The following is a 144,179-nucleotide window of genomic DNA, read 5'->3' as shown; positions in this document are numbered from 1 at the left end:
TGCATGCTGAAATAGAGAGTATCTTTGAATATGTGACATTTTACTTTTGTTGCTGTATATACATTAGTATATGTTTGTACTGAGGCAGGATAGTAAGAAATTAGGAAAATTCCTTGGCAAGTAGAAAGCACAAACTGAGACAAAATAATTTTAAAAGGCAAAACAATTTAAACAATTCACAGCAAGACTTTATCTTCCCTAACCAGGGACACCTGAGAGCAAATGGTTTACATTTCTCTTCACTTACCAGAGAATACATAGCTTAAATTATTTTGGTTAGGGAGATAGGTGACAGAGACCCAATTATTGCCATCTGTGCCCACCAAACCCAAGGACAGATGAAGTTGGGAACAAATAACAAAAACCCAATTCAAGCCCAAAATAAAAGTAAAGCAGTGAAATTGACCAGAAAATGATCCCAAACTGCCCTGCATGCCTGTTTTGATGAACCCACATATTGAGGATAAACCTGGAAAACTAAGAAATATTCTATTATGACCTAAGACCTCCTGTAGTATTCCCACCCACAGAAGATAAATAAAAACCTTCAAGACAAAGGATGCCAAGTGAGTTCTCTCTGGATCATGTTCATGCCTTTCTTCTGTCTCAGGTATGCACATTTACTTTTGTCTCCTAAACTCTAAGGGTCTCCATGAGACTTGCTACCAGGGGAGCAGCAGGCAGGGTCAGATTATCCAAGGTTTAGTCTTTGAACCTGTCTCAAAAGTCTCCTTTTCTCTGACTTCTCAGTGAGCCAACAGCAGCACCACCTCGACTCATGTCTTTCCTATAACATTTCTAGAGAACCAAAGCAGATCACCACCTAGAATCTTTCTGTGGCTTCTTCTACCCTAGGCTTTAAAAAAAGACTTTATTTATTTTTTAAAGAGAGAGAAAGGGAGGCAGAGAGAAAGAGAGAGAGAGAAACATCAGTGTCTGGTTGCCTCTCATGTGGCCCCCACTGTGGACCTGGCCCACAACCCAGGCATGAGTCCTGACTGGGAATCAAACTGGTGACTCTTTGGTTCACGGCCCATGCTCAATCCACTGAGCTACACCAGTCAGGGCTATCCTAGATTTTCTAATAAGCTAATAGAAGCCCAGCTGTGGCTCACTTCTTGCCTACAATGTCTCTATGGAGCCAAACCAGAGTACCACCTAGGCTCTCTCCTGTTGATTCTCCTACCCTAAGCCCTTCTTTAGTTTCACTCTCCCCAGCTTTAGTCAATGTACTCTCAAAATCACCTGGATTCATGTTGTGAAATTCTTCCTATACTAAGTCAAGAACCCACAGCTATGGGCAGTTCCAAGGCAGACTCAAAGTAAGCACACTCCAGACCAGTCCACATACAGTAACAGTACCAGTAGTTATGTTATGGAAAATACAAGACTACTTCAGAGGTTCATCCTATAACACCCAATTAAAAGAAGTACATCTTGACCTATAGTAAATTTGGAAAAAATTATTGAGGACTTTCACTACAGTTGGCTAGACCAGGAATGCCTCTATAATAATATCATATCTCATTCATTTCTGTATTATCAGGTCCTAACAGAGTGAATAATATCTCATTAATTTAATGATCATTGAATTAAATTTAGCCAATAAAACTCCCAATAAGCATACATAAAAGTGTATATTTATTTCAAATAATGTTCAAGTATACTAGAGGTCAGGAGCTCAAATATGTATGGGCTTCATGCAGATAATACAATAACTGAAATAGAAATGGTAAAACAATTGTTCCTCTCTTTTTGTTTAAATTTTTTTAAATTTTTCTTTGTTAATTATAGTTTACATTCAATATTATTTTTCATTAGTTTCAGGTGTGCAGAACAGTGGTTAGACAATCATATACTTTAGAAAATGTTCTCCTGATATATCCAGTACTAACCAAGAATTATACATAGTTATTAAAACATTATTGACTATTTTCCCTATGCTGTACTTGCTAAACCTGTATGACAAATTTGTACTTCTAAATTTCTTCACCTCTTTCACCAGTTTCCCAATGCTCCTCTCTTCTGAAAACCATCAGTCTGTAGTATATTATAACATAATAGTATCACACTCAACCACACCACATGACATTTTAGGTGAAATGTTCGAATTGCTGTCTATCTCATGTGAAACATCCACGTACACTACCAATCACACTCAAGTAAGCCTTACTTCTGCTGGACCCTGTAAATTATTTCAGTGTTTCTATTAGTTTGTATATCAAATATCTTCTGAACATTTACACCTAAATTTTTGGATCATATGAAAATTCACACTAAATTTTTGAATCATTGGTTGAATAATGGAAAAGATAATATTCATTTTCATTTCTCTCTTACTTAGCAGCAGTTCCTAATGTCAGAAACATTTAGTAACAAAATACATTTATATTCAACATGAACAGAGTAAACAGATCACAATCATTAATTACAATATGCAGAACATGATTCTCATTGTGACTAACTAATGATTAATGTCTCTTATGGTCATGCAGTAAAAAAGACTTACCAAATGGTCTGTTAAATTCACATTCACATACTTTTTGTGAAATTGAATTAAATGTAATGTTAGTGCTTATAGTTATTAATTTTTCAATTATCAAGACAATTATTAGAAAAAATAAGCAGAAGCCTGAGGTATGCCTTTGGTTTTCAGTTTTTACAATATGTATACTCCAAAAATGTAAAATTCTATAATTTTAAACATATTCATCTCCAAAAGATAGCATGCATATTTTGGATGACATCAAGCCTGCTCAACGATCCTGGAAATAAAATAAACTACCTCCCATGTCTAAGGAGTACATCTTTATGGCTGGTGGATTAAACTGGGCCTCTTCAGTGTATTGGTAAATTCCTCTTATGGGTAAACTGAGAGCACTATTTCTTTCTGGCCACCAGAATGATGGGTTAAGGTCTGGCTTATCTTTTTTTCTAACTACCTCATTATTTTTAAAAGACTTTTATTTATTTATTTTTAGAGAGATGGGAAGGGAGGGAGAAAGAAAGGGAGAGAAATGTCAACATGTGAGAAATACATCGATTGCCTCTTGCACACCTCCAGTTGGGGACCTGGCCCACAACCCAGGCATGTGCCCTGACTGGGAATCAAACTGGTTACCTTTTGGTTCACAGGCCAGCCTTCAATCCACTGAGCCACATCAGCCAGGACACCTCATTATTTTTAAGTAGCAAATATTAATAATAATTCATGTGAGTAGAAGTTAAAAGGAAAAAAACCTGGTTCGTTCTCAATGTACCTGAACTGAATTTTCATTTTCATTTTTTTATTTTTTCAATTTTTAAATTATTTCTTTATTGTTGTTCTATTACAGTTGTCCCAATATTTCCCCCTTTGCCTTCCTCCACCCAACCCCCCACTCCCAACACTGTTGTCCATGTCCGTAGGTCATACATATATGCTTTTTGTCTAGTCCCTCCCCCTTTCTGCCATTATCTCCTTCCCCACACCCCCTCAAGTCACTTTCAGTCTATTCTTTATTTCCAAGCCTGTAGTTCTATTTTGTATGTTAGTATATTTTGTCCATTAGATTCCTCTGATATGTGAGATCATATAGTATTTTTCTTTCACCAACTGGCTTATTTCACTTAGTCTAATATTCTCCGGTTCTATCCATGCTGTTGTAAAAGGTAGGAGCTCCTTCTTTCTTTCTGCTGCATAGCATTCCATTGTGTAAATGTGCCACAGTTTTTGCTCTGCTCATTTACTGACATGCACTTAGGCTGTTTCTAGCACTTGGCTATTATAAATAGTGCTACTATGAATATAGAAGTGCATAAGTTCTTTTTTCTTTTTTATTGTTGTTCAAGTATACTTGCCTCCATTTTCTGAATTGGTGACTCAGGATTCTTAGGGTATATCACAACAGCAAAATTGCTGGGTCACAAAATTAGCTCCATTTTTAGTTTTTTGAGGAAATTCCAAACTGTTTTCCACAATGACTGCACCAGTCTGCATTCCCACCAACAGTGCAGTAGGGTTCCCTTTTCTCCACATCCTCACTAACACTCTTTGTTTGTTGATTTATTAATGATGGGCATTATGACCAGTGTGAGATGGTATCTAAATGTGGTTTTAATTTGTATCACTCTGATGGTTAGTAATATTGAGCATCTTTTCATGTGTCTCTGGGCCATTTGTATGTCCTCCTTGGAGAAGTGCCTATTCAGATCTCTTGCCCATTTTTTAGTTGGATTGTTTCTCTTCCTGGTGTTCAGTCATATGACTTTTTAATATATTTTGGAGATCAAAACCTTGTCCAATATGTTATTGGCAAATATGCTGTCCCATACAGTAGGTTCCCCTTTCATTAGTTTCTTTAGCCATTCAGAAGCTTTTTAGTTTGATGTAATCTCATTTGTTTATTTTTTCCCTATATTTCCCTTGCCCTAGAAGATATATTGGCAGAAATATTGCTATGTGGGGTATCCAAAATTTACTGGCTATGTTTTTCTTCTAGGGTTTATATAGTGTCACAACTTATATTTAAGTATTTTATCCAATTTTAGTTTATTCTGGTGTATTGTGTAAGTTGGTGGCTGAGCTTCTTTCCTTTTCTTTTTTTTTTTTGCATGTACAAATCCAGTTCTCTCAACACCCTTTATTGGAGAGGCTATCTTTGCTCCATTTGTCAAATATTAATTGACCATAAAGACTTAGATTTACTTCTGGGTTCTGGATTCTGTTCCATTAATCTATGTGTGGTTCTGATGCCACTACCAGGCTGTTTTGGTTACAGTGGCCTTTTAATATAGTTTGATATCAGGTATTGTGATCCCTTCTACTTTGTTCTTCTTTCTCAAGAATGCTGAGGCTATTGTGTATCCAAACAGCTTCCAGCCTGGATCTTGGGGCTCCCTGCCCTGAAGGGGAGGGAGCTCCAAAGCTGTTGTCTCTGACAAGGCTCTCCACAGCTGCAGGCACCACCTCCAGGGTATTTCCCCTTCCACCTATAAAATCTCCTTAGCCCATTGTGAAGCATTTTCTGTACTCCTTAGCTTCCAAACTTCATATCAGCTAAGGTCTCACTGAATGTTCAGTTTATTTTTTTGAAGATTAGCCAAGTGTCCAAGTTGGATACAAGAGCAAGTGGACTCAGGTTCCATCTACTTGGCCTCCACCTTTATTTCTCTCATTTTCTGAAATGCATAAAGTATTTCTATGAGTACTTAGTACAGAGCCATTTTTATTACTACACAAAAATACCCTGAGTTCAAGAATGGCCTTGCCTAACAGAATTTTATCATTAAAATTATGTTGAAATTCTCAAGCCACTTTAAAACAATACTATAACTGAACAAGTAAATACATGGAGATGATAGAAAACCAGTTTCCTCAGTGATGAAGTGGAAAGTTGCAGAAAAATAAGTAAAGAAAGCTAGAATTATCCATGTGCAACTGAACTAGAGTTGGAGATACCTGTATGAACTCATGTTTTAATTTAAATACAAATGGAGACAATAGATAGGTAAATGATAAATAGATAGATAGATAGATAGATATTCACCTATATACATATATATAGTCAGAATTACACATATTTACAAATATTTACACATATTTGTATTACACATATTTATTTGAGAGAAACTGAAAGCAACAATAGTCTAGAAACAATGAGCACAGCTAGAGACCATATATTGCTTTCTAAAACCATTCTCCATAATAGGAACTCTGATTCCTTGGCAACTTGGCTTGTTTTAATACACAGATATACCAAAATGGGCTTGTAACATTTTATTGAAAAAGGAAACAAAAGAACTGCTAGTACACACAGAACAATGGCAGTATATCAATGAGACTCAGTACACAATTATGGAAGCTCTTATTTACAAAGATGAAAAATTATGCAGCAAAATTTATAATTTAGCATTCATTTATAACCTAAAACATAAAATAAATATCCATAAGACTATACTAATATAATAAATTATTAAGCAAATAAATAAATTGAGCAAATAGACAAGTATTCCACGCAGAGGAATTATAATTAATTTTTATAAATATTCTCCCTCAAGGAAATAAAATGCACATTTCCTTCCAAAAGTGTGGTATGGAAATTGGGCAAGGGAGAGTAACCGTCCAGTGCAGGAACATGACTAAGGTCAACATCAACAGTGACAAGTCATGCTGATAGCTCATACCCTTGATCTGATATGACAATAATGGCATTTTACCTCTGTAGCTTTTCTGCCCCAAATTCCATAATTATAAACTAATTATGAGAAAAGCATCAAACAAACTCCTATTGCAGTACATTTTCTAAAATACCTAATCAGAATGCCTTAACATTGTCGAGTCACCAAAACAGGGAAAGTCTGAGGCACTTTTACAATCTAGAAATATCTAAAGAGATATGATGACTCATCATGATATGGTATCCTGGATGGGATTCTGAAACAGAAAAGAACATTAGGTAAAAACTAAGAGAATAAATTATAAGTTTTAGTTAATAACAATGTATCAATATTAACTCAGTGTGACAAATGTACCATACTAATGTAACATATTAATAATAGGAGAAATAAGGCATATGGAAACACTCTTTACTCCTTGTAAGCTTTTTGCAAATTAAAATAGTTCCAAAATAAAATTTTATTAAAAATATGATGTTGATTTTTCTCCCATTGGAATAATGGTAATTAAATATTTTTGTTTTGTTTTGTTTTACATTAAAGTTTGCTTCCTCCCAACATTCTTGGCATTCATAATCTTTTACTGACTTCACTGCTGTAAACTGGCTTGCACTGTGATCTATGTCTTTTTTTTATAATAATCATTGCCATTTTAATGTGTTTTTAATGTATTTCATAAACAAATACAGACATATGTAACTATATAAACTCATGCATGTCACATTTTCATTTTATATTCTTAATCATTAAATATTTCCCAAAACTTTATTTTTTAATAGACTTGATTTTGTTGCCTTTTATTAGAGTCAATATACAAAATGGTATTTGAAACATATTTCTTCAACTCTGCAGAAAAGTGGTTAAAAACAGTGTTTTAATATTGCATTTATTTTAAAAAATAAGAGATCATCTTGTAGATTCCTCTTATAATTTTAATTCTGGGAAATACTTACATTTAAGATGTACTTTTAAGGCTTTTCTTTATTAATTAATGAGACTTACATTATCTATTCCTGAGTAGTTATATTAAGAATTGTATGCCTACAAATTTGAAAACCTAGGTGAAATGGACAAATTTCTAGAAAAATATAATCTTCCAAAACTCAATGAAGAAGAAGCAGAAAGCCTGAACAAGCCAATAACTGCAGATAAAATTGAAGAAGTAATAAAAAATCTCCCATCACACAAAAGCCCTGGACCAGATGGTTTCACAGGAGAATTCTACAAAGCATTTAAGGAAGAGCTAACCCCTATTCTTCACAGACTACTCCAAAAAATCCAAAATGATGGGGAACTCCCAAACTCTTTTTATGAAGCCAGCATCATCCTAATTCCAAAACCAGATAGAGACACAACAAAGAAAGAAAACTTTAGGCCAATATCACTGATGAACATAGACGCTAAAATCCTCAATGAAATACTTGCAAACCACATCCAACAATACATCAAAAAGATCATACACCACGACCGAGTGGAATTCATCCCAGGGATGCAAGGATGGTTCAATATCCGCAAATCAGTAAATGTAATACATCACATAAACAAAAGCAAAGACAAAAACCATGTGAACTATTTCTTAAACCCTTGCTGATGATAGATGAAATACAGAAAGTGAATCTGTATTGTTTTAAGTTGTATTTGCAACAGCAAATAAAGTGTTGGATATCAGTGTCAAAATTCAGTATTACTACTGTCATTAGAAGCCAGTAAATGCCAAATGTGCTCAGATAACTTACTGACTCAATTTGAAGTTTCTTTTAGTAACCATTCATTTAAGTCATTTGACAGCCTATTTTTTTGACATTATGTACTTATGTTCTCTGTAAATGGAAGTTTTTGCAATCAATAAAAATACACATATAAGATTATTTTCTGAAAAGAGCATAATTAAATTTAATGAGGAAAGATTATAAGAAAAATGCTATTTGTTTTAAAAAATAAAGGCCTTCTAACTTTAAAGTAACATATAGTACAATAAAAAACTAAGTTTGATTTTACATATGCTCTGAGAGAAAAAAATCAATATTATTATTAAGTATAATTTTAGTCCTTATTTTCTTTTTTTTATATATTTTTTATTTAATTATTGTTCAAGTACAGTTTTCTGTCTATTACTCCCATCCCATCCCACTCCCCATCCTCCCCCTCCCTCCCATTTCCACCCTTCTCAGTTGTTGTCCATGTATCCTTTATATAGGTTCCTCTAAATCCCTCCCTTATTTCCCCTGAAATTCCCTCCCCTCTCCCCTCTGGTCACTGTCAGCTTGTTCTCTATTTCAGTGTCTTTGGTTATATTTTGCTTGCTTGTTTGCTTTGTTGTTTAGCTTCCTGTTAGAGGTGAGATCATACGGTATTTGTCCTTCAACACCTGGCTTATTTCACTCAGCATAATGCTTTACAGTTCCATCCATGTTGTTGCAAAAGGTAGGAGCTCCTTCTTTCTTTCTGCAGCATAAAATTCCATTGTGTATATGTACCATAGTTTTTTGATCTATTCATTTACTGACGGGCACCTAGGTTGCTTCCAACTCTTGGCTATTGTAAATTGTGCTGCTATGAACATTGGGGTGCATAGGTTCTTTGGGATTGGTGTTTTAGGGTTCTTAGGATACAATCCCAGCAGTGGAATTGCTGGGTCAAAAGGCAAGTCCAATTTTAGTTTTCTGAGAAAATTCCATACTGTTTTCCATAATGGTTGTACCAGTCTGCAATCCCACCAACAGTGGACCAGAGTCCCCTTTTCCCCACACCCTCTCCAACATTTGTTGTTTATTGCTTTGTTTATGATAGCCATTCTCACCGGTGTAAAGTGGTATCTCATTGTAGTTTTAATTTGCATCTCTCTGATAGCTAGTGATATTGAGCATCTTTTCATGTGTCTCTGGATCCTCTGTATGTCCTCCTTGCAGAAGTGTCTGTTCAAGTCCTTTCCCCATTTTTTAATTGGGTTAGTTGTCTTCTTAGAGTGAAGTCGTGTGAGTTCTTTGTATATTTTGGAGATTAAACCTTTGTCTGAGGTATCATTGGCAAATATGTTTTCCCATACAGTTGGTTGTCTTTTTATTTTAATGCTGTTTTCTTTAGCTGCGCAGAAGCTTTTTATTTTGATGAGATCCCATTTGTTTATTCTTTCCTTTATAGTCCTTGCTCTAGGGGACATATCAGTAAAAATGTTGCTGCGTGAAATATCTGAGATTTTCCTGCCAATGTTCTCCTCTAGGACTTTAATGGTGTCATGGCTTATATTTAAGTCTTTTATCCACCTTGAATTTATTTTGGTGTATGATGTAAGTTGGTGCTCGAGTTTCATTTTTTTGCATGTAGCTGTCCAGTTCTCCCAACACCATTTGTTGAAGAGGCTATCTTTACCCCATTTTATGATACTGCCCCCTTTGTCGAATATTAATTGACTGTAGAGATTTGGGTTTATTTCTGGGTTCTCTATTCTGTTCCATTGGTCTATGTGCCTGTTTTTATGCCAGTACCAGGCTGTTTTGATTACAGTGGCCTTGTAATACAGTTTGATATCAGGTATTGTGATCCCTCCTACTTTGTTCTTCTTTCTTAACATTGCAGCTGCTATTCGGGGTCTTTTATGGTTCCATATAAATTTTTGAAGTGTTTGTTCTATGTCTGTGAAATATGCCATTGGTACTTTAATAGGTATTGCATTGAATCTGTAAATTGCTTTGGGTAGTATGGACATTTTGATGATGTTAATTCTTCCAATCCATGAACACGGTATACGTCTCCATTTGTTTGTGTCTTCCTTGATTTCTGTCTTCAGTGTTGTGTAATTTTCTGCATACAGGTCTTTAACCTCCTTGGTTAGATTTATTCCCAGATATTTTATTTTTCTTTTTGCTATATCGAATGGGATTTTTTTCTTGATTTCTGCTTCTGCTGATTCATTGTTAGTATACAGAAATGCCTTTGATTTCTGGATATTGACTTTGTATCCCGCTGTTTTGCCAAATTCATTTATTAGTTCCAGCAGTTTTTTGGTAGAGTCTATAGGATTTTCCATGTACACTATCATGTCATCTGCAAACAGTGACAGTTTTGTTTCCTCCTTTCCGATTTGGATGCCTTTTATTTCCTTTTCTTGTCTGATTGCTGTGGCTAGAACTTCCAATACTATATTAAATAGAAGTGGTGAAAGTGGACAACCTTGTCTTGTTCCTGATCTTAGTGGAAAAGCTTTCAGTTTTTGCCCATTCAGTATGATGTTGGCTGTAGGTCTTTCATATATGGCCTTTATTATATTGAGGAATGCTCCCTCTATTCCCACTTTGCTGAGTACCTTTATCATAAATGGGTGTTGTACCTTATCAAAAGCTTTTTCCGCGTCTATTGATATGACCATGTGGTTTTTGTCCTTGCTTTTGTTTATGTGGTGTATTACATTTACTGATTTGCGGATATTGAACCATCCTTGCATCCCTGGGATGAATCCCACTTGGTCATGGTGTATGATCTTTTTGATGTATTGTTGGATGCGATTTGCCAATATTTTGTTGAGGATTTTAGCATCTATGTTCATCAGTGATATTGGCCTAAAGTTTTCTTTCTTTGTTGTGTCTCTATCTGGTTTTGGAATTAGGATAATGCTCGCTTCATAAAAAGAGTTTGGGAGTTTCCCATCATTTTGGATTTTTTGGAATAGTCTGTGAAGAATAGGGGTTAGCTCTTCCTTAAACGCTTTGTAGAATTCTCCTGTGAAACCATCTGGTCCGGGGCTTTTGTGTGATGGGAGTTTTTTGATTACTGCTTCAATTTCATTTGCTGTTATTGGTCTGTTCAGGCTTTCTACTTCTTCTTCATTGAGTTTTGGAAGATTATATTTTTCTAGAAATTTGTCCATTTCACCTAGGTTTTCAAATTTCTTGGCATACAGTTCTTCATAGTAATTCCTTACAATCCCTTCTATTTCTGTGGTATCAGTTGTAATCTCTCCTCTTTCATTTCTGATTGTGTTTATTTGTGTCCTCTCTCTTCTTTTCTTAATGAGCCTACTTAAAGGCTTGTCTATTTTGTTTATCTTTTCAAAAAACCAACTCTTGGATTCATTGATCCTTATAATTGTGCTTTTGGTCTCTATGTCATTTAATTCTGCTCTGATCTTGGTTATTTCCTTCCTTGTACTTGCTCTGGGCTGTCTTTGTTGTTGTTCTTCGAGTTCTTGCAGGCGTCGGGTTAGGTTGTTTGTTTGAAATGTTTCTATTTTCTTTAGGTAAGCCTGTATTGCTATGAACTTCCCTCTCAGGACTGCCTTGGCCGTGTCCCATAAGTTTTGGGTTGTTGTGAGTTCATTTTCATTTGTTTCCAGAAACTTTTTGATTTCTTCCCTAATTTCAATCTTGACCCATTCGTTGTTTAATAGCATACCATTCAGTCTCCATGATTTTGGATGTTTGGGGTTTTTTCCTGTGGGGTTGGTTTCTAATTTCAGTCCCTTGTGGTCAGAGAAAATGCTTGGTATGATTTCAATTTTCTTGAATTTGTTGAGGTTCATTTTGTGTCCTACCATGTGGTCTATCTTTGAAAATGTTCCATGTGCATTTGAAAAGAATGTGTATTTAGCTTCTTTGGGATGAAGCGCTCTATATATATCAGTCAAGTCCATTTCTTCTAGAGTTTCATTTAATGCTGCTATATCTTTGTTGATATTTTGTTTGGAAGATCTGTCCATTTTTGACAGTGGGGTGTTAAAATCCCCTACTATAATTGTGTTGCTGTCAATATCTTTCTTGAAGTCTTCTAGGATTTTTCTTATATATTTGGGTGCTCCTATGTTGGGTGCATATATATTTATGATGTTAATGTCTTCGTGCTGGATTCTTCCCTTGAGCAATATGAAGTGACCTTCTGGGTCTCTCTTTATGGCCCTTTTTTTGAAGTCTATTTTGTCTGATATTAGAATTGCTACCCCGGCTTTTTTTTCTTGTCCATTTGCTTGGAAAATTTGTTTCCAGCCTTTCACTTTTAGTCTGTGATGGTCTTTTGTCCTGAGGTGGGTCTCCTGTAGGCAGCATATGTGTGGGTCATGCTTTCTTATCCATTCAGCTATTCTATGTCTTTTGATTGGAGCATTTAATCCATTTACATTCAAGGTTATTATTGATAGGGACTTATTCATTGCCATTTTTGTACCACAGTTCCTCTCTGTCTCTCTCTTTTCCTTCCTTTCCTTAAAGCAGCCCTTTTAGTATTTCTTGTAGAGCTGGTTTGGTGGAGGCATATTCTTTTAGACTTCTTTTGTCTTGGAAGCTCTTTATTTGGCCTTCTATCTTGATTGAGAGCCTTGCTGGGTAAAGTAGCCTTGGTTGTAGGCCTCTGGTTCTCATTACTTGAAATATTTCTTGCCATTCTCTTCTTGCTTGGAGTGTTTCCATTGAGAAGTCAGTAGCTAACCTTATTGGGGCTCCCTTGTATGTTACTTCCTTTTTCTCCCTTGCTGCCTTTAGGATTCTCTCTTTGTCTTGAAATTTTGCCATTTTAATGATGATGTGTCTTGAAGTGGGCCTCTTTGGGTTCCTCTTGAATGGGACTCTCTGTGATTCCTGGATTCGTGTAACTTTTTCTCTCATCAAATTAGGAAAATTTTCCATCATTACTCTTTCAAATAGGTTTTCTATCCCTTGTTCTTCTTCTTCTCCTTCTGGTATTCCTATTATTCGGATATTATTACGTTTCATATTATCTTGCATTTCTCTTAGTCCATCTTCATTCTTTTTGAGCCTCTTTTCCCTTTCTTGCTCTTTCTGGGAGATTCTTTCTACTGTGTCCTCCAACTCACTGATCCGATCTTCTGCCTCATCGATCCTGCTTTTCATTCCTTCTACTGTGTTCTTCAGTTCCGAAATTGTATTCTTCATTTCCTCTTGTCCTTTGGTGATAGTTTCTATTTCCTTTTTCATGTTGATATAGTTTGCGGAGAGCTCATGGTAGCTCCCCTCTAGTTTCTGGTAGCTCCCCTCTAGTTTCTGGTAGCTCATTGTGAGCTCTTTGAATTTCCTGATAACTAGTGCTTTGAATTCAATATCTGATAGCTGACTTGCCTCTCTTTCATCTAACATTATTTCTGAGACTTCCACCTTTTCTTTCATTTGGGCATTGTTTCTTTGTCTTCCCATTGCTTATGAGACTCTTCTTGTTAGCTTCAGCTTCTTAAATTGATCTGTTCTGACTCCCTAGGTTTATGGTGTGAACTTCTGTGGTAGAATTCCTGTGAAATTCAGTGGTACAGTCTCCTGCAGGTATCTTGATGTTCTCTGCTTCCACCTACTCCTTTCTTTGTGTGTGTGTGATCAGCTGGAGGGGGAGGCAAAATGGTTTATGACAGCAGGAGAGTACTTTATGATATTTACAGTCACAGCTGGCAGAGAAGAGATAGAAGATCTTTAGGCTCTATATAGTGTTAACTGTAATCTTCAACCCAATTTGCCACCTCTAGGAAAGGATAGACCAAAGATAAGCCTCTTGTTGGGGAGGGAAGGCTTGTGAGTTGTATCTAGAAAGCAGTGAGGTTGCGGGTGGTCAGATTTTGAGGTAAGGTGAGAGTAAAGAATAGTAAATAGACGTAGCGTGTGAGCAAGTAGAGTTAATCACTACAGTAATAGAATTCAGGAACCTGTAAAGTGGGCTAAGACTGGAGAGATGTGTTGTGAAGTATTTACAGTGCTATAGAAAGCAACAAACAAACAAACAAACACACAAAAAAAGGGCAAGAGAAGTGAGGAAAAAGCAATAAGTTTGGGGTGAAATGAAGAGGGACTAAAACAGGAAAAAAGAAAGGAGAGGAACAGAGTACTGAAAGATACAGCAACAATAAAATTAAAAAATATATACGATTACTGAAAAAAGTTTAAAAATAAAAGTAAAAAACAAAAACAAAAAAAAAAAAAAAACCCAACAACAAAAACTCCTTCCTTGTTGGTTTCAAACTGTCCAATCCGGTTTTTCTGGTTTCGGTGGGACCCCTCTGTGGACTGGGTTGTAGGCCCAGGCGCACACCCGCCCACCAGCCAGGCTACCAGACTGGGGTGCAGGCGCCCGCCCACCTGACAGGCTGCCTTGGTCCCACGGGATCTGGTACTGTCCTGTGGCTGGGTGAGAAGCAAGTCAAGCTGCCTTCACAGAACACCTCAGTCCACTTTCCAGTAAAAACTTCTCCAGAAAGCGTGCCTCTCAGCCCAGCCCAATCCCCAACCTGACTGGTTAGGACAATGCTCCTCTCAAATTTCCTGGGCTGGCAGGCTGGTGGGCTGGCGACCACAGAGATCACAACTGAGCACGGCCCCCTGTCCTTGCCACCCTCCCTGCACACCTAGGCAGACAGGTCTCTGCCACCCAGCCCCTCCTAGATGGTGAGGGGGGGAGCCAGCTCTTCCAGGGACCCCGCAGCCGGCCCAATCCTCCACTGGGTGCTGGGCTCCCTATGAGTCCTCCGTGGCACTGGCCACAGACGGAAGCCTCTACACCCCTAACACAGCGGCAGTGGCGGCTCTGAGGCGTTTTGGGCTGGCCCAGGGCAGCCGGTCCTGCCACTGCCGCTTTTGTCTTTACTCACAGTTGCTGGCCTCTGTGGCAGACACCCCTGTTGCTGGGCGCAGAGGGAAGCCTCTGGGCCCCGACCGCTGAGGCAGCCAAGGCTCCAAGGTCTTTATGCGCCGGCCAATGGCTGCCGTCCTGCTGCCGCCGCAGCAGCCAGCGCTGCTGCTGCCCTTGACTTTTCTCAGGGTTGCCAGGCTCCCAATGAGTTCTCCGTGGCAGACGCCCTTGTCGCTGGGCACAGACGGAAGGAAGCCTCTGGGCTCCAACTGCTGCAGCAGCCGTGGCTCCGAGGTCTTTACGAGCCAGCTAATGGCTGCTGCCGGTCTGGCCGCCTCGGTTCTTACTCGCATCCCTGAGACCCCAAGGACCTCTAGCTGTCTGGTTCGTCACTATCTCTGGTCTCTTGTTTTCATAAATGCTGGGGAATTGTTGGTTGGGGAATTGATTGCGCTGTTCTTCTGTAAATCTGCCAGGATTTTCCCCCAAGTGTAGGAGAACTGCAGTCGCTACATCCTACTCCGCCGCCATTTTCTCCTCCCTTATTTTCTACTTGCTTTATAGTTTCACTGAAAAAAGAAAAAAGAAAAAAGCACTATTTTATATCAATGAACCAAGCAAATATATGTTGGAATTAAATATAATTATAGCTTGTTAACAGTGAGTGTCATTAAAATATTAAATTACATTGTTGGTAAGAGTAAAATTGGGAAAGTTTTGCAAAAGAAAAAAAATAAATATTTAGCCCAAATATTATGAAGTACAACCACAATTTTGACTAACACACATGTTTTCTTTATGTTATGGGTAGTTTCTATGATAAGTTTTTTTTGTACAGGGATATGACTTTTAAAGAAAAAAATCATTAAATAATTGTCACAAAATGTTTATTCCAGATACCAAATTCACCTTCAATTCAATTCCATAAACCAGGGGTCTATTAAATTTGATCCTAAGCCATTAGCTGCTACCACAGTGATCTTTCCATAGTTTATTTGGAATCCCAATTGGAAAAAAAATACATGTAGTAACAATACTAACTATTCTTCTTAAATATTTAAGTAAGAGCACTGCAAAAGCCTCTGGAAGATAGAAAAGATTCCATAGAAGTTAGAAGTGGCACTTTACCAATAAAAATGGGAAGACTCCTACATTAATCAAAGACATCAAGGGAATAGTTTGTCCTAAATATAACTGGTTTATAAACTTTACCAAATAGAATTGAGACCAATACATGTTGATTTTTTTCAAACATTCTATAATAGGAATGTTTAAAAGTACAGATAAATTAAAAGAACTCTGTAGTCAACATGTATAGTCTTATCACCCAACTTCTGACATCTTGCTCTGTCTGTGTATGTATATAGATATGTAAATTTGGAGAGCTCTAATACATAATTATTTGTTTGTTTGTTTGCTTGTTGTTTTCTGGATACAAGGTTTTGAGGCTTGTGGCCTGCCTTTTCTTTCCCTTTATAAGTCAGTCTTTTAAAAATATATTTAAAAATATTTTCTTTATTTATTGATTTCAACACAGAGAGGAAAAGGAAGAGAAGATAGGGGCAGGGAGAGAGACTCATCCATGCATTTGCTGGTTGATTCTTGTATGTGCCCAGAACTGGGATCGAATCCACACCCCTGGTACATTGGAACATGCTCCAACTAACTAAGCTACCTGGCCATGGCCAACAGTCAGTCTTTCAATTGAAATTTTTGATACAACTGTGAATTCAGATACAGTTGTAAAAAATAATACAAGGAAATCCATGAACCATTTTTGCAGTTTACCCCAGTACTATATAATCTACAGTACACAATAGTACACAAAACTATAGTACACAATATCACGATACTTATATTGACAAAACAAACTAATCTTATTCAACTTTCCTCATTTTCACTTATATTTATTTGTGTATATGTATGTATTTAATTGTATGAAATGTTATCACATGTGAACATTTATGCATCTACCAATAGAATAAGAGAAAAAGATGCCCAGCTTTCTCCTTCAACTCTCAATTCAGCCAACTCCCAACTCAAAACCATAGAAACTTCTCTAATCTGTTCTCTATTTCTAAAATTTTGACACTGCAAAATGTTACAAAAATTAAATTATACCACATGTAATCTTTAATGTGTAGCTTTTTTCACTCCACACAGTTTAGTGGGGATTTATTCAACTTTGATTGCATTTATTGATAGTTCATTTCTTGTTATTATTTAATAATATTATGTGGTATTGATATGAAACAGTTGGCTTATTCATTTGTGTGTTTAAAGAACTATTTGAACTGTTTCAGTTTTTTATTATTTTCAGTTTTTATTATTTCAAATAAAATGATAATAAAAATATCTGTATGGGGCTTGAGTTAGCTGAAGTTTTTTATTTCTCTGTGATAAATTTCCAAGAGTGCAAGTGTTGGGTATATAATAACTAAATGTTACTTTTATAAGAAATTGCCAACTTTTTCCACACTGATTTAAAAATTTTACACCCAGTGTGTGACTTTTACATTTTTAAATGTTATCATTTTCAAACAATGTCTGGGAGGTCTATTTTCTTCAAAATATTGCAGTATTTTGTATTTTTACAATATTTCTCAGCCACTATATTGGACATAGGAAGATGTCTTATTATGGTTTTGATTTGCATTTCCCTAATGGCAAATGACACTTAGAATTTTTCCTATGCTTATAGTGGCCTTGTAGTATAGTTTTATATTATGTTTTATTATTCCTCCAACTTTATTCATCTTTCTCAAGATTGTTGTGGCTATTAGGAGTCTTTGGTTCCATGTAAATTTTTGGAGTATTTGTTCCAGATCAGTGAAATATGCCATTGGTATTTTAACAGGGATTGTACTGAGTCTATAGATTGCTTTGGGTAGCATGGACATTTTAGTGATGTTAATTCTTCCAATCCATGAACATGGTATATGCTTCCATTTATTTGTATCTTCCTCAATTTCTTTCTTGAGTATTCTATAGTTGGTTAAATTTGTTCCTAGGTACTTTAGTTTCTTATCACTATAGTAAATGGGATTTTCCCCCTATGTTCTTTCATTCTTTGTGTACCAAAATGCCATTGATTTCTGCATATTGGCTTTGTATCCTGCTACTTTGCCAAATTCACTTATTAGGTCAAGTAGATATTTGGTGGAGACTATGGGGTTTTCTGTGTATACTGTCAGGTTGTCTGCAAATAATGGCAGTTCTACTTCTTCCTTTCCAATGTGGATGCCTTTTATTTCTTTATCCTGTCTGATCTCTGTGGCTAGAACTTCCAGTACTATGTTGAATAAGAGTGGTAAGAGTGGACACCTTGTCTTGTAACTGATCTTAAGAAAAAGCTTTTAGTTTTTGCCCATTGATACATTGTTGCCAGTGGGTTTATCATATATGGCCTTTATTATGTTAAGGTATGCTCCCTGGATTCCCATTTTGCTGAGTATTTTTATCAAAAATGGGTGATGGAATTTAGCAAATGCTTTTTCAGCATCTACTGGTATGACATTGTGGTTTTGTTCTTCATTTTGTTTATGTGTTATATTATGTTTATTAATTTGTGAATATTATGCCATCATTGCATCCCTGAGATAAATCCCACTTGATCATGTATAATCTTTATAATGTATTGCTGTAACCAGATTACTAATATTTTGTTGAGGATTTTAACATCTATGTTCATCAGAGATATTGGCCTATAATTTTCTTTCTTTGTTGTATCTTTACCTAGTTTTGGAATTAGGTTAATAGTGGCCTCATAAAAAGAATTTGGGGTTATACCTTCTTCTTGAAATTTTTGGAATATTTTGAGAAGCATAGGGTTACTTCTTCTTTGATAGTTTGGTAAAACTCACCTATGAAGCCATCCAGGGCTTTTGCATGCCAGGAATTTTTTTAATTACTGGCTTCAATTTCACTAGTTGTTATTGGTCTATTCAGGCTTTCTGCTTCTTCTTGATTCAGAAGAAGCAGAAAATTTGGAAGATTATATATTTCTAGAAATTTATCTATTTTGCCCAGGTTGTCTATTTTCTAGGATACTGTGTTTCTGACATAGTAACAGACACATTTATCAACAGAAGAGAATAGAAGGACCAGAAATAAAACCTCATCTCTATGGTCAATTAATATTTGACAAAGGACACATGAGCATACAATGGAGTAGAGATAACTGATTCAATAAATGGTGTTGGGAGAACTAGACTGGTGCATGCAAAAAAAAATGAAATTAGGCCACTGACTTACACCATACACCAGAATAAACTTAAATTGGATAAGTTAATTGGAGAAACTTAAATGTAAGTTGTGATACCACAAAAGTCCTAGTGGAAAACATAAGCAGCAAAATTTAAGATATCCCATGTAGCAATATTTTTGCCAGTACACCTCTGAGATCAAGGGAAATAAAGGAAAATATAAACAAATAGGACTACATCAAACTAAAAGGCTTCTGCACAGCTAAAGAAACCATCCTCAAAATGAAAAGGGAACTGACTGAATAGGACATATTTGTCAATGAAATGTGGGACAAGAATTTATTTCCAAAATATGTAAAGAATTCATATGATTCAACATCAGGAAGACAAATAATCCAATTAAAAAATGGGCAAAGGACCTAAAGACCTACAGAGGGCCTATAGACATGTGAAAAGAACACAACATAACTAGCTACCAGGGAGATGCAAATTAAAACCACAATAAGACATCACCTCACTCTTGTCAAAATGGCTATTGTTAATAAATCATCAATCAACATTGCTGGCATGGATATGGAGAGAAGGGAACCCTAGTGCATTGTTGATGGGAATGCAGACTGGTGCAGCCACAACTGAAAATAGTATGGAAGTTCTTTAAAAACTAAATTTGGAACTGCCTTTTAAATTTTGGACCCAGTAATACCACTGCTGGGAATATCACCTAAAGAATTCCAAAGCACCATTTCAAAAGAACTTATGCATCCCTGTGTTTATAGCAGCACTGTTTACAATAGCCAAGTGCTGGAAACAGTGAAAGTGCCCATCAGTAGATGAGTGGATCAAAAAATCATGGTACATTTACACAATGGAATGCTATGCAGCAGAAAAAAAGAGTGAACTCCTACCTTTTGCAACAGAATGGATGAAACTGGAGAATATTAGGGTAAGTGAAATAAACCAGCCAGTGAAAGCAAAGTACCATATGATCTCAGTTATAAGAGGAATCTAATGAACAAAATAAAGTAACCAGAAGAATAGAACCAGAGATGTGGAAACATGGATCAGGCTTACAGTGGCCAGAGGGGAGGGAGGAGGTGGATAATGGTGGAAAGAATGGGAAGTGACTAAACAAAGAACATATATCAATCACCCATGGACATGGACAACAGTGTGGGGTTGACTCTGGGAGCAGGGGTCAGGCTGGGTGAAGGAGGACACAGGGGGAACAATTGGGTCAACTGTAATAGAATAACAATTCAAAAATTCTAAAAATGTAAAAAAGAATTTTATACGCTTATTTTCCATGTATAAATCATTTTCAAGAATATGTCCCTTCATGCTTTTTTCCCCCATTGTCTATATATTGGATAGACATGTCTGTATGTTTAATTGGATTGTCTATATATTTAGTGTTCAGTTTGGGGAGTTTATACTATATATTCTAGGTATTAGTCCTTTGATACATAAGGTTTATAAATACTTTTCTCAGGCTGTAGGTTATCTTTTAATACCCTTAATATAGTGTTTCACTCAGCAAAATTGTTTTTCTTTGAAATTTAATGAGGTCTAATTTACCAATCATTCTTTCATTATCATGCTTCTAGGTCAAATCTAAGAAGTCTATTAAGTTATGTATTTCATAGGTTTTTTCCTATATTTTTCTAAACAATTATTGTTTTTTTTTTGTTTTGGATTTAAGTTTGCAATCAACTTTCTGTTCAATTTTTATCAGATGTGAGTTTTAGGTGAAGTGTTTGTTTGTTTTTTCTCCCCCTATGACTGGTCAACTGTATCAGCAAACTTTGTTGAAAAAGGCTATTCTGCTTTAATTAAATTGCTTTTGCAACTTGGTGAAAATCTAATTGATAACACCAAACTTTCTCAAATTCTTACAAAATATAAAGAGAAGTAAATTCTTCCAAACTCTTTATATGAGACCATCATTAACCTGATACCAAATCAGACAAGGATGACACATAAAAAGGAAATTACAGGCCAATATCCCTAGTCAACATAAATGCAAAAATCCTAAACAAAATATGAGCAAATAAAACTCAGAAATACACTAAGCAATATACACCATGATCAAGTGGGATTTATTCCAGGGGTGCTAGCATGGTTCATCATCCACAGATCAGTCAATGTGATATACCACATTAACAAAATGAATGATAAAATTATATAATAATCTGAATAGATGCAGAAAAGCATTTAATAATATTCAACATCTATTTCTGATAAAAATTTTCAGTAAAACAGGTAAAGAAGTCCCATACTTCAACATATTAAGTTTGTATATGATAAGATAACAATTAACATCATAATCAACTGTGAAAAGCTGAAAATGTCCTGCAAGATTAGGAACTTACTAAATGGTAAAAATTACTTTCAAATTATATATTTTTATATGGGGATAATATCCAAAATATATAATGAACTCACACAACTCAATAGTAAAAAATAGGTATTTTTGAAATGGACAGAATATCTAATCAGAGATTTCTCCAAAGATATAGAAATGGCAAACACATATATGAAAAGATGCTCAATATCACTCATCATCAGAGAAATGCAAATCAAAACCACATGAGATATAGCCCCACCCCTGTTAGAATTTCTCTTCTCAAAAAGATAGGAAATAATGTGTTGATAAGGATGTGGTGAAAAGGGAACCCTTTTGTACTGTTCATGGGAAAGTAAATAAGTACAACTACTATGAAGAACAGTATGAAGTTTCCTCAAAAAATTAAAAATAAAACAACCTAGCAATTCCATTCTCAGTATTTATCCAAATAAAATACTAACACTGACTCAAAAAGATATATACACCCCCATGTCCATCGCATCATTATTTACAATAACCAAAATTATAAAACAACTGAAATGTGCATTGATGGCTGATCAGATAGAAATCATCATAGTGCTGACTGGCATGGCTCAGTTGGTTCAGTTTTGTATGACAAAGCAAAAGGTAACCACTTCATCCTGGTCAGGGCACTGACTTGGGTTGCGGCTTGGTCTCCGATTGGGGCATGTGTGAGAGGCCATCCATCAATGTTTCTTTCACACAACAATTTTTCTCTTCCTCTCTTTCTTCCAGCTCTAAAAATATAATAAATAAATAAAGTATTTTAAAAAAGAAATTGTGGTATATTTACACAATTGAATATTAACCAGTAGAAAGAATGGAGTCTTGTCATTTGCTACAACATGGATGGACTTTGAGGGAATTATGTTAAGTGAAATAAGTCAGACAAAAAAAGACAAATACTGTGCAATCTCTCTTACAATATGATATGTAAACAAACAAAAACCAACTTCACTGACACAGAAAACAGGTCAGTGGCTGCCAGAGGGAAGGAATAGGGTTGGGGTGGGGGTGTAGAAAAAATGAGTAAATGCTGTAGAGGTTTTTTTTTTTTCAGTTTAAGTCAATTAAACAAATTTGTTGAGTACATTTGTGTATGTTCATTTCTGGGTTCTCTATTCTAGGCCATTGATTGATTTGTCTATACCTCTGCCAAGACCACATACTCTTGTTGAAAGATTTTATTTATTTATTTTTAGAGAGAGAGGGAAAGGAGGGAGAAAGAGAGGTACAGAAACAGCAATGTGTGGTTGCCTCTCACACACCCCCCATCTGAGACCTGGCCCACAACCCAGACATGTACTCTAACTGGGATTTGAACCAGAAACCCTTTGGTTCACGTGCTGGTGCTCAATCCACTGAGCCAATTACAATAGCTATATAGGTAAGTCTTACACAGTAGCTATTATATATAAGATAATTTATCCCACTTTATACTTTGTCAAGATTGTTTTAAGTATTTTAAGGCCTGTGCCTTCTCTATATAAACTTTAAAATAAGCTTTTATATGTCAAAAAAGATTTTCTGTGATTTTGAAAAGAATTAACTAATGGCTTTTGAGAGAACTGACATCTTTATTCGGTTGAGTCTTGTAGTCCTTAAGCATGGAATGTCTCACCAATTTTGTCTTTTTTATTTTTTCATTCATATTTTGTAATTTTTAGCAAATTCTGTGCCTGCTTGGTTTGCTAGGTCTAGGTATTTCATTTGTTTGTTTGAAATGATTATAAATTATATTTTATTTTTTTCTGTTTTCCCCATGTTTATTGTGTGTATGTAGGAATATAATTAATTTTTTGTGTTAATCTTCTATCCTGTGACATTGCTGAAATTACTTATTAGTTTTAAGAGCTTTTGGATAGAGTCCTTGATACTTTCCACTTAGAAAATTTTGTTATCTGCAAATAGGGTCAGCTTTATGCTTTCCAACATGTATGTTTTTATTTTGTTCTTGTATTTTTTTTTTTGCTTTACTGTAATGGCTAGAGTTTTTAGTGATGTGTTGAAAAACATATAATTCTCTTTTTTAACAGAACATATGTAGTTTCTCAGTATTAACTATGATATCAGCAGCTGCAGTTTATTATTGTAAGTGTCCTTGATCAAGTTGCTATTTTTTTCTAGTTTCTGAAGTTAGAAAGGTTCTTGATTTGAAAATTTTTTCTTTTTTTTTATAGACTGTGGGGACAACTTTGCCCTCAAGTCCCCCTGTCCACCACAGATGAAAGTAGATACTACCAAGACATGATCTGCCTGGTAAGGAGAGGTGACCAGTTTCTCAGAGGAAAAAGGCCAGGAGCCCCTTCCTTCAGGGGCTTTTATTGGGTTGTAATACACAGGAATACAGGGTGGCAAGGATCAAACAGTAGATAACATTTCAAAAAAATCTGAGGGCTTAGTCTGAGTCAGAGTCTGTCAGGAGGGGAGTTTTACAGAAACTTTGGGAGACATACTCATTTCCTGCTCAGACCCTTAACATATGAATGAAAACACTCTTAGCAAAGCAGGTTTCATAAGATTTTTAAGAATTCTTTCTTAATATTATGCCAGATTTCCCCTGGATCTGCTCTAGCAAGGCAAGGAGCTGCTACCCTCCCCATCAGGTTTTCAGGGTTAAGTGGATTAGAGCCAGGAAGTATTTCTCCCAGAGGACATGGGGACTCTGGCTATATCACATACCGAGGAGGTAAGGGCCTCCTGGTCCCTCTTTGTCACAGCCCCGAGTCCTTCTATGATGGCCTCCCAAGTGATCATGTCTGGGTTAGGTTGCCCCTCACTGTGAGAGGTCATACCCATCATGAACATCGACCATGCTTTTGGGGGCAGGAGGAGGAAGCTTAGACAGTTTGCTACCAGAGACAAGCTTTTGTCTCCTGTGGCTCGCATTCCAGAGGTCACTTGCTCATCCTTAGCCATAGGGTGTAGTTACAATTCCTGAAACCAGTCAGAAAGGTTCCCAACAATAGAGACTTGCCACTAAAACTTTTTCTATTAGTACTATACTTGTTGTATCCCATAAATTTGATATGTTGTGTCTTTGTTTTCATACTGCTGAAGCATTTTAAAAAAATTTTTCCTTGTGATTTCTTCTTTGGCCTATTATATTTAATTTCCACATTTGTGCTAATTTTCAAAATTTCCTTGTTATTGATTTATAATTGTATACCCACTGTTTGCAGTACACACTTTGTGTAATTTCAATTCAAAAAAATTAACTGAGACTTGTTTAATATCCTCTATTCTAAAAATTATTTTATGTGTACTAGAGAAGAAATTCTGCTATTTGGAAGAATGTTTTATAGATGTGTATTAGGTTTAGATTTTTTATAATGCTTATCCAAGTTTTTAAAAATATTTTATTGATTATGCCATTACAGTTGCCGCATTCCCCCATTCACTCCCCTCTACCCTGCACACCCCTCCCCCACCATTTATCCCCTTTGTTCATGTCCATGTGTCACAAGTTCTTTAGATTCTGTATTTCCCATAGTGTTCCTGCCCTCCCCTGTCTATTTTCTACCTACCGTCTATGCTACTTGTTCTCTGTACCTTCTCCCCCCTTCTCCTCCTCCCACTGCCCTGTTGCTAACCCTCCATGTGATCTCCATTTCTATGGTTCCACTCCCAATCTAGCTGTCCTTAGTTTGCTTTTGTTTTAGGTGTGGTTGTTAATAACTGTGAGTTTGCTGTCCTTTCACTGTTCATATTTTTCATCTTCTTTTTCTTAGATAAGTCCCTTTAACATTTTATATAATAAGGGCTTGGTGATGATGAACTCCTTGAATTTGACCTTATCTGAGAAGCACTTTATCTGTCCTTCCATTCCAAATGAAAGCTTTGCTAGATAGAGCAATGTTGGATGCAGGTCTTTGGATTTCATGACTTGGAATACTTCTTTCCAGCCCCTTCTTGCCTGTAAGGTTTCTTTTGAGAAATCAGCTGACAGTCTGATGGGCATTCCTTAGTAGGTGACTGTCGCCTTATCTCTTGATGTTTCTAGGATTCTCTCCTTCATTTTAATCTTGGCTAATGTAATTTTGATGTGCCTTGGTGTGTTTCTCCTTGGGTCCAACTTCTTTGGGACTCACTGAGCTTCCTGGATTTCCTGGAAGTCTATTTCCTTTGCCAGACTGGGGAAGTTCTTCTTTATTATTTGTTCAAATAAGTTTTCCACTTGTGGCTGTTCCTCTTCCCCTTCTGGTACCCCTATAATTTGGATGTTGGAACGTTTAAAGATGTCCTGGAGGTTCCTAAGCCTCTCCTCATTTTTTTGAATTTTTATTTCTTCCTTCTTTTCTGTTTGGTTGTTTCTTTCTTCCTTCTGGTCCACTCCCTTGATCTGAGTCCCAGTTTCCTTTCCATCACTTTTGGTTTCCTGTGCATTTCCCTTCATTTCAATCAATTTAGCCTTCACATGTTCCTCTAATTTGTGGCTAAAATCAACCAATTCTGAGAGCATCCTGATCACCAGTATTTTGAACTGTGCATCTGAAAGGCTGGCTATTTCTTGGTCACTTAGAATAATAGGCTCTGGAGCTTTGAGCTGTTCTTGGGTCATAATGTTTGGTCTGTTCGTGCCTGTTATGTATGAGGGGCAGAGCCTTAGGTGTTCACCAGGGTGGGGCAACCCAGTAGCTGGTTTGTGACACTCTACATGGGGGCGGGGTCATAGAGGGAAAAACAATGGCGCTTTGCTCTGCTCTGCTCTCTCTCAGATTTCTGTCTCCTCTGTGGCTTCCCACAAGCAAATTGGGCCCCTCTGGTGCTAGTTCCCGTGTGTGCGGGCCCGTGTACTCTCCAGGACCCTGTGGGTCTCTCCAAGGAACTCTCTGTGGGCCTGGGAGCCTCTCCTAGCCCCTTGACCCCAAGAAAGTCTTTCCAGTTGGTGCTTTCAGGCTCTAATTCCCACTCAGGCCTTAGCCTGATCAGTCTGTCTCACTGTTCACTTCTTCGCTTGGTTTATCTGTGCACGAATGTTGTGACCGCAGTCAGCCAGCTGCCCTACGCCCTCACTGGGTCAACGTTTCGCCACCCCACACCTGGGATCCACCAATAGCCTCTGCCTCTGCCCTGGGTCAGTGGGAACAAAAGGTCTTTCCAGCCTGACCCCACTCTGCCGCTGACTCCGCCCCTCTTACAGGTCTGGCTGAGTGGTTTGTTGTTGTCAGACTTCCATACCATTCAATTTTCATTGTTTTGGCTACATTTTTGTTTCTAAAACTTAGCTGTCTTTAAATTTAGTTGTGGGAGGGGGCACAGTGTTTCCACCTACGCCTCCATCTTGGCCAGAAGTCTCTCTCTCTCTTTCTCTCTCTTTTTTTTTTTTTTTTTTGCGGATCTTTTTCTAGTTGCTCTGCCCATTCTTGAAACTTTCTCTTAGATTATGTCAATTTTTGTTTCACATATTTTGGGGTTCTATTGGGTTGGCCAAAATGTTCACTCATTTATTTTCATAACATGGCCCCAGTAGCACTTATTTAGTTATCTTTAACTTCATTCAAAACAATTTTTTATTGCATTGTGGCAGGTGTTATATCAGCATACATTAAAAAGTCAAAATTTTGAATTTTTGTGCATCCATGTTAATATTAAATATGGAAGAAAATACATAACATTTGGCATATTCTGCTTTATTATTTCAAGACAGGTAAAAATGTAACTGAAATGCAAAAATAAATGTGTGTAGTGTATCAGAAGGTGCTGTGATACACCTTCTGATCACAGAAGGTTAATGTGTCAAAACTGATTTGCAAATTTTTGCGCTGTAGGTTTTTCGCTGGACTATGCTCCGTGGTCAGGTAGACTAGCTGTCAAATTGAGATTTTAATTGAAAGCAATCAATGTTATACCACATAGGAGATAGCCAACATACTCAAAATATTCAAATCAATAAAGTAATTGGTGAAAATGAAAAATGTCTTTTATTTTAAGAAAAAAATAAACAGACTTTTTGCAAACTCAATATTATTAAGTACATGTATGGTTTTGCTTGCTATGCATATTTCATATACTAACACTTTTATCATTAAAAATATTTATTTTGCATCTAGTACAAATTTTGGTTATAAAATCTATTTTCCTTTATTTGCTTTATTCACTTAAGCCCTTTTTTATTACTTCTTGATACACCTTTTCTTAGTTTTATTTTCAACTTATTTGTGTCTTTGAATTTAAAATGTGCTTCTTATAGATTAAGCATATAGCTGGATCGTGGTTATTTAATTCACTGTGCCATTTTTTGTGTGTTTATTTGAAAGATTAACCCCTTTATAATCAAAATTATTATTGATAATATATAATTTACATATACCATTTTGTTGTTTGTTTTGTATCATTTTATATATTTTATGTCATTTTTGTTCAGCTATTACTCCACTTTTTAAACATATTTTCAGTGTACTATTTTAATTACGTTGTCATTTCTTTTACTATTTTTAGTCATTTTTTAGTAGTGTCTCAAGATTACAATTAACATCTTTGCTTAGAAAAATATAATTTGCTTAATATTAACTTAACTTTAATATTTTACAACTATTGTTTCTATATAGCTTAATTTCATGTCTATTCTCTTTTCTCTTATTGTGATAAAAAGTCACATTGTATCTATTATGTGCTGATTAACATAGATTCATAATTATTGCTTTATACATAGCAATATTGTTTTTTATATATAGGTAGGAGAACAATATGACAAACAATATAATACATTTATACTATCTTTATATTTATATGATTATCACAACCAGTTCTCTTTATTTCTTCATGTAAATTCAGGTTACCATCAAGTTACTTTTATTTAGTATATACTATAAGGCAGGTTAAATAATAACAGAGACCTGAACTTTGGAGGAGCTCCACAATATTTTACCACATTTTATATCTTTATCTGTATCTATCTTTCTTTATCTAATATTTTTCCTTTGTTTTTTTGTTTCTTTCAGTTTCTGGCATTCAAAGAAATGAAACCTCTGTCAAAACATCAACTGAGAATGGACTATAGAAATAAATGTTTCCTATATTTGGAATCAGTGATTATACACAACAAATAATAGTAAAAAAAGGCCTTAAAAACTGTCTTAAGCATTGGCATGTCACCTAAAGAAAGGGACATAAAGGAAAGAATAAACAAATGGAATCTTATCAAAATAAAAGGCTTCTGCATGGCTAAAGGAAACAGTATTAAAATAAAAAGAGAACCAACTGTGTGGGAAAACATATTTGCCAATGATATCCCAGATAAGGGTTTAAACTCCAAAATATATAAAGAACTCACACTACTCAACTCTAAGAAGACAAGCAACCCAATTTAAAAAATGGGCAAAGGACTTGAACAGATACTTCTCTAAGGAGGACATACAGAGAATCCAGAAACACATGAAAAGATACTCAATATCACTAGCTATCAGAGAGATGCAAATTAAAACCACAATGAGATACCACTTTACACCAGTCAGAATGGCCACCGTTAACAAATCAACAAACAACAAGTGTTGGAGAGGTTGTGGAGAAAAGGGAACCTTAAGTGCACTCTTGGTGGGATTGCAGACTGGTACAACCACTATGGAAAACAGTATGAAATTTTCTCAGAAAACTATAAATGGATCTGCCTTCTGACCCAGCAATTCCATTGCTAGGATTATATCTGTAGAACCCTGAAACACCAATCCAAAAGAACCTATGCACTCCAGTGTTCATAGCAGCACAATTTACAATAGCTAAGTGTTGGAACTAACCTAGGTGCCCATCAGTAAATGAATGGATCAAAAAACTATGGTGCATTTGTACAGTGGAATTCTAAACAGCAGAAAGAAAGAAGGAGCTCCTACCCTTTGCAACATCATGGATGGAACTGGAAAGCATTATGCTGAGCGAAATAAGCCAGGCAGTGAAAGACAAATACCATATGACCTCACCTTTAATAGGAATCTAATCAGAAAATAAACAAACGAGCAAAATATAACCAAAGACACTGAAATTGAGCAGAGGGTGACAGTGACCAGAGGGGAGAGAGGAGGGAACTTCAGGGGAAGGGGGGAAGGGTTTGCAGGCAGTGGTATAAAGGACACATGGACAATAACAAGGAGGGGTGGAGATGGGAGGGAGGTGGGGAGGACTGGGGGGGTGGGCTGGGATGGTGGTAAAGGGCAGAAAACTGTACTTGAACAACAATTAAACTTTAAAAAAAACTGTCTTAAGTAAGTTCAAAAATTAAGAGAAACATGGACAAGGAACTAAAAGAAATTATATATGGCCAAGAGGAAAATATCAATTAACAGATAAAAGTTATAAAAGGCAACTAATCCAATATTTGGATCTAAAAACTGCAATGACTGAAACAAAAAAAATTCACTAGAAGTGTCCAATAGTAAATACTACAAGTTAGAAGAAAGAAACAGTAAATTTGAAGATAAGATCATTAAAAACAATTGAGTATTAGAAACAGAAAAAAAAAAGTAACAGAGCCTAAGAGACCTGTAGAGTACCACCAAGTGGACCAACATATTTACTGTAGGAACCCCAGAAGAGAAAAAAGTTATACTAAAATTATCTGAATCAGTAATAACCATAAATATCTGAAATTAAACATTTATTTTCTCACAGTTCTAGGGGTGTAAGTTCAAAATCAAAGTGCCAGTATGACTGATTTCTGACAAAGCCTCTCTTTCTGATTTGTAGATTCCCAACTTGCTACATTCTCACATGTCCCTTATCTGTGCATACGCCCAGAGAAAGAGAGACTATCTGTCTCCTTTTTGTCTTACCAAGACACTAGGTTTATAAGATTATAGTCCCACCTGTGTTTTCCTGTAATATTAGTTACCTCCTTAAGCTCTATTTCTAAATATAGTCACCTTAGTCATTAGGACTTCACTTTATCACATGAATTTGTGATAGTCTATAACATTTGTTCTGGCAAAAATCTATATTCTTCTCATATGCAAAATATGCTAATCCCATCTAACAGCCCCAAAATTCTTAACCAATCCCATCAATTCTACGTCAAAAGTCTTATCTAAATATCATCTAAATCAGGTATGGGTGAAAATGGAGACAACTGTACTTGAACAATAGAAAAGAAAAGAATAAACTGACAGTAACCACGGGGGCAGGGTAGGGGAATAATGAGGCAAAAAAGGGGAAGGGCCATCAAGGAACATGTATAAAGGACACATGGACAAAGCCAACAAGGGTACGATTGAGTGTGGTAAGTGGCAATGGGGTGTGGGAGAGGGGTGGGGCGTAAATTTTGACAACTCTAGTTGAACAATAAAAAATTACTTAAAAAATAAATCAGGTATGGATGAGACTCAAGTCATGATTCATCCTGAGGCAAAATTTTGCTCTTAAGCTTTGAAACTGTGAAACTAGACAAGTTGTGTGGTTTCAAAATTCTAAAAGACAGTGGTGGGCAAGGCAGAGCAACAGGCATTTCCATCCCCAAAAGAGATTTGTAAAGAAGAAAGGGGTGACTGTTTTCAATCAAATCCAAAATGTCCCAAGGTAAATTTCATTAGCTCCTAAGATTCAAGAATAGTTCTTTTTGGCTCAATACTCTACTGTCCAACACGATCTGGATAATAGCACCGATCCCAAGATCTTAGGTGTTAAGTCCTTCCTCTCAGCTCTGCAAATACTGGGTAGTGGCATCTTGGCCCACTGAAATAGAGGAGCTGGCTTCACCTCTGAAACCAGAAAGGAAATAGCCTTGCTCCTTCGTATGGTAGGAGTATAGCCCTAATAATATTTGAATCAATTACAGTGCCTTCATTGAAGAATAATGCCTGTTAAAGACCAGAAAACTCTACCGTCCCTTCTTATAAAATCCCAAACAAGCTTTCTTTATTCTGTCTCATTATCTTTTCCATTTAATCTGTTACCTATTTTTTCTTCTTGAATAGTCCCATCTCTATTCTTAGGTTAAACTGAGTTGGCTGATTAATTCATGGGTAATCTCCTTATGAAGTCATACCCTTGGTGTTCTCTGGAGAACATGCTTTCTTATTTTTTTTTAGTATGAATAAACTGAGAATTTTCCAAATGTTCTAATTCTAGTACTTCTCTTTAAAAAATTCCTTTAATTTATCTCTCTCCACTGGCATTTTCCTATGAGCAGTAAGAAAAAGCCATGCCACATGTTTGACATTTATTTGAATAATACCCTATATTTTTAAAGATTGTATTTATTTATTTTTAGAGAGATGGGGAAGGAGGGAGAATAAGAAGGAGAGAAACATCCAAATGAGAAAAAACAAGTATCAATTGTCTCTTGTATGAAACCCAGCAAGGACCAAACTGACAACTAAGATCCTGACAGGGAATTGAAATGATGATCTTTCACTTTGGGGGAAGATATATAACCAACTTACACACACTGGTCAGGGCTGCATGTTCAACATTTTCCTGAGAAATCTCTTCAGGTGTATTTTTACACTTTGCTTACTCAATTTTATCTTCGATAAGACACTAGAACACAGTTCAGCCAAGTGCTTTCCACTTTATAACAAAGATTATCTCTTTATCCTCCAGTTTCCAATATAATGTTCCTCATTTCCATTTGAGACCAGAAACAACTTTGATGCTCATATTTTAGTGATATTTTTTAATGATGATATATGTATTATCAAAGATGATATTATAGAAATTTTCTCTATGTTTATACTCTATTCTTTGTGTCCTCACCAGAATTGCCTTTTATCTATTATTCTATCAATAGTTATTTGAACAAATCTAAACTTTTTTGTTGCTTATTTTATTGTATTATTTTTTCCATTACCATTTATCTCCTCTATACCCTCTTCCACCTCCACCCACTGCAATCACCACACTGTTGTCCATGTTCATGAGTTCCTTTTCATTTTTACTCAGTCCTTCCACTCCTACCTGTTCCAATGCTGTCATCCTGCTCTCTGTCTATGAGTCTGTCTCTATTCAGCTTGTTATTTCAGTTTTTTCATTAGATTCCACATGTAAGCAAAATCATATGGTATTTGTCTTTCTCTGACTGGCTTATTTCACTTAGCATAATATTCTCCAGGTCCATCCATACTGTTGCAAAGGGTAAATTTTTTTCTTTTTTATGAGCTGGTAGTATTCCATCATGTAAATGTACCATAGCAATGTTATTCACACATTTATAATGATGGACACTTAGACGCTTCCAAATCTTGCCTGCTATAAATAATGCTGCAATGAAGATAACTGCACACTGCTTTCCACAATGGCTGCACCAATCTGCATTCCCACCAACAGTGCACAAAGGTTCCCCTTTCTCCATATCCTCGTCAGCATTCACTTGTTAATATACTGATGTTAACCATTCTGACAGGTTTGAGGTGTTACCCCTCTGTGTTTTTAATTCGCAACTCTCTGATGATTAGTGGCATTGACCATATTTTCATATGTCTATTGGTCATCTATATGTCTCCTTTGGAGAAATATCTATTCAGGTCCTTTACCACTTTTTAATTGGTTTGTTTGTTTTGTTTGTATTGGTGTTGAACTTTATAAGTTCTTTATAAATATTGGATATTAATCCCTTACCAGATGTAAAGACAAATATGTTCTATTCAGTGGCTTCTTTTCACATTGTTGATGGTTTCCTTTGCTGTGAAAAAAAATTTCAGTTTGATGTAGTCCCATTTGTTTTTTCTTTTTCTTTTGGTACCCTCACTCAGGGAGATATATCAAATAATATTACTCAAGAAATGTGTGGAATTTTATTGCCTATGTTTCCTTCTAGGATATTTATGGTTTTGAGTCTAATATTTAAGTCATTTTTAAGAAATACCTTATATTTCAAATCACCACTTAGTCCCCTTATACTCCCCCCCCCCAACAATCAGGACACTGTTGTCCATGCCATGAGTCCTTTTTCCTCTTTGCTCAATCCCTCCATTCTCTAACCTCCCACACCCTTAGCTGTCATCCTGCTCTCTGTCTATGAATCTATTTTGCTGGTTAGTTCAATTTGTTCATTAGATTCTACATGTAAGTGAAATCATATGGTATTTGTCTTTCTCTGACTGGCTTATTTTACTTAGCATAATGTTCTCCAGGTCCATCCATACTGTCATAAAGGGTATGTTTTTCTTCCTTTTTTACACATGCATAGTATTCTGTTGCGTAAATGCCCCATGGTTGTTTTATCTACTCATCTACTGATGGACACCTGGGCTGCTTTCATATCTTGGTGATTGTAAATAACACTGAAATGAATGTAGGACTGCTTATGTTTCTTGGAATAAATGTATTGGGTTCTTTTGGATATATTCCCAGAACTGGGATCACTGGGTCAAAAAGCAGTTCCATTTTTAATTTTTGAGCTATCTCCATTCTGCTTTTTACAGTGGCTGCACCAATCTGCATTCTCACTAACAGTGAAGAAAGGTTCCCCTTTCTCTGCATCCTTGCCAGCACTTGTTTTTTTATTTAATTATGATAGCCATTCTGACAGATGTGAGATGGTCTCATTGTGATTTTAATTTGCATTTCTCTGATGATTAGTAACACTGAGCATCTTTTCATATGTCTATTGGTCATCTGTATGTTCACTTTGGAGAAGTATCTATTGAAGTCCTTTGCACATTTTTAACTGATTTTTTGGTGTTTCATTTTATAGGAGTTTTGTTGATTACTGCTTCAACTTTACTAGGTGTAATCTCTCTATTCAGTTTCTATGATTCTTCCTGATTTAGTTTTTTTTTCTTTTTTTCTTCTTTGTTTTATATTCCCTGCCCTGCCCCGCCCCCCAGTGCTCCCCACCTCCCTCCCATTTCCTCCCTTCACCTTAATTATTGTCCATGTGTCCTTTATACTTACTCATGTCAGTCCCTCCCCTTTTCCCCTATGATTTTCTCCCCTCTCCTCTCTGGACCCTGTCAGCCTGCTCCGTATTTCAGTGTCATTGGTCATATTTTGCTTGCTTTTTTGTTTTGTTGTTTAGATTCCTGTTAAAGGTGAGATCATATGGTATTTGTCTTTCACCGCCTGGCTTATTTCGCTCAACATAATGTTCTCTAGTTCCATCCATGATGTTGCAAATGGTAGGAGCTCCTTCTTCCTTTCTGCAGCATAGAATTCCATCCTGTAAATGTACCATAGCTTTTTGATCCAGTCATTTACTGATGGGCATCTAGGTTGCCTCCAACTCTTGGCTATCGTGAATTGTGCTGCTATGAACATCGGGGTGCATAGGTTCTTTTGGATTGGTGTTTCAGGGTTCTTAGGATATACTCCTAATAGTGGAATTGCTGGGTCAAAAGGCACATTCATTTTTTAGTTTTCTTAGAAAGTTCCATTTAGTTTTTGACGATTGTATGTTTCTAGGAATTTATCCATTTTATCCAGGTTGTCCAGCTTGTTGGCATATAGTTGATGAGAATGTTTTCTTACAATACTTAGCATTTCTTTGGTGCTAGTTGCTATTACTTCTCTTTCATTTCTTATTTTATTTATTTGAGTCTTTTCACTTTTTTCTTGATTAATCTGGTTAAAGGTTTGTCAATCTTATTTATCTTTTCAAAGACCAGCTCTTGGATTCATTGATCTTTTGTATTATTTTTAGACACTATTTGATTTGTTTCTGCTCTGAACTTTATTATTTCCTTCCTTCTACTCACTTTTGGCCTTGTTTGTGGTTCTTTTTCAAGTTCCTTTAAATGTAAAGTTATAGTGTTTATTTGAGCTTTTTTTCTTTAAGATAGGACTGTAATGCTATTGATTTCTATCCTAAAATTGCTTTCTCAATGTCTTGCAGATGTTGAATTGTTGTGTCCTCATTTTTATGTGCTTCAAGCTATCTTTTGATTTCTTCCTTGATCTTTCTGTTGACCTTTTCATTGTTTAATAGCATAATATTTAGCCTCCATGTCTTTGTGTGTTTTTCAGTGTTCTTCTTGTGATTGATTTCTAGTTTCAAAGCATTGTGGTCAGAGAAGATGGTTGATATGATTACAATATTAAATTTATTGAGACTCTGGTGTCCTAACATATGGTCTATTCTAGAAAATGTTCCACGTGTCCTTGAAAGTGTATATATTTTGATGTTTTGGGGTGAAATGCACTGAAGATATCAATTACATTCATTTCACTTAGTGTGTTGTTTAAGGCCTCTGTCTCCTTATTGATTTTCTGCCTGGAAGATCAGCCCATTGAAGTCAATGAAGTGTTAAAATCCCCAACTATGACTGTTTATCTATTGATTTCTCCCTATGTCCATCAAGATTTGCTTTACATATTTAGATGCTCCTATGCTGAGTATGTAAATGTTTGCTAGGTTTATATCCACTTGTTGGGTTATTCCCTTTATCATTATCTAGTGTCCTTTTTTGTCTCTTACTATTGTCTTGGTTTTAAAGTCATTTTTTTCAGATATAAGTACTACTACCCCAGCTTTTCTTTTCTTTTCCAGTTGCATAAAATACATTTTTCAATCTTTCTACTTTTAGTCTTTGTGTATCTTTCCATTTGAGATGGGTGTCTTTGAGGCAGCATACATATGAGTCTTGTTTTCTTATCCAATTAGTGACACTATGTCTTTTGGTTGGAGCATTTGAGCCATTTACAGTTAAGGTGATTATTGTTAGATATCTATTTAGTGCCACTTTATTGTTACAGTTTTCCTTTTCTTTTTTTCCCCAATATTTTTATTTAATTATTTTTCAAGTACAGTTTTCCGTCTATTACTCCCACTCTACCCCCATGCTCCCCCCCTCCCATTTCCACCCTTCTCAGTTGTTGTCCATGTATCTTTTATATAGTTTCCTCTAAATCCCTCCCTTATTTCCCCTGAAATTCCCTCCCTTCTCCCCTCTTGTCACTGTCAGCCTGTTCTCTATTTCAGTGTCTTTGGTTATATTTTGCTTGCTTGTTTGTTTTGTTGTTTAGCTTCCTGTTAAAGGTGAGATCATATGGTATTTGTCCTTCAACACCTGGCTTATTTCACTCAGCATAATGCTTTCCAGTTCCATCGATGTTGCAAAAGGTAGGAGCTCCTTCTTTCTTTCTGCAGCATAAAATTCCATTGTGTATATGAACCATAGTTTTTTGATCCATTCATTTACTTACTTTTTTCTTTATCTTTTCCTTTTTTTTACTTCCTCCTCTTCTTCTTTAAGATATGTTGCAGTACTAATTTAGGGCTAACAAACTCCTTTAGTTATTTCTTATCTGTAAAGTACTTTATTTTTGTTTTGGATTTTAAATGATAGCCTTTATAGGTGAAGTAGCCTTGTTTGTAGGTCCTTATTTTCATCACATTGATCATTGCATGCCACCCCATTTTGGCCTGAAATGTTTCTGTTGTGTAATCAGATAACAGTCTATTTGGTGGTCCCCTGTACGTAACTACATACATTTTCTTGTGGCTTTTAAAATACTCTCCTTGTCTTTAAGTCTTGTGATTGTATTTTATTTTTACATTTATTTTTTTTCTATTTTTAATTTGATATTTTATTGTCATTCTATTATATTTGTCCCAATTTTTCCCCATTGCTGTCTTCTGCCCACCCAGCCCCCATTCCTGCAGTCAATCCCCACCTTGTTGTCCATGTCCATGAATCATTCACAAATGTTCTTTGACTAGTCTCTTCCCTTTATTTGTACACTTATTACCCTTCCTCCCTACCTCTGGTTGCTATCAGTCTGTTCCTTGTTTCCATGCCTCTGGTTCTTTTTGCTCCTTTCCTAGTTTTATTCATTAGGTTCCTCTTACAGGTGAGATCATATGGTATTTTTCTTTTGCCACCTGGCTTATTTCACTTAGCATAATGCTCTCCAATTCCATCCATTCTATCACAAAAGGCAGGATTTTCTTATTTCTTTCTGCTGTGTAGTATCCCATTGTGTATATTTACCACAGTTTGTTCATCTGTTCATTTACTGATGGGCATTTTGGCTTTTTCTAGCACTTGGCTATTATAAATAATGCTGCTATGAACACAGGAATGCAGAGGTTCTTTTGAATTTGTGTTTCAGGGTTCTAAATGTATAATCCCAGCAATGAAATCACTATATACAAAGGAAGTTCAATTTTTAGATATTTTAGAACATTTTATAAGTTTTCCATAGTGGCCAAGCTAGTCTGAGTTCCCACCAAAAGTGTACCAGGGTTCCCTTTTCTCCACATCCTTGCCAGTACTTACAGTTTGCTGATCTGTTAATGATAGACATTCTGCACCATATAAGGTGATATATCAATGCGGTTTTAATTTGCATCTTTCTCATGGCTAGTGATGTTGAGCATCTTTTCATACATCTCTGGGCCCTCTTTATATCCTCCTGGGAGGAGTATCTCTTCAAGTTCTTTGTCAATTTTTTAAAATTTAATTGTGTGTCCTGATGTTGAGCCATATGAGTTCTTTATATATTTGTAGATTAAACCTTTATCCAAGGTATTATTGAAAAGTGTATATTTTAATATGGTTGGATCCCATTTTATTTTGATGATGTTTTCTTTAGCTTTGCAAAAGCTTTTTAACTTGGTGTAGTCCTATTCATTTATTTTTTCCTTATTTCCCTTGACATAAGAGATATGTCAGTGAAAATACTGGAGCGTAGGATATCTGAAATTTTACTGCTTATGGTTTCCACTAGGACTTTTATGGTCTCATAGTTTATATTTAATCCTTTTATCCATCTTGAGTTCATTTTTGTGTATCGTGTAATATAGTGATCTAATTTCATTTTTTAAAATGTACCTGTCCAGGTCTCCCAACACCATTTGTTGAAGAGGCTATTTCTGTTAGATTGTATGCTTCTACAACCTTTTTCAAGTGTTAGTTGACCATAAAGACATGAGTTTATTTCTGGGTTCTATTCTTTTCTGTTAGGTTATGTGTCTGTTCTTATGGCAGAACCAGACAGTTTGATTACAGTGGTCTTATAGTATAGTTTGATATCAAGTATTTTCATTCCTCCTACTTTGTTCTTTTTCAAATTTGCTGAGGCTATATGGGATCATTTCAAGTTCCATATAAATGTTTGAAATATTTGTTCTAGATTTGTGAAAGATGCCATTGGTATTTTAATAGAGATTGTGTTGAATATATAGATTGCTTTGGATATGTGGACATTTTAATAATGTTAATTTTACCAATGTATGAACATGAGATATGTTTTCATTTATTTGTATCTTCCTTAATCTCTCATTCAATATTCTATAGTTTTCTGAGAGAAGGTATTTTACCTCCTTGGTTAAGTTTACTCAGGTATTTTATTTTTGCTACAGTAAATGAGATTTTTCCTTAGTTTTGTTTCTGATATTTCATTTTTGGTGTTCAAATATGCTTTTGATTTCTGAATATTGATTTTCTATCCTGCTGTTTCACCAAATTCACTTATTAGGTCAAATGTTTCATAGTGGAGGCTATAGGTTTTCTATGTACATTATCATGTCATCTGCAAATAATGATAGTTTTACTTTCTCCTTTATAAATTTTTATAACTTTTATTTCCTTTTCTTGACCAATCTCTGTGGCTAGAGCTTCCAATACTATGCTGAATAAAAGTGGTGAAAGTGGATAACTTTTTTGTTCCTGATCTTATGAGGAAAGCTATTAGTTTTTTTTTCTCATCAAGTATGATGTTACCTGCATGTTTCTCATATATGGCCTTTACTATATAGAGGTATGCTTCTTCTACTCTGTCTTTTTTAGGGTTTTTGTCAAAATTCAGTGCTATAGTTTATCAAATGCTTTTCACCAAATATTGATATGATCATGTGATTTTTGTCTTTACTTTTGTTTATGTGGTGTATCACACTTATTGATCTGCAAATATTATAGCATCCTTGCATCATTGTGATGAATCCAACTTGATCATGGTATATGACCTTTTTAATGAATTTCTAAACACAAATTGCCAATATTTTTTTAGGATTTAGGATATATGTCCATCAATGATATTGGCCAGAAGTTTTCTTTTTTTGTTGTTTCTTCACCTGGTTGTGGAATTACGATAATATTAGCCTCAAAAAGAGCTGGGGAATCTCTCCTCTTCTTGAATGTTTGCAATAGTTTGAAAAACATAGGAGTTAGTTCTTGTCTGTATGTTTGGTAATAGTCTCATGTAAAGAAACCAGATCAAGGGCTTTTGTGTGCTGTGCATTTTATGATTATTGATTCAATTTCACAAGTTCTTATCAGTCCACTCAGACTTTCTGCTTCTATTTGGTCAGTTTTGAAATATTGTCTGTTTCTAAAAATTTTTCCATTTCACCAAGGTGATCAAATAATTGTTCTTAGTATTTCTTACAATGATTCATATTTCTGTGATATCAGTTGTTACTTCACCTGTTCTCCTTCTGATTTTATTTACTTGGATCCTCTCTCTTTTTTTCTTGATGAGTCTGGTTAAAGGCATGTCAATTTTGTTTGTATATTCAAAAATCAGCTACTGAATTTATTGATCCTTAGAGTTCATCATTTAGTGCCTATGAGTTTAATTCTGCACACAAAAGCCCTGGACTGGATAGTTTCACAGGAGAATTTTACAAAGCATTTAACAAAGAGCTAATCTGTTTCCTTCATAGACTGTTCCAAAAAATCCAAGAGGATGGAAAACTTCCAAACTGTCTTTATGGAGCCAGACAAACAAAACAAGCAAACAAATAAAAAACAGCAAAGAAAGAAAACTACATGCCAATATCACTGATGAACATAGATGCTAAAATCCTCAACGAAATATTGGCAAACAGCATCCAATAATACATTAAAAAGATAATACTCCCTGACTAGGTGTGATTCATCCCAGGGATGCTAGGATGGCACAGTATTGGCAAATCAATAAACATAATACATCACACAAACTAAAGGAAAAGTAAAATCACATGTTCATATCAATTGATGAGGAAAAAGCACTTAATGAGGTACAGCACCCATTTATAATAAAAACATTCAGCAAAGTGGGAATACAAGGACAGACCTATAGCCAACATCATACTCAATGAGCAAAAACTAACTAAAAGCTTTTTCCACTATGATCAGGAACAAGACAAGGATGCCCACTTTCACCACTTCTATTACACATAGTATTGAAATTCCTAGCCACAACAATCAAACAAGAAAAAATAAAAGGCATCCAAATTGGAAAGGAGGAAGCAAAACTGTCATTGTTTACAGATGACATGATAGTGTACATAAAAAATCCTATAGACTCCACCAAAAAACTAATTGACTGAATTAGTGAATTTGGCAAAACAGCAGGATACAAATCAATATTCAGAAATTGAAGGCATTTTTCTACATGAACAATGAAATATCAGAAGCAGAATTCAGGAAAAAATCCCTTTTGATATATCAATAAGAAAAATAAAGTACCTATGACTAAACCTAATAAAGGAGGAAAAAGACCTTTACTCAGAAAACTACACAACACTGAACAAAGGAATTAAGAAAGACACAAACAAATGGAAACATATACCATGTTCATGGATTGGAAGAACTAACATCATCAAAATGTCCATACTACCCAAAGAAATTTATAGATTCAATGCAATACCCATTAAAACACCAATGGCATATGTCACAGATATAGAACAAACATTTTAGAAAATTGCATGGAATCATAAATGGCCCTGAATAGCTACAGCAATTTTGATTAAAAAAAAGAGCAAAGTAGGAGGAATCACAATGCCTCATATCAAACTGTATTACAAAGCCACTGTAATCAAAACAGCCTTGTACTAGTATAAGAATAGACACATAGACAAATGTGTATAATAGAGAGCCCAGAAATAAATCCAAGTCTCTATGGTCAATTAATATTTGATAAGGGAGACAGAAGCATAAAATGGAGTAAAAATAACCTGTTTGATATGATAAAAGATGTTAGGAGATCTGGACAGATACCTTCTGTATTTATTTAGATAGTCCTGTAGTACTTCCCTCTAAGGACTGTCTTCACCGTGTCCCATACATTATGACTGTTGTGTATTCATTTTCATTTGTTTTTATAAACTTTTAAAAATTATTTCTTGATCTTATTATTAACCCATTCATTATTTAATAGCATGCTATTCAGTCTCCATGTATTTGAGTTTTTTGAGTTTTTCCTTGAGGTTGATCTTTAGTTTCAAGCCATTGTGAATCTAGAAGATGTTTGATATGATTTCGATTTTCTTGAATTTGTTGATACTTGTTTTGTGTACTCTCACATAGTCTATCTTTGAAAAAGTCCCATTCACCTTTGAAAAGAATGTACCTTTTTGCTTCTTTGGGTTAAAGGTTTGGTATATATCAATTAAGCCATTTGATCTACAGTGTTGTTCAGTGCCACAATACCCTTGTTGATTCTTTGGAAGATATATCCATAATTGATAATGAGGTGCTAAACTCCCCTACAATGCATGTGTTGCTGTCTATATTTTTCTTGGTATCACTTAAGATTTTCCTATATTTTGGACGGTCCTATATTTGGTGCATATATTTTGACAAGGGTTATAACTTCTTGTTGACTTACTCCCTTAAGTATTATGTAGTGTTATTCTTTGTCTTTTTTATGGTCTTTGTTTTGAAATATATTTTGTCTGATATAAGTATTGCTACCTTAGCCTTATGTCCATTTGCTTGGAATATTTTTTTCCAACACTTTACTTTCAGTCTGTGTAGATATTTTGTTCTGATGTTGGTCTCTCATAGAGAACATATATGCGGGTCATATTTTGTGATCCATTCAGTTAAACTATGTCTTTTGATTGGAACATTTAAATCATGTATATTTAAGGTTATTATTGATAGGTACTTATTCATTCATTGCCTTTTTCTCCCTTTGTACCTGCTCATCTCCCTTTTCCTCATCTTCTTAAAACAGCCTCTTTAGCATCTCTTGCAATCCTGGTTTGTTGGAGATGTATTCTTTTAGCCATTTATTTGGCTTGGAAGCTCCTTTTTTTTACCTGACATTTTAATTGAGAACCTTCTGTGTAGGGCAGTCTTGGTTGCATGCCTTTGCTTAGAATATTTCTTGTCATTCCCACTTGGTTTGTAGTGTTTCTGTTGAAAAATCAGCTGATTACCCTATTGAACCTCCTTTGTATGTTATTAGCTGTTTCTCCCTTGCTGCCTTTAAGATTCTCTCTTTGTCTTTAAAATTTGCCATTTTAGTAATGATATGTCTGGGAGTGGGCCTCTTCGGTTTCATCTTGATTGATATCTTCTGTGTTTTCTGGACTTACATGACTTTTTCTCTCATCTAGTTAGGGAAGTTTTCTGTCATGACTTTTTCAAACAGGTTTTCCATCCCTTGCTCCTCCTTTTCTTCTGGTACCACTATGGTATGAATATTTTTATGTTTTGTGTTGTCCTGCAGCTCTCATAAACTCTTTGTTTTTTTAAGTCTTTTTTTTCTTTTTTACTCTGTCTGAAATTTTTTTCCTACCTTGTCCTCCAGCTCAATGATACAGCCCTCTGTTTCATCTAGCTGGCTTTTAACTCCTTCTAGTGAATTATTCATTTCAGATATTGTATTCTTCATTGACTCTTGTCTTTATTGATAGTTTATATATCCATTTTCATGCTGGTATAGTTTGCAGTAAGTTTCTTGTACCTTCCTTGGAGTTCCTTGGAGTTCCCACTGAGCTCCTTGAGCATCTCTATAACCATTATTTTGAACTCAGTTGCTGATAGTTTGCTGGCCTCAATTTTATTAACAATCTTTCTGGGGATTGGGTTTGGTTGGGTGTTGTTTCTCTGTCTCCTCATTTTAGCTGACTCTTCTTATTGGTTTCTGCTTCTTAGATTGTTCATTTTTGACTCCCTTTCTTTGTGCTGTGTCCTTCTGTGATAGAAGACTGGCATAACTCAGTGGTGCAGTCTACTTGATCACATGAACTTAATGTTCTCAGAATATCTTTTATGCTATTTATGTGGGTTCTCTGGTTGTAATTAGGTTGTGGTTGTTGTTAAGTATTTCTTTTGTGGATACTTCCCTCTGGTTGGCTGACTGACAGCCACATCACCCACCAAGTCTTCTATGCTGTTGTACAGGTGTGTCCAGGATAAAAGCAAACAACCCAGGAAATAAACCTACTCCTGTAAAAAGAAATCCACAACCACACTATCAACAGCTAACAAATACTAATAGAGGTATAAATAGATGAAGACTATTATAAGAAATGAACATGAGATGACTAACTGAAAGAAAAATAATTTTGAGTGGTAGAGAGAGGAGGTATAATAAAAGTAAGGAATAGAAACAAGGTGAAGAAAGAAAGAAGATAAAATTTATATCATAAAAAAGGGAGGAAAGAAGGCAGAGTGGAATAAGATATGGGAAGCATATAGTATTAGGTTTAAACTAGAATTTTTAAAACATTATAGTGAAAAAGGAAAAATATAGGAACCACATTGAAGAAAAAGACCCACCACAGAAATATCAACAACAAATGATCTGACATTAATAGAGATGGGATGAGAACAACAAGGATAAATGAAAGAATCAAAGCTTAAGAGATGTCTAGAGGAAAGAAAAGTGATTTGATGAGAAAAAGGGAGAAGGAACGCTAAGAGCAAGAAATAAAAACCAGACTTAGGGAAAAATTAAAAATTAAAATGAATAAAAGGGCCAGAGAAAGGAAAAATGGAGTAATGATGGATCTTATTATTAACCCATTCATTATTTAATAGCATGCTATTCAGTCTCCATGTATTTGAGTTTTTTGAGTTTTTCCTTGAGGTTGATCTTTAGTTTCAAGGAGTAGGAGAGGGGGATGGTAAAATTTGAACTTTGAAATACAAAAATTGTGAAGATGTAGAAATAAAATTGGGGAAATGCAACAACAAGCATCACAAACACAACCAATGAACAAAGACTAACTGAGGTGGAAAGAAAATAAAAGTTTTTTAAGAAAGGGGAAAAATGTGAAATGACTAATGACAACAAAATTGGTATTAAGAGGCTGAAGGGAGGAGAAATAGTAAGACTGCAGAATAGAAACAAGTCATAGCAAGAGAAAAATAAAATTTAAAACAAAAATAAGAATAGGAAGAAAGGATAAAATAGAGTAGGAGAAAACAGGAGGAAAACATAAGATTGGAAATAAACTAAAATATAAAAACTAGTGACATAATATGCACAAAATGAAAGGAAAAGAAGTGAATGTTAAAAATCTATGTAAGAGAGAAAATAATTCAAATCATGAAGAATACTGTGGTGGAATTCATTTTAGTAGACTTCAGCATTTGCCATTGTCTTTTCTTTCTGGGCCTACCCCTGGTAATATCAGATAGTGTCCTAGTCTGGACCTAGGCATCCTGTTCAAAACTACAAGAGATCCAGAATCTGTGGCAGTTTCTTTCAGATTTGGCTGGACCCTCTCTTCTGCCCTGCCCTGTTTGCATCTGCCCTGGGAGAAGAAGTGGTTCATTTAATGACCTGAAAGGAGTGACAGTATTTTCTCCACCTGCCTCCAGCAGGGGGGTCTAGTACAATAGAAAGGGTGGGAACCCTGGGTCACCTCCAGGGGGCACTATTAAGTCTGCAGGGAAGATTGTGTGAATGTTTCACTACCCCTTCACCACAAGTCTTTGTCTGTCCCAGATTCTTTCCAATAATGTACAGTTTTTGGTTAATTAGCTGTCTGTTTCCTGTGAGGGTCCAATCTGTGTAAAAGTGGTAGCTGTGTCCTGGTTGGTTCCGATAGCAGCTTTGTCTAAAGATGGGTGGGGAACCTCCCACCCATCTCCCTTGCTGTGCCTGTTTCTAATTTCTCTGCTCTGATAGGTTAGGTGGATCAAGGTACAGGGAACAGTGTAGCTCACAGTGTCTGGTGGAGGTCCCTTTCAGAGATTTTTTTCTCTTTCCCCTATGGAAATGTGCCTTGTAGTGGGCTCCTGAACCTGGCCTCACTGATCTGTGGAGCCTGTAATCCCATAGGTGGGGGTTGGGCTTGTCTGTCTGAGGAATCTGCCTGTCTGCAGCAAATCTCAGGCATTCAGGTCCTTGCTGTCCAGTCCCCAGCTATTAATTCTCTTGCAGGGGGCTGGACCCAATTCTCCTCTCTGAGAAGTACTCTGCTTGCCAGCCACACTAGATTGGGTCCCACAGTCCTTTAAGTGTTACTCTGTCACTCTGAGTTCTTGGTTCCTCCTGTCATTTTAATTATGATGTGTCTCAGTGTAGGCCTCTTTGGGCCCAATTTGTTTGGGACTCTCTGAGCTTCTTGGACTTGTGTGTCTTTATTCTTCACCAGCTTAGGGAAGGTTTTGGTCATTATTTTGTTCAATAGGTTCTCAATCCTTTGTTTACTCTCTACTTCTTCTGGTATTCCTATGATGTGAATGTTGTTATGCTTCATGTTGTCCAAACTGTTTCTTAATCTCCTCTCATTTTTTTAAATTCTTTTCTTTTTGTTGCTCTGCCTTGGTGTTTTTTCCCCACCTTGTCTTTCACTAATTTGATCCTATGCTTCATCTAGCCTCCTTTTTTATTCCTTCCAGTGTATTATTTATTTCAGATAGTGTATTCTTAATTTCTGACTGGTAGTTTTTTAGTTTCTATCTCTTTTTTTAAATTTTTATTTTTATTTAATTCTTGTTTAAGTACAGTTTTCTGTCTTATATTCCCAGCCCTGCCCCCCAGTGCTCCCCACCTCCCTCCCATTTCTGCCCCCCACCTTAGTTATTGTCCATGTGTCCTTTATACTTGTTCATGTGAGTCCATCCCCTTTTCCCCTATGATTCTCTCCCCTCTCCCCTCTGGACCCTGTCAGGCTGTTCCATATTTGAGTGTCATTGGTCATATTTTGCTTGCTTGTTTGTTTTGTTGTATCTCTTTTTTCATGCTGTTGAGTATCCTTACAATCATTATACTAAGCTCTCTATCTAATAAATTGCTTCCTTCCATTTCATCTAGTTCTTATTTTGAAGAATTCTCTTGTTCTTTCATTTTGGGTTTGTTTCTTTGTCTTCCCATTTTGACCCCGTTTTTGTGTTAATTTCCATATATTACATAGATCTGCGAAGACTCCAGTGCAGGCTTATGCCAGACCTACCATACTGCTTGATACTTGTCCTGGGAAACCTGTTCGGAGCCTTCAATGATCTGTAGCCCATGGCTCCCTTAGCTGGGTCTGTGTGGATGAGGAACAGACCAAGTTGTGTACCATGGCTGGCATTTACCAGCACCAGGTCCAGGAGAATGTCATCTAAAGTCTCAGAGCAACCAAAGATCTGCCTCTGCCTACAGGCTGCCTGTTAGTTTCAGTAAATGAAAGAGCCTCCTGCTGTACTCTTCAGTAGAATTAAGCTTAACAGGGTGGGGCAAGATGGATTTCTGCATGTGTGTTACTGCTTCTCCCCTGGTTGCAGTCACATGGAGGGGAGTGCTCAGCCCAAGAAAGATGGCTTCTGAATTATGGGGAGTGGTTGAGCACAGGGATCATAGCATCTGACCCTTCGGCTCTCTCCCCAAAGTCACCAACTTCAGAATCTACTCATGCAGCTATAGTCCACTCTGCCCTCCGTTCACTGGAGTCTTTTGTAAGTGGATGCAAATAAAATTTTCTGTTAGTCTTTTAAGAAGATGGCTGCATTTTTAGCCATCGCTACCTAGAGGACAAAAACTCCACTGCTTTTCACAGCCAGATGTTATTTGGGAGAATTTCCTGGTTCTGGTGCTCCTGACTGGGGAGCCTGGCTTGGGGTTTAGAACCCATTTTTCTCAGGGGGAGCCCACCTGGTTGTTGAAATATCCCACTGGAACTTCAGCTGACACACTTGGTACCTCAGCCAGGCCTCTTGTACCTCCATGCTTCCTACTAGTCTTGATGTGGCAATGTTTTTTCTTCTGTAAGTCCTTGGTCATAAGGCTTCTCTCCAACCTATCTTCAGTTGGTTATTTAGGATAATTTTCTATAACTTACTTGTAATTCAGTTTGGTACTGGGAGGAGGTTAGTATAGCTTCCACTTACACTGCCAGATTCTTACATTTTAGCTCCTGTTTTCAGCACAATTAACTCTTGAACAACACAGTTTAAACTAAGCTTTTTTTAGAATTCAGCTCAAAACTCTTTCAGTTTCTACCTAGAATTACTCAGATCCAAGGCCCCTCCCACAGTTTTAGGTATTTGTTTCTGCAGTACCCTAGTAGTGTACCAAACTATGTATTAGTCAACTTGTGCTGCAATAGCAGAACTACACACTGAGTGGTTTAAACAAAAGATATTTATTTTATTACAGTTTTGGGGGATGTAAATACAAAACTCAAACAAGGCTGGTGTCTGATGAGGTCTTTCTTCCTGGCTGGTAGATGGCCAACCTTTCACTGTGTCCTCACATGACCTTTCATCTGTGTACTCTCAGAGAGAAGACTGATCTCTTTTCCTTTCCTTGTAAGGACAGCAGTCCTATTATAGTAGAATCTCACCCTTATGATCTCATTTAATCTTAATTATCTCCTTCAGGTTCTATCTCCAAGTACAGTAATTGGTATTTAAGTATTAATATATATATATTTTGATGGGACAAAACTCAGTTTATAAGAGAAAGGAATCAAATGCACATTAGACATTTTTGTGATAAAATTTTTTTTCACTAAATCAAAAGAGGGCAATAATAAAAGAAATGAGAAACAAAAAAGTTGTAAGTCAAGACATACATGAAACAGGACTTCCGCCAAGATGGAGGCATAGGTGGAAACACTGTGCCTTCTTCCACAACCAAGTTTGAATACAACAAAGGTTTGGAGAAACAAAGACACAGCCAAAGGACAGAAAATTGAATTATATGGAAGTCCGACTACATCTAACCGTTCAACAGGGACGGTAAGAGGGGCGGAGCCAGCAGCGAGCAGGGTCGGGCAGGAAAGACCCCCCGACCTAGGCACACAGGCAGCCCAGAACCAGCTGGGGTGCGGGGCAGACTGACCGTGGTCGCACATTTGCGCACAGTGAGACGGACCACGCAGGCCCCAGGGGGCAAGGGCTGACGGTGGTGGCACACTCACGTGCAGTGGGATGAAACGCCTGGGACCAGTGATGGCAGCAGCTTCGGCACCAGTGAGGGCCGCGGCAGCAGGCGGCAGACGGTGTGCCATAGTCCCTCTTTGACCCCGCCCCCACATACAGCATCACAACCCAGGGACTGAGTTGCCCTGTGCTAGTGAACACCTTAGGGCTCCAATCCTGCTACGGAACAGGCACAAACAACCCAAAAGATGGCGCAAGAAGAACTCAAAGTCCCAGAGCCGATAACTCTCAGCGACCGAGAAATTGCCAGCCTCTCAGAAGCACAATTCAAGACACTGTTTATCAGGATGCTAACACATCTGGTTGATGATAGTCACAAATTAGAGGAACATATGAAGGCTAAACTAATTGAATGAAGAGAGATGACCAGGAATCAAATAGCGATGGAAAGGAAACTGGGACTCAAATCAATGGAATGGACCAGAAGGAAGAATGAAACATCCAACCAGAAAGGAATGAAGAAATGAGAATTCAAAAAAATGAGGAGAGGCTTAGGAACCTCCAAGACATCTTTAAACGTTCCAACATCCGGATTATAGGGGTACCAGAAGGGGGAAAGAAACAGCCACAAGTGGAAAACTTATTTGAACAAATAATAAAGGAGAACTTCCCCAGTCTGGCAAAGGAAATAGACTTCCAGGAAATCCAGGAAGCTCAGAGAGTGCCAAAGAAGTTGGACCCAAGAAGGAACACACCAAGGCACATCATAATTACATTAGCCAAGATCAAAATGAAGGAGAGAATCCTAGAAGCAGCAAGGGATAAGGGGACAGTCACCTACAAAGGAGTACCCATCAGACTGTCAGCGGATTTCTCAAAAGAGACCTTACAGGCAAGAAGGGGCTGGAAAGAAGTATTCCAAGTCATGAAATCCAAAGACCTACAGCCAAGATTGCTTTATCCAGCAAAACTTTCATTTAGAATGGAAGGACAGATAAAGTGCTTCTCAGATAAGGTCAAGTTCAAGGAGTTCATCATCACCAAGCCCTTATTATATGAAATGCTAAAGGGACTTATATAAGAAAAAGAAGATGAAAAATATGAACAGTGAAAGGACAGCAAACTCACAGTTATTAACAACCACACCTAAAACAAAAGCAAACCAAGAGGACAGCTAGATCAGGAGTGGAACCATAGAAATGAAGAACACATGGAGGGTTAGCAACAGGGGAGTGGGAGGAGGAGAAGGGGGGAGAAGGTACAGAAAATAGCATAGACAGTAGGTAGAAATTAGATAGGGGGAGGGCAAGAATAGTGGGGGAAATATAACACGTGGTTATAAACTAAGAGGGGAGAATGGTGGGGGAAGGAGTGTGCAGGGGGAGGGGAATGAAGGGGGGAATACAACAACTGTAATGGTATAATCAATAAAATATATTAAAAAAAGACATACATGAAACAAAAACAAAATTAATAGAAAGTTCTCAAATAATAATTGGAAGCATTAATAATCCCATTCAATAATTGATAAAATAACTATCGGAACATCAAAAAGAAAACGGAGGACTTGAATAACACTGTAACTCAATTTTCTTTAACAGATATATAGAGAATATTCCACTCAACAACAGGACAACAAACATTTTTCTAAACATACCTGGAACATTCTCTAGGAAAGGACATACATTAGGGAAGAAAGCAAATCTTAATAAGGTTTAAAATATTTAAATTATACAAAGCTATTTATATTTTTGAAATCATGAGGTAATGAAACTAGAAATCTATATCACAAGAAAAACTGGAAAATTCAGACAACTATGTAAGTCAAACAATACAATACTATAATATACTAGGTCCCAGAATAAAACACAAAAGAAATTGAAAATAATTTGAGATGAATAAAAATGAACATAAAACATAGCAATATCTGTGGAATACAGTATTTAAAGGAAAATTTATAGCCATGAGTACCTATTTTAAAAAGAAATAACTCACATCCATATCTTAACTTTATACCTGAAGAAATTAGAAAAAGAACAGCAAACTATATCCAACAATAGAAGGAAGGAAATAATAAATGTTAGAGTGCCTAAACATAAAAAAAAAATTGTAAAAAAATAAATAAAATAAATGAAACGATGTAGGAGACCATCCTGCATGGCATGGTTCCAGCCCCCAGTGGCAAATATTTACTGCAAAGTAACTTCCTAAAATCCATGCTGAACCATCCAAGGACCTTGTAACATGTTCAACCACTTTTGTCCTTTTCATTTGCAAATATCCCTTTTCTGTGATGTGATTAGCGGCATTGGCTCCTTTGTTTTCTGTAAAAAGTAACCAACTAAAGCAACCTGTGCATAGTAAATGAGGACCATCATGTAATGGGAGGAGAAACCCAATAAAGGCCTGTCCTGGTGGAGGCTGCAAGCTTTTTTCTCCCCTTGAGAGAAAGGCCAGGCTGTCCCTTTTCCACCACCAGACTAGATAGCCAGTGTGAATGTCTCATTTCATCCACAATGACGTGGACACTGCGGGGGGGCTGTCCACATCAAAACTTAAAGTTGGTTCTTTGAAAACATCAACGAATGTGACTGACTAGATTTACTATGAAAAATAGATTGAAGACTCCAATTACTAAAATAATAAATGAAGATGGAGACAATACTACTGATTACACACAATAAACTACATTATATCAGAAAACTATAAACAAAGTATGCAAACTAGTTGGATACATAAATTGAACAACTATCTAGAAACATACAATCTAGCAAAACTGAATCATGAAGAAATGGAAAATCTAAAAAGATCTGTAACTACTAAGCAAATTGAATCAGCAATCAAAATTTTTCTTAATATGACAGGCCTTAAACCAAATGACTTCACTGATCATTAATACTGAACATATAAAAATAACATCAATTTTACTCATACACTTCCAAATAATTAAAGAGAGAGAACACTTCCCTACTAATTCTATCAGGCTACCATTATCTTGATACTAAGACCAGACAAAACACTACAATAAATAAAATTATAGACCAAAATTATTTAATATTATGCAGAAACTTCAACAAAATATTCGCAAGCAGAATATAACAATTTATTAAAAGAATTGTACACTATGAACAAATATGACTTAATCTCATAATACAAAGATCATTCAACCTAAGAAAATAAATCAATGTACTACATTACCAGAATGAAAAAAAAGAACTATATGATCACTACAATCGATGCACAAAAGCATTTCACAAATTTAACACGCTTAAATGATAAAAAACTAAGAAGTTAAGCATATAAAGAAAATTTCTTAAAATGATATAAAACCATATAAAAATTTGTAATTTTCATCATCTTCCTAATGAAGACTTAATATTTTCTTGCTAAAATCAAAAACAAGGCAATGATATTTTAATTCATCATTACTATTCAATATAGTATTGGAATTTTAGCCAAAGTAATTAGATAAGAAAAATAAATAAAATGAATAAAAATGAAATAGAAGAAGTAAGATGATCTCTATTTTCAATGAACATATCTTTTTTTAGATTTTTACTTATTTATTTTTAGACACAGGGGAAGGGAGGGAGAAAGAGTGGGAGAGAAATATCAATGTGTGGTTGCCTCTTGTGCCCCCCAAAGGGCATCTGGCCCACAACCCAGGCATGTGTCCTGACTGGGAATTAAACAGATGGACCTTTGGTTCACAAGCTGCACTCAGTCCAATGAGACACACCAGCCAAGGCCCAATGAATATATCTTTAAAAATCCCAAAGAATGCACACACACACACACACTTAGAGTTAATACATAAATTCAGTAAAGTAACAGGGTATGAGATGAATACACAAAAAATAACTGGATTTTATTTTGTTTCTGTACAACAATAGCAAACAATCTAAAGAAGAAAGTTATAATAGTATCTAAACCAATAAAAACCTACAAATAAATTTAAGTGAGGACATGTTCAGAGGTTCAAATACTTAATATCCTAACATGTCAATCTTACCTAAAACAACTTAAAGATACAATTTCTATACAAATTTCAATGCTTTTTTCTTACAGAAATAAAAAGGAATAATTATTAAATTCTTACGAAATTACAAGAGGCGCAAGTAGTTGAAACAATTTTGAAAATAAACAAAGTTGGAAAACTGACATTTTTCAATTTCAAAACTTACTAAAAACCTATTTTATCCAAACATTGTGGTAGTAACATAATGGTAGACATATAAGATAAATGGAATAAAATTAAGGGTCCAGAAATGAACTTATATATTCATGGTCAACTACAGTTCACAAATTATGCCAGAACCACTCAGTGAAGAAGGAATAATCTCTTTAACACAACTAGATAACAACATACAAAAAAAATGAAGTTGGACGTCACACAAGATACAAAATTAACTCAAACCATAAATCTTTTCAAAGAAACATATGATAAATTATCAAGATCTTGGATTTGGCAATGTGTTTAAATATGACACCAAATGAATGAACAACAAAATAAAAATACTTAAATTAGACGTTATAAAACTTCTGTGCATCAAAAAATATATTCCCTATTTGACTGCTCCCCTAAAAGCAGTGCTACAACACAACAAGGAAAGTTGCCCTGCCCAGGTGAATACCTAAGGTCCCATCCCCTTATAACTTAACAGGTGTCTCAAACAAAGAAATAGAGCCAAAATGAAAGAACAGAGAAAAACTTCAGAAAGAGAGCTAAGCAATAAGGAGATAACCAACCTATCTCCTTAGCCAACCTTAAAATTTTCCATGGAAATTTAAAGCCTTGGTAATCAAAATACTCACAGAACTGATTGAGCTTGCTCATAACATGAAAGAGCAAATGAGCTCATAACATGAAAGAGCAAATGAAAGAGCCAAAATGAAATAAAGCAAAATATTCTCCCTGTCACTTCCAGCAGTGACAAGAAGAAAACCAGATTCAAAGCAGCAATTTGGAACAAAAGAAAGAAATAAACATCCAACTGGAACAGAATGAAGAAACAAGAATTCAAAAATATGAAGAGAGACATTTGAGTCTCTGGGACAACTTGAAATGTTCCAATATCCAAATTATAGGGGTGCCAGAAGGAGAACAGCAGCAAGAAATTGAAAACTGATTTGAACAAATAATGAAGGGGAAATTTCCCAATCTGGCGAAGGAAATAGACTTCCAGGAAGTCCAGGAAGCCCAGAGAGTCCCAAAGAAGTTGGACCCAAACAAGAACATGCCAAGGTACATCATCATTAAGTTACCCAAGATTAAAGACAAAGAGAAAATTCTAAAAGCAGCAAGAGAAAAGCAGAGAGCTACCTACAAAGGAGTTCCCATAAGGCTATCAGCTGATTTCTCAAAAGAAACCCTGCAGGCAAGAAAGGGCTGGAAAGAAGTATTTGAAGTCATGAAATGCAGGGAACTACATCCAAGAATACTCTATTCAGCAAAACTATCATTTAGAGTGGAAGGGCAGATAAAGTTCTTCCCAGATAAGGTGAAGTTAAGGAGTTCATCACCAAGCCCTTATTATATGAAATGTTAAAGGGACTTATCTAAGAAAGAGAAGATAAAAAATATGAAGAGTAAAATGACAACAAACTTGCAACTATCAACAAATGAACCTAAAAAAATAAGAAAGAAAGAAAAACAATAAAAGCAAAAACTAAGCAAACAGCCAGAACAGGAACAGAATCAGAGAAATTAACATCATATAAAGGGTTTTCAGTGGGGAGGAGGAAGGGAGGAATAGGAGGGAAAAGGTAGAGGGAGTAAGAAGCATAATGGGGAGAGGTCAAAAATGCTATAGGAAGCAGAGAACTCAAAGAACTTCTATGTATAACCCATGGATATGAACTAAGGAGTGGGGAATGCTGGAGGGTTAGGAGGTGCAGGGTAGATGGGGGATAAAGAAAAAAATTGGGAAAACTGTAATAGCAAAATCAATAAAATATAATTAAACAATATATATTCAAGTAAAACAACCCATAGATGATAAGAATTATTTGCAAGTCATATATCTAATGAGAATCTTTATCCAGAATATATAAAAACTTTTACAGGTCAAAAACAAAAAGACAAATTATCCAATTAAAAATTTACTGGAAACTTGAAGAGACATATCTTCAAAGAAGATGCAAAGGGCCAATAAAAAAGAAAGGAAGAAAGAAAAAGTTGTTCAACACCACCAATCTTTAGGAAAACACAAATCAAAAGAAGATGGTGGTACCAGTTCACATACCTACTATTATATCTTAAGTAAGAAAAACAAATAAGTGTTGATATTTGAATAAATTGAAAAAGCTTGTTCACTTCTGGTGTAAATGTAAAATGGCTCAGCTCCTTGGAAAATAGTTTTTTGGCTCCTCAGAATGTTAAACATGTAATAATCATATAAGCAGCAATTCAATCCCATGTATATACCAAAAGAATTGATAACAGTGACTCAAATATGTACATGCATGTGCATGTTCATAAAAACACTATTCAAAGTAGCCAAAAAGGTGAGGAACAATGCAAATATTAACCAACAAATGAATGGACAAATAAATTGTCTTATATACATACAATTATAATAGAATGTTGTTCAGCCATAAAAAGGAATAAGTTGCATGCTACAATATGGGTTATGTATTATTAAAACATTAGATGAAAGGAGCCAGATACAAGAGGTCACATTTTATATTATTCCTTTTACATGAAGTATCCACAGTAGATGAATTCATACAGACAGAATGCAGATTGGTGGTTGTCAGAGGCTGGGAAGAGTGTAAAAGTGGGGACAACTGTTTAACGGCAAAGGTTTTACTTTGAAATGTTTTGGAACTAGATAGAGGTGTTTGCTAACATTGTGAATGAACTAAATACCACTGAATTTTCCACTTTAAAATGGTTAATTTTATGTTATGCAAATTTTACCTCAATTGATTACTTTAAAAAAAGAAACAAGGCCAATATTTGAATATGACACCTCCACAGAAACAAATTATTGACCCTAAAATACATTATTCATCACTGTGGTACTTTAAAAAAATCATGATGGTGACATACAATTGGATAATTCCTTCATTACTTCTTGTTCTAAAAGTACAAGGATTTAGTCATCACATACCATTTATCATAAGACAAGAAAAAAACTTGGCATTTGCTGGGCAATTGCATTTGATTCTAATTGATTAGTAGCCAAGTGATTAATTCTAGTGTTATTGTCATTGTCAGTACATGGAGGTCTATTCTAATAAGGTCTGCTCTTTATTCATTTTGAGTCTCAGTTTTTTTCTTTTGCAAAATGATAAAGCAGTTCAACTAAAATAAATTTTTGATTAGTAGTATTCCAGGTATAGATCTAAGTATAGGGTATATAAAGGTGAATGGCATATGATTTTCTCCAGGCTAAAAGAGGAATAAATATGATCTGTAGACAATTGGTATGTTGTAGCAAGTACTGTGAGAGGACAGCTTCAAAGAGGAATATATTACCCACTCTGGGCATGGATAAGGTATCATGGAAGCTCTCTTGAATCTATCTCTGAGCTGAGTCTAAAGGAATAAAAAATAATTAGCTTCATACATTGTGAAGAGAATGTCATTGAAAAGTTGCTGGGAGCTGTTGGTAAGGCTGAGTGTCAAGCAAAAGAAAAAGCTGGATCTCTTTTACGTACATCTCTCTGAAAGTGTATTATTGCCACTCTTCTGATGCAGACACCAGCTTGTGGGGTCCACCACACTTTGGATGAGACAGGAGAAATTTACATGGACTACCACGTTCTGTGGAAGAAAAGGGACAGCATGACCTCTCTCTCAAAAGGAGAAAAAGTCTTGGTCCTTGCCTTGAGCAACCTTTATTTTTTTCTGGGCACATTACATGATGGTTCTTATTTATTATGCACAGGTTTGCTTTAGGTGATTATCTTTCACAGAAAACAAAGGAGATGATGCCACTAACCACATCACAGAAGAAGGATATTTGCAAATGCAAAGGTTTTAAGTGGTTGGACTGATTACACTCTATACTAGGGAGGTTTAGCAAACACTTTAGGAAGTTACAGTAGGCCCTTTCTACCTCAATTCAAAGTGATGGAATTTTAGCAAAAGCAAGCCTCAAAGCAGCCTGGGTACAATGCAGGCCTGATTCCCCAAGGGAGAACCTATCTGTTAGTGTGAGTCCTGTGCATCTCTGAGTGGAAGCTGGGCCCACACCATGCAGAATGGTCTCCTATACTCCTCCCAGTCCTACCTACAAAATTGTATGGTAAGAATTGGTCAACAGCCCTAGCTGAATGGCTCAGCTGGAGCGTTGTCCCAATCACCAAAAATTTATGGGTTCGATTCCCCATCAGGGCACATACCTAACATACCTAGGTTGCAAGTTCAGTCTCTAGCTGTAGGTGTATACAGAAGGCAACTGATATTTCTCTCTCACAATGATGTTCTCTCTCTCTCTGTTCCTCTCTCTCTCTCTCTCTCTCTCTCTCTCTCTCTCTCTCCCTTCCTTTCTCTATAAAATCAATTATTTAAAAAATATCCTCAGGTGAGTATTTTTTTCAAAATTGTCAAGAATTGGAACCTAGGCCTCAGTCCATGACATGGTTCACAGAACATGTGGACTCCTGAAGCACATCTGAGGTTAGTTGCAAAACATTTCTTTACCATTAGATAACAATAGGCAGGGACATTTACTCACCCTCTAATTGAGAAATTAAGCACCACCAGAGGCTGAAAAAACAGCAGCCTTCCACAGTGAATCAAAGTAACTATAGGAGCTGTTGCCACAGCAGTTGTTTATCATATATGGAGTACTTAGTGTTTTAACATTTACCATCTCAGTATATCATCACATTCCCATGAGATCAACATTAACATTTCACATTTCATATTTTCACTTTAGAGAAAGGAAAATTAAAACTAAAAGAAGACAAAATAGATTCCATAACTAGCAAATATAAACTAGAGTTATCTATTTAGAATTCAAAATTTTTTCCACTCTGAAACACAGCATGGCTCCCCAAACTGAGATGACAATCAGGATCAACGAGAAAAGTTAAAACAATTCTGAGTAAACAAGGATAAAAGTTAAGAAAGTATCAACTTTTACATGAGCACCCAAATAAATGAAGCAAGAATAAATATAACAAAATATGTATAATATCTACCTGAGGAAAACTATATAACCCTGATGAAAGGATTTAAAAAATCTAAATAAATAGATATTCCAAGTTCATGGATAGGCTAGGATGACTCAATATTGTCAAAATATCAGTTCTTCCCAACTTGATCTATAGATTCAATGAAATTCCAATCAAAATCTCAGAAAGTTATTTTGTGAATATTGAAAAACTGATTCTAAAAGTTATATGGAAAAGCAGAAAACCCAGAATAGCTAACATGGTATTAAAAGAGAAAACAAAGTTGGAGGACTGATATTACTTGACTTCAAGCCTTGCTGTATAGCTCCAGCAATGAAGAAAGTGGCACTGGCGAAACAGGCAAACAGATCAATGTGAAAGAACAGACAGCCTGGAAACACAGCTACATAAATGTAGTCTCCTGATCTTTGGAAAAGGTGTAAAAGCAATATAATTGACAAAAGACAGTCTTTTAAAAAATTGTGCTGGAACAACTGGATATATACATGCAAAAATACATCTAGACACCAACCTTTTCAAATGCAAAATGAATCACCTAAGTATAAAATAAAAAAATGACAAAACTCCTAGATGATAACATAGGGGATAGATAATAAAGATGACCTGAGGTAAAAATATGACTTTTTAGACACAACACCAAAGACACAATTCATAAAAGAAATAGTCGATATGCTGAAATTAAATGAAAAATTTATGCAGAAGACATCGTCAAAAGCATGAAAAGACAAGCCACAAACTGGGAGGAAGTACTTTCAAAATAGTTATCTGATAAAGAAATTTTATCCAAAAGATAAAAAAGAAGTCTTAAAACTTAACAATAAGAAACAAACAACCTGATTAAAAAATCGGCCAATGACCTTAAAAGACGCCTCACCAAAGAAGGTAAACCAGTGGTGAATAAATATATGAAAAGATGTTCCCTCAACATGAGATAGCATTGGGAAATGCAAATTAAAATAAAAATGCAATGCCATTACACATCTACTAGAAGTGCCAAACTTTAGAACACAGACAACACTAAATACCACTAAGGATCTGGAATAATAGGGACTCTTTTTCATTGTTGGTGGGAATGCAAAATGGTGCAATCACTTTGGAAGATAAGTTGACACTTTCTTAAAAAAACTAAATATACTCTCCCCATACAATCAAACAATCACATTTTTTGATATTTCCCCCAAAGGAATCAAAAATATATGTCCACACAAAAACCTGTGCACAAATGTTTATGTTGCTTTATTCATAATTGGCCAAACTTGGAAGCAACCAAAATGTTCTCTAGTAAACTGGTATATCCAGACAATGAAATATTATTTAGCAATAAAAAAATGAGCTTTCAAACCATGAAAAGACATGAAAGAGACTTTAATGCTATTACTAATTGAGAGAAGATTAATTAGAAAAGGTTACTTACTGTTTGATTCCAACTATATGACATTCTGGAAAAGGGAAAACTATGAATACAGTAAAAGGATCGGTGATTGTTACAGGTTAGTGGGGAGTGAGGGATGAACTGTTGAAGCACAGAGGATTTTTAGGGCAGTAAAACTAGTCTATATGATACCATAATGGTGAATACATGTTATTATACATTTGTGCAAATATTTGAAAGTACACCACAAATGAACACTGATGGGAACTGTGGGCTCTAGGGGCTGATATTTCAGTGTAGGTTCATCCCTTTCCTCTCTGGTGGGAGAAGATGCTAATGATAGATACTAATGAGACTATGCACGTGTGGGTGAATTGAGTATGTTTGTTGTGAACCTAAAATTGCTCTTGAAAAATAAGTCTACTAAAAAGAAAGATTTTTGAAACCTTTCCAAGTTTTACTGACTCAGATACCTTGCTATGAAGCCCTAGATTCTGCAATTTATAAAGCACTTTATGATTCTGATTATCACTCTGGTTTTAAAATGACAGGCCAAAATTGCAATTGAAGCAAAATGTAATCAATTAAAGTTATGAAATGTTCAAGTAAAAATTGTATGAGGAAACTGAGATATTATGAAAGATGAGGGCTTAAACAAAATAGATCCCCAAAACCTCATTATTCATTTACATTCATATCCAAGTCATGTTCAGTATGTACATGCCAAATGACGTCCTTCTCAAATAACCAGTGTTATTTAAAAACCAGACAAGATGACGCTGATGCTATTGCTCCATAGACCATACTTTAGTAGCAAGGTTGTAAACTGTCAGCTCATTGAGGACAGAGTTCTTTTTGTTTCAGTCACTTGGGTATATATCTAGTACATATCACAATTTCTGGAACACAGTGGATGCTCATCATGTGTTTGTTGAATGAATAAAATCTCTCCTGTCTCTAGTCTGATGAAGGCCTTTTGTTTGCGCTTTTCCTAACTTCTGTGATATGATACATTTTTCTGGCATTTATAATAGCCTATTGAAGGAGAGCTTTTATTTTTTTATTCCCTTTTTCACTAAAGATAAATTGCTTAAGAACAGGGTCTATATAATTTTCTACATGTTTATCAGTACTTAGGATAGTACTTGGAACTTAAAAGACACTTAAAAATGTATCCCAAATATATAAATGATTTGGAAGTTGCAACTGATTTTCTATTGACCTGTATACTCTAACTCTAATCATGATCACACATACTCAGGAGACTGGAAGAAGAGGTGCCATACTAAAGGCAAAAGAGGAACAGGTGTCTGGGAGGATGGTCTGGAACAGAAATTCACATGCAGTATCATCATCCTTAGATCAGACAGAGGAGCTCAAAGGACTTGGCAAATGAGGAAATGTCTGCACAGAAGTAGACTCAGTACATTATCAGTTGTTATTTTCAATTGGTGTTTTTTTTTTTGTCATGAAAACAGCTAATCTGCCACGTCAGAATAATTTAGTCCACCTTCAAGGTCAATACACATTCCCAGAACTGGCACTGAATATAGTCTGGCAAGTCTGCCTTCTTAAAGTGAATTAGGTGGGCTCCAAAGAGAGACTGGTGTCCTGGCTGTATTCCTGATTCTTATACCTAAAGCCTTGGTGATATTTCTCTGAAGACAGCCACCTCTTTTGTTCCTCTTTGGATTTGAGTCTAGTTTCCTGACCAGAGTCTTTTGCACTATTTCATACACTGCCATTGCCCATACCTGTCCTGCTACAGCCATTAGCTGTTTACAATCATCACCTTAACTATATTCTGGTAGGTATGACATAAATTAAACCTGTGGCCAAAGTCAAGGGTCAATACTTAAGATTGCTTCAATTCATAACCCTTCCCTGTAAAAAAGAGTTTATGTTTACAGGCTATCTCAGCCTTTTCCAGAAACACAGAAAGAGCTGTCCATGCAGGCCTTTCTCCCCAGCTGTTCTCTCCGAACTACTGTAGGCTTCCTCATCTCACACATGTGGGTAGATACAGCTATCATTCTTACAAGAACAAAGAAAAACAGTAGTGAAAAAATTGAGGGTTCCTTTTCATATCCAGTGTAAAAATGGGGCATGGTCTGAAATTTTGCCTAGAAAGATGTTGACAAGAGTTAAAAAACACTTTCTTGTTCTACCAGTTCAGTTTCACATTATAATGTTTAATACACTTGTAGCTATATGTACTGTAGATATGTAACTATGTCCATGAATATATAAATAATCTGGGTAGTAAATAAATCTCTGTATCTAGGTGTAGATAGATATTTTAAACTTATATAGAAAATTCTTTATAAGACTGGAATGAGATATTTCTGCGGGTAATCAACTTAGTTGCTTTACAAAGAAAGCTGTCTTCCCTGGCTTATGTGCTAACTTCACTTGTTTTAGACAACTCCTAGAATCCTTCATTTGATCCCATTTAAGAATTGAAGGGAGCTTTTGAAATAACTTTTGAATGTTCCTGAAATGTCTCCTAGTCAGGGGTGTCCAACACATGGGCCATAGCCACATGAGGCCCAGGGTGGCTATGAATGGAGCACAACAAAAAACTGTAAATTTGCTTAAAACTTTTTTCATTAGTGTTTGTGTATTTAATGTGTGGACCAGGACAACTACCATCTTTCTGCATGACCCAAAGATACCAAAAGGTTGGTAACCCCTGTAACTCATCACCAGGCAAGCCAGAACCAGGCTCCCCACCCCAGGCACATAGGAGACAGTGGTAGAATACCTCTTGGCTCTCAGTGAAAGGCTCCTCAAGGAACTATTCCAACAAAGTCTGTGAAAAGAAGAACACCGGACCCCTCCTTTCTTTAGGACTTCCATCTGCTTCACCTGAAAACATAACTGTCTGAGACCCTCCCAGTGCCCCCATTCACTGCTTCCTTGGTGAGTCACAGAAGTTAGAATTGAAAATGACCCTAAGGGAATCACGCCCTTTTTCCTGGGGGAAGGAAGTGGGAGTGACAGGACTCGCTGCAACTGACAGAGACCTTGATGTCAGAGCGGCACTGGCCCAGAGCCCAGGCTGGGCCCCAGTTCCTGCACACCCATTCTGCTCGAAAGGGCACGGTCCCCAGCACGCGCCCCAGCACCACTTTCCTCTGACGTCCACTCCAGAGCTCTGACGATCGCTCCCACCCCGCTGCCCTTATAAAGGGGACTTTTGTCAATAGTGAGATCGATCACATCCTCGCTGAGTTCCAGGTTCCCTCCGACCGCGCCCACACCTATGAACTCCGCCAGAACCCACATTCTTGGGGAAGCTAGGTAAGGAGCTGCACGGGGACCTTTACCCCAGCGCCTGGCCCTGCCCCCGCCCCTTTGCACCCCCGCCCACACCTTCCCACCAGTACCCTTGCGCACTCGCGCTCACACACACACACACCCCACACACACACCACTGCACCTTTGCCGCCCCCAGCCACCACGGTTCCCGGGGGTGGCGGTCCGAGGAGCAGACAAACTGGCTGAATGTTTCTCCGTGTCGCGACCACCCCAGGTAGGAGCAGAACGGGGGAATCCCTGGTGCGTCAGACTGCACTCTCGGACTCTGTAAGCACCGAACGGGGTATTTTTCAGAGCTGACGGAAGCGGCTCTCTTGCCTCTTCATCGGGACACACGGGCTATCCACACCCTGGCACTCAGGGTTCTCGGGTGCGAGGGGCTGGAAAGTCTGGTTACAGGAGAGACAAAGTCCTTGCACTGTAGAGATGGGCAGGGGAGCCCAGGGGATAGCTGGCCGAGGAGCCCCAGGGAGGGCGAGGCCGAGAAAGAACTTCCCCATTCGGGTGCTCACAAAGGCAAAGCCCATCAAGCCCGCCGCAGCTTCTTTTGCTCACCCGGAATCCAAGGGAGGCTAGCTCTTTTGCCTAAGATTTCAATAACTAACTGCGTGCACAAATATTAGTTTTCCCCAGAAACCTGCTTATGGAACTGGGTACATGAAATAGCCAAGATCTCAAGGAGGGGGGGGGGGCGGGATAAAGAAAAAGTGAAGGCGTTAAAACTTGACATCTCTCTTCTAAGAGTCTTGATTTTAATACTTTGACACTCTGTTATGTTTTTAAGGACTTGTGTATCTTTAAATCGTTTTCTTGTATATACCATTGAGGGGGTAGGGGAGAAACGAGAGGAACAAAGGACAGTGGATAGGGAAGAAGGTTGATCAAGATGTTAAACATAACATTTCTAGTTGCTACAGAAACGTGAATCACAGGCACTTGTTGAAAATTGCAGTTGATGTGTTTTTGGAATGGATTTTTCTAAAGCTTTTGTTTTGTTTGTTTGTTTTTTTGTGTGTGTTGTACATATTTTCACTGCAACTTACTTTTGAAACATTTCCTGAAACTATTTGAAAGAATAGGTAAAAAATGAATGAATAAATGAATCTGTTAGAATTCTCAGAGTAGCCTTTTATGATACACTCACCTTACTGAATAATTCTAGATCGAATAGTGTTAGTTCCAAAAAAACAAATATAGACATATTCTTTATAACCAGTTTCTTGACTGAATTGCTGAATTAAGATACAAGAAAAAGTGAATTTTATATTGAAAAAATTTATCAAACACAAAATGATTATGATTGTATTTGTTACAAAGCATTTAAATTTTTGAATGCTCAAAACAATGCTATATTGTTAAATAGAATAATATAATAGACACTTGTTGGTAACTGCCAGTTTAATACGTGATTTTGATGTACTTTTTCAAGTTGCAAATGATTTCTCATGAGCCAGCTGGTGTATTCCTCACCATCTATGTATGCTTGGCTGGTTTATATTGCATTACTGTATTTTCTTCAGAAATCTTAATGAAGTAGCCAGCTGTGGAAGACTCCAGACCCCCAGATAAAAATGGCTTTCCATGTGGAAGGACTGATAGCTATCATCGTGTTCTACCTTCTAATACTGCTGGTGGGAATATGGGCTGCCTGGAGAACCAAGAACAGTGGCAGCACCGGAGAGCGCAGTGAGGCCATAATAGTCGGTGGTCGAGACATTGGTCTGCTGGTGGGTGGATTTACTATGACAGGTAGGTTTAGAGCTCAGCTCCATGCTGCCCTCCCTCTTTGACTTCTCTGAATGACAGAGCAAATGTTACTCTTTGTCCTTTGAGGATTCTTTGTGTTCATTCATGTATATATATTATATATAATATATAATTTATATATAATTTACATTTATTTAAAACAAAAACTAAATAGTTCAACTTCACAGTATCTGAAGAAAGCAATTTTACAATTAATTGAATAGAATATTAATGAAACAAACCTGGGCTATCTAGGCTGTTTAGTGGGTGGAACCAGTAAAAACAAAGAGGTGGAGGAAAATGCAAAAGGGTCTTAGTCTTACAAGTTTTGTATCAGTGTGATAAAGTCAGCATCTCATCTCATTTATTAATATAGGAATGAAGTTATGACTTTGCATTAAATGATGAGCATCAATGAACACAAACTAGTGATGGTTTAAACAATAGATCAATATGGGGCAACACAATTCCAAACTGATTGATGCCCTGATTAGAAACATAATCTCCCATTTCATGAACTAATTTCCTTACAGGAATACAATCACATGTTAGTAATTCACAACACTGAAAGATAAAATGTCCAGGAACTTTGATATACAAAGAAAAAATCTATGGCATGCCTTATCAAGTAATCCCTAGCCACCATCTGCAGCTCTCTCTCATTTGAGCTTTCTCCATGTCAGGAGGGGCTGATATTTCTATCTCCATTTTTCCAGAGGTGGTTCTGTTTAAGAGGTGAATTATTTTTCTTTTAGATCTTTTAGTCATTAAAAATATTTCTGAAAAACAATTTAAAATTATATTTGTAATATTATTTAATACATATTACTAACAAAATATATTTCACTTTAGGGTCTTATTAGGTGTTCAAACATCAGCAACATAACCCATACTGAAAGGAACTCTGAGTGTTCATTGGAAAATATCCCATTATAAGTCATATCCAAATGAAGCTCAGTACTAGTCCTGAAATGTTATTTTAAAATAATTTGCTCTCTGTGTGAAATACCTTACCAAACCGATGTATGAAGACTAAATCCCTGTTTGGCCACCTGAAATCTACAGTGTTCTAGCATAATTTGTGGACTATAGATTTCTCTTTTAGATATTCACATTTTTTGTTAACTCTTAGACAAATGTATATAGTTTCATTTGCTCTTTTCATCTTTATCTTTATATTTGAATGCTGTGGTTAAGTGAGCACAGAGTTCGTAGTTAACAAAGACCAGAGTCAGGGCCAAATCCTGGACTTCTGAGAGCCACGCCCAGGAACTCTCCACCGTGTTAGCACACCCAGTCCTCTAGCTGGTTTTCCTTCATCTCTTTATAAATGTACACAGTTGTGAAGGGGTCTTTTTTTTACCCTCTTTATAGTTTACCCTCTTTACCCTTTTTTACCCTATATTTTACCATCTTTACCCTTTTTTCCAGTCACAGAAATGGAATAATTGTATTGTGCAAAATATTTTCTATGATGCCTAATATGCAAAATCAGATAAATACAAAAACACAAAGAATAAAATTCATTCACTGAAATTTTAGCATGGCTTTTAAGATGGTTTTTTTTCTATTAGTATCTACCTACTGAAAGACAGTGAGCACAACTCTGTGTCTTTGTTTTCATTTTTCATTATAGTATTTCTTTTTTCTCCTAAATATTTAAATCTGATACTGGTATTTGAAGCAGATTAAAACATTGTAATTATATTTCCTTTAAATTTCTTCTATTACAAAGAAAATGAGAAAACAAAGCTGGTTGATTTCACTCAAAAAACACTGAAGATAATAAATAAGCTGTTATATATCAAAGTAATTTGTCCATTGTAAACTGCTATAATGTTTTATTACTCTAACGTTCTACTTATTTTGTCCATCAAGATATTTCATATTTGTTCTTTTATCACTTAGAGTGATGTTTTCAATATAATGGGCTGCTTTTGATAATCTATTTCTCCTTTTTTAATTTTTATTAAATTTATTGGGTTGACATTAGTAATAAAATTATATAGATTTCAAGTGTACAGTTCTATAATGCATCATCTGTATATTGTATCATGGGTTCACGACACAGAGTTAAGTCTCCTTTCATCACCATTTATTCCCCCATTTACCTTCTTCTACCTTCCCCCACCCCCATATTCTTATCTGTGTCTATGAGGATGTTTTCATTTTTTTCCTTAGTCCCTTCACCTTTTTCACCCAAGCCCCAACCCCTTCCCAACAGCTGTCAGTCTGCTCTCTGTACCTATGAGCCTGTTTCTATTTTGTTTTTCTAGCCTGTTTTCTATTTTGCTCATTAGATTCCACATATAAGTGAAATCATATGGTATTTGTCTTTCTCTTACTGGTTTGTTACACTTACAGGCTGTTAAGCTGTATAGAAAAAATTGAATTATGATGTTTTTTATAATGAGTCATGGTTTAGCTCAGTTTTTAAATTTTTGTAATCTCTCAGAACTGAAAATAATCTTGATCAATATTATTTATCATTTAAAATCTGAACCATATTATCTAACCCTTGTCAGATCATTGAGTTTATATTTTTGATAAAGAATAAAAATACATATAGTTTAAAAGAGTTTTTCTCATTTATGAATCTGACATGAAATATACAAACACGCAGAGCAAATTCTGTACTATAAGGTACTAACTTGATAATGGAGGTGCTGTAACCATAACAGGTACTAAGTCTCCACCTCTACATTACAATATTTGTGATCATTCAAGCATCAATTTTCTTTTTTGGACTAGGGAGAAGAGACCTACATGATAAAAAGGGGTTACCAATAAGATTTGTGCTTGTAAGAACATCAGACCATTTACTTTTATGCGGTGAAACATTGCAGTTTCAGTTGCTAGCAGAAACATGGAAGATGAAGTCTCAGGTCTGGTGCCTGAGAGGATTTTTTTTCTTCAGGTTTTAGTTACACACCCAGTGAGGCTGCTGTAAGGGAACCCTTTTCAAAATTTCAGCAGGGCTTAGTCAGTCAAAACAAGACAAATACCATGTGATCTCACTGATATGTGGAAGGTAATGAACAAAATAAACTGATGGATACAATAAAACTAGAGGCATGGATACATGGAACAGACTGACAGATCTCAGAGGGGAGGGGGGAGGGGAGATGGGAAGAGATTAGCCAGAGAACATGTATGCTTACATGCATAGCCCATGGACACAGAGTACAATGTGGTGAAGGCCAGGATGGGAGCTGGAGCTGTGTGGAGGGAGCAAAGGGAGGAAATGGAGGACATCTGTAATAATGTCAACAATTAAAATAAAAAATAAAAAAGTAAAATTTCAGCAGGACTTAGAATGAAAAAGACAAATGATAGCATTTATTTGTTAACACTCACACAAAAGCTCCTATGAGGATGACAATGGCTCCTAATTATGTACTTGGCCACTTTAGGATTTTGTACAGAAACTTTCCATCTAAATATACTTAAAATTCCTTTGCAGAGAGGTCTTTTGCTGTTAACCATTTAAAAGTCGTATTAACTTCAAAATATTTTCTCTTCTTTGCTTTTTATTTTTTAAACAGATTTTTGGCATGAACACAACAGAAAAGCTTTTTTTCTATAGTTTTATATATTTATATATTCTGAAATTTTACTTACATTCTGCAAGATTGTAGAAAAGTTTTCAGAGTCAAATTGGATGACATAGCTTACAATTTAGTTTCATTCATATATGATAAGCTTCTTACCAATCAACGTGTCTTACAATTTTACACAAATTCTACATAGGAATTTTTTAGATATTTTGACTATTAAAATATATAAACTGAAGAAATGTAAGTGTTCCATTAACTTTAGTTCTTCAGCAAGAATCAAATATTATATTGTAATATCAAAGAAAATTATAAAGTTTATATATCATCAAACCTGTTTAACCAAAATGTGGGTTTTGGGGGGATTCCTTTACCTTCCCTTCAGCTATTATGCTACAAAAATTTTATTAAATAACATCTAAAACATTTATTATTCTCTATGAAATGTCAAATAGCTTACTAGAAGAGCCAGATTAGAACAAAGAATTGCAAGTGGATATGCATTCAACATGTTATTTTTTTCTGAATGCTAGTCTAGGTCCTAAGTGTATGCTGAGTACTTGGGAAGAGAGTGAGAAAAAGTAATTTAAAGTCACTTTAGTTAACCTCAGAATAAGTGTCATTTCTCCCCTTTCTTCACTCTCTTAACAATTCAAAGTAGTAAACAACTTAGGTATGATTTGAAGTTACTCTATTAATAAAAAGTACACACACCCACAACTACACTTGTGCATGAATGTTCATACACACACACACACACACACACACACACTTTAAGGACAATAGTCATGATCAACATGATAAATCAATACAATTTAAACAGAAGAACCTCAAAATAAAGACATTTGAATTATGTCTTTATTAAAAGAAATAAATTTAATAAAGACATAATTAAGTCTTTAATAAAGACATAAAGTTGTAGTTTTACTGAAAATATAAAGTCACATACTATATTGCATATGATCTCAGACTTTATGGTGTAATAATGTCATTTAAAAGTGTTGATAAGTGTTGATGACTAAATGGATTTAGAAGACATCTGGGGCAATCCTGCCCAAAAGGAATATAATGAGAGCCACAAATGTAATATTACATTTTCTACAAACTACTTTAGAAAACAAAGAATAGTTGAATTGATGAAAATAAGGTAATGTATTTAATTCAGTATGTTGCAAATGTTTTCATTTCACCATGTGATCAATACAAAAAATTATTGAGTCATCTTACATTTAGTTTTCCAAACTAAGTCTTTTTTAAAAGTTTTTAACATACTACATCTTTGAAATCCAGTGTGTAATTTACACTTGTAGAACAGCGCATCTGGACCAGCCACATTTCAACTACTCAAATAGCCACATGAGGCTAATAGCCACTGTGTTAGAATGAGAAGGTCTAAGGTATTCCAAGTATGAGAGTGTCTTTCCCTCAGTTTTCATTCTATTTCAGCGACCTGGGTTGGAGGAGGTTACATCAACGGAACAGCTGAAGCAGTGTATGTACCAGATTATGGTCTAGCTTGGGCTCAGGCACCAATTGGATATTCTCTTAGTCTGATTTTAGGTAAGCAAAAGTTCAAATCTTAGTGACTGACTCAGTAAATCACAAAGAATGGGAATACAAATAAAAAGTGAAATAAAAAGTCAAACAATGTAAATAACTATTGTAGAAAAATGTTACCAAAAATCTCAGGTAGCTGCTACCAGAAATTGGTAACACATGCTTAGAATATTTGATCTCTTAAAAATGGAATATGTTAAAAATTTCTTGATATTATGGCTGTCAGAACAGTAATTTTTAACATTATGATTTTTTTCTTTAAAAAATGGTGTGGATATATCATTAAAAATGAATCACCTTAAAGTGTACCTGAATTTATTTTTGTAAATCAAACTAATAAAAAGTCAAGAATCATGTATAATAGAGTGTTACTAACTTATTTTTGTACTTAAAAATAATTTTATTAAATCCTGTGCTTACCCAAACTATCTAAATACTTGCTATGCTGGGTGATGCATGAAGGCATTTTAGTGAATGCTGTGCTGGTCCATGTTTTTCAATATACATGCCCCAGATACACCACTCAATTGTTCTTTGGATGCATACAATGACAAATGTATTAAGAAATATGCCTTTGATTGCTAAACACTTCTTGGTTCTATATTCACATGATACTATTTTAGACTGGTTCTTCAACATATATAAGTGTTCTTAAAATTTTATTTCCCTTGAGAAATCATAGCATAATGGAGAATATTACATTATGAATTTGTTATTTTCTCATTAATACTTGTTTCATTCCTTTTAGGTGGTCTGTTTTTTGCAAAACCTATGCGTTCCAAGGGATATGTGACCATGTTAGATCCATTTCAGCAGATCTATGGAAAACGCATGGGTGGCCTCCTCTTTATTCCTGCATTAATGGGAGAAATGTTCTGGGCAGCAGCCATCTTCTCAGCCTTAGGTAAGAACTAATACAACATTGCTCTTCCTGAATCTCTGGCTAACTGAACATCAGATACACAACTTCACTTCCTTTGGTCACAGGTCAAACCTCCCCAGCCTCTTTCTCCAAGATTAATGCACCTCTTGGCCTACAGTTCTGCATAACTCCTACAGTCTCCATGTGGTAACCACACTTGTCCTTCTAAAATGCAAACCTTATTATGTCCTTTTTAAAACCAAACGTTTTAACCAGGCTCATAGGCTTCTCATGACTTAGAGCCTCTGATCCTCTCTTTATTATTCCTCTCTCCTCCTTCCTTCTTTCATAACTGTAGTCCTCCTCTCTTGCCTCTGACACTTTTCAAGCCCTCTGCCTTGGACTCGGCTCTCTCCTCTTTCTCACATCTGCCTAGCTAACCAAGAACTGTCCTCTTTTTATAGATGTCACTTTCTCAAGAGCAGTCATTCTGAACTTTCTAATGCCTCTCCTATGGGCACAAATAATTTTGTTTTCAAAGGACTTATCACTTTGTGTGATTATGTTTCTATTCCATGCCAAATTTTCAGTCTCACAAAAATATTACAAATTTCTTGAAGGCAGGATTTGTGCCTTGTTACCAGTTGTAACCCTATCACAAATGAATGAATAAACCATCTATGGCTATTTTCTTTGAAAGAGAAAAAGAAAAAGAATGTTACTTCCTTTCTTGATGTGTTCACATTGCATGGCAAAGTATTGGGTCGTAGACATGTTTAAGATCTAGAAAATGAACAGACTCTTTAGGGTCTCCCTCATTACCAAGATCAATTAATGCTAGGGACAACCTGTTATTGGCCTTTGGGTTCTTGGCCTACTTACAAGATTTAGAGAACAAGACATTTCAATGGGATCATGAGAAATCTTCAGGGTCAATGCCTTCCCTTTTGATCAAGGGGTAATCTAAGTCATCCTACTGAGTGTTGAGTTCCTCCTGGAAGAAGGATAGAGTTGGAAATTCCATGACTTTCCTCAGTAAGCTACATCAATGTTTGACATCCAGGCATTCACTTTGTTTCTCTCCATATCTTCTTACAATTGGACATAAAGGGATTAAATCTACAACTGGACATCCAGTGGTCAAAACAAAAGTAAGATATGATGAATTTCTTTCTATGTTACATGTTCTAGACTACAAATATGTCTTCTGCTTTCAGTATTATCGTGAGATTTGGTCTCTACAATATCATATATTAGTTTATATTACCTTTAACTCCTTTCTCCCTCAAAGTCCTGTATAAGTTTATCTTATTTTCTTGGTCTCCAATTGTAAAATAGAGGAATGACTTGATGTAATAAAGAAGACAATTTTATAGTTATAAAATACTGTAAAATGTTTGCACTTGCATGGTGCTAGGTGACAATATTTCACAAATACCACTGCACTTACGTTCTAATGAAAATATGTGTGAAAATATGCCTCCTTTGTTACCTGACTCTCATTAGCTAAGAAGCAATTGTAGTTTATTTGTCAGTGTTTTCAACACTAGAAAATTTTGGTTTTAAGACAAGCTGCTTGCTGAGATATCCAAAAGGAGTGGGCTGAATATGTTACAGAGTGCAAAATATTTATTCTCGCTGAATAAAGATCAATTTAAATAACAGAGCCTTTAAGAGAGAATAGAGTTAATGAGCTAATATTTTATTTTTTTAAATATTTTACTTATTTATTTTTAGAGAGAAGGGAAGGGAAGGAGAAAGAGTGGGAGAGAAACATCAATGTGTGGATGCCTTTCACCTGTCCCCTACTGGGGACCTGGCCTGCAACCCAGGCACGTGCCCTGACTGGGAATCGAACCGGTGACCCTTTGTTTCACAGGCTCATGCTCAATCTACTGAGCTACACGAGCCAGGGCAATGAGTTAATATTTTAAAGTATTTTGGAAATATAAAACATAACTAACACCAAACTTTGCTGCAGTTAATTATTTTGTGTGTGTGTGTCTACTTCTGTGTGTGTCTGCTTCAGTGTGTGTATGTCAGTCTATGTAATGTATGTTAATGCTTCTCTCTCTTTACACATACATACACATCAATAATATATATGAAAACATTACTGCTATTGCTTGAAATGCATATCTGATAAAGATAATGTGTGTCTACCTTTAACACCTGTGTTTTTTCAAAAATAATAGTTGGATATAATTCAAAGTTAATGTTTACTAGAAACAACTTGGAATACTTAAGAATAAACAGATATAAGATCAAGTACCACCTTTCCCTGAGTGTACATAGTTCATCACTGAAACTTGAGAGAATCTTAAACTATCTTCTTGGTATAAATGGTCATCTTAAAACTTTCTAAAGAAATGTATAGTGTTTACATTTCTGACAACTCAAATTCAGTGAATTTTTATAACTTTATTTATAATATATTTATTTTATATTTGAGAAAACTAATGTTTAACAACAAATCTAGAAGTATAACTTTGATTTTACTCACTACAAATGATGGAACTATTTAGAAAATATTTTAGAGAAATATTCATCCCAAACTTAATAATGATAGAAAAGTAGGTGACTTCTTTATAGCCACTGAATTAAAACCAAATGGTAGTACCTACTAGAATTCCAAATCTTCAGTACTCTAGTCTAGGGATCTTATTACTATTAATGTATAGACAGTATTGAGAAGAGGTAGGATAATAATTGCACTGTTTATAAGTCATAAAGTATGTAACTTTAAAGTGTTGTCATTAAAGTAAAGAACTAGACAAAAAGAAAAATGGCCAACTAAAGTTTCAACATGAAGTAAATAATTTTAGAAAAACCAATTTGTTCAATATCTTTACATCAACTCAGTCAGTTATCCATAGTCACTTATAATAAACTCATCATCATTCTTGAGTTCCTTACCAGACTTTTCCTTTTATTAATTTGGTTTTCACTCAAGGAAGAAAATGTGACATTGTTACCAAAGCCAAAGCATTAAGAAAAATTTGTTTGAAAAGTATTTTGTATTTAATGGATTTTCATCTCTGGTGGATTTTGTACACTATTAGCCTGCAGTTGAAGAAGTATAATAAAACTAAATTTGCAAATAAAAATTCACAGATTTGTTGTGTGTGTTAGCATTGCTATCACTGCTGCATTTAATAATATAAAATATAAATTTGACAGCTTTTGAGAACAATGGGGAAAAGGTTTGTAAAGCAATAAGTAAATGCAGATCTGGCAGTCCAAGAACCACAGCGGTCCAACTGTCCATGCCATCACATCCTCATTGGAAATACAGACACAAGCAAACAAAAAACACAGTCATAAAATAAGAACAACATAAATTTGATTTTGAAAGGAAGTTTAAAATTTTGATGGTGAACACTATGATATTGAAATTTAGGGCTCTTCAACATTGATGTACTAGGAGCAAAATAGGAGTGCTCCATCAATAAAATAAAATAAAGTATAATAAAATAAAATAAAAATAATAAACTTTAACAAAGTTGAGAGAGAAAAATGTTATAGATGCAATTTACCAACTTTATTTTGTTTTCTCCTACAAATTTTTCTCAAACCTTGGTATCTTATACCATCTGCCATCTAATAAAAGGTAGCAGGAGTCAGAGTTTATGCAAAATAGAGGATGAATATTAATTGTAAAATGTAGAAATGGGTTATATGCTCATCATAAAGGGTTGTTTTTTCATAGATGTGAGTAAATATATTGCTTATATTTAACTTTAAGTTGGAGTTTACAATAGTTGGTAGAATTAATATAAGTTCTTTTAGAATTAAATTTCACGTATTTCATGGAATTCTAAAATGATATCATAAATTGCAGGTGTCCTTACATAAATAAGTTAGCAAAGCACTAATTTTTAAATTAGAAGTATTTTTAAATATATGCATGTATAAGCATAGTCAGTTTACTGAAATTTTAAATTTTCAATATAAAAACTAACTTTAGCTGTCATATTTTACATGACACTGGGACAAATATATGCTGTCACTAAACTTTCAATGTGTCTTTGCCTAAAACATGGAGTCCATTTGAGTACCTTGACCATAGCACTTTCTTGTTTGCATTCTTCTAGGAGCCACCATCAGTGTGATCATTGACATCAATGTGCATGCTTCTGTCATCGTCTCTGCGCTCATCGCCACTCTGTACACCCTGGTGGGTGGTCTCTATTCTGTGGCTTACACGGATGTTGTTCAGCTCTTTTGTATTTTTATAGGCCTGGTAAGTGGGGCCATTCACAGACTTTCTCTCCCTCCCCCCTTTCCTCTCCCTCTCTTCCTTTCTTTCTTTCTCTCTCTCTACATTTCTCCCTTTTTTCTATTTGTCCTGCTTTCCTTCCTCCCTCTCTCCCTCCCTCCCACCTACTTCCTCATTTCCTCCTCCCTCTGTTCCTTCCTTGTTTTACTTTCTTATTTTGTAAAAGATAATGCGGCATTTTATACTAACTCAGCAAAAACGAACAGAAGTGTTATTTTTCATTCCAAGTAATATATAGCAAGTTGTATATCATGGAATATTACATTTCTCACTGAATTAATTAAATTAAAAATTCTAGTTTTGTTAGATTTTGCCAGAAAAGTGTTTCCTCAGTTTAATTCCTAGAAAAGTCTAAGTCTTCCTTTATTTATTTATTTATTTTATTTTTAGAGGGGAAGGGAAGGAGAGAGGGAGAGAGAAATGTCAATGTATGGTTGCTTCTTGTGGGTCCCCTGCTGGGAACTGGCCTGCAACCCAGGCATGTGCACTGACTGGGAATCAAACTGAGATCATGTGGTTCGAAGGCCAGCACTCAATCCACTGAGCTATACCAGCCAGGGCTAAGTCTTCCTTTCTTTGAAGTCTACATCTGATGGAAACTTAATGTGTAATCTTCCTTAAGATTTGAAGACAAGACCCTTTCCTCTATGTTAAAATTCAAACCTTGATGCTAACCTGTGTTATGCCCTTATTCTCTTTTTATATTAGTGTCAGTTAATCTCTATGATTGCTCAAAAGTCATAGAAATTCTCCCCTTGGAAATACTGCCTATTTCAATATTAATTAAATATTAATTTGCTATTTGGGATCTAAAAAACAAGGAAAAGGCTTAATTATGTAAGGCACTAAAAATATTATTATGTACTGCATATACATCCCAGGTTAAATTAGGTAATATATTTGTGCTTTATTAAATAAAATGTACTGTATACTTATGAGACATGAAATTATTAGTATTAAACCAAAATCACTTTTGGGTGTTATGAACACATTTTAGTCAATGTTTATCTCTTGCAAATTAATACCTTAAAATGTGACAATTGTAATTATGCATATAATAATATCTAACACCTAACACAACAGCTAAGAGAGTATAAAGAAAATAGAATGCACACTCTGTGCCGGGAGCTGTGAGGAGTTCATACATGTACATGATCTCTGTGCAAGAGCCATGGACACAGTGAGCTAAGACCACACATCACGAATCAAGTGATCAAAGTAGCGTTGCTTCTCCTTGTTTGTTTGTTTGCTTGTTTTTATATTGTGAAAAGCTTTGGGCACTTTGAGTGTTTACACTAGACACTTAAAAAGAAAAAATGAAGAATGAATTTCATACTCATTTGTGTTTGTTTTGTTCTTTACTTTCTAGAATCTCTAATATACAGGAGGAAAATTCAAAAGAACCAATTACAGTCAGAATTAACAGTTTAGTCACTTTTTTGCATTTGATTGAATTTTACTCACTTATATTTTAGTCAAATCCAAAAATATTTAACTTTCCCAAGGAGGTTTACTTTTTATTTTTAAATATGCAAAATAAAGTGGACAGTGCTGAAATTCTGAATTCTCTTAGCATCATCATAAACTTCCAGAAATAAAGACCTGTTCAAAATATCAGAGGTAAGGTTAGTTAGACAATGACAGCTCTCATAAGGAATGCACTTGGCATTCTAAGAAACACACTTCCAGGGGTTGAATCTATTTATTTATGATGCATTGCTTTGTATGAGATCAGCACTTAAAACACACAAGTGTGTAGATTAAATGTGATAGTATGAACATGGCAGGGCAAATTGTATAAAGATGTATTAGAGAGGTTTTCTGCTGCAAAATGTAACTAAATTGATAAGGAATAAAGTTCTGTTTGTTACTACTTGTGGCCCTATTATATTAGAATAAAAGGCCAAACACAATTTGTTCCTTAAGTTTCAAATCTTACATATACATATGAGGGAAACCTCCACCTTAAAAAATAAGTATTGTTTTGTGGAGGGCACTTTGCAGTACATGCTTCCTCTGCTAGATGAGTGTGTTAGGAACCCATCAGTATCAGTGTACCAGCTGGTGTTATTGTGAGAGGCTGCATTCAGCTTTAGTGAATTTTCTTTTGAGGACTTTAAGTGCACTTGCCTATTTCTTGTTAGGTGATTTATGACAGCACCTGCCTATACCACATTGAGTGTTCAGCTCTTTTTGTACAGGAGCAGCATGACCCTCCTGTCCTGCCCCCCTATTCACCTGATCTTGCCCCAAGTGACTGTTTTTGGTTTCCCTGAATGAAAAACAGTCATCAAAAGAAAACATTGTGTCTATGTGGAAGAGGTGAAACAAAAAAACACAGATGCACTACAAGGCATCAAAATTAATGAGTTCAAAACCTGTTCTGAGCAGTGAAAAAAGCATTTTGAAAGTTGTATTGCATCATATGGAGTGTGCTTTGAATGTGACTGAAGCTTAAACATGTAAGAATAAATACACAGTTTTTATTAATAAATTCTGGGGTTTATTTGGTTCCTCTTCATCTATAATTAATCAACTTATGAAATAAACCATCTCTTCTTTTCAAATTCTATAATTCTGTAGATTTTATAATCATCCTACAACTATAAACTTGAAGTTCACATGTTAGTTTTTTCTTTCTTCTGACCTGTTTCTTACTGCTGTAACTAGAGACTATTGAATCTGTCTTCATGGGTTTTTGCTTTTTGTACCAATATCTTTTCATTTTCAATATCATTACTCAGCCCCAGGACTTTATCTGGATCAGTACCACCTGACTACTCTTCCTGACTCCTCCTTTTTTTTGTAACTGACTGTTCACCCCTGTGATATTAAAATTAAAAGAAATTTCTACTAAAATATTTTTAAAACCTAGAGGAAATTCCTCTAGCTTCTAATTGCCAACAAAAGAAAATACAAATCTTTTAGCTTACAATTCAAGGCTCTCTCCACATAGCTATCTTTATGTCTCCTGCTTCACAGAACCACCTGCCTGCAAGCAAACCTTCTAACCCAACAGCTGTGCACATGCATGTATGCATGCATACACAAACACACACCATATGTTCTACTCTTGGCCTTGCTCCATAGACTATCTGTACCTTCTTTTTTCTTCTACCAATTAGGTACTGGACTCACCCTTGAAGATTGCTTCATCCAACCATTTCTCAATCAAATCTTTCCTTTTCACTTTAATGAGTGGATAACTTGTTCTAATTTAAAGAAAACATTAAAAGTTTATATAAGTATGTATGTTCTCAAATTTAATGTTTTCTTCCCAAAGATCTAGTGACTGCTCCTATAGTTGATATTGGTATAATTAAACACAGAAGTAGGAAATATGTTACTTTAACCTTTTTTAAATCCTCACTTGAGGACATTATTTTCATTGCCTTTTAGATAGAAAAGGAGTCGGGAAGAGAGAAAGAGAAACATGGATGTGAGAGAGACAATTGGTTGCCTCTCATAGGCTCCCAGACCAGGGACTGAACTGGCAACCTAGGCGTGTGCCTTGACTGCAACCTTTTGGTGTTCAAGATGATGCTCCAACCAACTGAGCCACACTGGTCAAGGCAGTTAGTTACTTTAACTTTTTTTCTAAGTCACAATTTCATGATGTTCCCCATAGAACATGATTCTAGGTTCTCTGTCTGAACAAGAGGAACTACTGAAATATATGGTCTATAAAGAATAAAAGAAACAAAAAATACAAATGTCATATAAATGACTTGCATATATCAAATAATTAAAAATCATTGCCTAATACTCTAATGTCACTCTTTGGTTACAGTGGATCAGCGTCCCTTTTGCAATGTCACACCCTGCAGTTACCAACATTGGGTTCACTGCTATGCACACCAAATACCAGGCTCCTTGGCTGGGGACCATTGAATCATTTGAAGTCTACACTTGGCTTGACAGTTTTCTTTTGTTGGTAAGTAGTGTCTTACCTGAGGAATACAATCTAGTTTTTTCTAAAATCAAATGCATTTTCAAGATTTTAATGTTTATTTATAAATTTCACCTACTGGCTCATGTTCACTTCTGAGCCTACTACTTCTATTAGAAGGATGGAGTGATTTACAATGTCAAAGTGGAGAGAGCAAATGATACTTTAAAAGGATACCACCCATGGTATTATGTGTGGTGTGTACACATTTCCATTGTGCTGTAAATGAAGGAACACCTTGTCCTATCTCCAGATACTTTCCCCAACTTGAGATCCAAGCCATCTAAAAGGGCTTTCTTTTTGTATTTTGAATTAGGTGTTAAAAGCCAAATTCTTCAGAATTAATTAACTCAATCTCTATACAGAAAGTAAATTAGTGGTGACTTAGGCCATAAGTATACAAAATAAATTGGGAAAGGCGTCCTCAAGGAAAGAAGCCCTGGACAGCCAGAGGTGACTTGGAAATGAGCAGAACCTTGGGGCAGAGATGCTGGCAGTGGGAGGTGGGCACAAGAGAGATAAAGGCAAATTGCAAGTTGAGGAAAGAGTGGAAGCCTGAAGAACCTGCCACATTTTGTGACTTTGCTAACTATACAGATTTTTATAAAATAAAACATTGCCCTGGCCTGGGTAATTCAGTAGGTTGAAGCTTCTTCCTGTAACTGAAAGGTTGCAAGTTTGATTTCTGGTGGAGGCAGGTGCCTAGGTTATGGGTTCAGTCCCCCTAACAGGCACATAGAATATCTGGTCCAAGATTCTCTCTCTCTTTGATGTTTCCCTCTCTTTCTTCCTTGGTCACTCCCTTTGTAAAAATAATAGGAATTTTTTGTCCTCAAGTGAAGCTAAAAAATAAATGAATAAATAAATTAATTAATTAAACAATTTTTATATCAGAATTAAGGGGGGATTGTTTATTTTTTCCTTTTAGAGGGTTCACAATAGGTTGTGATTATTGTACTTTGTGTTTGTGGCACTCTGCTAAGTTTTAACACTGAAATTAGATGTTTTTATCTCACTAAAAAATTTCCTGGTTAAGAACACAGGAAAACCGCAAAAAAAAATTTTCTCTGGTGGCAAGGGGTTTTCTTTCCCAAGGATTGTTAAGAAATGTATCGGCTGAAATTATTCTTGAACTGTTTGCAATTTTGAATGTAATGAAAAAAGGTATCAAACATTATGTGTGTGGGATTGTACCTGCATGGCAAGGATATGTATGGTTATATGGAGAAGATGATGCACTTAGAATAAGTTAGGTAATTTGTTAATAATCACACAATTATCTGAGCAAGAGACTGAAATAGAGAAGAATCAAAATAATTTGATTTTGTGTGATTTTTTCTACACCACATGTTTAGTCCCCAGATTTACTAATTTTCAAGATGAAGTATAATATCCAATGATGGCTAAAGTTGTTCCATCTTATGGAGTTATATGACTAAGTCATGTTGATTTTGTAAATTGTAGAATAAGTTGAAATAAATGTTGAATGAGTGAATGAATAACAATAGAAGTAAACCTTGAAATATTTCACCAGTGGTCTCTGATCTTCCAGTTGTCTTTCTGATCTCCCAATTGTCATATAAATGACTTGTCAAGTCATTTGATGCCTTCAAGGTGCCTTCAAGGTATCCCTGCTCATGATGCTTTCAAAGTATCGAGTGATACTCAATCCCATGGTGAACCTGCCCACTGTCCCTGTATTAGCACTGGATTAGGCCGACAGCTTTTCTCACCTGGCCTATTGTGATGGCCTATCAGTTATCTTCCTGAAGTCAGCACACATACCTCTCTCAACTCCAAGCCCATTTTCCACCTTGTCAAACAGAGCTTCTGTTTGTCAATGGAAGTCAGAGTTTACCCTAGTTGTGACCTAAATGTCCAGAGAGATTGGTATGTAAATTATTAAATATTAATTCATATACAGGATCTGGCACAAATGATGTCCCCTTTTCTTACAAAATCATAAGCATACAATTCTGTAACCTAACAATATGGCATTTAAGTATACCATATGATATTTTAGGTGAAATGTTCTAATTAAACCTACAAATTATTACACCCATATTATTACTCTACCAACTACACTAAAGCAACTACACCCATATTATTACTCTACCAACTATACCATACTTCTGCTGTACCCTGTAGTCATTGATATTATTGAGCAATATTGATTTACATGGAAGAGGTTAATGATATATTGATTTACCAATTGAAAGACAAAAGGAAAAGTTTGGGAAAATATAGACTTAAGGCATGAGATAATAAATTTTAGAATCTTGAAAAATTTTTTTACTTGTGAACATCTATGGCTTTTTAAAATATGTTTTATTGATTATGCTATTACAGTTGTCCCATTTATTCTCCCCTTTAATCCCCTCCATCCTGCAACCACTGCCTCCCTCCACCACCTGCATTATCTACCCACTCAGTTCACGTTCATGGATGGTACACATAAGTTCTTTAGCTTCTTCATTTCCTGTACTATTCTCCCCCCATGTACTTTGTACCTACCATTTCACTTATACTTCTTTCCCTCCATTCTTCCCGCTCCTCCTCCCCACTGATAACCCTCTATGTGATCTCCATTTCTGTCTCTGTTCTAGTTGTTAACTTAGTTTGGTTTTGTTTTTTGCTTTTTTTAGGTTTGGTTGTTGATAGTTGTCAGTTTGTTGTCATTTTACGGTTCATATTTTTGATCATTTTTTTAGATAAGTCCCTTTAACATTTCATATAATAAGGGCCTGTTGGTAATGAATGCCTTCAACTTAACCTTACCTGGGAAGCACTTTATCTGCACTTCCATTTTAAATGATAGCTTTGCTGAATAGAGTAATCTTGGATGTAGGTCCTTGCCTTTCATGAATTAGAATACTTCTTTCCAGACCCTTCTTGCCTATAATGTCTTTTGAGAAATCAGCTGATAGTCTTATGGGAACTCCTTTGTAGATAACTGTCTCCTCTTCTTTTGCTGCTTTTAATTTTCTTCTCCTTATCTTTAATCTTGGGTAGTGTAATGATGATGTGCCTTAGTGTGTTCTTCCTTGGTTCCAACTTCTTTGGGATTCTTCTCTGAGCTTCCTGGACTTCCTGGAAGTCTATTTTCTTTGAAAGATTAGTGAATTTCTCCTTCATTATTTTTTCAAACGAGTTTTCAATTTCTTACTCTTCTTCTTCTCCTTCTGGCACCCTTATGATTCAGATGTTGGAATGTTTAATATAGTCCCAGAGGTTCCTAAGCTTCTCCTAATTTTTTTGAATTCTTGTTTCTTCATCTGTTCTGGTTGAATATTCATTTCTTCCTTTTGCTGCAAATTGTTGATTTGCATCCCAGTTTCCTTACAGTCAGTATTGGTTCCCTTTATTTCACTTTTCATAGCCTTCACTTCTTCCTCTATTTTGTGACCATACTCAACCATTTCTGTGAACATTCTGATTACTAGTGTTTTGAGTTCTCCATCTGATAGGTTGGTTATCTCTTCATTACTTAGTTGTATTTTTTCTGTTCCTCCATTTGGGCAATATTTTTTTTCTCCCCATTACATTCTAAGGAGCCTAAGGTATTCACCAGTGTGGAACAGCCTAGGTAGCCTTCATTGTGGTGCTGTATGTGGGGATGGAGTCCAACAGTGAACAATGCCACTTGCTCAGCTCTCGGCTGGCTTTCAGTCACTTCCTTTGCTTCCCACAAGCAAATTTGGCCCTTCTGGTGCTGAATTCCAGGTGGGTGCTTTTTGTGTATGTTCTCAGACCCTGTGGGTTTCTCCAATGAGCTGTCCAGTGAGGCTGGGAATTTCTCCTGTTGCCTCAATTCTCACAGCTTTTTACAGCCCAAGATTTTGAGGCTTTATTTCCCCATGCTGGGACTTTGGGTTGCGCAGTCTGCCTTGCTCCCCAGTTGTTCCTCCCAGTTGATCTATCTGGTCTGCCAGCCACTACCTCGCTCACCCAGTCCTCCAGCAGCTGCCTTGCCACACTACACATCTCTGCCCCTTCTACCAATCTGAATATTTCTTCTTTAACTCTTTGGTTGTTGGACTTCCATACAGTCCAATTTTATGGCAGTTCTGGTTGTTTTTGTTTCTAAATTTGTTGTCCGTTTGATTGTGCAAGGAGGCAAAATGTATGCACCAACAGCTCCATCTTGGCCAGACAGCCGTGTGTGGCTTCTTTAAGAAGAAAATTGTTCTGGAATTAATATCTGGTGGGCATTCTGAATGGCATAGATGTGACAATGATAAACAAAATATCATCCCATGATTTAGAGTCAAGTGACTGGCAATCAATGAATCAACTTCAATACATTATGATGTGGGAAGCTCCTTCATCAGTTCACTCTTTCATATAATATGTATTTATTGAACACTAACTGTATGCCAGTCAGAGGAATGTGGAAGTCATGAAGGGGAAGGTATTTTCCCAGCCTTCTGTCTTACCATTCCCACACAGCCTGACTTCTACTTATACAAAATACATAGTGTTCTCATAACTGCTTTGTTGTTCTTTTTCTTTATTTTTCTATTGAATTCTCTGCCAGATACTGTCATCTCTCTTCATCTCCATCTAGTATACCCTCTCAGTGCTTAAGGACTTTTTGAAACATAATTTCTGTAAGTTTTCCTTTTCAGTAGGTAGTGTCCTTCCTCACACTATTCCACCCCTCTGTTACCCCCACATGATTCATTGCTTCTCACTTTCGTTACCATAAGTATCTTTTTGTAGTGTGCAATATATTATGCAATAGTTTAACATCCCCAAACTTATTTGACAGTATGTCCTCAATATGAATTTTAAGTACACTCTCAATATAAGTACATGTAATTATAAATTATATATATATATATATATATATATATATATATGCCTTACTAATATACTATGCAAATACTTTAATAAAACCACCATATAACATTCAAGTANTATGTCCTCAATATGAATTTTAAGTACACTCTCAATATAAGTACATGTAATTATAAATTATATATATATATATATATATATGCCTTACTAATATACTATGCAAATACTTTAATAAAACAACCATATAACATTCAAGTATGAAGTAAAATGACTATCAATAGAAACCCTGATATTATTGTTGATGCCCTACTTTGTTGTCTTGATTACTCTGTACACGCCACTTTGGAAAACACTGTGATGCACTGACTCTTCCAGGAAACAGTGAAGCCTAAGCAAGAACCAGTCCTTATTCATCTTTGTGCTCTGACAACCATTACCTTCCCTGGCATCCAGAAATATTCATTGGGTTATATGTATTCAGATTTTAAAAACTCTGCATATTTAGAATATTAATTTTTTTAGATATTTTGTGGTGATTAAGATGGACATCTAGATAAGAAAAAATAGGCTTTGTGGTAATTGTAATGCAGCTTCAAGTAGGTAAATTTAAGAAAAGAAAAGCTCTCATGTAATTATGAAGGAAAACAACTTGAGGAAAGTCTGCATAATTATAAATATGACAATAACATAATGAAAACAATTGAGATGTGTGGCATGTAGGGCCATGTCTACACTTCAGAGATGTACATATGACTATTCTGAAGGTGATTATAAAAATCTCATGTTAAAAATATCTAATACATGCTACTTGCCTCCAATTCATTCTGAGTCCCTGTGGTTCTTATGCAGATGCTGGGTGGAATCCCATGGCAAGCCTACTTTCAGAGGGTTCTCTCCTCATCCTCAGCCACCTATGCTCAGGTGCTGTCCTTCCTGGCAGCTTTTGGATGCCTGGTGATGGCTCTACCAGCCATACTCATTGGGGCCATTGGAGCATCAACAGGTAACTCCCTTGCAGCTTCACTAATCAACCCACTCAGGCTTCACCAAAGTTAACAATTACCACAAATGCTTTTCGTCTCCCACTCCCCCTCAAAAAAACCTAGAATTTATTTATTAAAAACTATGTATTTATTTTCACATATTTAAACTCAGTCACCTTCAAAGTACTCTCCATTTCATGCAATACACCTACTGAGATTTTGTTTCACTGCTCAGAACAGTTTCTGAACTTGTTGATTTTGATGCCTTTTACTGTGTCTGCAATTGTTTGTTTCACCTCTTACACATGAGCAAAATATTTCCCTTTGAGGATTTTTTTCATTCAGGAAAACCAAAAATAGTCACTCAGGGTGAGATGGGGTAAATAGGGAGGGTGTGGCATGGAGGTCATGCAATTTTCAGTCAGAAAGTGGTAAACTCAGCACAGCGTGGGCAGATGCACTCATAAATCCTCCATCATGAAATGGGCAGATGTGTTGAAGGAGTCTTCAAAAACAATTCACTGAAGCTGAATGCAGCCTCTCACAGCAATGCCAGCTGGCACACTGCTAGAGATGGGTTCCCAGAACATTCCTGTAGCAGGGTAAGCCTGTACTATAAGGATCCCACCCTCCAGAAGATAATTCCATAATTTTTGGGTCCCCCTCATATATATACCTTTGCTATAGTGTTCAAATTTTATCTTACATTTATGGTCTCCAAACATTTTTCCATTGCTCACCCTACCAATAAAATATTTTTAAGCACCCCCTTTCCCAGTGTTGTTATATTTATCAACAGTATATTTGTAATCCTGTGAGTGGTGGTTCTCAACCAAGGAGCACACTGACGTTACCCAGGAGAGGAAAGACTCCTTAAAAAATAGCTTTTTCTCTCTTAGCCCATAAGGATTTTATTTTAATGATCTAAGATAGAGCCAGTGACCAGTGCTCTTTAAAAATCCCCTTGATAAGTCAAAGTGCAGCCAGAGTCAAGGGTTACTGGCTAAAAAAATGTTTACCTGCCATCGTGACCACTTTAAACTTGAGATTCCTGTTTTGCCTTTTGAGTGATTTGTTAAGTTTTCCTTTTTGGAAAAATTGATCAATAAGTGTATACATAAAGATAAATTAAGGTACTAAGCCACTTAGAGAATAATTTATTTAAAATTGGTACAAAGAACATTAAAAATGCTTTCCTCACCATTACCTTCTATCTAGAACATTTTTTTAAAATTTTTACCCTTGATTGAGTTAATTGATTATTCCCAAACCTTATGTTCCCATGTTATACAGCTTTTGAGTATTTCATGCAAATATGTCATATTAGCCCAAATTTAAAGAAGCCCTCTAGGTTTAACTAATTAAAATGGAGTTAAGAAGGTGACCTTTCACTCTGTTGTGTTTTGTAAAGATTATCCAGGATGATACTCAATGCTTATTTTGATTTTCAACTAGTAGAGCTATTTATTGTATTATTTAATTTTGAAAAGAGCAGTTATAGTTCATGTTGTATACTCTCTATTCCAGTTCCTCATGATTAATAAATAAACACTTAAAAAATGTCTGACAAAGGTGATTGTGTGGCTTTGAATAAAAGATAGCATGTATGTCATGATCAGAAGCCAGATCTGGACATTAGTCTGTGTATGTGTACATTGTAGGACAATAGACTGAAAAATGTGTAAAATATTTTTTCTTGGGTTAAGTACACATTTTGGTGGTTGTTATTTCTGGTATCATAGCATCTCAGTTAATGCTATAAAATTGGCTTTATCAAATCATGGTTTGAACAATTATAATGGAAAATGGAGGGGAGAAAAAATGGTAAGATCCAAGGGAAAAGATTCCTGTTTGGTTCTTTACTCATGACATTACAAAACTTCAATGACTAAAAAAAGAATCTATACTAATGTACACACAAAGAATCTGTTGTATTTTTTTTAGCACGTACTAGTACAAGTCACCTCCTCATCCACAGGGAATACAGCCCAAGACCTCCAACACATGCCTGAAATTGCAGATAGTACCAAACTAATATAGTAGGTCATCACTTAATGCCACTGGATAGGTTCTGCAATTTTAGGCAAATCAACATATAATGAAGTCAGTTTTACCACAGGCTAATTGATAACAAGAAAGAGTTAGGTTCCTGTGGTATCTTATCAACAATTTCACAAAATGACATTATTTGAGAATCTGCTGTATATACTATGTTTTACTCTGTCCTTACATACCTATGATAATGTTAACTTACAAATTAGACACAGTGATATATTAACAATAATAACTAATAATAAAATGGAACAATTACAACAATATACTGTATAAAAGTTACATAAATGTGGTCTTTATCTCTCTTACAATATCTTATTTTACAGTATTCATCCTTCTTTTTTTGGTGATGATAGGTGGTGATACAATGTGTATGGTAATGAAATGAAGTGAGATGAATGGTGTAGGTATTATGGCATTGCATACAGATTATTTAAACACAAGCACTGTGATACCATGACAGCTACTCAGTGACTAATGGGTGAGGAGTGTGTACAGCTTAGAAAGATACATCACTGGCCAGATGTGGAAAGACAGTGCAAGGCTGCATCACACTACTCAAAACATGGTGCAATTTAAAACTTACAAATTGTTTGTTTTGGGAATTTTCTATTTTCAGACTATGGTTGATCATGAGTAACTAAAAAGCAAAAACCATGAGTGCAAAAACACAGATGGAGGACTACTATACAGTGATCCCTCACCTATCGAAGGAGTTACGTTCCAGAGACCCCCTCAATAGATGAAAATGCGCAAAGTAGCAGCGTTATATTTATTTTATTATTTATATCTATTTTAAGGCTTTATAAACCCTTCCCACATTCTTATAAACACTTCATATGCTCTTAACCACTTTCTACACTCTTAAACCTACATAATTTTAACAACATATGAAATTCTATATGGGTACTCACCAGTGAAGTGTAGTACAACTTGAATGGTGAAGATCATGAATTGTGTAGCTGTGCAGTACTGATGGTGATGAAGGTGATGACGATGAGATGAATGTACTGCACAGCCAAGAAGAGCATTGCAGCTCTTCTGAAGGCACCATTTCATCAGACACTCCATCAGGTGGTGCAGTATCTTCACCCTGGGCTATAACTTCTATTTCCACTAAAAGTGTAGGTGTAACTGATCTCTTCATCTGAGTGATAAACATAGTTATAGGGAGTTGCTGGTGCTGCTTTTTATCCATAGAGGCAGCTTCTCCATGCAGAGAAATGCTCTTGGGTCCAAAGCATCTCTGAAATTTGTCAAACCAGCACTTGCTGGCACTGAGTAAGGTTGGTCAGGTGAGAGAAGCACTCGACAGTCCTGCTTCTGCATCGTCATCTTCTTCTTCAACCTCGTCACCATTGTGAATGTCTGTGCTGCAAAACTATCACAAAGTTTCTTGGCCTTCATCTGGATGGTGTTGGTATCCAGCCAGATAGTCTTCTTCATGCACTCATTTATCCACAGGGACAATGCAGAGTCCATCCTCATAATGGCTTTATTACTGAAAGTGACCACCCTCTTTGTAGTTTTGTTAAAAGTCATTGTTACCATAAACCTAATATTCTTCATGTCTTTCTTTACATAGTGAACAGTAGATTTGTTGATCCCATAATGGCAGCCTACTGCCATGTAGCTTTAACATGTTGAGAAGTTCCACCATTTCTTTGATGGTAGGTATATTCCTCTGGCGCTTGGATTCACTGCCAGAGCCTTAGAAGGTGCGAATGTTTGAGTGGCATCATAGGGCTTGAAATAAATTCAAACTTTTATGAAAATTTCACAAAAAACACCGCAGAGCAACACTACGCACAGCAGCAGACCTCGATGCAAAGTGGACAAGGAGAGATGCTGAACGTAGGGGCACAGTGCGGGAGAGCAGACAGATGCCACGCTCACTGAGCCAATCAGCATCCAGGCTACAGAACACAGTGCTGTGGTTGGTTGCCTTCCATTCCATCAGCCAATAATGTGCTGTGTACAATCTTGCATTGGCAAACTTGTGCAAACGGTAGTGGCCTACTGCATTTCCATTGTGTACAGTATGGTATTCATCTGTTAATGAAATACATACTGTATTTTATTTCAATTTAATATTATTTTAATATGTTTGAATTAACATTTTATATTGTTTTAAATTTTAGGAAAAATAATTAAAATCATAAATATATAGGTACCTATATACCACAAAATCCTGCGATATAGCGAAAACTCCATGATACTGAATTAGATATACATGTTTTTTAAAAACCCGCAATACAGTGAAGTCACAATAAGTGAACTGCGATATAGCAAGGGATGACTGTATAACTAAATATTAAAGGAGCTATCCAAAGATAAACCTATATTTAAAGTCTGTATACCACAGAATCCAAATATATTCTGCAAATGTCAGCCTCATTCCTGCACATTTTACTCAATAAAAAGAGACTTTCCTATCATAGTTCCTATTTCTACTAAGTGAAAGCTGATGCAAGAAGGAATTTAATTGGGAAGAAGTAATGCTGATGAAGCTCCAAAACCCTTCCTTTTTATCCAGGAAGGGTATGAGTAAGAATAGACGCAGTACTGTCCTCATCCATTTATGCGTATATAACTAAGGAAGCAGGAATGAAACATTGAGTTACTGCTTATGTCTTCAAATGGTTGAAGAAATAATCTGTAGTTCAGTTTAATATTTTTTCTATGATTTTGTACAGTGGAATGCCACCATTGCAGAAGATATACGTTGATAGATTATAGATAGATAGACAGATCACCACCATATTCTTTGCTGGTGTTGTGAATAAGATTAAGAGTAACCAAAACCCATTAGAGGCCAGGACCTATAAGATAATTTCACTTGACTGGTACATGGACTTCCCCCCTAATTAGGCTAACATACCTAGTTAGAATAATTAAACTTCCAAGCTAATAAGTTTAATTCATACATTCTGAATTTCTTTAAAAGACTCCCTAGTAAATAGGATGACCCCAGACTGATAAAGAATGTGTGATTCTTTAGTGGTTGTTAATGTTTTTTGTTTCTATTCAACAGACTGGAACCAGACAGCATATGGAATTCCAGATCCCAAAAGTAATGAAGAAGCAGACATGATTTTACCAATTGTTCTGCAGTATCTCTGTCCTGTATACATTTCTTTCTTTGGTCTTGGTGCAGTTTCTGCTGCTGTCATGTCATCAGCAGATTCTTCTATCTTGTCAGCAAGTTCGATGTTTGCTCGCAACATCTACCAGCTTTCATTCAGACAAAATGTAAGAAGTCTTTAAAATGTTACATTATTGTTGTTTTCTTTGTCAATGTATTTATTGTGTATGTAGTATTATATACTTATTAATGTTCTATATTAAATTTGATCCTACTTTGAGTAAGCACACAAGGTTAAATAATGAATTTTACTTATGCTATGCATGAATGTTTTTAATGCATGTAATCATTTGTGTTAATACAGAAGGCAAAAGAGCAAAATAACTATTTTCTAAGAGGTGCAATTATATTGCTATAATTTAAACTCCCATCTTTCTAATGAAAGAGTAGTGAAACCTAAAATATCTTAGAAAAACTTTGAGTTTAATTACATATGATAAGAAACTTGAGATCCCTAGTGGAATCGAGTGAGTTATTTCATGGGTATCTGTGTTAACATCTGTACTACTCTTCACTTGAGCCTCAAGTCCACCTTTGTCTGAATATAGCCTCCCACTTTAATTTTCCTACTGTGTTAAGTAGGTACAGAACAGCATGCTGTTGTGGACCACTGAAGGCCCAACATCCCCCTCTGCCTTCTTCCTTTGACTAAGGCTTTGTCTTTCTCTAGATTTTCTAGGTCAGAGTTAACAAAATGGTCCCACTTGTTTTTTAAGGTGGTTAGCCTTAAATTTGGTAGGGCTCCTATGGAGAGAGATGGCATGGTTTGTTCTTGCTTCCTCTGCCACATAAAAACTATTTCTTTAAATGAAAAGTAAGCAAAATTGCCCCTTGCATTATTATTCTTCGATGTCAACACAGCTCATCTCCCCTCTGCACAGTCAGGGAAAGGTGTAGGTGGCCTGTGTTTCCTACATAAGGTACTCAGAAACCCTTCCAAAAGGCCCACCAGAGAGGCCTCCTAGATTGCTTGCTTCATATGCTGTCCTTTAGGTTGCTTTTGCCCATAAATGAAGCCATTTGAAACCAGGGAATTCTTTTGACCAGCTTTAAAGCACAGAAATGCATCTCATTCTTCACCTGCATGAGCCAGCATACTGTATGAAAAGCTGACACTGTGGCAATTTCTTGCAGGCATCAGACAAGGAAATCGTTTGGGTTATGCGAATCACGGTGTTTGTGTTTGGAGCATCTGCAACGGCTATGGCACTGCTAACAAAGACAGTGTACGGGCTCTGGTACCTCAGCTCAGACCTCGTTTACATCATCATTTTTCCACAACTGCTTTGTGTGCTGTTTGTGAAGGGGACCAATACATATGGAGCTGTGGCAGGTTATGTTTCTGGCCTTTTCCTGAGAATAACTGGTGGGGAGCCATATCTGTATCTGCAGCCCTTGATCTTTTACCCTGGTTATTACTCTGATAAGAATGGCATATACAATCAGAGGTTCCCATTTAAAACTCTTGCCATGGTTACCTCATTCTTATCCAATATTGGCATTTCTTATCTAGCCAAATACCTATTTGAAAGTGGAAACTTGCCACCAAAATTAGATGTATTTGATGCTGTTGTCTCAAGGCACAGTGAAGAAAATATGGATAAGACAATTTTGGTCAAAAATGAAAATATTAAATTAAATGAACTTGCACCTGTGAAGCCCCGACAGAGCATAACTCTCAGCTCAACTTTTACCAATAAAGAGGCCTTCCTTGACATGGACTCCAGCCCAGAAGGGTCTGGGACTGAAGATAATTTATAATAACCCATCCAAATAAAATATTGCTTTCTCAAACAGCTCTAGAGCAGGCTAGTGCTGGAAGGATGGTGTGTAGCATATAAAAATATATTTAAAAATTACATCCAGGAGGACAAAAATCCATATAAAAAGTGCAGCTGTATAAATACAAGCCAAGCTAGAAGGAGTATCTAGAAGAGAAACAGCTCTCTTTTTCATTGCTATTCTCATCCTCATTTGGTTTTACACTAGACAGCTTTACAAAGTATTCAAAAGTCAGTTAAAGAACAGAGGGCCAAACAGAGTATCTTTATTGTGAAAAAGAAAGTAGATATGAAGGAGCCAAGAAAATTATGTCATCTTGATCCAGACCTTGCTTGCTAGTACACTGGTGAATGCAGTTTAATTACCACCCTAAAGCTATGAGTATAACTCAACATTATTCCAATGAGTGGTGCAAGAAATTAATCAGCTGATTTTCTTGATTTGATAATGTACCACTTAATTTGTATTCTTAACTATAACACATGTTGAATATGCATTTTTTCTTTTAGTAGTGGCATGTATAATTCTAAGCATAGACAAAGCAAACACACAAAAAATGTTTTATAGTGAATTATTTATGTGCAAGGTGATAGGAAAATACACTTCATCTTTGTAGAGGAGCACTGGGCTTCTTGAGTGAGTCTGCAACTACCACATGCATTGAGGAGAGTACCTGGAGCATGGAAGACATGATTATTAGGCAACCTTAAAGCACTATGTAAACAAGGTCATTAAGATGATATAACAGGAAAAAGTGCATTTTTACTTTCAACTGAAGTTTATAAAATTCTGACTCATGATTAAAGAAGTAATGTCTTTGCTTACTATTTAAATTACTATTGGAAATGAAATTGAGCCATATGTAAGATGAGATAGTGCCATAGCAGCATTTAAGGTTAATAAGAGATACACTGCATGTCTTTAGATAATTATTCATTTATTCATTCATTTATTTATTTATTTATTTATTTATTTTTAATTTAACATTTATTCTAATTAGTTTATGTTCAACATTGTTTTGTATTATTTTCATGTGTATAGCATACTGCTTAGACAATCATTTACTTTTACAAGTGATCCCCAAAATATTTCAAGTACCCACTTGGCACCATGTGTAGTTACTACAATATTATTGACTTTACTCTCTATAAAGTCAATAATATTGACTTTATCCAATATTGTAACATTTTGCTTTACATCCCCCTTCCTTACTGTAGCTACCAATTTGTACTTTAATCCTTTCACCCTTATTAAAGAGGGTGATTTATTGTTAAGAGAGTGACAGTTGTGGTGAGGGTGTGGTTGGGGGCTAGGTGGAAGAGGTGAAAGGATTACGCAAAAAACAAACAAACAGACCAACAAAGAAGTTCACAGATACAGACATCAGTACAAGAGTAGGATTAGATAAAAGAGTGTAAAGAGGGGATAAATTGTGCCAGAAGGGACTAGACTTTTGGTGGTGAACACACAATCCAATACAAATGATGTGTAATGAAATTCTACATTTGAAAACTATATAACTTTATTAACCAATGTCACCCCAATAAGGCCAATAAAAATATATTTTAAAAAGCTGTGCTTTGGTGCTTTTTCATGTAAGCCATCCTTAGGCACTGGAATAATCACCATTATAAAAAGTATATAATGAATTTTAAAATGCAGAAGAAAGCATAAAGTAAAAATAAGTTCTAGAAGGAGCAAGCTATCAATTTTAACATTTGGTGTCTACATAACTTTCATAAGATGAGTCATTAAATACTTTTTTGCTCCTTTTCTAGAGTTAAAAAATATGTGTATATATATAGATATGTAGTGGCTTATACTCATTTTTGTATTTTTAAATGCTACAAAATAGAAATAACTGGATCTGTGTGTAAAAAAGCAGAATAAACTGATGAACTAAAAAATCATCTGAGCATTTGATCTAATAAAGAAAGGCAACCTGAATTATTGAAAAAAAAAGCAATTTTTCTAAAAGAATTTTTGTGCATGTGTGATTCATATAAAAAGTGAAGTTAATACAGTGTTTAAACTTGTGTATAAAAGTTGTGATTGAGGAGTTAGATTTTCTTTAATAGTACTGCCCCCAAACATCAAATAATATATTTTTGTTATTAAACATGAATTAAATTTTCATAGTAAATTTCAAGATATAAAATTAAATAATTTTACATGTCATAACACCCCATATTTTTAATATTTTATCAAAACGTGAGGGTAAGTCCTGGCTGTTATGGTTCAGTAGACTGAACACCAACCTGCAAACCAAAGGGTCACCAGTTCAATTCCCAGTCAGGGCACATGCCTGGGTTGTGGGCCAGGTTCCAGGTAGGGGACACACGAGAGGCAATCACACATTGACATTTCTCTCCCTCTCATTGTCCCTCCCTTACTTTCTCTCTAAAAGTACATATATAAATAAATCTTTTTAAAAAAACTTGAGGATGAATATGGCATTGCACTCAGAATCGTTACAGAACATTATCTACACCTAAGTAAAAAGAAAATTATTTTTACTCATCTATTTAGTCAGAATTCTACTCTATGTCCAATGACCTCTGGAGCACTTGGAAGGAGGACATTTTTGGAATCAATAAGGGTGGATGTCCCAAGATTATCAGACACGGATTGAGAGAAGAGCCAGGGGCAGGAAACACTTTAAAGAAAAACTACAGACATGAAATCATTTGACCTGTAAAAGTGATTAATTGATGGAGACTACAGTTTCTGGCAAACATGATACTTCAGATGTGCCATGGTTTCTAGCACACTTACCTTAATCATAGTTTTATCCACTCCATCACCAGAACTTTTTGTTTAAACCTATTTAGGCTTGTGCATTCACAGAAAAAGCATAACAGAGTACAGCAGAGGAGCTTACTTTCTTTATAGACATTGTATTTTACAGTTTTGTTAGGAAACAATTGTTCAGGCAAATAACCATATTAAATCCAGTGAAAAAGAATAAACAGTAGTGTGAATTCTGTTCATTGCATTCATTTTGTAATAACAAAGATAGAGGCAAATAGTATTAAAGACTAGATAACTTATTTTGATTAACAAATAATGTTCTATTTTTATTAAACCCATTATTTTTTACCTATTTTCAAACTAAATATATATTTTTTAAAAACTGGACCCTGGCTGGTGTGGCGCAGTGGATTGGCCTATGAACCAAAGGATGACTGGTTCGATTCCCAGTCGGAGCACATGCCTGTGTTGCGGGCCCGGTCCCAACCACACATTGCTGTTTCTCTCTCTTTCTTTCTCCCTTCCTTCCCCTCTCTCTAAAAATAAATAAATGAAATATTTTAACAAAAACTTGGTTAGTAGAAAATCCACTAATAAGCTAAATATTAGCCAGACAATTTCAAAAGGATAATAATAGTTGAAGATCAAAAAGAATGAAACAACGATTGCAGGGTCTTTATTTAGATACCTTCACACACAAATTTCCCCAGTTTCCAAGGAAGGAACAAAGTTGTGAATTGTAGAAGATATGGGTTCATGCTCACACTTGCAGTGTTTTGACACCATGCAAACAGCTTTGTATCCTTCCATCTCTATTCAATGGACCTAATTTTAAAAAATGCATTCTCAATGAAACTAAAGCAACAGAAAAAAAAAACACTGTCTATTAACCTTTCAAGGCAATATGTATGCAATAGAGCAGTAGAATAAAACACTTTATTTTCATACTTTTGCAATAATTACAGTGTGTTTATTGGATAATTTTAGTGTATATTCACGTTTTTTAAAACATCAAACATGTAGTAGTCTGTAGAGTCAACGACATGCTTTCAAACATTCAGTGTCAAAATCCAACTTCTTTACTACATTTGTAAGTAATGAATTTTATGAAACTATCAAATGAATGTGAGCTTAAATAAGTGAATCTAATGAAATGGCTATTAGAGTTTTTATTTTAAAATAATGAATTATATTGTATCTTAAAGATAAAGGAAGGCTTTTTAGCTATCAAGGAAATGTACTCTGATGTAATGTGTCACTTATTGTAAGTTTGCTACTGAACCAGATATGTATAATGATTCTGAACATATATTTTGTCTGTCAACATATATAAACTATGCTGAAAGTAAGTAAACTTGCAACTAGACATGTAAATGTTTTAAATGTGATAGTTCTGTATTAAATTGTGCTGTTGCAATTCAGAATATGGTTGTCTAGGTTTGGCTTTCTGGGGCCCTTTTTTTAAAACAAATATAAGTGGTGTTTCAAGACAATTATACAATGGAATTGAAATAAACCATCTAATTAACAGAATTTATGCAAATGCCAAATGGCAATGCTACACCTGCATAAATCTTGGGTAAATATATGAGATCTCAAAAAAAGTGAATTATTTTTCTTGGAAAAGAAGTTTAACCACTACACACAGGCCATTTTTTGAATCAAAGAAGTCAATAGATGTCATACCTACTGAAGAAGATGTAGTGTTAAAAACCAAATAGCTGTCTGATAATTGTTGATTTAGTATATATAATCAGTAAGTGACAAACTGGTTGATATCCTAAGTACGTACTTCATATCTCTCACCAAACTCTCAACATGTTCTTAGAAGTGTAATTATATATACTCTCAGATGAGCTTTACCCTCTTACATCTTACTCATAAACATTTGTGCCTTTGGATGTATATAGAGAGTAGAGATCTAGAGTAAACTTAAGTTTGAATGAAGAAAAGAATAAGTAGTTCTGGCAAAAAATGTCACACCAATTTGTCTGCCATTATGAACCCATTTCTGGAGAGCATATATTTTTGCTTTATCACAAATCTGTACTATTGGGGAAGTTCTTAGGAGCTGGAAAAAGAATGTATAAAATATGACATTGGAGCATGGGTATGCTATCCTTATTTTAACCATTGTATTTAGAGAGTTTAATTTGATCATTAGCATTCTCCTAAGACAGATATTCTAAGAGAGATCCAGGGAGCTACAGGATAATAATAAATTATTTCATTTAATTTTTTATACAATCACCTGAAAATGAGTTCAAAACAGCCATCTCATATTATTTAAATTTTCTCCAATGAAAGAGTATATGGTTATTTTGATTTTTAGTTGAAAATTATGGTTAACTATTTATTTATTTCTGAAGCATTTTTTAAATTTAATTATTGTTCAAGTACAGTTTTCTGTCTTTTACTCCCATCCCAGCCCACACCCCCAGTGCTCCCCACTTCCCTCCCATTTTCACCCCCTTAGTTTTTGTCCGTGTGTCCTTTATACTTGTTCCTGTGAATCCTTCCCCTTTTCCCCTGAAATTCTCTTCCCTCTCCCCTCTGGTCACTGTCCACCTAACTATTTAAAGAAGTATTGCAGTACATATTTTGGAGTCAAAATGCTGTGTTGGTTCATTAATTTTTGACCTAGAAACAGTTAAAAACATGAAACTTAAGGCCTAATGATAGAATTAGAGTAAAGGGAACTAATAACGGATAATTGAAAACAGCTCCTGATAGTGCTACAGAAAGCAGCTGACAAATGCTGTCACAGCACAAGAATGGTTCTAGGAGTCAGATTCATAGGCTTCTGTCCTGAAGTGGATGTAGCTGGGAGAATTATTGACCCTTTCTGGATCTATGTTTTATTGATATAAACTTCTGATTTAGAGCCTCTTTAAGGTCTCTCATGTCTCTAAATTTTGATGACACCATTAGTTGGAAATTTATTTAGAGAATTGTAGCATAAACTGCTAGACAACAGATAAAAGTGGGGTTGCAGACTAAGAGACATATGGCTTCGAATAACACTGCCTCAAATTAAGGGTCTTAACAGTCATATGATCTTACCCAAGGCACAATATCTGGGGCCTCAGTTTACCAAATGAGGATTGCATAGAGGATTGTAACCGGTTATTAGGCTGAAATTATATGATATATGAAAGGCTAGATGGTACAACATACTTAAGTGTAAAGATACAGAACTATAAATTTATAAATATATAACTTTATAACTGGGAAATTATTACTAAACATATGTAGCTATTTTGAGAAACAATTTTGACTTTAAATTTTGTCACATTAAACTAGTATTAATCATGGATCCCAAATCAGGGATAAAGAAAATGAAGTCATGCTTTAAAATAAAGTATATGCAGCTATAGATCTTATTTTCTGTATTTGGCTTTTCAATGACCTAATTTAACAGAATTTTATTTTATTGCTGTTCTGCATGCACCAAAATTGTGGTCTGTGCATGAATATAAGCTTAACTGTAGTGGCTCTGTCTACAGAATAGTTTGTCACATTATCCATTATGGAATATTCATGAAATACCACCTACCAAGAGTACTTTGTGCTGAAAGTAAGGAACAGAAAGTATATGGGAAGTTTCCAGGTTTGGAAAAGTTAGTAAAATATCCTTTAGTTGTTTTGTAGATTCCTGATCACTCTATTAAAAAGCACCATATGATTCAAGCAATTTTTAAAAAAAGTATAGGAGATTGAAAAATCAAATTTTATTTAAAAATGAACAAAGCTGGTTTTCAAAGCCCATAATTGTGTATGTTGGGTTAAGAGTGGGGAACAAGTGCTGATGAATGCAAATAAAAATTAAAATAAAAATTGAACACATCAAGAAATCATTGCAAACCATATTACTCTATATAGGTTAAAATGTCTCAGGCAGAGTTGGCCATGGGCATAAAACACAAACTACGATTTAAGTGCAGGGAACAATCTGGGTTGAACCCTTGCAAAACAATTGCAGTCCCAACCACATTTATTTGTGTTCACAGAGCTGGAATAACCTCAATGGATGCCACATGATCTATTTTCTATTAATGAACAGTAAGCTGAAATTTAGCCCTCAGAAAAAATCTAACCTATATAGGCTTCCATTGTATAACAACATCCTTTTCATATTGTTTTAGTCTTTATAGTAAAGTTTCTATTAAATAAATGAAACTAAGTAAATATTTTTCGTATTTCATTTTTCAGAAAAAACTACACTGCTCCAGAAAGGTACTTTATATGAGTTTTTAAAACATAGTATAAAATAAAAATATGTTATGGCACCATACATATTAGTTTTAATTTTTTACCCATATTATCTACAAAGCAATTCCAAGATCACTTATTTACATATATGGCTGAAAATTAAAATTAATTTTAGTTGACTCTACTTTCTAATTTAACAAAAAAAATTAGAGACTTAAATAATGAAGTTTGAACTCGAAGCAAGTTATCAACATTCATGTTGGTGACCCAATAGGGATTCTACTTTCTTAACTTCATCACCTCCTAAAGGGAGGAGTTAGGAGATGCTACATTTATTCCTGGTTTTGCTCCTGTTAGATCTTAGGTGAGCTAATTGACCTTCTTTGTCACAAGTTATTTTTTTGTGAAGGATGGTGTTTAGGGCATCTCTCTGGCTCGGAATTTAACTACATGAGTCTACATCTGCCTACCATATCAATCAAGGCATACTTCATATTCACTCTGGAACTATTCAAATTATTGGGTTTCCAAGACCTCAGATTTAGTGTTTGCTGTAAACTGAAGCATTATGGAAATGGAAATAGAACTTGTGCAGATGTATCTACACATCTGATACAATATGTAGAGTGATTGGGAAACAAATTTACCTGGATCAGTGTTCCTGTGAGAGTTCTAAATATCAGGAGAATTACCTCTGTAGCCATTTTTAAAAATCTTCACCAAAGGATATGTTTATTCAAATTAAGAGAGAGAGGAAGGGAGAGAGAGAAAAAACAGAGAGAAGAGAGAGAGAGACAGACAGACATCATTTAGTTGCCTTCTATATGAGCCCGGTCCAGGGATAGAACCCACAACCTAGGTCTGTGCTATGTATTCTGCCTGGGAACTGAACCTGCAACCTTTTGGATTACAGTATGATGCACCAACCAACTGAGCCACCCGGCCAGGGCAACTCTGTAGCCATTATTTTTAGCTAAGTGATCCGATCCAAAAGTGTAAAAAAAACTTCTCTTATACTAAATAAATTCAGCACATTATAGGCCTCTAGGTACCCCCTCAAGGTGTAAGGAAGACTATAATGCTTTCTTATTATATATTTATATTTCAGGAGGAATGAAGCCTAGAACTTGAAGTCTCCAAGTCACAACAGCCACAACACACAGGGCTATCTGAATTTTGAACAGATTTTATTTCAATAGTAAAGGGTGAGATTTAAGATCCATGCCCATTGTCTTGTCAAGGAGATTCGGGATGTAAGGAGTCAGCTGTCTCCTTCCCCTGTGCAATATCCAGGGCCCAGGAATACTGTGAGTCCTAAACCATTTCCATACCTTTCTGTGAGGTGATCCCCTTCATGACTAGCCATTCTTGCTGCTTCTTACGATAATTTTGCTTATGCCTTCTGATAGTTAAGCACCTCCTCTTGGGTGCTATTGTTTGGGGTCCTATCTCCTATTATCGTAACTGCTATCAGTGAGCCTGCTGTCATTGCCTTGGACTGCAGAGGACAGTACCACTGAATGTATTTCTAGCACTGTTTACTATATCCACTCCAGTAAGCCCATTTCACTTGCAGAATGTTGTAACCCATTCCTCTGTTGTCTCACATGGCAGTTCTGCTACTTCAACTTCATTGAGCTAGACCAAACTTTCCCATGTTTCTAAAAACCATCCTAGTAGTGAGTTCTTACCATCTCCACTGGGCCTTGCCAGGGTGTTAAATCCTGTCTCTCGGGTGAGTTCTCCCATCTGAAAGTTTATACTCTGGAAGAGACATTAATGATCAAGTATACAAGATAGTAGCCATCCCTTGTCATCAGTCACTTCAGTGTTCACACAGTGAGAACATGAATGAAGAGGCCATGTTGGCAGATGCAGAAGCTACAGATGAGACTGACAACACAAGCGCCTTCTCACTGAGATCAATACAAATACTACTGCCACAGGGTCTAGTCTGCTGATAACAGAGACCAACATTGAGTCCTTATATGGCATCATTCTTTGAGGAAACCAACAGGCCACATGGTGGCACGTTATTTCATAAGGCTTCTTTTACTGTGGAATAGAATTAGTTCTGACAAAATAGACTATACATGCTGACTCTCTTGACAGCACCACTGCATAAGAGTTTATTCTGTGTTGCTTCACCAACACTGGATTCCTCTTAACCTCACATCAAACCATGACAACAGCTTTATAGCAAAGAATGTGTGGGAGTAAGCTTATGACAATGTGATACCTAGGCCATATTTGATAACATATGACCCAGAAGCTGCCTGCTGTCAAAATGTGAAAACAGTCTACTTCAAGTACAGCTGAGACACTGCTTCAGAACAAACACTTAACACTATAGTGGGCCATCCTCCTGGACACAGCACATATCTTAACAGTGGATCTAGCTCCTTCTGACAGTCAAGGTGCCCACTGGGATGAGGACTTCTCTTTTTTCCTGCTAGTGTCTAACTTTTGAGTCAATCTACTCAAATATTGGAAAGTTCATACTATTTAACACATTTATTTTATTGAGTGTAGCCTGTATTTTTTAAACCTTAAACAAAAAAACTATATAACAAAGTGCAAAATTAACCTCTCTTTTCCACAAATTTGATTTAAAAATATGACAGAAGAACACCACTCCTGCCACTCAAACAGGTACCGATACTACCCCTACATGGACTAACAAATAATCCGATTACAATAGTGCACTCTTGTCATCTTTTGTATCCATTTTTTTAAAAATGTAGCTAAGGTAGTAGGGACTTGGCTAACTGATAATACAGCAATTCAGAATGAAAAGTCTTTGTCATACTGTATTTAGTTTGACTATTTTCATTACTGAATATTATTCCATTCAGAAGAAATATAAATTCAAATCTAAGAGGTGACAGAGGAAAAATTCCACCACTTTACATATAGTCAAACTTTACCCAAATAAGTCCACAAAATTCCACAGTACCTGGCTGTATCTTATCTCCTTTCTGTCTCTATCTTCATGTTTCTGACCAGTGTCTCTCTATTAACCTCTCTTGACCTTCTTTCTTATGTAGAAAGAAGTCAGCCATCTCTATCTTTCTCAGTTCCAAATCTTCATTCTGTACCTGGATGAATAGAACAAAGGTGGCAAACCTTCAGAAGCTCTTCTGTAAAAGTATAAGAAAGGAAAAAGCTATAAACACTTCCATTTTTATAAGAATGCATACTCCTGATATATGAGCATATCGACTCTGCTAATATTCTAAAAGCATATTTTTCATGGTTTCTAAAACTATATTTAAGCAAATCTACAAAATCTAGGACTAAAATTAACTAAAACAACAGCAAAAATAAGAACATGTAATTTTACAAGCCAAACACACTGCTTATCAAAGACTACTGTCATTATGTAAGTGGTTATAAGATTCCATATTCTGTGTACTAGTCTCTCCATCTTCACTGAACAACAAGCCTCTAGGAGAGCGTGAACTCATCCATCATTTATGTGGAGTCTACTTACCTTGTCTGGCCTCTTGCCAATAGAAAAATGTTGCTTTCAGACACATCTTATAAAAGGCTTCAAATACTTCAGGGAGAGTGTCCTGATTTATGAACCTTATAAATATGCCAAAAATTGAATTGAGTGGAGAAATAGAAGTAAAGCATAGAATGTCTCACCTTTGCCCAGTGCAGTTCTCTTACTAGAGGTGTTTCAGTTAATTAAGGATACAGAAGAAACACAACTTCTTCTGTAACAATACATATTCCATTCTGGATCCTGCTCACAGGGAGACATATGTGAAGAGAAGTTAATTCCTATTCCCTAAAACACTGTTTTGTCCATATCAGTACAGTGATTGTGCAAAGAAAACTTAGAGATACTTACAGACTCATGGACATCAGATTTTCCTCAGTGGGACATTAGTAAGTTCATGAATCAGAATCATATTTCAGATATTACTAAGCACACATATACCATGATTGTTGAGCCAAGGAAAAGGGCTTTGAGGGCTTAAGAGTATTTCTGGATTGGAAATAGAACTGTTTATTCAATTTTATGACCCCAGGCAACAATTTTATTGTGTTTAGTAGAAATCAAAGATCAAGCAATAGTAACACTTCTAACTGTATTTATTGTGAAACAGAGCATTCATATTTTTAGGAAACACTTTCTGATTTATTTAATAAGCCATATTAGAAAAAAGCCTCCCAGGTATCACCAACATGACAAAGGAGAAGATCCAAGCCTCCATCCCCCCTCAATAAATATCAATAGTTAGGGAGAGATCTCTCTTTCCAAAAACATCCTTGTGAGAGCTCAGGAGTTGGGATGGGAATAATAGACAGAAAACTGTACTTGAAAAATAATGAATATTTTTTTAAAAAGGAGTTTCCTTAAGAAACTTGAGAAACATGATGGAGACACCTGAGAATAACTGCACAAAAAGGAATAGAAAAACAACTTTATTTTTGCCCACATTCTCCCATCCCCCAGGCCACACTGCTGAGCACCATGTAAAAAGTCCAAAGCTGGGAAAAATTCCCCTCAATGGAAAAGGAAGAGCAGGAGGAGCAACCAGTCTTCTCAGCCTACAAGGGCACAACATGAAGGGCCCTCTTGGAATTCCCCCACTCAGGTAAAGGTAAAGTTGAAATAAATAGAGACAGATAGAAACAAGGAAGAAAAGCCCGGTCTATTGGAATCAACCACATAGCGAGAGTGACTAAGGATTCCAATAATCCATTTTGCAAAGAATCACAGCAACTTTCACCGCTGGAGAAACCAGCACAGCCACCATAGGCCCCCTGCAGATTTTATTGTATTTTTATTTAATAAGTTTATGCATTCACAGGTGACAGACACTTGAGTCCCTTTCCACTCCCTTTCACTTTCACAGGCAGAGCCCAGGAACTGCACTAACAACCATGCCAGGCTTCTGCCTACCAGTGCATAAATACAAAACAGCAACCTAGGCCCTCATGGTTGACTATATCTGTACACATGCTTAGGATTAGCCTCATGTGGTATGTGCATACAGCCAGGCTGATTTCCATCACTGGCCTCTATGACCATGTATGTGCCTCTAGCAAAATCCTACAGATACGAAAGTACACCCCAGAAGTCAAGGCTTCCAAGGATGCTTTTGGGCCTATCTCTAATCATTAACCTGGACCACTGGGCTCATCTCTAGCTAGTCCTCACACTTGCTGGTGGGCCTGGCTCAAACCCTGGCTTCTGTCACTGGCTTGTACCAGTGGGCTATCCTGTAGTAAGTTCCTCCGCCTGTATACCTTCATGGCCCTGGTTCAACTTTCTTCACTGTCCCCCACTGTGATGCACACACTCATGAGGAGATACCACGGCCAGAAAAGTACATCCTTATGGCAGGACCCCACAGCTGCCAGTTAACCCACAGTTGGCCCATATTCTTGATAATGGCTCTGGTCCCCATCACTAAGTAATTGTTTGCAACCAGCCCCTACTACTATATAAATACTTACAGCTGGCCTCTTCAACAAAATATGTGTACCTCACTGACTCAAGATACCAATACCATTTGCCATGCATGGTTCCTAGCCACTGGACTGAAGGTATCATTGAGAATCCCCATAAACATTGCATCTGGGATATACAGGTTGTCAATACAGGAGACTCTAAAGACCTGAGCCAGCAAAATATCAGACTCTGTAGCTACCAAATGTCCCTGAACTTTATGCCCTGTGTGGCTAAGCCCATTGCATTATTACAGCATAATCCAACATTCTTCCTCTCATAGCTGAAGGCATTTCTTTATGGAAGTCAGCACATAAACTCTGTGAGGTTATGGCTTCTTCAAATGTGCAAACATTTACACAAGGTTATGGGATTTATGAACAATCAGTACAACATAAATGCAATAAACATCCAGTAACTGACTCCAAGAAATGGAGATAGATAGATCTGTTTTGAAAGCTGAAAGACAATACAGATAATCAACTTAATAAAATCAGAAAAACAATGCAAAAATGAATAAGAAGTTCAATAAACATGTAATAATATGAAAAAGAATCAAATAGAATTTTAAACCTGAAGAATGCAATGACTACACTAAAGAATTTAATAGAGAGTTCCAACAGCCAACTGGACCAAGTGGAAGAAAAAAATCTGTGAGCAAGTTTTAGATAGATCATGTGAAGTTATCCAGTCAGAGGAGCAAAAGGAAAGAAGAATGAAGAGAAATAAAGAAAGTGTATGGGTCTTATGGGAATAATAACAATTAAGACAAGTAAGAAAAATAATGTATATGCCATAGGAGTCCCCCAAAAAAGTAAGAAAGAAAGGAAGAGAAAGTTTATTTAAATAAATAATGACTGATAACTTCTTAAATCTGAAGAAAGGAATGGATATTCAAGTTTATTAACCTAATATATCACCGATAATTTCAATCCAAAATGATCTTCTCTAACATACATTTTAATAAAACTACCTAAGACCAAAACCAACAGACACACAGCCAATGGGAAACCCCATATGGGACTCTGGTCACCCACTAGGACAGTACCAGAGAAATTGGGGAGCTGGGTCACACATGAAGATGGGATAAGAGAAGAGCTGCAACTGGCCATGACCCAGATAGACAGTGGACTGGTCAGAGAGTTGGCCTGCTTGGAAAGTGGTGCACTTGTTAGGAATGGTCATATGCAACTAAGGAGAATTCGCTAACAAAAGGCTCTGAGAAGTTGTGCAAGGATCTCTCTTAGGCAGTGGCTGGGCCAACAAAGAGGGAGAAGGGGGGGGTGCAATTTGCTCCCACTCAGGACACCTCATGGATTGATTGAAGGAAGGCAACAGGGGCTCAGAGAGGCAGCAATACCCAAAAAGACTTAAATCAATAGCCAACTAAACTGCCCTGAAGGAACTTTTCTTGTGCAATGCCCAGGCCAACAAAGAGGGAGTAGGAGGGGTGTGCTTGGCTCTCACTCAGTGCACCTCGTGGACTAACAAAGGGTGGCACAATGAAGTAGATTACAGGTGTCACAGGTGGGCACAGGTAACCAGGTTCTTGGTGATTGGGACAAAGATTTGAACCAAATGTTCACTTCCTCTGGTCCACTTCTGGATCTGGGTCCCACTTCTGGTTCACTTCGTCTGGTCCACTCCATTGATCTGGGTCCCAATTTTCTTCCCATCACTATAGGTTCCCCATACATTTTCCTTTATTACCCTTAGTGTAGCCTTCATTTGTTCATTTAATTTGTGACCAAATTCAACCAATTCTGTGAGCATCCTGATCACCAGTGCTTCGAACTGTGCATCTGATAGGTTGGATCTCTTTGTCACTTCATTGTGTTTGTTCTGGAGCTTTGATCTGTTCTTTTGTTTGGGCCATTTTTTTCTGTCTTGACAGGCCTGTTGTGTAGTGAGGGGTGGAGCCTTAGGTGTTTGCCCAGGTGGGGCAACCCTGTTGCTGGGTTGTGATGCTGTATGTGGGGGAGGGGTCTGAGAGGGAACAATGGTGCTTGCTCCACTCTCTGCTGGATTTTAGTCACTTTCACCACTTCCCCCAAGCAAACTCGGCCCTTCTGGTACTGATTCCCATGTGGGTGGGTTTGTGTACATTCTAGGACCCTGTGGGTCTCTCCATTGAACTCTCCTGTGAGGCTGGAAGTCTCTCCCTGGCACCTCAACCCCCCACCTGGTGTTTTTAATTGGTGTGTTGAGGCCTTATTTCCCCACGCTGGAACCCTGAGTTGTATAGTCTGTCTTGCTCCCCAGTTTTGCCTTGTTTATCTGTGAGTGAATGTGGGATAGCTCAGTTCCACAAGCCACCTTGTGTGCCATGCCCCTCCACAATCTACCACCTTGCTGGGTCGGCCTGCTGTAGTCTTGCACACCCAGGGTCTGCTAGCTGCTGCTTTGTGATCCTGGGGTCTGCCAGCCACCACCTTTTTTTTTTTTTTTTTGCCACGACCCTTTTCCACCCAATTCTGCCCCTCCTACCCGTCTAGATGAATGTGTCTACTTTCACTCCTTNCAGTTTTGCCTTGTTTATCTGTGAGTGAATGTGGGATAGCTCAGGTCCACAAGCCACCTTGTGTGCCATGCCCCTCCACAATCTACCACCTTGCTGGGTCGGCCTGCTGCAGTCTTGCACACCCAGGGTCTGCTAGCTGCTGCTTTGTGATCCTGGGGTCTGCCAGCCACCACTTTTTTTTTTTTTTTTGCCACGACCCTTTTCCACCCAATTCTGCCCCTCCTACCCGTCTAGATGAATGTGTCTACTTTCACTCCTTGACTGTCGGACTTCCACAGAGTTCAGTTTTCTGTCAGTTCTGGTTGCTTTTTTTGTTTTGTTTTTAAATTGTTGTTGTCCTTATTTTGGTTGTGCGAGGAGGCACAGTGTGTCTGTGTATGCCTCCACCTTGGCCGGAAGTCCTTGATCAGTTTTACACTCCCTTTCATATTGTTTCCATTTTTCTTCCTTCACTTCACTTGTATTCCAATAACCTACTACCCTTGGTCTTTTTATTTTTTATTCTTTTTGTTCAGATTGTATATCCCTTATCACATTATTGTTATTCTGAATCCCACATAGCACCCTTCCCTGGTATTAATCTATTTCTCCATCTTTCTGAGCTTTATTACTATTGTGGTTAATTTTATGCTCTCACACACTACGCCAAGTTTCTATCCCTTACTCTTACTATATCTCACCATCTAACCTAGCATAAGCACTCTGCTTTCTAAAGTCAGCTTACATTCTTTTCCCTTCTAGTAAGAGTATCATCTCTTTTTCAACTTTTATAAAAAGTGGCTAGTTGGGTGAAATATCACAGTTACTTCTGTACTCCTGAAAGGATTTCCTATCTGTTCTCACTTGTTAGTACTTTAAATCCCATTAAATACTCTCCCGATGTCTTACTCCATTTTGCCTTTGCCCTGCCCCTGATTACATACAAGACAAGATGGGAGTTGTCAATACCAGTAAACACACTGGAGGGGAAAACCTGGCAACAGAGAAGCCACCAAGGTAAAGCCCAAGTACAACAAGAGAATCCACAGGAGCAGAAGAGAGGACAACTGTAGAACACCCAGACAAAGAGATCAAAGAGACAACACCAGTGAGTCCCATAGAACTCCTACCATAGAAGTTCACCCTATGAATACAGCTAGCAAATCAGAGCATCGGGAATCACGGAAACAAACAAAAACAGTCACCTAAAATGGGGAGACAAAGTACCCAGAATTGAAAGGAATGGGCGACTCCTCAGGAAAAGAGCTAAATGAAATGGAAGCAAGCATATGATCAGATATATAATTCAGAAGAATGGTTATAAGGATGCTCAAGGAATTCACAGACAACTAAAAAACTGAGTGGGAACTACAACAGTATAAAAAAGTAAATAGAAACTATAAACAAGAATCAGGAGGAAATGAAGAATACAATTTATGAAATTAAAAAAAAATACACTAGAAGGAATTACAAGCTGGTTGGATGAGGTAGAGGACTGAATTAGTGATCTGGTGGAGAGGGAAAAAATAAATACCCATGTAGAGCTACTGCAAGAAAAAAGACCCCAAAATATGAAGATAGCTTAAGTGAACCGCAAAACAACATGAAACACAACAACACTCAATCATAGAAATACCAGAAGGAGATAAAAAGTAGCAAGAGATAGAAACACTGTTTGAAAAAAAATAATGACAGAAAACTCCTTGAACCTGAAGAGGGAAAAGCCACACATATTCAGGAAGCACAGAAGGTCCCAATCAAGATAAACTCAAAGAGGCCTACTGCAAGACAATTTGTAATTAAAATGCCAAGTTTAAAGACAAAAAGAGAATCTTAAAAGCATCAATGGAGAAACAAGAATTAACATACAAGGGAACTCCACTAAGACAAACAACAAATTTCTCAGCAGATGCACTACCGTCCAGGAGAGAATGGCAAAAAGTATTCCAAGTAATGAAAAGCAAATGGCTGCAACAAAGAGTACTCTACCCAACAAGACTCTCAATTAAAAAGGAAGGCAAAATAAGGAGTTTCCCAGACAAAAAGCAGACTGAAAAAATACATCTCCACAAAATCAGCACTGCAAGATATGTTAAAGAACTGCTTTAAGAAGAGAAGAGAAAGGAAAACACAGGCACAAAGGGAAAAAATGAATAAGCACTTAACAATAATAACCTTAAATATTAATGGATTAGATGCTCCAATAAAAAGACATAACGTAGTTGAATGGATAAGAAAACATGACTTGTGCATATGCTGCCTACAAGGTACCCACCTTAGAACAAAAGACCTACATGGACTAAAACTGAAGGGGGAAGATATTACAAACAAATGGGCAGGGGAAAAAAGCTGATATAGCAATACTTATATCAGACAAAATATCCTTCAAAACAGGGCCATAAAAGTGACACAGAAGGACACTTCATAATACTCAAGGGAAGAATTTAACAAGAAGACAAAAACATAAGCATATAAGGGCAACATAGGAGCATCCAAGTATATAAGGAAAATCTTGGAGGACTTCAAGAAAGATACAGACAGCAACACACTTATCCTAAGGGATTTTTAACACCCCACTGTCTACAATGTATAGATCTTCCAAACAAAGAATCAACAAGGATATTGCAAGATTGAACAATGCCCTAGATCAAATGGATTTAACTGATAGCTATATAAAACCTTTCAGCCCAAAGAAGCAAAATATACATCCTTTTTAATGCACGTGGAACATTTTTAAAGATAGACCACGCAAAACAAGCCTCAAAAAATTCAACAAAATTGTAGTCATACCAAGCACATTCTTAGACCATGAGGGCCTGAAACTAGAAAGCAACCTCAAGGGAAAAACACTCAAATTTGTAGAGATTGAATAGTATGCTATCAAACAATAAATGGGTTAATGATGAGATCAAGGAAAAAATAAAAAACTTTCTGGGAGCAAATGAAAATGAACACACAATAGCCTAAAACCCTAAAACATTTTTAAGTCCTTTTCAATGTGCTCTCTGTAAGAGATTCACTTCTCAAGGACATACACTGACTATAAGTGAAGGTATGAAAAATATATTCCATGCAAAAACAAATATAAAGAAAGCTGGAGTAGCTATATTTATATCAGACAAAATAGACTTAAAAGTTATATTAAAACCCAAAGAAAATAATTTCAGAGATGAGGACAAGATGGCGACAGAGTAGCACAGAGGGAATCCAGCTCCCGTACACCTCGTAGAAAATCCCGGCGGATCTACTGAGGAACAGCATAATCAACCAATAATTCCCCAGCGTTTATGAAAATAAGAGACCAGAGAGTGTAACAGAGGGACCAGACAGCTTCAGATCAATGAGGACTCCTGGGCGTGAGTGAGGACAAAAGCAGCTGCGCCCACGGCCTGATATGTGAGTGTAGACAATAAGAGGAAGCAGGTGACCTCGGCCAACGCCTAATGGCCTCGGTGCCACCACTATGGCTGGAAACAGAGGCCTTGGTCTGGGACCAGAGCTGGGGCGCCTGCTGCAGAGGGAACTCTACAAGCCCGACGCTTGGTGGGTCTACAACAGACTCTGTGGGAGCCATGGGCCTGCTACAGGGTCCGTGGGAGAGAACTGACTCTCTTCCTCCCCATCTAAGCAAAGCTGGGCAATACCAAGCAGAGACCTGTCTACTTAAATTTACATAAAGGGTAACAAGGAAAAAGGGCCGTGTTCAACTGCAGACTTTGTGGTCACCAGCTCACCAGCTCACCAGCCTGCCAGTGCAGGGGATTTGAGAAGGACACTGTCGTTGCCAGTCTTTTGGGGATTGGGCTGGGCTGAGAGGCAGGCTTTGTGGAGAAGTCTCTATTGGAAAGTGAACTGAGGTGTTCTTCAACAGCAACTTGCCTCATGGCCCAACCAGCCCAGCAGCCATTCAGGGGAGGGGCGGGAGCACTTGGGTCCTGCCACAGGACTGGGAAGGATAGTGCCAGATCCTGAGGAACCCAGGCAGCCTGCCGGAGGTGTGGGCGCCCATATCCCAATTCGGTAGCCTAGATGTCCGGGGCTGTGACCTCCATTCCAGCCCACAGAGAGGCCCTGCTGCAACCAGAAAAACCAGTTTGGACAGTTTGAAACCGACAAAGGAAGATTTTTTTAGCAACTTTTTTTCTAAGTAATCTTACATATTTTTAATTGTATTATTGCTCTATCTTTCAATACTTGGTTCCTCTCCTTTCTTTCTGTCTGGTTTTAGTCCTTCTTCCTTTCTTCCCAAACTTTACACTTATTCCTCCTTTCTCCTGACTTTTGTTTGTGTGTGTGTGTGTGTGTGTGTGTGTGTGCTGGATTGTTTGTTTGTTTGCTGCTTAGTTTTCTTTTGTCCACAGGAGACACAAATAACTAGGAACTGCGAAAGGACCATAGTGGGACCTAAAGAGGGGGCATTTCAACAATAGAGACACAGAGACAAATTTCACTTTGCTATAGCAGAGAAGCCTCAAGTTGCTGCATAGGTATACTATTATTTTCTTCATTATTCTCACTTCTCTTTTTTATTTTAATAGTATCTTTGTATTCCTCCTCTTTCTGTATAGGTTTCTTAGTCCTGGCTGGTTATATTGTACTATTTGACAGGTTTAATAGTAAACCTGTTCTTTCCTCTACAGTGTATTGCTAATTTTCTATACTTCACGCCACTTGCTTTCCTTCGGCATACTACCCAAGCTCTATAACCCACATTCAGGCAGATCATATAGAGTCTGTCACATGAATGTTGCTCTAATATTATTGTAAGTAACAGCTGTTCTATACAACGGTGTACTTCACAACACATCTCCCCAAACTTAGACCACCTTCCAGCTTCCTGAATTCTATTACTGTAGTGATTAACTCTATTTGCTCACATGCTACACCTAGTTACTATCCTTTACTTTCACCTTACCTCAAAATCTAATCACCCACAACCTCACTGCTTTCTAGATAAAATTCACAAACCTTCCCATCCCAACAAGAGACTTTTCTTCTGTTCATCCTTTCTTAAAAGTGGCAAGCTGGGTCGAAGAGCACGGTTAACTCTATACATAGCCTAAAGATTGTCTATTTCTTCTCTACTGACTATGACTGTAAATAACATAAAGAACTCTTCTGCTATCATAAACCATTTTGCCTCCACCCCAAACTGATCACATACGCACAAAAAAAGAAGGAGGTGGAAACGGAGAACACCAAGATACTTGCAGGAGACTGGACCACTGAATTTCATAGGTATTCTACTACAAAAGTTCACACCATAAACCCAGGGAATCAGAACAGATCAATTTAAGAACCTGAAGCCAACAAGAAGAGTATCACAAACAATGGGAAGACAAAGAAATAATCCCCAAATGAAAGAAAAGGTGGGAGCCTCAGAAAGAATGTTAGATGAAAGAGAGGCAAGTCAACTATCAGATATTGAATTGAAAGCACTGGTTATCAGGAAATTCAAAGAGCTCCCAATGAGCTACCAGAAACTACAGGGGAGCTAAAATGAACTCACTGCAAACTATATCAACATGAAAAAGGAAACACAAACCATCAGCAAAGGTCAAGAGGAAATGAAGAATATAATTTCTGAACTGAAGAACAGAGTAGAAGGTATGAAAAGCAGGATTGATGAGGCAGAAGATCGCATCAGTGAGTTAGAGGACAGAATAAAAAGAATCTCCGAGACAGAGCAAGTAAAGGAAAAGAGACTCATAAAGAATGAGGAGGGATTAAGAGAAATGCAAGACAATATGAAACATAATAATATCCAAATAATAGGAATACTAGAAGGAGAAGAGGAAGAACAAGTTATAGAAAACCTATTTGAAAGAGTAATAATGAAAAATTGCCTAATTTGATGAGAAAAAAAATCACATGAATCCAGGAATCTCAGAGTCCCAATCAGGTGGAAACCAAAGAAGCCCACTGCAAGACACATCATCATTAAAATGGCAAAACTCCAAGACAAAGAGAGAATCTTAAAGGCAGCAAGGGAGAGAAAGGAAGTAACATACAAGGGAGCCCCAATAAGGTTGGCTACTGACTTCTCAATGGAAACACTCAAATCAAGAAGAGAATGGCAAGAAGGCACTCAGAGAAATGGGGATAGAGGGAGCATTCCTCAATATAATAAAGGCCATATATGAAAGACCTACAGCAAACATCATACTCAATGGGCAAAAACTAAAAGCTTTTCCACTAAGATCAGGAACAAGACAAGGTTGTCCACTTTCACCACTGCTATTCAATATAGGATTGGAAGTTTTAGCCACAGTGATCAGACAAGAAAAGGAAATAAAAGGCATCCAAATCAGGAAGGAGGAAACAAAAATATCATTTTTTGCAGATGACACGATAGTGTACATGGAAAATCCTATAGCCCCTACCAAAAACTGCTCTAACTAATAAATGAATTTGGCAAAACAGCAGGATATAAAATCAATATCCAGAAATCAAAGGCATTTTTGTATACCAACAATAAAATAGCAGAAGCAGAATTCAAGAAAAAAAATCCCATTCAATATAGCAAAAACAAAAAAAAATATCTGGAAATAAACCTAAGCAAGGAGGTAAAAGATCTGTATGCAGAAAACTACACAACACTGAAGAAAGAAATCAAGGAAGACACAAACAAATGGAAACATATACCATGTTCATGGATTGGAAGAATTAACATCATCAAAATGTCCATACTACCCAAACCAATTTACAGATTTAATGCAAAACCTATTAAAGTTTTAATGGCATATTTCACAGACACAGAACAAACACTTCAAAAATTTATATGGAACCACAAAAGACTGCAAATAGCAGCTGCAATTTTGAGAAAGAAGTACAAAGTAGGGGGGATCACAATACCTGATACTAAGCTGTATTACAAGGCCACTGTAATCAAAACAGCCTTGTACTGGCATAAAAACAGGCACATAGACCAATGGAATAGAACAGAGAGCCTAGAAATAAACCCAAATCTCTACAGTCAATTAATATTCGACAAAGGGAGAAATAATGTAAAATGGAGTAAAGATAGCGTCTTCAACAAATGTTGGGAGAACTGGACAGCTACGTGCAAAAAAATGAAACTTGAGCACCAACTTAAACCATACACCAAAATAAATTGAAGGTGGATAAAAGACTTAAATATAAGCCATGATACCTTTAAAGTCCTAGAGGAGAACATTGGCAGGAAAATATCAGATATTCCACACAGCAATATTTTTACTGATATGTCCCCTAGAGCAAGGGACATAAAGGAAAGAATAAACAAATGGGATCCCATCCAAATTAAAAGCTTGTGCATGGCTAAGGAAAACACTATCAAGATAAAAAGAAAAGCAACTGTTTGGGAAAACATATTTGCTAATGAGACCTCAGACAAAGGTTTAATCTCCAAAATATACAAAGAACTCACATGACTCCACTCAAAGAAGATGAGCAACCCAATTAAAAAAATGGGCAAAGGACTTGAACAGACACTTCACCAAGGAGGACATACAGAGGATCCAGAGACACATGAAAAGATGCTCCATATTGCTAGCTATCAGAGAGATGCCAATTAAATCCACAATGAGATACCACTTTACACCAGTCAGAATGGCTACCATAAACAAAGAAGCAAACAACAAGTGCTGGAGAGGTTGTGGGGAAAAGGGGACTCTAGTTCACTGTTGGTGGGATTGCAGACTGGTACAACCACTATGGAAAATAGTATGGAATTTTCTAAGAAAACTGAAAATGAATATGCCTTTTGACCTAGCAATTCCACTATTAGGTGTATGTCCTAAGAACCCTGAAACACCAATCCAAAAGAACCTATGCACCCCGATGTTCATAGCAGCACATTCTACAATATCCAAGTGTTGGAATCAACCTAGATGACCATCGGTAAATGACTGGATCAAAAAACTAAGGTACATTTACACAATGGAATTCTATGCTGCAGAAAGAAAGAAGGAGCTCCTACCCTTTGCAACATCATGGATGTAACTGGAAAGCATTATGCTGAGTGAAATAAGCCAGGTGGTGAATGACAAATACCATATGATCTCACCTTTCACAGGAATCTAAACAACAAAACAAACAAGCAAGCAAAATATGACCAAAGACACTGAAATACAGAATGTGCTGACAGGGACCAGAGGGGAGAGTGGAGAGAATCGCAGGGGAAAATGGGAAGGATTCACATGAACAAGTATAAAGGACACATGGACAATAACTAAGGTGGGGGATGAAAATGGGAGGGAGGTGGGGAGCACTGGGGGCAGGGCGGGGCTGGAAATATAAGACAGAAAGCTGTACTTGAACAAGAATTAAATAAAAAAATAATTTCATAATGATAAACAATCACAAGTATGCAAGCATTTCTATCCCTATCATTTTTTCTGTGTTCCTGGCAAATAAATATCTGTCTTATACTAAAAACAAAATAAGATGTAACACGTACAAATATATATATACACCCAACAGAAAAGCATCAAAACGCAAAAAGCAAATGTCAACTCATGTAAAGAGAGCAAAATAAATTAGTAAAATAATAGTAGGGGACTATATCATCCCACTTGTATTAATTAATAGATCATCCAGAGAGAAAGTCAATAAGAAAATATATACCTTATATGACACATTAGATCAGATGGATTAATAGACATATCCAAAATATTTTAGGTCCAAAAGGCACAATACATACTTTTTTGCAAGTGCACATGAAACGTTTTCCAGGACAAATAACACGATAGACTTTAAAACTAGTCTCAATACAAAAAGAGTGAAATCATATCAAGGATTTTGTCCAACCAGATGGCATAAACTAGAAGTCAATTATAAGAAGTAAATGAGAAAATACACATTAATGTGCCCATGATGTGTTCATCTACAAATCATGACTACACATCATAATACTGAACAACCAATAAGTTATCAAATAAATCAAAGAAGATATGAAGAAGTCTAGAGATGAATAAAAACAGAACTACAATAAACCAAAATGCACGGGATGTAAGACAAGTGGGTCAAAGGGTTCATAGCAATCCAGACCTACTTCAAGAAACAAACACCTACATTCAAATAAACGACCTAAGATTTCACATTGAAAAACCAGAAAAGGAGAAGAAAGGCAAAAATAAAAAGGAAGGAAATATTAATGATCACACCAGAGATAAACAAATTAGAAACTAAAAGGACTACAGAAAAGATCAATGAAAATAAGAGCTGTTTCTTTGAATAGACAAAATTAAACTTAGCTATTGTAAGCAAGAAAAAAGAGATGGCTTGAGTAAATATCAGAAATAAAAGAAAAGTAACAATTAATAAACCTATGAGAAACCTACAAAGAAGTACAAAGAATCATGAGACTACCACAAACAATCTTATTCCAACAAATTGGGCATGGCTGGTGCGCTTCAGTGGAATGAGCATCAGCTTGTGAACTGAAAGGTGGCCGGTTCAGCTCCTAGTCAGAGCTCATGCCTGAGTTGCTGGCAAGGCCCCCAGTCATGAGCATATGAGAGGCAATCAATTGATATTTCTCTCCTCTTTTTCTCCCTCCCTTCCCCCTCTCTGAAAGTAAATAGATAAAATCTTTTAAAAAATAAATGAAAAAAATTCCTAGAAACATGCAATCTCCCAAAACTAAATTGTGATTAAGTAGAAAGTGTAAAGAGACCAAATACTGGTAAGGATATTGAAACAGTAATCAAAAACTTCCCAACCCTCAAACAAACAGAAAATCTACTGCCAGACATCTTCATGGGTAAAATCTAGCAAATTTTCACAGAAGATGCAGTACCTATTTTTCTCAAATTCTTCAATAAATATTAAATGGGAAGCCAAGCATGCCAACATATGTAACCAAAAAATTACATGCCAGTGGACATAAATACAAAAATACACAACAAATTATTAGTGAACCAAATTCAACAATACATTAAAAAGATCATACACTATAATCAAGTAGGATTTATTCCAGGGATGTAAGGAAGTTTTAACATCCACAAATCAATCACTTTGATACACCATATTAACAAATCAAAGGAATAAACTTATATGGTTATTTCAATAAATCCAGAAAAAAAGCATTTGACAAAATTCAAAATCTATTTATGACAGAAACTTTCAACAATGTAGTAAAAAAGGGAATATACTTCAATATAATACAGGTCATATACAATAAACCAACAGCTAACATAATGGTATAAAACTGAAAGCTTTTTGTTAAAGATCTGAAACCAGCCAAGAATGTACACTCTCATCACTTTTATTCAACATAGAATTGAAAGTCCTAGCCACAGTAATAAGAAGGAAAATAAATAAAATGCATCCAAAATGGAAAAGAAGAATAGTTTTCACTAGTTGATAACATGATTCTTTATACAGAAAACCCTAAAGACTCTACCAAAAAAAGAAAAATATTAAAACTAATAAGTAAGTTGAGTAAAGTGGCCAGATATAAAATTAATATGCAGAAATATGTGGTATTTCTATTCACTAATAAACTATCAGAAGGAGGTATTAAGAAAACAATCCCATTTAAATTGCATCAAAATAATGAAATACTGAAGAATAAATTTAACTAAGGGAGTGAAGGACCTGTACATAGAAAACTCTAATGCACTAAGGTAAGAAACTGAGGAAGACCCAAATAAAGGGAGAAATACTGTGTGCTCATGAGCTAAAAAATTACTATCTTTCAATTGTTCATGCTACTTAAAGCTGTGCATAGACTCAATGCAATCTCTATACAAATTTTAGTGGCATACTTATCATAACTAGAACAAACTCTGTAAAACAAAAGCAATCTTGAAAAGAAAGATAAAGTTAAAGATAAAAAATCTTCTATATAGAAAAAACATACCACAAAGCTATTATAATCAAAACAGTATGGTATTAGCAAAATATATCTACACAGATCAATGGAACAAAATTGAGATCCCACAAATAAACGCACACAGATATAGAAAAGTAATCTACAACAAAGGAAGAAAGAGCATACAATGGAAAAAGGACAGTTTTTTTTTTTCCATAAATAGTGTTGGGAAAGCTGACAGCCACATGTAATAGAATGAAACTAGATCAGTGACTAACACTATGCAGAAAGATTAACTAAAAATCAATTAAAGATTTAAATGTAATTGTAAGACTTGAAACCATAAAATTCATAGAAAATACAGGCAGTAAGCTCCTTGATATCAGCCTTGGTAATGGTTTTGTTGATCTAATTCCAAAGAGAAGGTACACCAAATAAACAAATGGGACTACATTAAACTGAAGGATTCTGCACATTGAAAGAAACCATCATCAAAATGAAAAACACTCTACTGAATGTGACAAAATATTTGCAAATGATGTAAAATGAGGGATTAATACCCAAAATATAAAAACTACTCTTACAGCTCATCTACAAAAAAAAATAATCAAACAACCCAATTTTAAAAATGGGCAAAGGATATAAACAGTAGTTTCTCCAAAGAAGACATACAGATGGCCAAAATACACATAAAAAGATGTTCAACATCACTAATTATTAGGAAAATGCAAATCAAAATTGCAGGAGATTTCACCTCACAAATGCGCGGGTGGCTATTACAAAGAAAACAAAGAATAACATGTTGGAGAAGGCGTAGAGAAAAAAGGACCCTCTTGCACTGTTGGTAGGAATAAAAATTGATGCAGCCACTAGGGAAAACAGTGTGGAAGTTCTTTAAAATATTAAGAATAGAACTACCATATGAACCATCTCATCCACTTCTGGTTATCCACTGAAAGAATGAGAAAACATTCATTCAGAAATGTATTTGCACCCTTATGCTTATTGCAGCATCCTTCACAATAGCCAGGTTATGGAAACAACATTAATGTCCACTGATAAATGAACAGATAAAGAAGAAGTGGTATGTATATATGCAATCAGATACTACTTAGCAATAAAAAACAATAAAATCTTGTTATTGCAACAACGTGAGTTGACTATTAGGATATTATGCTACGTGAAATAAGTCAAACGGAAAGAGGCAAATATTTTATGATTTTACTCATCTGTAGAAGCAAAAACAACCAGAATAATAAGCTCATAGATACTGAGAACTGATTCACAGTTACTAGAGGGGAAGCACATGGGGAGTGGGCATAATGGGTAAAGGGAGTCAACTGTATGGTGATGGATGGTAACTAGACCAGGGATGATGTTCATCTTGTAATATATACAGATTATAATGCTGTATAACTGAAACTTATAGAAGATTTTAAAAAGCATATCAGAGGTAAATAAAGTCATTATATCATTCTAAAGTGATCAATTCATCAAGCTAATGTAATGATTGAAAATATATATGACCCAATATCTGAGAACCAAATATATTAAGCAAATATTTACAGATCTGAAGACAGTAGCAGATAATATAACACAAATAATAGGTGACTTCAGTACCACAAACAAAATAAAAAAGGAAACATTGGATTTGGCAGGTAATTTACAAGAAATGCACATAACAGACATGTGCAGAACATTCCATCCAGTAGCAACAACATACATATTCTTCACAAGTGCAGAGGGAATGTTCTCCAGAATAGATCATATGTTAGTTTACAAAGCAAGTCTTAAAAAATTTTAAAGGTTCAAATTATACCAACACTATGAAACTAAAAATCAAATTACAGAAGGAAAACTATGAAACTAGAAATGAAATTACAGAAGGAAAGTTGAAAAATTCTCAAGTAGGTGAAATTAACAAAACACTCCTGAACAAGCAAAGAGTAACAATAAAATCAAACCGGAAATTTAAAAAAAATCTTGGCCCTGGCTGGTGTAGCTCAGTGGATTGAGCACAGGCCTGTGAACCAGAGTATTGCGGTTTGATTCCCAGTCAGGGCACAAGCCTGGGTTGCAGGCCAGTTCCCAGCAGGGGACACAGGAGAGGCAACCACACATTGATATTTCTCTTCCTCTCTCCCTCCCTTCCCCTCTAAAGGTAAATAAATAAAATTTTTAAAAACAAACAAACAAACAAACAAAAATCTTGAAACAAGCCAAATGTAAATACAGCATGCTAAAATTTATGGAATGCAGTAAAAGCAGTGCTAATATAACTATTCATGCCTACATTAGAAAAATAAAGATCTCAAGTAAGCAACACGATCTTATAACTCAAGAAACTAGAAAGGCAAGAACAAACTAAGCCCGAATTTAAAAGAAGGAAAGAGATAACAGAGATCAGAGAACAAATAAAGCAAAAAAAATCAACAAAGCTGAGGGCTGAATTTTTGAAAACATAAACAAAATTGACAAACTTGTCATTAAACTTACCAAGAAAAACAGAGGACTTAAATACAGTCATGAACTGCTTAACAACATTTCAGTCAATGATGGGCAGCATAAGCAACAATGTTTTTAAAAGATTATAATGGATCATAAGCAAAATTTTGTGAAGGAAAAGACTGGATCCAATGATGATGTTTAATTACTGCTAGTTCTAAGTGGTTTAAATAGATGAGAAGTCCTACCTAGCTGTCTACCCATTGTGTGCTTGCCTACAGCTAGGACACAGAAATGGCCAGGGAATGAGAGGAGTGAACTAGGGAAGGCAGGATCTGCCTTCTGATAGCCCACACTCACTCCTACATTCTCACACACACAATGGTGAGCCCAGAGCCACTTCCTTCCCTTTTGTTTCTGTTTATTTCTATTCTCAGTCTTTCTTATTCTCCACCTGTATCACTCTTTCTTTCTCACTCCCTTGCTCTCTCACTTTATTTCTCTCTCCCTCTCTGTCTCCCACCTCTCTTTTATTACTTCTATCTCAAACATTTTCTCTCTGGATCAGTTTCAATCTCTGGTCTTCTTTTCTGTTCCCTTCTCTTCCTTCCCTCTTTACCTTCCTTTCCCTCTCTTGCTAATGTCTACACTTTCTCAGATGGTATCTACTCCAAAGACCTCCCCATAACCCCAATGCATAAGCATATGCACACATCTTCTTTTATACCATATTTCACTGTACATTTTCTGTATTTAGATATATTGAGACTAAATACACAAATACTATTGCTATTTAATGTCACAAATATTTGGTGTTACATTTGTCTACAATATTAAGTACAGTAACATACTGCACAGGTTTGTAGCTTAGGAGCAATAGCCTAGATATGTATTAGGCTATACCACTTAGGTTTTTGTAATTATACTCCATAAGGAGAAGACTTTCCAGAAACTAGAATTACCTTCTGGAGAGAGGAGCCCTTGAAGTACAAGCTTACCTCATTAGGTGAGAGCTCTAGGAACCCATCTGTATCAGTGCACCAGTTGGCATTGCTGTGAGAGGCTGCATTTGGCTTCAGTGAATTTTTATTTGAAGACTCAACAAATTTGCCTGTTTTATGATGGGTGATTTATGAGCCCACCTGCCCACACAGCACTAACTGTTTAGCAGTTTTTTACCAAAAACATCTTGATGCCCCATTCCCCACCCTCCCCATTCACCCAATCTTTCCTTGAGCAACTTTTATTTTTGTTTCCCCATATGAAAAAAGTTCTCAAAGAAAAACTTTCCAGCATGGAAGAGGTAAACCAACAACAACAAAAATGCAGAAGCACTAAAAGGCACCGAATTCAACAAGTTCAAAAACTGTTTTTAGCAGTGGAAAAAAAATATCCATAGGTATATTGCATTAAATGGAGAGTATTTTGAAGGTAACTGGTTTATAGACGTAAGCATTAAAAAACATTTTTAATAAATAAATACTCTTTCTTGAAGGTCCCCCCCTGGATAATGGTATCAAAATGACCAAATAATACAAGGCCTGTCCAGAAGGTATCCAGCCATGCAATAGGAAAAAAATAGAGACATTTACTGAAGAAGTTAGAAAGATACAAGAAATATTGTACCTAGGATGGTGACACTTCAGTTTCATTTAAAGTAAGTATCTTGGGCTCTCACACAATTCTTCCAGTCACCATCAGCTGTTCTGTTGTATTTTCCTGAATTTCATCAATAGTCTGAAATCTCTTCCCTTTCAAAGGTGATTTTAGTTTTGGGAAAAGGCAGAAGTCATAGGGTGCCAAATCTGGTGTGTAGAGGGGTGAGTCATCAGTCCAGTGACCTGTGTGATTTGATGTTTCATCAAAAAATACTGATGTGATATATGAGTGGGCATATTGTTGTGATAAAGCTTCCAATCACAGTTGTCCATAGTTGCAGTCTTCTGAATCACCAGAATAGTGTCCATGGAGGAATGTTCAAGCTTAACACAAAATTTGATGCAGATTCACTGCCCTACCCACTGAGTCATTTTGAATGTGACTGCCACACAGTACACATGCTACTCCCCCCACGACTAGTACAGTGAAATTATCATTGTTTGTACAGGTGCATTCCATTCTCCTCTCCTTGGATGCCAGGTTACACCAATGTCTTGCAAACCATTCTCATGATATTAAGAATGGCTGGACATTTTCCTGACAGACCTCCTATAGTGACATATTTCTCAGAATGTATCTCTGTCATTAAGTGACACATGGCTAAATAAAATCATAAATAAAAGAGGAAATCTGTTCTTTCACTTGGGCTGTATTTCTTTGTCTAGGTGTTACATTGTAAGGAGTGGAGCCTAAGGTATTCACAAGGGTGGGGCAACTCCTTAGCTGCCCTGTGGGGCTGTATGTGAGGGAGGGATCAGAGAAGGAACAATTCCATTTGCTCAACTCTCATCCTACTTCAGTCACTTCCCCTACCACCCATAAGCCAATTACAGTCTTTTTGGTGCTGATTCCCAGGTGAGTGGGTTTGTATACTTTCCATGACCCCAAAGGTTCTTCAAATAGACTCACCTAAAAGACTGGGAGTTTCTCCTGCTGCCACAACACCCACAGGTTTTTAAAGCCAGAGGTTTTGAGGCTTTATTTCCCCACACTCAAACCCTGGGTTGTGCTATCTGTTGTGCTCCCCACTTGTTTCTCCCAGTTTATCCATACATGAAAAAGAACTAAATGATAAGTAAATAGCCAACCTATCAGATGCAGAGTTCAAAAACACTGGTAATCAGGGTGCACACAGAAATGATTGAGTAAGAATGCAAAATAGAGAAAAAAAGTGAAGGCTCTACAAAGTGAAATAAAGAAAAATATACAGGGAATCAACAGTGAAGAGAAGGAAACTGAGGCTCAAATCAACCATTTGGACTAGAAGGAAGAAATAAACATTCAACTAGAATGAAAAAGAAACAAGAATTTTAAAAAATGAGGAGAGGTTTAGGAACCTCTGGGACTACTTTAAGCATTCTAATATCTGAATTATAGGGGTTCCAGAAAGAGAAAAGGAAGAGTAAGAAATTGAAAACTTATTTGAAAACATAATGAAGGAGAAATTCACTAATCGGGAAAAGGAAATGGACTTCTCGGAAGTCCAAGAAGCTCAGAGCCCCAAAGAAGTTGGACCCAAGGAAGCACACACTAATACACAACATAATTACATTACCCAAGATTAAAGATAAGGAGAGAATCTTAAAGCAGCAAGACAATAGGAGACAGTTACCTACAAAGGAGTTCCCATAAGACTTTCAGCTGATTTCTCAAAAGAAACCTAAAAGGCAAGAAGGGGCTAGAAAGAATCATTCAAAGTCATGAAAGGCAGGGGCCTATATCCAAAATTACTCTATCCAGAAAAGCTATCATTTAGAATGGAAGGGAAGATAAAGTGCTGTCTAGATAAGGTAAAGTTAAAGGAGTTCCTCACCACCAAACCATTATTATATGAAATGTTAAAGGGACTTATCTAAGAAAAAGAAGATCAAAACTATGAATAGAATGATGACAATAAATACAACTATCAACAACTGAACCTAAATAAGAAAAATAAACTAAGTGAACAACTAAAATAGGAAGAGAATCACAGTAATGGAGATCACATGGAGGTTATCAGTTTGGGGGGAGAGAATGGAGGAAAAGGTACAGGGAATAAGAAGCATAAGTGGTAGGTACAAAATAGACAGGAGGAGATTAAGAATAGTATAGGAAATGTAGAAGCCAAAGAACTTATATGTATGCCCCCTGGACATGAACTAAGGCAGGGGGATGTTGGAGGAAGCGATGGTGTAGGATGGAGGAGGAAGAAAAATAAAGGGGAAGAAAAATGGGACAACTGTAATAGCAAAATCAATAAAATATAATGTTTAAAAAAGAAAGAGGAGACATTAAAATTGATTCCACAGAAATAGAAAAGCTTCATAAAAGACTATTATAAATAGATATATACCAAAAATTGGACATCCTAAAAAAATGGTTGAGTTCCTGGAAACATACTACTGACAAGGTCAACCAGGGATAAATAGAAATTCTGAACAGCCCAATAACATGTAAAAGATTAAATCAGTAATAAAAAATAAATAAAGGAACAGAAATAAACTCAGAACTAGATAGCTTTCTGTATAAATTCTACTAAACATTTAAAATAGAATTAATGCCAATTCTTCTCAATTTCACCCCGAAAGTCTAAACAGAGGGAACACTCACAAACTTATTTTATAAGGCCTAACTTATCCTGATACCAAAGGCAGAAAAGAACACACAATGCACACATGGGAAAAAAGAAACACCAGCAGACAATATTGTAGATGAATATAGATGAACAAAATACCAGCAAACTGAATTTAATAGCACATTAAAAGAATAATACACTATGATCAAGTGGAATTTATCCCTGGGATGCAAGTGTGTCTCCACATAGACCAAACAAAAAATGTCATACTCCACATAATTATAATGACAGACAATAATCATACTATAATCTCAGTAGATGCAGAAAAAGCATTTAACAAAATCCAACATCTTTTATGAGAAAAGTTCTCAACAAATTGCGTCAACATTATATGTCAACATAATAAAACCTTCTAAGACAAATCCACAGCTAACATTATATTCAATTGTGAAAGGTTGAAAGCTCTCCCTCTAGAAAAAACAAGTGTGCCTCCTCTAAGCATTTCTGCTGAACATTCTCCTACAAGTCCTAGCTAGAAATCAAATAGAAATAAAAAAGAAAAAAGAATAAGCATTCAAATTGGAAAGAGATAAAATTGTCTTTGCTGATGACATAATGCTTTACATAGAAAATTCTAAAGACCACACCAAAAAATGTTAGAACTAATCAACACATTCAGTAGTTTCAGGATTTAAAATCAAAATACAAAATTATTGGAATTTTTCCATACTAGCAATGAGCTATCTGGAAAAAGGAAAACAATTTCATTTACAAAGGCATTAAAAACAATAAAATACTGAATACTTTAACCAAGGAAGTGAAAGATCTGAACACTGAAAACTATATGACATTGATGATAGAAATTGAAAAATACACAAATAAATGAAAGATGTCTCAAGTTCATGGAACAGAAGAATTAATATTGCTAAAATTTGCATACCACTAAAAGTAATCTATAGATTAAATGCAATTGTATTAAAATTCTAGTGACATTTTTCAGGTAATAGAAAAAACAATCTTTGTGCTCTCTGGAAACAGATGCTGGTGGATATTATCTTTTCACTCTTACTCTTTCTTGTGTAAGCTCACCAGTATCTCCCAGAAAAAAGCTTGTATCCTCATGTAGTACCTTAATTTTTGTGGCTGCTACCCAAGGAATACCTCTATGTTGCTCAATACCCAGTAAGGCTTACACTCACAGGACTGAGACCAATGGAGAATGAGTTTTTATTCAGCTACCACTATCACAATGAGGTGTCTAGTCTTTCTACAGCAGAAGCCTATTAGCTTATAATCTTGGCTGCAGCCTGAGAGGCAGGGTCCTAATTAAACACCCATTTAAGGGCTGACTGTCATCCTCTCTCTAGAGACCTTGGAAGTGGATGCTATCAACATGCTGTCCTTCTGCCAGGCTCCAGGGTGCCAGTATTGCATGGAAGGGAGCTTTTACATGTCTCTGGCACCCCAGTTTTAATGCGCTGTCTTAGCTTTTGTGGCTAAAGTCCATCGACTATCCCTTGACTACCTGTGGATCTTATGTCCTGGGTTCCATGGGACTGTAACAATTAGATACAGTTCTCTGCCAGCTACTGGCCTCAGAGGAAAGCACAGATAGTCTTCTGAAACACACCCATTTTATTATGATCTCAGCCCAGTGATGACCTCTGTTGTGACTGGTGGTTCTGATTCTTATTATGGTTGCCAGACACCCTCAGCAATTACCATCAGGAAACTTTGAGAGAGACAAGGTTATTATTTACAAGTCCTAGAAATTACAGCACACCTGGGGCCACACAGTGAGATCACAGGTAGAGAGAAACAGGGAGCTTAAGCCTAAGGTTCTGCTTTTACTGGAGTTCACAGTGGGGGCCTATGCTTTCATGGGCATAATCTTTGCTGATGAATTTAAAACATGACCAAGAAGTTAAAGCATGGTAAATAAAACAAATATATATATATATATGCAGATAGATAGATAGATAGATATAGATATGGATATGTGTGTGTGTGTGTATCTCCAAATGATCAGTTATCAAAAACAACCAAAAATTCCAAAAATAAATCAGCTTCAGGAGTTAGGTGGGGCTTGGCCTGGCTTATTATTAGGTCGTGAGACTGGCAATGCATTTACTTGATAGAACCCTCTTTAACATGGATGCCACTTGGAAGCAAAGCTTGCCAGGTACTTGCACCATAAAAAAAAAAAAAAAGAAAAACTCTCAAGGTTTACCTGTCCACCCCCAGTTATTCTGTGAATGTCCTGGAGTTCTGAACTGAAGGAAGTGCTTCTGATTTGGCACATATTATGGAGCCTTCTTGAATGTCAAGGAATAAAGACCAGTGGATGTCATCTTTTCATGTTCTTCTCTGCTTTGCTCCAGGTCATCAGCATCTCCTTTAAAGGAGCTTGTACAATGTTTAGCACCCCAGCTTTTTCAGCTGCTGCCAAACCTAAGAGCACCTAAATATATAAAGCAAAAAATAAACATAATAGGAGAAATAGATAGCAATTCAATAATAGTAGGGGACTTTAATACCCCACATTCACAATTGAATTGATCTTTAAAAAGACAATCAGGAAGGATATTGGCCTTAAATGACACATTAGACTAGATGGATTTAACGGATATATACACAGAATCATCTGTTCATGAGCAAAAAAATACACATTCTCAAGAACACATGGATAGGCCCATGGGTCCTAACATGGACCTATCTCCAGGATAGGTCATACGTTAGGCCACAAAAGAAGTCTTAATAAATTTAAGAAGACTAAAATTATATCAGGTACTGATAGGGAAAAAGCCCCCTCCCACTAGCCTAAGAATGCCACAAAGTAATCTAACTTCCGCATCTGCTTCTGTAACTTGCTTCTGCCAGGCAACCACAAGAGAGAGATCCAGCATCTCAGATATCCCTGAATAAGGAAATAGACATAACTTCCACATTTGCTTCTGTAACCTGCTTTTGCCACGTAGCTTAGAAAGAAAGACAGGAGTATAAAAGTAAGATCCCTGCCACTGTTCAGGGCTCAGAATTTGGAGGTCACTCTCCTCTGAGCCCATGCACGTAATAAAGATTGTGCTCCTGAACCCCTCGGTGTCTGGTCGCTTCATTTTTCTGTAGCAGTACCCTTATCAACTACAGTTATAAGAAACTACAAATCAACTCACGACTACAAGGAGATTTAACAATATGCTGCTAACCAGCCTGTGGGTCAAAGAAAAAAATCAAAAGAAAATAAAAAACACCTCAGCCAAATGAAAATGCGTGTATAACACACCATAATTTATGAAGTGCAGCAAAAACAGTCCTAAGAGGGAAGTGCATAGAAATAAATTTTGATAGGGGACTCAAAAATTGGAGTTTTAGTTTAAGGTAAAATGTTAATAAGCCTAGTAAGTAAGTAATGCATATGTTAAAGCTATTGTTTCAGAAACTGCAGATAAGGCCCACCACTCCCAAGAGAGACAGCCAACTTCCTGAGGCACCACTAAAAACTACTGCCTGAGGAAATAAGTGGAGGCACTTGGGCCATTGTGTTCAGGGAAAGACAGAGGACCACCCACCCACCCCTGGAAAGAGCTAACTGCCCAGCGTAAGGATGCTGCAGTTTTCTTTCATCTAATTTTCCCTGAATTTCAAAACCCCTCTCTGAACCTTGTATATTCCCTATTATAAAAAGGCTGGCTTGCAAAAAATGTAAGATGGTCTGTTAACAGTATGAACCCACCTCTTCTCAGACAGCTGGCCATCTGACTAAAGCACCCATAAAGATTCAATCCTTGTCTCTGCTTATTGGGTTTGGAATGTGACAGAAAGCGTGAATGCTGGTCTTTTCCAGTTTCAATATCTACCTCAAGAAACAGGAAACAAATCTCAAATATACAACCTAATTTTATGCCTCAAGGAACTAGAAAAAGAACAAAAAATGTCAAAGATAGTAGACTGTTGTGGACTGCTCTGCCTGGTTCAGGAATTGTAACTCGACCCCTTGTGGCTAAGGGCAAGCGATAACCTCTGGAATGCGAGCCACAGGAGACAAAGCTTGTCTCTGATAGCAAATGTTGCCTCAGTTTCCTCTCCCTGCCCGCAAAACTTTGTCGGAAGTCAATGACAGGTACGACCCCTCACAGCAGGGGGCAACCTAAGCCAGACTCGATCATGTGCGAGGCCATCATGGAAGGACTCAGGGGGCTGCAACAAAGAGGGAGCAATGGACTCTCGACCCCCACCCCCGGCTTTGACAAAGCCAAAGTCCCCATGTCCTCTGGGAGAAGCGCTTCCTGACTCTAATCCCCTTAAGCCTGAATACCTGATGGGAAGGGGTGCAGCTCTTTCCCTTGCTAGAGTGTGTCCTGGGGAAAAAATCTGGCATCACAAAGACTTCCTGATAAACCTGTGAAATCTGTTCTGCTAAGACTGCTTTCATTCATATGGTAAGGGTTCCAGCAAGAAATCCTAAAACTCTGTTCCTGACAGACTCTGACTCATAGTAAGCCCTCAGATTTTTTTGAAATGTTATCTACTGTTTGATTCTTGCTGACCTGTATTCCTGTGTATTACAACCCAATAAAAGCCCCCGGAGGAAGGGGCTCAATGCCTTTTTCTCCTCGGAGAAACTGGCTGCTCCTGGCCTTTGTTCCCCCTGAGAAACTGGCCACCTCTCCTCCTCAAGCAGATCACATCTTGTCTTATTTACTCTCATCTGTGGCACAAGCGGGGACTTGCGAGGAAAGTCGCCCCCACAGTAGACAAAAGACAATAATAAAGATCAAAATAAAAAATAAATGAAACAGAGACTAAAAGAGAAATGACCAATGAGACTAGCAAAACACAGGGCAAGGGCAAAAGGGGGTATTAAAGGGGTACTACTACTGAAAGGACCCCCCACTAGGTTCAATTGTCCACCACCTTAGGAAAAATGTCTCTCAACACCAGAGATTTGTGAAAAGGAAAGGAAATGTTTATTTAAAGCTATATATGCTTAAAGTAGTGACCTAATATCTTCATTAAAATATCAAAGTCCTTTTGAATACCTACAGATGCCCACAGTCCTTCCTTCTCCCCCTGCCCTAATTTGGGGTACAGTGATTCAGGAAAAGAAGTAGGTGTCTGTGACTCAGGTTTCCAGCACCATCAGCTATGTCACCATCCAGGCAGGATCTCTAATTAATCCAAAGCCATGTGGCACCCTCTCATGGTCTACTGGCAAGAGTTCTTTCACCCTCTTCCAGGCAAAATCTCTCCTGCTTCCCAGGCCACGTGGCCAAAGGGAGTACCCTGAAGTCACATGGTCCTCTTCTACCAAGGTTGTGGGGGTCCCCACTCTGCCAAAAGCATATGGTTTTTCTCTCCACCAAAGCTGCAGAGAGGGGGTGGGTCATCACTCTGCCAAAGCCAAGTGGCGGTTCTCTGCTTAAGCCACATGGTGATTCTCTCTACCCAAGCTGCAGGGGGTCCCCACTTGGGCCAAAAGTGCATGGCTCTCTCCCTCACATGGCTACAGGGGTCCCCTGTACTCTTCCAGAAGCATGTGGCTCTCCCTGGCAAAGCTGAAAGGGGGTCTTCCCTCTGCCAAAGCTGTGTGGCTCTCCCCTCAGTGGCTGTCATGTCTGGGTTTAAATTCTCACACCAATCTTTCTCTGCAGCCCCATTTCCAACTCATCCCACAATCAGCTACACTTGCCAGCACTCCCATATCTTTCCAGCTTTACCATGCTGCCATCATGAGTCTGGGAAGGTGTGACCTCATGTCATGGAGACAATCTTCTCCAAGCTCTCGTGTGGGTGCTGTAACTTGGGGGACCTGACCCCCCAGTTTACATCTTGGGTGGAAGTCACTTCCATCCCCCTGGCTCAAAGCATGGCCACAGCTATTTAACATAACTATGCAACCAGTTAAAGGTTATAGATATGTTAAATGCCAGAGGTTAGCTTTTTCTAACCTGTACAAAGCTGTTGCTGTATAAAACAGCCCTGCATGTTCCTGCTCCATGTGTCCCTTCCCCCAACTCACACCTGTGGGGGGAAGGGGTGAGGACATTCTAATATTTTCTGGACATCTTGAGTTCCAGACCCCATTCCAAATCCCTATCTGGAGCCCACCTCTTGGCTGCACCCTGCTACAAGACTAATTTTTTTTTTTTAAGTAAAAGCTAAACAAATTTGGCAAACCTTTAGATAGCTTCACAGGAAGGAAAAAGAGGACTCAAAATCAGAAACGGAGTAGAAGATGTTAACAACTCTTACCAGAAAATTAGAAAAGATCATAAGAAACTGGTACGACCAATTGTATGCCAACAATTGGACAATCTAGGAAAGATGGATAAAATCCTAAAAACATACATCTACCAAGACTAAGTCATGAAAAAAATAGAAAATCTTTATAGACTGATTACTAGTAAAGAGATTGAAGTAGTAATCAGAAAACTCTCAACAAAAACCAGGAGGTTTGGAAAAAACTCTCCTTCAGAACCAGGAGGCTTCATCAGTGAGTTCTATCAAACACTTAAAAAGAAGTTAATAACAATCCTTCTCAAAGTTTTCCAAAAAAAATACAAGAAGAAGAAACACTTCCAAACTCATTTTACAAGTTCAAAGTTACCTCAATTTCAAAAGCAGACAAGGATGCCACAAGAAAAAAAATTATAAGGCTATAGCTTTGATAAACACAAATGCGAAATCCCTGAACAAAATATTAGCAAACTGAATTTGACAATACATTAAAAGGATAACATATCATGATTAAGTAAAATTTATTATAAAGATGAAGAATGGTTCAAATTCCACTAAACAAACATAATAATACACATTAACAAAATGAAGGATAAGTCATATGATCACTCAATTGATGTAGAAAAAGTGTTTGACAAAACTGTATATTTTGTTATGATAAAAAGACTCTCAGCAAATTGAGTATAGAGAATATGTACCTCAATGTAACTAAGACCATATATGACTAACCCTCAAGTAACATCATACTCAATAGCGAAAAACTAAAAACTTTTTCTCTAAGATTAGTAAAAAAGACAAAGATGCCCCATCTGAACACTTTTATTCAACAAAATATTTGAAGTTATAGCATGATCATTAAGTTAAGAAAAACTGTATATGTAAGGCATAAATCAGAAAGGAACAATTAAAACTGTCACTATTTTTAAATATGCACAAAATCTGAAAGACTCCACAAAAACTCCACGAAAATAATTAATAAACAAATAAAGTTGTAACATACAAAATCAATTCAGAATATCTGGTAGGCATTTATACACTAATAACAAACTATCAGAAAAATAAATTAATAAAACAATTACATTTAAGCCCTGGCTGGTGTGGCTCAGTTGGTTGAAGCATCATTGCCTAAATGGAAAGGTCACAGGTTCAATCCCTGATCAGGGCACATGCCTGGATAATGGGTTTGGTCTAAGACAGGATGCATGTGAAAGGCAGCAGAACAATGCTTCTCTCTCACATCTGTGTTTCTCTCCTTCTCTTTCTTTTTCCCTCCATTTCTCTCTAAGATCAATAAGTGTGTCCTCAGGTGAGGTTTAAAAATAAAATAAAAAGACAATTACATTTACAAATAAAATACCAAAAATAAATTTAACCAAAAAGGTGAAAGATCTGTGCACTAAAAATTGTAAGACACTGGTATAAGAAATTGAAGAAGACACAAATAAATGAAAAGATACCTGCACTCCTGGATTGAAAAATTAATATTGTCAAAAATTTATATGTTCCTAAGCAGTGATATTATTTACCAAAACAGACAAAACACTTCTAATATTTGTACCAAACCACAAAAGTACCCAAACGGCCAAAGCAGTCTTGAGAAAGAACAAAGTATACCTATACTTCTGATTTAAAACTATTATACAAAGCTATCATAGTTAAAACAATATGATATTGATCTGAAAATAGATGTGTAGATCACCAATTTTCAGCCACTGAAAAAATTTTTAAAACACACAGTACCTGGTTATTGTTTTAGGCAAACTAACATCTTTTCCCTTAGACTTTCAAATTTAAAAAAATGACAACAGCCAACACAACAATAGCCATCAGGTGTAAATGAATCAAAATTATGCCTATTTTTTGTCAGATTAACAAAAATATATATTTGTTGGTGTGGTGCAGAATTTTAGTAATTAGTTTATGTGTTTCATGAAGGTTGAAAAAAAATGAAAAAGGTTGAAAATCACTAGTCTAAAGGAGAAAATATTAAGGATCAAGCAGCTTCTTCTGTGGGTTAATTTTGCCATTATGTTAATACTAGATGCATTTTTTAAAATACTTTATTGATTTATTTTTAGAGAAAAGGGAAGGAAAGGTGAAAAGGAGGGAGAGAAACATCAATGTGTGGTTGCCTCTTGCATGCTCCCTCCTGGGAAGCAGGCCAGCAACTCAGGCGTGTGCCCTGACTGGGGATTGAACTGGCAACCCTTTGGTTTGCAGCCTTGCACTCAATCCACTGAGCTACACCAGGTAGGGCTGGATCAATTTTTTGACATGACACATTTTGAAAAATTTGAAACAATACTTCTGCTGAAAGTCATGGCTTTTTTAGGTCTTCATAACAATGTAAGTACTATATATAACTCCTAGAAATCTACCACAGTATTAAGCAGTGAGACTTTGAGGAGACAGGGATACAAACACCAAATTAAAATCCACAAAGAGCCACAAACTCCACACTTGATTTGGTAGGAGCAAAGTTTTATATTTCTGAGTGTTTACTGAATTACATTGTTTTGCAGTTTCTCAAATATGTTTTTTTTCTGCTCACCCTAAAGTCAACTAGACTAATGAAGAACAATCTCTGTAAAGTACATGGTAGACTAACAGTCTCCATTTCTAAGACTTCAATTATTGAAAAGCACCTTCACAAATAATACCTGATATGTAGGCTTAAATGAAGAAAACTACTGAACATAAGCTTGGCTAAATAGGGACTGCTTGACTATTACATGTTAAATTGAGATTGGAAAAGAGACAAAAAAGGTTCCTTGGGGGAACTTTCCAAGGGCAAACTCTAATAAGTTCATCACTTACAGATGTTAAATACCTGACTAGAAACAGACAAATAAATGACAGAAATCAAATGAACCCATTCCCCTTCCTGTGTAACTTCCTAAGGCTGTATCCAAAATCCCTCTGTGAGTGCTGTCCACGAGGAGGTGGGCAGCAGAGCATGCCTAAGTGAAACTAAGGCTGCATTAGCTCAAAGTATCATCTTACACTGATGGATGTAAAGAAGCCTAGGAAAGAGTAGACAGGTTGCTCAGAATAAGGTTAGCCTTCTTTGTTGCTCTTCTGGGTCATGCAAAAGAGAATCTCTCCAGGGATTTCAACATGGTGGCAAAGTTGGTAGAAGCTACACTAACTTCCTCCCAGAGCCAAACTGGAATTATGGCTAATTTGTAGAGAAATCATCCCATATAACCAACTGAAGACTGGCTGAAGAGAAGTCTCATAACCAAGAATTTGCAGAAGAAGCTATATCGAGACTATAGGAAGGGCAGAGATGTGAAAAAGGCTGGCCTTGCATCCACAGACAGTAGCTGAGGTTCCAGAAGGATATCTCAGCTTCAGGGGATCTCCCTGAGGAACATGGGGTCTAAACCCCAAGCTAAGATCTCCAGTCCAGAGCACCACAGCCAGGAAGAGGTGCCCACATAATATTAGCCTGTGATAGCAGCAGGTTGCTGTCTACCAGGGAGGGATGGGAGTCTACTAGAGACACAGGAACCCTATCAAAGGGCCAGTGCACAAAAATTCCATTTTCATCCACCCACACTGGGCTTCAGCAGATGGAGGGTGGAACAGGCTATAGTCACCTGAGCAGAGTCTAAAACTTATGGCTCTGGGTAGACAGCTAGAGAAACAGCCTCCAGGATTCCTGTGCTGAGTCAGTCATTCTTCCATATGTAGATACCATCTTTTCTGAGTGGAGTAGTCCCCTCCATGTGACATCAGCCTTGGGGAAAGCAATTGCCTGCCCTCTGAAATCCCTCTCACAACACCTGTGGAACATAGGCTCTGCTGAGGAGTCAGCTACCTTGGGCAGGGTGTGGAGGTGGGAACAATCTCAGTAGGTGTCAGTGACTGAATTGTCTAGTTTGGGGGTGGGGACCATTCCCCATAGTTTCCCATGAAACTGACAGGTTCTTCCCCCTCACAGGAGATGCAGTAGAACTACCCTCCCAGCTTCCTGTAGACTCCATTTCCAGGCTCCAGAGAACCCATCCACCCGACTTTTAGTGGTTCTAGCCTGCTGAGGTTGAGGCAAAATCCAAGACAGATTGGGTTTTATTGTTGTGGGCCAGGGAACACACCCACCACCTTCCCTGAAGCCAGACCAACACCTACCCTCAGGGGAGAAACTCTAACCCTATTTTTTTTAACTCCATCAGTGGCTGTTTTAGTTAATGAGCCTATTAGGCAGTCAGCAGGTAGGGTCAGGAGGAGGTGGATATCAGGATACTTTGGGACTTTTGCTGATCTGCCTCCTTGTCCAGTGCTGGGAAAAGTTGGCTTTGGTGCACAGCTTGGTTCTTCCCCAGGTGCACACAAGCCCAGAAGAGGCAGTCATAAACTGTGGATCACTTGTAGCTCCAGACAGGTTGCCAAGGGCCAGGCACAGACAGTGTCGGACATTGACTGCACCAGAGTCCCTCCTAAGAGTCCCAGAACCAATATATCTACTAACCAGCACTAGAAAACATCATAGCATGATCCAATAAGCTTCACAAACAGCATATCCAAAGATAGATATCAACAGGCAAAACACACTGTTGAGACAAAACTCCTTCATGTGGTCAGAACCTGCAGAGCAGGTCACATAGCATGGTCATAGTTGAATCCAATAGTTAGCCAGCCTAAAGCTCAATCCTACATAGAATTTAGTAATCAAGATTCAATTACATCAGGAAGGCCTGCATAACACATAAAAAAGACATTTCTAGAGCACCCAGCTAAGGTGATCAAGGAGGTTGTTCTATTGGGTCTCACAGGATGCCTATCACATAAGGCCACGCCATGAAGACCATGATTCAGAGTAGATTTAATATATAAAAACAAACACAAAAAAGCAGGTAAAATACAAAAAAAAAAAAAAAAAGGTCCCAAATAAAACAAAAGAACTATTCAATGACAACAACAACAAAAAGAGCTGTATAAAATGGAGGCAAGCAATTTGTCAGACATAGAGTTCAAAGTAATGGTTATAAGCCTTCTCAGGAAACTTAGTAAGAACTACAAGAACATGAAGAAGGACATAGAAACCATATAAAAGGACAAATCAGAAATTAAGAATATAATATCTAACATCAAGAATACACTGGAAGGAATAAACGGTAGGTTACATGAAGCAGAGGATCAAACCAGCAATATGCAAGACAAGGTAGAAAAAGCACCTAATCAGAGTAGCAAAAATAAATAAAAATTTGAAAAAAACAATAATAGTTTAAGGAATCTTTGGGATACCATGAAGACAATATCTGCATCATAGAGGTACCAGAAGGAGAAGAGACAGAACCTATTTGAAGAAATAATAACCAAAAACTTCCCTAATCTGGTAAAGAAAAAACACGCAAGTCCAGAAACTACAGAGTACCAAACAAGATGAACTCAAATAGGCCCACATCAATACATATAATTAAAATGGCAAAGGTAAAAAGCAAAGAAAGAATCTTAGCTGCATGAGAAAGACAGTTAGTTACATACAAGGGTTGTATGTAACATAAGACTGTTGATTTTTCCACAGAAACAGAAGGAGTTGCATAAAATATCCAAGTGATAAAAAGCAAGAACCTACAGCCAAGACTACTTCACTCAGCAAAGTTATTATTTAAAATTGAAGGAGAAATCAAAACCTTTCCAAACAAACAAAAAAAAAAATCTAAAAATATTTGTTACTATCCAACTACTATTAAAACAAATGTTAAAGGGCCTGCTGGAAAAAGAAAAAAAGAAAGAAGGAAGAAGGAAGATGGAAGAAAGAGAAAGGAAGGAAGGAAGGAAAGAAGGAAAAGAAGAAGAAGGAAGAGGAGGAGAAGGTAGGGGAAGAGTACAGGAAGGAGAAGAAGAAGTAGAAGGGAGAAAGAGGAGGAGGAGGAGAAGGGGAAGAGGAGGTGTAGGAAGGGAAAGGGGAACAAAAAACAGAGGTACATAGTTAAAAGAATAAAATGGAAAAAAGATGTACCTATCAATAATCCATTTAAATATAAATGCCTTAAAAGCTCTAATCAAAAGATATAGGGTAGCTGAATGGATAAGAAAGTATGACCCATACGTATGCTGTCTACAAGAAACTCATCTCAGAACAAAAGACACATTCAGACTAAAAGTAAAGTTACAGAAAAAGGATATTTTATGTAAATATAATGATAAAAAAGCTGGGGTAGTACTACTTATATCTGACAAAACAGATTTTAAAACAAAAGCCATAGTAAAAGAAAAAGAAGTGGGGCATGACATAATACTAAAGGGAGTAATCCAACAGGAGAATATAACCCTTATAAATATTTATACACCCAACATAAGAACACTTAAATATATAAAGTGAATTTTGATGGGCATAAATGTAGACACTGACAGTAATATAGCCAAAGTATGTGATTTTAATACCCTATTGTCATCAAGGGATAGATCATCCAGACAGAAAATCAACAAGAAAACAGTGGTCTTAAATATACATCAGATTAATTTCACTGATACCTTCACAGCATTTCACCTCAAAGCAGCAGGATATACTTTCTTTTCAATGGCACATGGAATGTTTTTTTAGGATAGAATATATGTTAGACATAAGACAAGCCTCGATAAACTTAAGAAGTTTGAAATCACACCAAGCCTCCTCTCCAACCGTAATGAAATGAAACTAGAAATGAATCACAAGAATAAAAATGAAAAACATGGAAAGACATGGAGGCTAAATAACATGTTACTAAACAATAAATGGGTTAATAATGAGATAAATGAAAACATTATATAATATACCTTGAAACAAATGAAAATCACAACACAACAACTAAAAATCTATGGGACATAGCAAAAGCAGCTCTGAGAGAAATTCATAGCATTATGACTTACCTTGAGAAAAAAGAAAAATCTCAAAGAATCTAATGTTAAAATTACTGGAAAAAGAACAACAAATACACCCAAAGTGAGTAGAAGAAAAGAAGAATAAAAGTCAAAGCAAAAATAAATGAAATATATTTGAAAAAATATTACAAAGATCAATAAAACCTAGAGTTGTATCTTTGAGAAGATGAATGAGATTCACAAATCTCTAACCATAGTTTCCAAGAAGAAAAAATGGCCCCACATAAATAAAATATGAAATGAAAAATGAGAAATAAAAACTGACACTAAAGAAATACAAAAGATTGTAAGAAAATATTATAAACAAATATATGCCAACAAAGGTGGGAGAATCATACTACTTGATATCAAACTATACTACAAGGCCATACTAATCAAAACAGCCTGGTAGTTTCATAAAAACAGATATATAGGTCAATGGAACAGAATAGAGAGCCCTGAAATAAACCCATGTCTTTGTAGTCAATTAATATTTGATAAAGGTGGCAAAAACATACAATAAGGTAAAAATAATCTATTCAACAAATAGTATTGGGAAAATTGGACAGATATGTCCAAAAAAAGAAACTACACTAACTCTGACACTATTCATGAGAATAAACTCAAGCCCTGACCACTTGGGTTGAGCATTGTTCTGGAACTAAAAGGTGGTGGGTTTGGTCCCCAGTCAAAGTGCATATGAACCCCAGTCCAGAATACAGGAGGTAACCAATTGATGTTTCTCTCTCATATTGATGTTTCTCTCTCTCTCTTTCTCTCTTTAGCAGCAATAAAAAAAAATGCTCTCTGGTGAGGATAAACAAGAATAAACTCAAAATGGGTTAAACACTTAATTGTTAGACTCAAAACCATAAAAATCCTAGAAGAAAAATAGGTAATAAAAATCTCAAACATTTCTCATAGCAATATGTTTTCTGATGAATCACGTGAAGCAAGGGAAACAAATGAAAAAATAGACAAATGGAATAATAAAAAACTAAAAAGTTTTTGGACAGCAAAGCAAATCATCAACAAAATGAAAAGAAAACCCACTGAATGAGAGGACATAATTGCCAGTACATCCAATAGGGGCTTAATATCAAAAATTTATAAGGCATTTATAAAACTCAAGACCAAACAAACAAACAATTCAATTGAGAAACGGGCATAGGACCTAAATAGACACTTCTCCAAAGAGGACATACAGATGACCAATAGACATATAAAAGAATGCTTATCATAACTAATCATTAGAAGCCCTGGCTGGTGTAGCTCAGTGGATTGAGCGCGGGCCTGTGAACCAGGCAATCACGGCTCGATTCCCAGTCAGGGCACATGCCTGGGTTGCAGGTCAGTTCCTGGCAGGGGCCAGTTCCCAGCAGGGGATGCATGAGAAGCAACCATACATTGATGTTTCTCTTTCTCCCTCCTTCCCTTCCCCTCTAAAGACAAATAAATAAAATATTTAAAAAAATAACTAATCATTAGAGAAATGCAAATTAAAACCACAATATCACTTCAAATGTATGAAAATGGCTGTCATCAATAAATCAGCAAACAACAAGTTTTGGCAAGGATATGGAGAAAAGGTACCCTAATGCACTGTTGGTGGGAATGTCGCCACTGTGGAAAGCAGTATGGAGTTATATATTTTTCTTTTTTATATATATATTTATTTTATTTTTAAAAAATTAAAAATAAAACTTCCTTAAGACCCAGCAATTTCACTTCTGAGAATATCTAAAGAAACCCAAAACACTAATTTGAAAGAATATATGCATCACTATGTTCATTGCAGCATTATTTACAACAGCCAAGGTTGGGAAGTAGTCCAAGTGGCAATTAGCAGACATGTAGATATATATAAAAGAAAAAGAACTTGGTAAATTTGCACAGTTAAATACTACTTAGCTAAAGAAAAAAGGGAAATCTTACTTTGTGTGACAGCATGGATGGACCTGGAGAGTACTATACAAAGTGAAATAAGCCAGTCAGAGAAAGACAATACCATATAATTTCACTTATATGTAGAATCTAATGAACAAAATAAATTAACAAAGTAGAGATAGACTCATGGATGCTGAGAACAGACTGCTGACAGATAGAGACAGTTGAGAGTTGGGTGAGAAATATGAAGGGATTGAGCAAAAAAAAAGAAAAAGAGAAAGACTATGGACACAGACAACAATATGGTGATTGCCAGAGGGAAGTGGTGTGGAGTACAGGTAGAAGAGGATAAAAGGGATAAATGGTGATGGAAGGAGACTTGGCTTGGGTTAGTAAACACATAATACAATATACAGATGATATATTGTCGAATTTTATACCTGAAACTATGTAATGTTATTAACCGATGTCACAAATAAATCCTATTAAAAATAAAATATGTTTGCAAAAAAATGAAACTAGACCACCTTGGATAGGAAACCAACTATGAGAGTGCTTCACATTGCTTTCAAAATTTGCATGTGCAGAGTATCACCTTTCAGCAAACATAGAGTAATTATTTTTCGATATCTGCTTATCACAAATGTGACAGGTAGAATGATAATACATATAGTTGATTTTATTGTTTCTATTTTTACATACTATACATACTATAAAGTATAATCTTTATACACTATAAAACTAGTATATAAAATAGGAAGCAAAATTATGATATATAAATGTTGGCGGTTAGGCCTTTAAGAATTATTTTCTCTGAGAGCTACTTATAAAAATAAGCTTATTTTGTTTATAAAAATATTATATACATCTTCAGATATAACATAGAACTTAATTATTTTATACACGCCACTTCAGTTCGTTTAAGCTCGCACAGAGTTTTCAACCTCTAAGTAGAGTAATAGTTCTGAGACGGATGGCAGGAAAGGTTGACATCTGGAAAAACAAGTTGGCCATGCACTGTTTCAGTGTGAAGGCCTAGGCTAACAAGCCACACCAACGATCTGGGCCATTAAAATACAGAATGTAGGTATGAGATTATGAGGCTAAAATTGAGTTAAGTGAAAGTTAAGGTGAAGGCAAAAATTGGAGTATTAGAGGTTGACAGTCCCACTGCAAAAGTCCTCAATGAATGAGGGGAGTTACAGAAAGTTTTGTCAATTATAGAAACAAAAAAGAGGATTATAAGAGAAAGGTTTTGACTGTGAAAGAAAAATGTTTCAATGAGGAAGAATAGTATTTTGAAGTAGCAGTGGATGGTAAGATAATGCTAATCGGTTCTCTAGACTCTATAGCATGAGGTGCGGGGGTTAAAAAGAAACTTCCACCTGGAAAACTAAAAAGAATGTAGAGTCTTTAAAGGAGAACCAGAAATCAGAATTTAAATAGAGGAGTGTAGGGAAAATGAAGTCAGTCAGGCTCCCTTACCCCGATGTCCAGGTGACTGTGGCTTAGCAGTGTTCATGTGGCATTGAGTAAGGGCCTGCATGCAGTGGATGAAGCTCTGTTACACAACTAGAAGGTCAGTATTGTCACCTTGCTGGCTCTGTGTGCACTTAGTATATAAGGTAGTCAGGACTTCTCCACAGGGGGATATGCAGTGTGACACACAGCTAGTGGCACACGTGGATCTTCCCACCTCAGCATAAGGCCAGACATCAGGACAGCTCTGTGAATTTTCTTTTGTCTGCCCAAATCCTAGGTGAACCTGCCTGGCCTTAAAGGTCTGCAAGACTATTGGCATTGGCGGTATGGATTTGTCGTACAGTATGGTATGAATATGGAGGAGCCATCGAGATCCCCAAAAGGGGGCCGGGAAGGCCGGCCGGCTACCAGCAAGTAGTATGTGGTGGCCGGGGTCCTGGTGGCTTGGTATCCAACCTCTCAGGACTGGCCCAGTGTTAGTGACACACCCAAATGGTAGAAAAGGCTCTGCGGGTAGTAGGGGAGACCCTAGAGAAGCTAGGTGCCCAGGTGGGCGGGGCTGTCAGCTAAGTGTTTCTTTCTGCTTTGCGAGCTGAAATGGAGACTGAGCTTCATGATGCAGTGAAGGCACAAACGCTCCATGAGGGAGCAGAAGTCTTGGAGGCTAAGGGAGAGGAGAATGTGCTTCTAGATGTGGCAAAGTTATGAGAGCTCCGAGGAAGACATGAAACCCTGGAGGACCAGAGCTGTGCCCTAGAGGAGGACCTCTGAAAGAGTCCTCCTCCCTATTGTAGTGAAAGATTCGGAGGTTGAGGAGGGGAAGCCCGGCTTTGGTTTCCCTTTCCCCTCCCCCACCCTACATAGACCTGGAACAAACTTGCCAAAAGCTATTGGGCCAGAGAGCTGCAGCCCAGGTTGTGTGTTCTGACTGTGTCAGCACTGGCACCTGGGAAGTTCTGCTCTGGGTGTGCTGATGGAGGCAAGTGGAGAAGGCAGAGCAGGCAGCAATGGCCAAAGCCACAGAGGCAGCTGCTGGGCAGCCGGAGGAAATGCCGCAGCAAACGAAACTGACAGTCTTAAATTCCCTCTATATCACAGTTAAGAGCGATCCCGTGTAGTTGCCAGCTGAACACGACTTCCTGTGGACCAAAAAGAAGTACAAGGTAACAGGAAACCCCATTCCTGACTGTATCCTGAGTCCCTTGTAGGGGCCTGTTGAGGCTCTTTACAGGGATATGCTGAGCATCTCATTCAGCAGCCATCCCCATGAAGGGTGATGACTGTTAAACAGACACAAAATTTGTCTTAATACTAAAATAGGTCAGAGTAGCCAGTGGGCAGAACTGCGAGCTGTGTGGTTCATGGATGCCAGTGAAGCACAGCCTCTCCCCTGACTATTTGCACAGACAGTTGGGTGGTGTATCAGGGGCCAATGTTATGAATATGACTTACTTGCCTGTGATCTATCCTGGCAATCAGATAATCACCCGTTGCATAGTCAATGTCTAACAGCTGATGTTCAGAACGGCACTTGACCAAGTCTGACTTCTGGTCTCTTCTTCTTTTTGCCACATATACCAAGACTGCCTCTAACTATTTCTCTGACTCTGAAAACATCAACAGGAGGGGTTCTGAGTTCATAATGGCAGTACTTATGAGTTCTCACCATAATTTTAGGTGCCTACTCATTTCTTTATTAGCAGCACAGATGGACACTTCCTATGGGAGTTCCTGTGTAAGTCTAAACCTCATTACCTTAATAAATTTCAATATGGCTAAAATCTATCTCAAATAGTGCACAGGTAATCAATAAAACTAGTTTTCTCCCTTACTCTCTGCTAATGCTTGATAGCATGAACTGAAACCCTGGGAGAAAATGAGTCAGGTTACAGTTGATTTTTACCCCCTACCTAGAGTCACTAAGCAAGTAGCCACAGATGCAGATGTGAAGCTAGTCCTCAGGATTCTCAAGGTGACACGTATCATTCATTGCATGTACATCACGGATGACCAGAAGGTCCCATTGGGACTGAAGTTACATTATTTCTAGGATGTAAATACAGCAGGATGAAAATTGTGTGGCTCCAGAGTCTTTAGCCCTAGAATTCAGAAGCATAAGAGGATGAGAGAACCCTCAATAAGACCTTGGCTGAAGCTGCCCCTGATTTAGCACAGCACACTTTGAAGTTTGAATGAAGGTGGATGCCCCACAACAACATGAAAAGCACAAAGGAGCTGCTGCTCTGAGATTTACTCAAGGAAGGACCTGGTCACTTTGGGTCTGTACCCCAACTTTAGATATGAGCTATTAAAGTTAAAGGATTATTTTAAAGATAATTCCATAGGCAGAAGTGGTGACAGTGAGAATGTGAGAAGGCTGGGATCCAGTTAGATTCCCTGAACAGCAGAGTGCAATTCTGTCTTTTGTCCAAAGCAGAGAGAAAGAGCTCACTGTTGGTTATTGTTTAGAGCCAGAAAAGAGACAAAAGTAGCTTTACCTGAACAAGAAAATTCCATAACCATCTTCATAACTATGGTATGTGAGAAAAAAGGTAACTAATTTTGTGGGGCTTCTGGTCAAGATGGCAATGTAGGCAGACATAGCTCACTTCTTTGCATAACCACATCAAAATTACAACTAAAATATAGAACAACCATCATTCAGGAACACCAGAAGTCGAGTTGAATGAAAGCCTGACAAGTTTGGAACTAAAGAAACTACAGCCATCCATACTGGTAGGAGGGTCATGGACATGGAACATGTCCATGACCCCACACCCAAATGAATAAAAATTCACAAGGGGTACCTTGGGAGTGAGGAGTCCCAGACCCATACCAGGCCCCCAGCCCAGGATTCCAGTGCCAGGAAGATAAGTCCCTAGAACTTCTGCCTGCAAAAACCAGTGTCAATTGTGTTAGTAGAGGAGCTACTGGAGCCATAAGCATTTCATCTTTGGGGAACCCACATGTGGACTGACATACTTAGACTCACTCCTTCTGAGCTCCAGCAATGGGGTGGCAGCTTGAAGGGGACCAGTGGTATACAGGGAGAGACTGAACTGTCTGGCACTGGGGAAAGCAGAGTACATTGTCTCTCTGTTGAGCCCTCCCCCCAACAAAACCAGTAGGCTGGTGCCATATCTGAGACTCCATCAACTTGGCTTACACTTTGTGACCCCCCCACATTGGAGATCCACAAAGTCTTTACCCCACCCAACTTGTGGGCCCACCCAAGCTACCTTCCCATAAGAATGGTTGGTCTTGGCTCCTAAATCCTATCAAACAAGCTACATCTGTCTTCAGTGAGCTCTAGCAGCAGCTAGACTACAGTCACAGCTTGGCTTTGCCTAAAAATCTCCAACTCTTGCACAAGTAGCAGCCATATCAGATTGCTTTACAGCTCAGTCAGGGTACCCTGGGCAAAACACAAGTGGAAACTGACATTGCCTAGCACCATCCAGCAGACCGAAAGGCCAATGCACCCAGTAGACAGCTACAGACCACAATGGAGCACCACAGCCGTGCTCCCGCACAGCTGATGCTCTGTGGGAAAAGGAGGTTGGTGGTTAGTCGTAACAGCCAGCCCTTGCTGCTGATTGGCCTGGGTAAATCCCTCCCATTGATCTGCCAACAGCAACCAAGGCTCAACTACAAGAGGAGGGTGTACTCAACCCACACAAAGGACACACTTTGAGTACCCAGCTTGAATGATAGGGGAGGCTGAGACACTTGACCCTATAGGACACCTACTACATTAGGCCCCTATACCAATACACGGAGCAAAAGCAGCTTTACCTAATATATAGAAACAAACACAGGGAGGCTGCCCAAATGAGGAGACAAAGAAACATGGCCCAAATGAAAGAACAAACCAAAACTGGAGGAAAAAAGCTAAACAAAATGGAGATAAGCAATCTATCAGATGCAGAGTTCAAAACACCGGTTTAAGGATGCTCAAGGAACTTAGTACGGACCACAGCAGCAAAATAAGATCCAGTCAGAAATAAAGGATACACTAATTGAAATAAAGAACAATTTATAGAGAAACAACGGTAGACTGGATGAATCCCAGAATCAAATCAATGATTTGGAACTGACTGCAGCCATGCAGAACAAGCCATGCAGAATAGCCATGCAGAACAAGGTATAGGAGACCATTCTATGTGGCATGGGCCCACCCCGCAGTGGCAAACATTTATTGCAGAGTAACTTCCTAATATCCATGCTAAACCTTCCAAGGATGAGTGTAACAGGTTCAACCACTTTTGCCCTTTTCATTTGCAAATATCCCACTTCTGTGATGTGATTAGCAGCATTGACTTCTTTGTTTTCTGTAAAAGGTAACCACCTAAAGCAACCTGTGCATAGTAAATGAGGACCATCATTTAAAGTACCAAGAAACCCAATAAAGGCCAGTCACAGCAAAAGCTGCAGCTTTTGCTCCCCTTGAGAGAAAAACCACAACCACGCTGTCCCTTTTCCTCCACTGTGCTTGGTGGTCCATGTGAATGTCTCATTTCATCCATAATGATGAGGGCACTGCGGGCCGGTGTCTGCATCAACAAGGGAAAAAAGGATAGTATAAACAGCCTTTGGGACTT

At 36.7% G+C, this 144,179-nt stretch overlaps 1 protein-coding gene across 3 annotated transcripts; it reads left to right on the top strand.

The window, feature by feature from the left end:
- The first annotated feature begins 61,784 nt into the window (after positions 1-61,784).
- Positions 61,785-106,695, top strand: SLC5A7 (solute carrier family 5 member 7). 3 transcript variants are annotated; one of them, XR_005070066.1, is made up of 10 exons: positions 61,785-62,010; positions 63,549-63,777; positions 68,775-68,888; positions 69,634-69,789; positions 73,842-73,990; positions 77,817-77,960; positions 83,625-83,778; positions 88,845-89,062; positions 90,090-90,971; positions 106,685-106,695. XR_005070066.1 is itself a non-coding variant. In XM_037070453.1 (9 exons), exons 2-9 carry the CDS (start codon positions 63,600-63,602, stop codon positions 90,714-90,716), a joined length of 1,740 nt encoding a protein of 579 aa, XP_036926348.1. In that variant the 5' UTR covers positions 61,785-62,010; positions 63,549-63,599; the 3' UTR covers positions 90,717-91,718. The 3 variants fall into 3 exon arrangements, 2 of the variants coding, with proteins under 2 accessions (XP_036926348.1, XP_036926350.1); XM_037070453.1 differs by lacking the exon at positions 106,685-106,695 and having other exon boundaries at positions 90,090-91,718; XM_037070455.1 differs by lacking the exons at positions 61,785-62,010; positions 106,685-106,695 and adding an exon at positions 62,130-62,242 and having other exon boundaries at positions 90,090-91,718.
- Positions 106,696-144,179: the final 37,484 nt, after the last annotated feature.

This window comes from Sturnira hondurensis, unplaced genomic scaffold (assembly GCF_014824575.4).
Source record: "Sturnira hondurensis isolate 20B ecotype Veracruz unplaced genomic scaffold, ASM1482457v3 Scaffold0001304, whole genome shotgun sequence".
NCBI classification, from domain to species: Eukaryota; Metazoa; Chordata; class Mammalia; order Chiroptera; family Phyllostomidae; genus Sturnira; species Sturnira hondurensis.
The sequence above is the reverse complement of the archived record's forward strand: the minus strand, read 5'-3'. Positions and strand labels throughout refer to the sequence as shown.

Excerpts from the sequence above, each read along its gene's own strand:
- SLC5A7 (XM_037070453.1), top strand. The coding sequence starts at position 63,600 with ATGGCTTTCCATGTGGAAGGACTGATAGCTATCATCGTGTTCTACCTT. Across the intron at positions 68,889-69,633 it reads TTCTCTTAGTCTGATTTTAG|GTGGTCTGTTTTTTGCAAAA; the intron begins GTAAGCAAAAGT and ends CATTCCTTTTAG. Across the intron at positions 89,063-90,089 it reads AGCTTTCATTCAGACAAAAT|GCATCAGACAAGGAAATCGT; the intron begins GTAAGAAGTCTT and ends AATTTCTTGCAG.